Source organism: Rana temporaria, chromosome 3 (assembly GCF_905171775.1).
Source record: "Rana temporaria chromosome 3, aRanTem1.1, whole genome shotgun sequence".
In the NCBI taxonomy this organism is placed as follows: Eukaryota; Metazoa; Chordata; class Amphibia; order Anura; family Ranidae; genus Rana; species Rana temporaria.
In genome coordinates, this window is record NC_053491.1 from 89,693,931 (window position 1) to 89,838,109 (window position 144,179).

General features: G+C 44.5%; 3 protein-coding genes across 5 annotated transcripts in view; 2 read left to right on the forward strand and 1 right to left on the reverse strand.

Moving 5' to 3' along the window:
- Window positions 1–20,517: 20,517 nt before the first annotated feature.
- On the reverse strand, window positions 20,518–25,786 carry PCLAF (PCNA clamp associated factor). Its single transcript, XM_040342934.1, has 4 exons — window positions 25,650–25,786; window positions 22,963–23,046; window positions 22,186–22,399; window positions 20,518–20,628 (listed from the first exon to the last, which is right to left on the reverse strand). Exons 1-4 carry the CDS (start codon window positions 25,702–25,704, stop codon window positions 20,589–20,591), a joined length of 393 nt encoding a protein of 130 aa, XP_040198868.1. The 5' UTR covers window positions 25,705–25,786; the 3' UTR covers window positions 20,518–20,588.
- An 18,196-nt stretch (window positions 25,787–43,982) lies between these two features.
- TRIP4 (thyroid hormone receptor interactor 4) lies at window positions 43,983–100,364 on the forward strand. The gene is made up of 13 exons (XM_040342936.1): window positions 43,983–44,177; window positions 50,099–50,265; window positions 52,035–52,183; window positions 54,314–54,532; window positions 57,853–57,931; window positions 60,573–60,702; window positions 60,800–61,015; window positions 61,138–61,258; window positions 78,714–78,886; window positions 86,945–87,069; window positions 90,047–90,138; window positions 92,764–92,866; window positions 100,134–100,364. The coding sequence occupies exons 1-13, from the start codon at window positions 44,098–44,100 to the stop codon at window positions 100,208–100,210; spliced, it is 1,731 nt and encodes a 576-aa protein (XP_040198870.1). The 5' UTR covers window positions 43,983–44,097; the 3' UTR covers window positions 100,211–100,364.
- A 23,074-nt stretch (window positions 100,365–123,438) lies between these two features.
- The window catches only part of ZNF609 (zinc finger protein 609), a 107,945-nt gene continuing 87,204 nt past the window's right edge, over window positions 123,439–144,179 (forward strand). For 2 of the 3 annotated variants that reach the window (XM_040342937.1, XM_040342938.1), the window contains exon 1: window positions 123,440–123,682. The gene's annotated coding sequence lies outside the window, so the exon portion shown is untranslated. Of the gene's footprint in view, window positions 123,683–144,179 lie in introns of all 3 variants that reach the window. The other variant, XM_040342939.1, reaches the window with a different exon arrangement.

A 144,179-nucleotide genomic window follows, 5' to 3' on the forward strand; every position in this document is an offset into this window, starting at 1 on the left:
ACTCACTTACCTGACCATTGCACTCACCTACCTGACACATGCAATGACACCAATAATGAGGCACAATGTTTTCCAATGACACCAATAATGAGGCACAATGACACCAATAATGAGGCACAATGTTCCCTAATGACACCAATAATGAGGCACAATGACACCAATGATGGGGCACAATGTTTCCTAATGACACCAATAATGAGGCACAATGACACCAATGATGACAAAAAATGGGGGAGCACAATGTTTCCCAATGACACCAATAATGAGGCACAATGACACCAATAATGAGGCACAATGTTCCCTAAGGACACCAATAATGAGGCACAATGATGGGGCACAATGTTTCCTAATGAAACCAATAATGAGGCTGAATAACACCAATGATGACACACAATGTTTCCCAATGACACCAATAATGAGGCTGAATAACACCAATGATGACACACAATGGGGCTGATTTACTATGCTCTGTGCGCTGCGCTGGTTCATGCCTTAATTAGTGCGCCGGGTGAAGCCTTAATTAGGCGCATGAACCAGCGTAGCAGCCGGCGCATTGAAAGTAATATGTAAAGCCGCGCCGAACTCCCTATAGAAGTCTATGGGAGAAATCAAAAGTGTTCATTTTAAAGGCTAATCTGCAAGTTTTGTCCTAAAAAGTGTTTGGGGATCTCAGTCCTGCCCCAGGGAACATGTATCAATGCTTTTTTTATTTTTTAAAACGGCCGTTTTTTCGGGAGCAGTGAAATTAATAATGCTTAAAGTGAAACAATAAAAGTGAAATATTCCTTTAAATTTCGTACCTAGGGGGGGTGTAATGTCAGCATGTGAAATAGCGCATTTTTACCGCACTTAGAACTGTCTCTGCAAAAAATGCCATTCTGAAGGAAAAAAGCCATTTAAAATTCACACGCGGCTATAATGAATTGTCGGCTCCTGGCAATTCTAAAGGGATTCATTCATAAAGGGAAAAAAAATGTATGGGGATCCCCCAAATTAAATTACCAGGCCCTTCAGGTCTGATATGGATATTAAGGGGAACCCCGCCGTAAAAACCCCCCCAAAAAAAGACGTGCGGTTCCCGGCAAATATCCATACCAGGCCCTTCAGGTCTGGTGTGGATTTTAAGGGGAACTCCACCCCAAATTAAAAAAAAAATGGCGTGGAGTCCCCCTAAAAATCCACACCAGACCCTTATCCGAGCACGTTAACCTGGCCGGCCGCAGAAAAGAGGGGGGGACAGAGTGCGGCCCCCCCCCCTCTCCTGAACGGCACCAGGCCACATGCCCTCAACATGGGGAGGATGTCCCCATGTTGATGGGGACAAGGGCCTCATCCCCACAACCCTTGCCCGGTGGTTGTGGGGGTCTGCGGGCGGGGGGCTTATCAGAATCTGGAAGACCCCTTTAACAAAGGGGACCCCCAGATCCTGCCCCCCCCCCCTATGTGAAATGGTAATGGGGTACATTGTACCTCTACCATTTCACCCCCCAAAAAATATCAAAGTGTTAAAAATGACAGTAAAGGAAGGAGGAGACTGAATATTTGGACCGCCCACTGGAATGGGATGAATCTAAATTTGCCCTTAAACAGCTGAAAACTGGCAAATGTCCTGGTCCGGATGGTTTGAGTGTAGGCTACTATAACACCTTCACAGATATTGTACTCCCTTATTTTTTGAAAACTTTCAACTCAATCCCAGATCAACCTCTCAACAACAACAGGGATCTTCTTGAGGCACACATCACGATGATTCCTAAACCTGGTAAAGACACGCTTTTAGTCTCTAACTATAGGCCCATTTCCCTCCTTAATGTAGATTTAAAACTTTATGCTAAAATTTTATCAAATAGATTATTGCCATTAATCCCTAATTTAGTTTCTTTGGACCAGGTTGGTTTTGTCCCTGGACGTGAATCCAGAGACAATACCCAAAAGGCTATCAATATCCATCATTGGCTGACGAGACACTCTACACCTGGATTCTTTCTCTCTCTCGACGCAGAGAAAGCGTTCGACAGGGTTGCTTGGGACTATATGACTGAATGCTTGAAAGCCCTTGGGATTGGTGACCGCATGTTACGTTACATTCTTACTCTTTACTCCACTCCCACTGCTAGAATAAAAATTAATGGATGCCTGTCGGAGGCTTTCTCCGTGTCGAACGGGACCCGCCAGGGTTGTCCTCTGTCTCCAATCATATTTGTTTTAACTCTGGAGCCTATCCTTATGAGAATTCGATCTAATCCCAGCATTAAAGGTGTTGATATCAATGACAAACTATACAAATTAGCAGCCTATGCAGATGACATCCTGCTCTTTTTAACGGATCCTGTTAATACTATACCTAATCTACTAAAGGACTTTTCAATTTTCTCTTCAATTTCCAACTTTCAAATCAATTTTAATAAATCCAGAGCTTTAAATATCACTCTGCAGAATGATGTGGTATCCCTGTGCAAACGTATATTTCCATTCATATGGGAAACGCATTCGCTAACCTATTTAGGCATACGCATACCTATTCTACTAAAGGACTTATATTCCTCTAACTTTCTACCTATGCTTAAATCTATTCAGGATGACCTCCTAAAATGGGACAAAAACCTTTTTTCATGGTTTGGAAGAATAGCCATAATCAGGATGAATATCCTCCCCAGATTACTCTATCTTTTGCAAACCATCCCGGTTAAATTGCCAGCTTCCTTCTTTAAATTATATAAAAAATTGTGTTTGAAATTTATTTGGGATTCCAACCAACCCAGGATTAAGTGGGATACTCTACTCAACCCTAAACTGTTGGGTGGGGTAGGATTACCAAATATACAGAAATATTATTGGTCTTGCCATTTGTCCCGTGTTATTGATTGGCACATTCATAGGAAGACCAAAGATTGGATTGATCTTGAGGGACTATCATCTAAAATTCCTTTACATCACCTTCCTTGGATGAACCCCCGTAATATACCCCGTGGCAATAGCTTGCACCCCCTTACTGGTCCCACGTTACAAGTCTTTAGGTTAATATGTGCTAAATTTGACATATCGTCCTCCCCGGGCCCAATGACGCCTTTCCCTGTAATCCCTAATCTTTTTCCTGAATCCGCTGTACCCATCTCCATAGATCCTATTTTATTTCCTTCATTAAGAGCGGAACTCTTTTTCAAAGATGGTAAATTTTTGACTTACGACACCTTTTGTCTTACTTTCCCGAACCTCACTATTTCTAAAATGGACTATGAGATTATGCTAAATTCTATTTCAAACTCTGGTTCTCTTTTGACTTGGAATAGGCCTAAAACCCCCTTTGAATTGTTATGTGTTAGTAATGGCCCGCAAAGACATCTCATATCGAAAACGTACTCACTATTATTTTCTGATGTTGATCTTGAAATGGATGAAAAAGTTCAATATTGGGAAAGGGTTCTTGATATACACCTATCTGCCAATGAATGGCATCACATTTTCACATTCATTCATAAGGGTTCTCTGAATGTTCTCACTCAAGAAAACGGTTATAAAATTTATTCCAAATGGTATAGAACACCTCATGTCATTCACAAATTTAGCCCTTCCACTTCGCCTACCTGTTGGCGATGCAAGTCTGCTTTGGGTACTCTCATACATATTTGGTGGGAATGCCCAATCATACAACCCTTTTGGAAAGAAGTTTACCGTATTATCCCTCTCATCACTACTTACTCTCCGAACTTCACCGCTGCCCAATTCCTGTTACATCATACCTCACTACCTTACCACGTTTATAAAAATTCCATAGTATTACATTTGATTAATGCAGCAAAGCTCTGTATCCCAACACATTGGAAGGACACTTCTCCTCCTAGCATTTCGGAATGGCTTCAAAGAATTAAACGAATAGCGGAAATAGAAGACCTGATTCTTCAATCATTGGACTCTCCCTCTAAATTTCAAGATAAATGGAATTGTTGGATACGCTTTACTGACTCTACAGAGTTTCGTAACTTATCCCATCACCCTGCCTCTGACTGAGACTACCCTGACCTTTTATATGACAAATTACCATGACTCCCTACCCTTTTTTTTTTTTTTTTTCTTTCTTCCCTTTTTATGTTTGGCTTGGTGATTCTTATTTGGAAAAAAAAAAAAAAAAAAAAGGTGTATTAATATTTTTTTTTTTATCTATTCCTGATAGAATTTTCTACTTGTTGTCATCAGTTATGAAAAACAAAGAGATATGTATTCTCTTGACTTTTGTTGTTCCGTGGATATTTTTAATTCACTTCATTCGTTCTGTTATTTATCTTGATGTATCAACAGATGTTTATTGCTTTATTGTACAACTTATTTTAAAATTCCAATAAAATCTTTAAACCAAAAAAAAAAAAAAATATCACCTCCCAGTATTAAGTTCCTTCCAAGAAAAAGTTAAGAGGCAAAATGAATGCTTCCAGAGACAGAATCTGATTATTATGTAGGTAAATGTGTGTGCCTTAACCACATAAGACCCGGACCATTACGCAGGTAAAGGACCTGTCCAGTTTTTGCGATTCGGCACTGCATCGCTTTAACTGACAATTGCGCAGTCGCGCAATGTGGCTCCCAAACAAAAATTGAGCTTTCTTTTGGTGGTATTTGATCACCTCTGCGGTTTTTATTTTTTGCGCTATAAACAAAAATAGTGTGTCAATTTTTAAAAAAATATATATTTTTTTACTTTTTGCTATAATGAATAACACCAAAAAAGATAAAAAAAAAAAAAAATTCTCAGTTTAGGCCGATACGTATTCTACATATTTTTGGTAAACAAAAAAAACAAAAATCGCAATAAGCGTTTAACGATTGGTTTGCGCAAAATTTATAGCGTTTACAAAATAGGGGATCGTTTTATGGCATTTTTATTAATATATTTTTTTTGTGATTGCGACATTATGGAGGACACATCGGACAATTCTGACACATTTTTGGGACCATTGTCATTTTCACAGCAAAAAGTGCTATAAAAATACACGGATTACTGTGAAAATGACAATTGCGGTTTAGGAGTTAACTAGGGGGCGCTGTAGGGGTTATGTGTGACCTCATATGCGTTTCTAACTGTAGGGGGGGCTGGACATGTGACATTACTGATCGCCTGTCCCTATATCAGGCGATCAGTGACATTGCCACTGTGAAGAACGGGGAAGGTGTGTTTACACACACCTCTCCCCGTTCTTCAGCTCCTGTGACCGATCGCAGGACACCGGCGGCGATCGGGTTCGCAGCTTCGGACCGGGTCACGCGACCCACAGCTGGGCACTTAAAGGGGACGTACAGGTACGTGCCTGGGCACAGCCGTGCCATTCTGCTGCGTAAATGTGCAGGAAGCGGTCCTTAAGTGGTTATTCTTTCCCTTAAGCATGAAAGTCTACAAGCATTTGACAATTGGATTTGGGGCTTAAAAGGACAGGTCAGTCTAGGATTACACCTAGAAACCCTGGTGTGAGGGTAGGGATTGATAGTTGCATTATTGGCCTTGTTGTTAAAAGTCAGAGGGGGCATATTATCAGTTTGGTTTTAGAGAGATTTATTTTAAGGAAGTGGTGCAACAACCATGCTGATATATGCAAGTTAGTAATTTAAGAGGAGACTGAAGGAGTGAGGCAACAGGTAGATTTAGATGTCTGTTGACACCAGCAGCTTTATAGAGGACAATGCATGGTCCGATCAGATCAACCTACAAAACTGACAGGCAGACCTGATCGATTCACCCACATGAAAGGGGCATACTCGTATGAACTGTCCTTGAGGATTATGGGAAAACCCAGTTCATTACCTGATAACTTTTGTACGTTTAATTATTTATTTATTTTACAAATAACATGGTGCTTTATTGTTCGGAGAAATAGAACATACAGGTCATACAATGATACATTTAGTACTGGTGAAACACATATGACACATGGGTATACATAGTGTAAGGGGTTAGCTCGGTAGCGGGGATGTGTGGCCTCCTGAGTGGGTTCACTACACACTGAATTATACAGAGAGGCAGCCGTGGGTGGTTGAAACAAGGGTTATGAGTTTATTCTTCCATATTGCTGGAAACAAGTGCAAGCATTCAAACAGCATAAACAAAACAAAACATAAAATAAATCCTGGCCACTTGGGCCGTCTACCTTCACAACACAGGAACCTACCTATGGAGTCTGGTACAGCCTACTGCTGGGCAGACACTGCTGGTCTTCCAGCAGAAAACAATAGTCTTTTTGATTTTCTTATCACACAGCAAAAATATCAATAACCACTTCACCTTCAGAAGTCTTCCTCAGCTCACTGCTCTCCTTAACTCAACAAGCCTCAGGATGCAGCATTCAGTAGTAATCCTCTGGACAACTTATAGAGGCCTTAATTTTCTCATTCTGAACAGCTGAAACTATCCAACGTCCTTAAACCTTTCTGGCTACCTCTGCAGCCGACACCTGATAGTAATTGGTGAATTTTCTAAATAAGGCAGAAATGTATCTCCCGTCTGTGACAACACCCCCAGATTTACCTGACTTCCTGTCACAATAGATAGAACATATTTTCGGTGTGGAGTGAAAAACACTGGATAGTCAGGGCCAAGCATAGAGGAACTTCACAAAAACAAACAAAATGTCAGAAGACAACTGCGGGGCCTACTAAATGCAGGCACAAAACACACAGCTAGGCATAGGGAAAGGGCAAGTGCATATAAAAACTGGCTCAGGAGGAGAGATCATTATACGTGGCCACAGTCCCTAGCCATGGGTCCCAAATCTTGCCATATTTGGCCGGGCAGCCCCTATGAGCGTAAATTTCCTTTTAATATGGTAGCACGCAATTGATCGCAAAGATCCACTCCTGGAGAGAAGGCGGCACAACCTGAAGCCACCTCCTCACCACGAGCAGCCTGGCAATAAACGACTCCTGAAGAAATATCTTGTGGTATTTATCCGAGTCAGGGTCTGGGAATATTCCCAGTAGACATTGCCTAGAGCATAATGTCAGGGGAGACCCCATCTCATCATTAATAAATTGCACAATGTGCATCCAGTAATCTTGAATAACCAGACAGGACCAAAGGAGATGGAAAAGGGTACTGGAGGGGCTGTCACATCTAGGGCATAAAGGATTATAGTCAGGCTTAAATTTGGCCAGGCGGATAGGGGTTAAATAAGATTTGTGCAAGACGGTCTGACAATTTGACTGAGACCTTCTTGCTGGTCTCCAAAGCATCCTCCAGCTCCCACACATCCGCAGCACAACGGTCCTTAAAGGATCACTAAAGGAATTTTTTTTTTTGCTGAATAGCTTCCTTTACCTTACTGCAGTACTGGTTTCATGTCCTCATTGTTCGTTTTTGCTTTGAAGTTGCTGTAATTCTGCTGTGGTCTCCACACTTCCTGCTTGTCTGGCTCCTTATGAAAAATCTCATGGCAGCTTTTCACTGTGGTCCAAGCTGTGTGTCTAAAACTCCTCAGAACCAGATTCAAAAAACAAAACACTGTCCTGGATTTGTTTGTTTTTGTTCTGTGGGTCTCTTTACTTCACAGAAACATGAAACCAGTTTAAAAACGAAAGTGAAACTAAACTAGGGGCACATTATATGATTGAATGTAATCTATTTTTAAAAGGAATCAGTTAACTTTTATGTCTCTATACCCTGTAAACAGTCATTTCAGCAAAAATATTTTTTTCATTTAGTGACCCTTTAAGCTTGTAAGCCAAAATAGTTGCCATAGGACAAAGAAGTGAAGCATAGAACTCTGAAATAAGTTTCAGGGAGTTCAGCCCCACAATAGTACAGAGAATATCAAGCTTTTCAACATTGGGAGAAACATCACCAAATTGAGCCCGTAGAGAATGGCGGAGCTGGAGGTATCAAAAATGCATAAAGTTGGGATGGTTGAACCCGTCCTTAAGCTGTTGAAATGATTTCAAAACAGTTCCATGGTATACGTCAGACAAATACCTCACCCCCTGATGGAGCCACAAGATCTGATCCGGGACAGTTAGCAACTCGCACTGGCCGGGATGATCCCACAGGGGCGTGTGTGAGTGGGTAGGCGAGACCTTAAGCCTACGCCCCACCATCTCCCAGATTTTACAATGATGGTAGAGCAACCCCCTGTGATATCCAAGCACCCGCACCCCCCCCCCCCAAGTCCCTAAAGAGAACCTGAAAAGGGTGAGTAACCCCGGGAACAGACGAGTGCCAGGTTGCGGTCTTCATCATTCTTGTCCAAGTAAAAGTGGGATAGTTGTGCTACCAGATAATATAGATTAAAGTCAGGTAAGGATGCACCCCCTAGGTCAGTAGGGTTCTTTAATGCCTGCCAGGAGAGCTTGTGTCGGGCCACGCCCCACACAAACGAGTTAAGGATGGCCTCAATGGATTTAAAAAATCTAAGGGGAAGATATCCAGGGGCATGCCAAAGTACATACAAAAATTTAGGGAGGAAAATCATTTTGATTTAATTTACTCGGCCCATCACACCTAGTGGCAATTTAGCCTAGATCTGCATTTTGGATTTTAAAAACTGCATCAGCGGTTCTAGATTAAGAGCGACATAGTCCTCAGGGGATCTAGAAATTCGAATCCCAAGATATTTCAGGGAGCCAATCCTAAGGAGAGGGGGAGGAGGCCTGAAGTTCTGTGGGGACACTCGCATCTATGGGAAGGATCTGGGATTTATCCCAGTTAATGCGCAACCCAGAGTATCAACCAAAGGCCTGGATAACCTCAAGGGCAGTCTGTAAGGAGTGGCCCGCTTCTGCCAAGTAGAGAAGCATGTCGTCAGCTTATAAGCTGCCCGTCTCCACCAGCTCCCCACAGCGGAGACCACAAACACCCAGGTACCTCCTGAGGGAGGACGCCAGGGCCTCCACGGCCAGAGCATACAGTAACGGGGACAACGTGCACCCCTGCATAGAGGAAAAGGGGCCGATACCCGACCATTAACCAAGATCCTGTCGCACGGTTCTTGATTTTGGAGGCAGATCCACTTTATGAACTTAGAAAAGACTGACAGCCACACTTCCACAAAATTCTTAAAAAGTTGCTTTTAATTGTAAAAAATGGAAACGGCACTACAAGTCACAGCAGACAGTGGGTGGATAGCTATCCACCCCACTGTCTGCTGTGACTTGTAGTGCTGTTTCCATTTTTTACAATTAAAAGCAACTTTTTAAGAATTTTGTGGAAGTGTGGCTGTCAGTCTTCGCTTTGTGCATTGCCAGCACCCACGCTTCTGAGAGGACACTGATTGCAGAGTGCACTCACCTAGAGCGGCAGTTCCCCTTTCTCTACTTTATGAACTTAGGCCCAAATCCAAAACGCACCAGTCATTCCCAAAGATAGTTCCATTCGACAGAGTCGAAGGTTTTTGCAGCTTTGAGAGACACCACGAGCCTAAATCCCACTTGATCATGCACAAGTAAGTTCATATGTAGTCTACGCAAATTATATGCCATGTTCTTGGCAGGCATGAACCCGCTCTGGTTGGGATGAATTAACGTAAGGATCACACCATTGAGCCACACCGCCAGGATCTTAATGTCCAATTGAAGTAGGGATATTGGACGATAAGATTCGGGGAGTTCTAAATTCCTCCACGAGGGACCGCTCCGCCTGCGCGACCACCTGACTGGAAGTCCTCCGGTAGCGGGAAATGCATTGGGATAGGAACAGTCTGGCATGGGCCTGAAAGTAATCCCACACTGCCCCAAACGACACAGTTCCCCCTATTGGTATGAAAAAAAAAGTCCCACTCAGCCAAATCGGCGACGACCGACAGCCAAAGGGGGTTAACTTTCCAGGCATGAGTTGAATGGGGGGGTTTATCCAAAGCTCAATCCAGTAGGAGGCATGGTCAGAAAGGACACGCGAATTAAAACCGCCACATTACCCAGACTAGGGAGAAAAGTTTGGGACGTCAGTATTAGATCAATGTGCGACATAGCGTCGTCGAAAAGCACGAAAATGTCCTATCCGTCAGATAACGATACCGCCGCGTGTCTACAAGATCCAGGTCAATAAGGAGTTTACCGAATCGAGTCTGTGCATGGGCAGTGTCCGCAGGGGACGTCATGGATAACCCAAGTGTCTGTGTGCAATATTATTTAAGTCCCCGGCTCAGAACTACATCGGAGGTGGTCGGGTTCTGTAGGGGCCAGAGGGAAGAAAAGATCCCCTTGTATGCAGATGATATACTTATATATTTAGGTGATACGGCAGCATCGCTGCAAACAGCAATGGGAATAATAGGAGAATTCAGAGGCTTTTCTGGGTTTAGTTTAAATTGGTCCAAATCAATATTAATGCCTATAGATCCGGTGGGGGAGCAGTTACCGGTAGGAGCAGAGCAGATTACTATATCAAGTAGTTTCTGCTATTTGGGTGTGGTGGTTTCTCCGGATACGTCTGAATATCTTCAGCTGAACCTGGGTCCACTACTGGTAAAACAAAGAGAGAAAAGTAACAGCTGGTGCAAACTCCCACTATCGGTGGTAGGGAGAGCCAACCTAATTAAAATGGTATGGGCTCTCCAACTCCTATACATCTTCCATAATTCACCGATGTGGATATCGAATAAATGGTTCAAAAGAATTGATACCCAGATGCGGGAGTTAATATGGAAGAAAAAGGTAGCTAGGATTAGTTTAACTACTCTGCAATATGGAAAGGATAGGGGGGGGGGGGGGGGGATTGGTGGTACCTCATCCTAAAACTTATTTTCTGGCCTCTCAGATACAACAGCTGGCGGGATGGGAATGGGAAGAAAGAGGATCCGAATAGAAACTTGGCGACTGATACGGCTCCCTCATTAAAAGCAGCCTCTCATCTTGAGATGGGCTTGCCCAGTATGCCACAGTCAGCACCTACAGGAACCCTCCTCAGAAAGGTATGGGGGGAGCTACGGAAAACTTTGGGGACAGAGGGTGTGCTACCATTCACTCCGATATGGAATAATCCGAGATATGAAGAGCTACAGAATATAGCAGGTTGCACTTCCTGAAAAAAAAAGGGGAATTTGGCTCTTTTCACAGCTGTACGAGGGTGAAGTGCTGAAAACTTACGAGCAGCTATGTAGGGAATACCAATTAGCCCCCCGGGGCTTCTATCAGTATCTTCAGCTCCGGCATGCCCTACAGAAACAACAACAAATACGATCGCTGCTGGTAACATCACCGTCGCCTTTGATGACGGCGGTTCTGCAAGCAGAAGCTCGGAGAGGACTGATAGCAACAATTCAGAATCATGATTCCCTTAGAAGCCGTAGGAAGTCGGTGGAAGACATCGGGGAGATAAACAGAGACCAGTGGGAGAGAGCGCTTGAATCTGTCCTGGTGGTGTCCGTTTCTGCGTCGCATAAACTGTCGCAACTCTTTATCCTACACAGGGCTTATAGAACTGCGCCTCAACTATATAGATAGGAAAGAAGGGATACTCCTATGTGCCCAAAGTGCAGGGTCCAAAAAGGGGACTTTATACATTTGATTTGGAGATGTCCAAAGCTCCATAGGTACTGGGAGGAAGTATCCCAGTGTATTACTAGAGTAGCACAGGTACCAGTCCCATTGGATCCACATATATACTTGTTAGGGGCCCATTGACCCTGGAGAGTATACAAAAGGAAAGTATTATATGGTAACTAGACTGTTGTATTTGGCAAGAAAACTCATTGCTCGTTATTGGATGGCCTCGGGGGTCCCCACATGGAAGCAATGGATTGCGTATGGCAACTCCCTTTTGGGTAGAGAACATCTGGCATATAAAAGAAGGAAAAGAGGGTAAATTTGAGGAAATTTGGCATGCCTGGTTGAGAGATACGAGTGTCGCACCACCAAAACTGTTGTTGGAGAGATTTTCTATGTAGAATGCAGAGGGAGGTTATAATAAATAAAGAGATGTATATGGGTATATTATAGGAAAGCAAAAATGTTGTATAATGCATGTTCGGGGCTATAGTCTCTGCTCCTCCACGTACATGACAGGATGGGCAGGGGAAGAAACCATGGAGAGCATCCAGTGTCACAAAAAACAGGGATAAGAGTGAGATGGGTAGTAAAAAGGGGCAAGTGGGTAGGAATGACAAAACACCGATCCAGGCAGGGCAAAGGAAACCCACCAGGGGATAACAAATATAATGGAGGATATGGGCGAGGGACAACAGAAACAGTACCTGGTGGGATCATTGCAAGTCCATGCTCCAGGAGAATTCAGGAGACAAGTCGTCTCGCCGTGTCCTTCAGGTGCAATTCAGACATCATGGACAAGGATCTTACACAGGTTGTCGAGCCGGTGGCGCTGCGTTCTCAAGCCAGGAAGAGTATGTGTGCACTTGATTGGGAGCGATTTAGCAGGCAATTAGAGCCCCAGGTTAGTTACAGATCTTTGGCGAGCGGAGCTCCCGTACCACACTCCTCACACCATGCCGTCCAGGCCACGCCCCCTTGTATGTTTAATTATAAAGCAAAGCTCCAATAAAAAAATAAATACATTTTTTATGCATACCTGAAGTGCCTGTTGCTAGGCAGATCGTCCCAATCTGCCACTTCCTGATCTGCGGTCCATCCGATTTCTTCTGCTTCTTGGTTGCCTCCTAGGGAATGGGGGAGCGGTGTCTTCTGGGACCTTGTGTGTCCCAGGAAACATTTATTTACGGCTCATGCAGTAGGGAATCAGGCGGTGAAGCTTCACGTCCCGATTCCCTCACTGAGGATGGCGGCGGGGCAGCTGAAACCCAAGCGTTTGCTCGGCTTCCTTAATCACAGGCACCCTGAACAGGCAAGTCTTTTTATTAAACGTCAGCAGCTACAGTGTTAATATCTGCTGACTCATTTTGAAACTGGACCTCCGCTTTAAGGTAGTTTGTGGTCATCGTGCAAATTACCTAGGCTACTGTCCTTTACAAACTTTGTTTCCTGCAGGTGAGCAGTCATCTGCCAAACCCCCTCCACTATGGACAGCCACACTGGGAGACCAGAACAGCTGCAGGCTCTCCCCTTCTCACTTTGAGTTAAGTTTGTATAAGCAAGCGTTCTCCCTTACTGACAGTCTCTTCCCCGCTAGTAGGGAAAACACTGTCCAATATCTCCAAAACCCAGCACAAACTAACATCCATAATGGCCTCAGTAATGAGTCCCCCAGCTTTCCCACCTGATCTGGGACACTGAGGCCCAGTTCACATCTGGCATTTTGGGATCTAAAATCTCATGGCAAACATGCACCACGCATGTTCAGATACCCTTCATTTTCAAATGGCACTAAACATGATGCAGTTTTGCAGCAATTGCCATAGGGCAGTGATGGCGAACCTTGGCACCCCAGATGTTTTGGAACTACATTTCCCATAATGCTCTTGCATTCTACAGTGTAGTTGAGCATCATGGGAAATGTAGTTCCAAAACATCTGGGGTGCCAAGGTTCGCCATCACTGCCATAGGGCAATATAAGCAATGTGTGAAGCTTGTTGTCTAAAAGAGAGCAGGAGCTTCCTTTGGGCAACAAGCTTTATGCAGCACAAGCGCACCGTGCTTAGGTGACATTGAAAACATCTCACTTAAGCGTAGTCCATTTTTCCATGGTTGCAGTGCAATTTGGGATCACAGGCAGAACCACAGGAATTCTGCCCGAGATGCTAAAATGCAATTGGGTTTTTATGTTGTACATGTTGGATTTACTAAAACCGGTGTAGCCAGCCAACATCACCTTGTTCAATTACAATAAAACCCAAAAGCCGATTGATTCAAGGCAGAGTTGGCCCAGATTCTGCAGTTTTAGTAAATCAAACCCTTGGTGAAAAAACCTAATGAAAACATTAAAATATATATTTGGAGGGGGCGTGACCGGAAGCCAGCCTGGAAGGAAGCATCCCCTGAGAGCTCCTCTCCAGCCCGCAGCTTACAGGCAAAAAAACGGGGGTAAACGCCGCCATCCATGGGCGGTTCGCGGACCACCAGATCCAGCAAGACAAGGGGATCATCCCAACCCCCGCCAGGCTCCGCTACGACCCTGAAGGACTATTTTAAACCGCCCGACATGCCGCCGGGCGGAGGGGACAAGATGGCGCCGGACGCGGCCACCAGCAGAACGGAGGTCTCTCCACCTCGCTCCCCCCTGCCTTACCATCCGGAGCCATCCCCGACACGAGCGCTGACCACCGCTCCATCCCTGAGCCCGGATGGCTCACAGCCGTGGGTGAGTGAACCTCAGTACCCCCACCCCCCCGCAGCGGACCACGAGGCACAGGCCGCGGCCCTCCCTGCCTCTCTGGAGCGGGACACCCCATGCACGGGGGCCTTCCCCCGCCTGCTACGCACGGCCCAGGACCCTGAACAGCACAGCGGCTCACAGCTCTCCCCCTCACTCACGTTTGAGGAGGATTTCCCGGCCCTGCAAGCCTCTGCATGCTCCCAGGCCTCCCAGAATGCAGCAGCTCCTCTGCTGATACCAGGCCGGGTTCCACCTCCCCCGCAGCTCAGAGACAGACCCACATAACTACCCACCCGGAGCCTGGGGATCAGCTGGGGATCTCTCCCCCCTCATATGCCTCCATGGCCAGCACCAGTGCTCCCTGGCACGGGAGGGCCCACATTCCACTTGGGGATCAGGCTGAGGCCTGGTCCAACTCATGGGACTTACCCCAGCAACCCCCCCGCGAGGCCAGACAGCACAGGGAACCAGCTCCCGCCCGCCATCCATCCCCCACTGACCCACTACAGCCTACCTATGATGCCAGGGGACCCCCCCCCCCCACCATGGCAGTCCTATTTGCAAGCCATCCCCACAAAAGATGATTTCAAGCAGCTTGTGGAGGACGTTAAGGCGACCTGCCGCGCTGAAATTCAAGTTCTCCAGACGGGCCTCAAACATTTAACTGACAGAATGGAAATGGCAGAGGAGGAGATCCAAGAGACTAAACTAGCGGTACATCGCACCCAGACTCAGGCGTCAGACCACCGTCTCATGTTAAGAGACATGCAGCGGCATGTTGAAGACCTGGACAACAGGGGGCGCCGCAATAACATCCGCATACGCGGTCTCCCTGAAGCAGACGGGGCAGAAGACCTGCAGCTCACCCTTCAGAATTTATTTAACGAAATACTGGGGGAACCAACAGACAAGACCATTGAGATGGACAGAGCCCACCGAGCCCTTAAACCAAAGGGCCCAGCCTCCAAACCACGGGACGTCATATGCCGCATAAACTCCTACCCGCTGAAGGAAAACATAATGCGCAAAGCCCGTCCCATGCGCAACCTCCTCTTTGATAACAACCCTCTACAGCTCTACCCGGATCTCTCTTGGATCACGTTGCAGAAACGACGCCTACTACAACCCCTGCTCCGCACCTTGCAAGACAAGGACATTGTGTATCGATGGGGCTTCCCCTTCAGCCTGTCCGCCAACCACCAGGGGACCTCAGCCACCCTACGCTACCCAGAGGACATGGACGACTTCTGCAGAACTCTGGACATTCCTGTTCCCCGGCTGCCGGATTGGGACCTCGTGGCCACGCCGCCCCCTCCACCAGTAGTCTGGCAGAGAGTCCCACCGCCTAAACGCCCCAGGGGCCGGGACCCTGCCCGCAACTCCCCCAGGCACAAGCACACCTAAGATGGTCGCCCCAGCCACGAAATTCGCCTCGAGCACTGCAGGAGGCCCTCCTGTTTTGTTGTTGTTTTTGTATTTTTTTTTGCTTTTACCCCATCACCTTACCCCCGGTTGCCCCAACCTTACCCCTACGCCACACATCGGGCCTGTCTCGGATGAGACGTCGAAGAGGCTGCCCTTCTGATCACGGACCCCCCCATGGCTGATAGCCTGAGAGTTCCTTTTCCCCGAACCCCCACAGTGGAGTTCCTCCACGCCACCCCCCTGCCCCATGTTTTTGGACTTTTTGGTCGGGAGGTCCTTAAGGAACTGTTGGGACCTGAGGGCCCTCGGGCCCCCATTGTTGATGTGTTATGTTTTGTTTTTGCTCTCACTCTTTTCAGACACCTCTCTCTCCTCTCCCGTGCAGGCAGCACCCGACAGCACGCCTTGGTGGCTGTCGCCTCGGCGGTCTCCCCACTCGCCCTCCCAGAACCAGATGCAGCTCGACCAACTCCAGCTAAGTACAAACCACGATCTCTCCACCCACAGTATGGCTAAGTTGCTATCCTTAAACGTACACGGGCTTAACTCCAACAGGAAACGTCATCTAGCACTTAGGGAATTCAGGCAATCAGGGGCGGAGATTATAATGGTACAGGAATCGCACTTCTCCAAGGGCGATTCCTTCACGTTTGCATCCAGGTACTTCCCCTTAATATACCAGGCCTTTAGTTCACGCAAACGGGCAGGAGTCGCAATCCTGATCAAACGGGGCACTCCCTTCACTTGCACAGACTCCTACATCGACCCCCTGGGCCACTTCATCATTCTGAGGGGGACGTGGCACTCACGAGACGTAACTTTATGCACCCTGTATGCCCCCAACGCACATCAGCACAGATTTCTAAGCCGGGTTCTTACCCGCCTGGCCAGATCCCCCCACGACCTACTGGTAGTGGGGGGGGACTTTAACTTGCCCCATTCGGCGACCTGGGACCGCCTGGTAGTGAACCCCCGAGCCTCTCAAACGAGAGCCCTGCGGGACTCTAAACTCTTCCGTCAGCTGACGAGGAAACATGCTCTATTCGACGCATGGAGGGCGCTTCACCCAGGGGATCGCCAGTTCACCTTTTATTCATCCCCCCACCACACGCACTCACGTATAGATTACTTTTTAGTCAACAATACTACATTACTGACTCCGCACAGATCCTGCCCATCTCCTGGTCCGACCATGCCCCCATTACCCTGACCTCAACACTCCCACCCGCAGGCCCTATAACTGGCGCCTGAATGACTTTCTCCTGAAACACACCCCCTCCAAAATGGAAATAGACTCCGCCCTGCAACTTTACTTCAGCGAAAATGACACACAGGACGTCTCCACCACCACACTGTGGGCCGCCCACAAGGCGGTAATTAGGGGACGGTGTATGGCCATCTCCTCGGCCCTTAAGAGGAATGCCGAGTCGGCTAGAAAACAGGCGGAAGCGCAGCTCCGGGCCCTAGAGATTCGCTTACAGTCTTCCCCCTCCTTGACGCTACTTAAACGTATCGCCCTGTTACGGTCAACACTCCGGGACCTTGCGATGGGTCGAGTCGAGAAAGCTCTAGTACGCCTCCGCCAGGTATATTATGACAAGGGCAACAAGGCACAGGCGCTACTGGCGAGGAAACTAGCAGACCGCTCGCTCGCATCCACCCCACACCAGGTCCAGGACAGTTCGGGCAATATTATATCACACCCTCAGAGTATTGCGGATGCCTTCGCAGCATTTTACGCCGACCTGTATAACAAGCCAGAAATCCCACATGACCCACCCCCCCCCCCCGACCTGCTAGACAGGATGACACAATACCTAACTCGGGCGGGCATTCCCCGGCTACAACCGGACGACCTAGCCTCCCTTAACGCTCCCATTACAGAAGAGGAACTGACCGTGGCCATTAAGTCCCTACCCGCCCATAAATCCCCAGGCCCTGACGGGTTCCCATACGAATACTATAAGACCTTCCTCCCTCACATGACGAAGCTCTTCAATGCCTTCCTACAGCAGATCCCCATCCCGCAAGACATGCAGCGTTCATTCATCACCCTCATCCCCAAACCAGACAAGGACCCCTCACTATGCGCAAGCTACAGGCCGATAGCCCTGCTGAACTCTGATCTCAAGATCTTCACAAAGGTCCTCTCCCTCCGCCTAAATGTAGTTTTACCCTTTCTGGTCCATAAAGACCAAGTGGGCTTTGTCCCCCTCCGCCAAGCGGGGGACAACACGAGAAAGGTGATTGACCTAATTGACGTGGCGAGCAGGGAGGGCCCGGAGTCTTTACGCAGAAAAGGCGTTTGACCGCCTTGGCTGGCCCTTCATGCTCGCCACGTTAAGGCATATGGGATTTAGGGGACCTTTCCTCCAGGCGGTCCGACACCTCTATACCAACCCGATCTCACAGGTGAAAACGCCCTTTGCCACTTCATCCACCTTCCCCGTTACTAATGGAACCTGTCAGGGGTGCCCCCTCTCCTCTTTGCTCTCTGCGTCGAGCCCTTAGCAGCGACGATCCGAGGCAACCCGGACATTCGAGGAATCCCAGTAAGGGGGAGGGAATTTAAGATCTCCCTCTTTGCCGATGACATTATCCTGACACTAACGCGCCCCCGCATTTCCCTGCCTAACCTACACAGGGAATTGGAATGCTACGGGGCCCTCTCGGGATACAAGACTAATACGTCCAAGTCTATGGCCATGCCGATCAATATGCCCGAACCAGAGGCCCTACACCTGCAGTCCGTCTTCCCGTACCACTGGGAGCGAACCTCCCTGAAATACCTGGGGGTCCAATTGACCCCAAGCTTTGCATCCCTGTACCAAGCCAACTTCCCCCCCCCTATACAGTTCAATAAGGGCGCTGATCCACAAATGGAAGTCCCATCAGATATCCCTATTGGGCCGGATAGCGGCAATAATGATGGTTGTCCTCCCAAAACTACTATACCTCTTCCAGACCCTCCCTATCCCGGTCCCCTGTGCACATCTGCGAGCCCTACAAGCCGACCTCCTCCGGTACGTGTGGAACTACAAACGCCACAGGATCCCACGTTCGGTTATGACGGCGTCACAAACCGAGGGAGGCCTGGCCTTCCCAGACCTGGTCAAATACTACCAGGCCTCGCAACTCCGGGCAGTGGCATCATGGTTCCCCCAGAAGTCTTACAATAGATGGACGGAGGTGGAAAAGATCTGGTTGACGCCTATACACCCCAACAACCTCCTGTGGAACGCAAATGCGGCAGTGGAGCCCGGACGTTTACTGGGCTCCATGCGGCAGCTTCAAAGTACCTGGAGGAGGCTAGCCCAAGACGGTCGACTTAGGTCCGATAGTTCCCTGCTGACCTCTTTCCTCTACAACCCTAAAGTACCGACCAGTCTCACCCACCAGATGTCCTGGGCCTCGCGAAGCCTATTTCACTTTGGTCATTTAGTAGACCCCAGATCCCGCACCCTACACTCCTTCACTGATCTCCAAGCCAAACATGACATTCCACGACAAGCTTTTTTCAGCTACCTACAGATCAGGCACTACGCTCATACAATCGCCCCCCGGCTCCTCTTCTCAAAACCGACCCCATTTGAGTGAATCATTCTCGAGGGCACAGCCCGAAGGGGTCTCATATCAGACATTTACCAAATCCTCAATGAATACCCCATACAAACCAAAGGTAAACATACATATATGCTCCGATGGGAGAGGGAGTTGGGGGAGGTGCTCTCGGAGGACGAGTGGAGGGCAGTTTGGAGGCAGGCGGCCAAGAGTTCGATCTGCACCCTTTATAAGGAAAATATGTATAAAGTGCTGTTCTTTTGGTACCTGACCCCGGACGTCCTCCACAAGATTTACCCCTCCACCTCTGACCGATGCTGGCGTTGTAGCCAAGCCAAGGGCACACTGTTCCACATCTACTGGACGTGCCCCCTGATTGTCCCATTCTGGACTCAAACACAAGAGCTCCTATCTCGCCTCCTGGAGGCGCCCATACCCCTCTCCCGAAGCTGTTTTTGCTGGGCCTATCCCAACCTCGCATAGCTAAACCCTACAAGAAACTGCTGAGACACATAACCACAGCTGCGAGGTGCTTGATAGCGCTTCATTGGAAGAAACCAATCCCCCCATCACAAGAAGCCCTCTATGCCAGGGTCAAAGATGTAGAACTCATGGAAAAAATGACGGCTAGGATTCAGGATAGGTTGGAGGACCACAATCTGGTCTGGGAGAGGTGGCACGTGGTGGAGGACCCGCCGTGAGACGACAATAGGCCACCAAGGTACACTGCTCACCCCGACATTCTTGCCTGCCCCCCCCCCCATCTCTCCTGTCCCTTCCCCTCTCGCCCCTCACCCCATGCCCTCCTTATATCCACCCCCCCTCTCTCTTTTTCATCTCCAATTGTGTTACATGTTCCTGATAGCAGAAATAGATATGGAGCCACTGTGTAAGCCCAGCTAGCTGGAATTTTGTACATCCTCTCATCTTTTGCACTTGAACTGCTGCTATATTTTGTACTGACCTTTTATGAAAATAAAAAACTGTTATTAAAAAAAAAAAATACATATATTTGGCCCCTTCCACACGAGGCAGATCTGCCAGCTCAGCAGGAAATTGCTTCATTGATCTCTGAGCTGGTGGATGACAGTCTCTGCTCACTGAGCAGGGACTGGCCTGTCAGAGCCCTGCTGATTTCTATGGGGAGATAAGATTAAAAATTGACAGCATGTCAGTTTTAAATCAGATCTAATCTGATATGGCAGACAGTGTCAAACGGACACATCTTTGCCGACATCCGCCTGCCCAGTGGGATTTGAGCAGGCTTATGTGAAAGGGGCCTTAGTATTGGCCTCTGTGCAAGATACAAGTTATAATGCAACAAAAACTGTACAAAAAAAAAGGGGACTTTATTTACAAATATACAAGCAATTCAATTTTTTTAACACATTAAAAAAATATATATTCACTCTTCATCTGAACCATCATCAACCAATGGACGAGATCTGCAAGAAAAACAAACAAACTTTAGCTTAACAGTCAAAATATCACCATGAGATATTACTTTTGTGCCAGCTTAGATCTTTAAAACAGTGTATCCAAGTTGCAAGCCAGAAGTATAAACCTAAAAAGATTTATAACTGGTCAGAATGCATGAAGCTGTACTGCATAATAGGTTGACTGCTAGATCAGAAGGTTATTCAAATAAAGTAGCAATTCAAGTAAACCTCTTAGGGAGCGTTTACACCGACAATGCAGTTTGCCTGCACTGTGGATGCAGCCCAGTCCTATATGCAGGACTGTACCACAACTGCCTGATGCAAGGGAAGCAAGTCTATGGCAAAAATGGAGGCTACCTGTGGGAAAACTAAAGCAATGTGAAGGGACCCCAAAAAAATTGTCAGCTCCTGTATTGTGCCGATCACAAATTGGCTTCATTGTTATAACCCAAGACTGACAAAGCGATCTGAAGTGCCAAAAAAAAAATCTAGTTGTGCACATGCAAATTCTCTTGGCAAAAAGCCATTACCTTTTGTGTACACTGCACAGGGCCTGTAATGTGTAGTACACCTTTGTTTATTCATGCCTAATATAGAGCTGTGTACAGGGAACACAAGCATGCATCTTCAGCGGTCATTTAATGACCAAAAGAACCCTGGACGTCATGGCTGGAGGGGGTAAAGTATGGAAGAATGAGGAGCTCAGCCCATGCAGAATTTAGCTTTGCTAGCAATCAGTTTAGGTCATCTCCTAGGGTGAAACTAAAACTTGTCTGAAACTGCAGACACAAGCAAGGTCTCCTCTGAAACATTTGACTGCCACGCACATGCGTAGGGTGGCATTTTGCCACTGGCCAATCAAGAGGCTGAAATCCAAGAAAACAGGAAGAAAGTGACTGGCAAGGGATGTCAACTGCTTTATCATTGAAGTGATTTTTGGGACATTTGAAATAATGAGGTTATGCAATACTTATGGATTGAAAATTACTTTTGACACCACATGCATTGATCATATTTCAAACACAAAAAGGCGAGGAAAGCTTAAACCGGGGTTCAACCCAAAAGTGAAACTTGCGCTTTTCGGAACCCTCCTCCCCGCCGGAGTCCCATTTGACACCTTTCAGGGGGAGGGGGTACAGATAACAGGTGTTTGTACCACTCCAGGTATTGACTTCCGTTGGACAGCCCCCCATGCTGTCTTGTGAAAAAGAGTGTTCCCAGGAGAGAGCGGGGACCAGCGACGCTGCGCCATGCAGTAGGGAACCTGGCAGTGAAGCCACAAGGCTTCACTTCCCGTACCTCCACTGTGCAGCTCGTGTTGCCCCGATCCTCATCTTCTTGGCTCCTCCCTGCTTCTGAAAACCCCCTCTGGGAAGCGCTCCCCCAAGGGGGTTACCTTGCGGGCACGCTCCAGAGTCCTGTAATTGGCATCCATAGCTGCCAACTACAGGACTCATGATTTCACCTTATTGCATTAAGGTGAAACATGAACCTTCACAACCCCTTTAACCAAATTCCTCCCAGCATACCAGCGTTTTACCGATTTTCCTAAAGTACACTTACTTCCTTGGTGCTTTACCAACTCCACTGCCCCCTGCTTCTTCCTCGTCATCAGAAGGCACGCGGTTCTCTTTTTCCACGCGGTTCTCTTTTTCAACGTGGTTCTCTTTTTCCTCATTACTAGTAGATGGGGATCCAAAGAAATCTCCTATACCTTTCTGCCATGTTGGAGTAGGTCGGACACATACAGGATTACCTCCAGCATACTTGCCTTCAGCTGTAAAGTTTGGTAGACAAGAAAATGTACTCAGTAAATAATAACTCAACCTTAGCAAGAAGTTTGTTTAAAGAGAACCAGTCACTGAAACTCATGCATGAAAACCCATGCAATAGAGGTCTTCATTGTTAAGAAACAAACTAAACCGGTTAAAAGGCAAGCCCAACTCAAATTTCAAGCACAGGGAAACAAAAAGCACTCAACCCACAAGTTAGTACTTAGACCAATCCCCAAGTCTGTGACAGATTCCATGAAAACAGATGCAGCAGAAGGTAATTTGAGAAGGAGGAACCAATAAGCCTCTGTTTAACTACTTCAATACCAGGCACCTACACCCCCTTTCTGCCCAAGCCAATTATCAGCTCTGTCACTGTATAAATGGCAAGTGTGGTAATGCTACACTACCAAAACAGAATAGTTATCGTTTTGTCCCTACAAATGGAGCTTAATTTGATCACCTTTCCATTTTTTGCTATTAAAAAAAAAAAAAAAAAAAAAAAGGTAGAAGAATTGGAAAAAAGTTGTTATTCCCATTATGTAGAAGTCACTAGTTCACAACTTACATTTTTTCCCAGTTGGAGAGGTTGAATGGTTGGAGGAAGAAGGGGTTGCACCAAAAGACTTCCGTGGTGCTCTAGCAGCAACAGCTTAGAAAAAAAAACAAAAAAAAAAACACACATGTTAGTTATTACACCATCAGATTTTCTTTGAAAGTAATCTTGCAAAGCTATCAAAGCAACACAAGGCAAAATTAAAGATGCAATGCAACCCATTTCTTGATCACTCAATTGTAAAATGCTGAATAAAAAAATAAATGTAAGGCAGACATAATGTGCTAGTATGCATTGCATACTAGCACATCATGAAATACTTAACTTAGAACAAAGTCCTTAGCCCCTGGTGCTTCTTTCAGGTTTGTAGGCTCTGGTGCTGCAAGTGCCAAGTTCACTCCTGCACATTTGCATAGGAGCTGCAGTTTCTAACACCGGCTCGGAAAAGGCTGGCACTGCAAGCCGAACCTGCAGAGCACATGCACTGATGAGGTCATTGGCTGCATCCACTCTGAATATCTAAACTGTGCAAGTTTGAGATATTTACAGTACCTACATGCAAGCTTTATTGTAGGCACAAGTGGTGTAACAGAGGTTACAACATTAAGGCCTCAAACACACTGGCATTCTTGCATTTATACTTCTCAGTTACTTTAGAAAAGAAAAATATTTTATTCATCGCTACTCCATGCTTCCTCCCAACCTTTTTTCAGATTGTATTGGGACCAAACAACGTAGAACCAGCAGTCCTGCATCAGGGGTTTCCCACATTGCAGGAGCAGAGGAGAGCTCCTGACAGCATGCAATAAGGGGCATAGTCTAACTAAACATTAAATCGCAAGTTTAGGTATGCTTCTTTCTGCATAAGTTAGTCCAGCTGGGACCAGTGACACTACGTAAATATACTTGAAGACCATGTTGAAGCTGGAAACACAGTACTAGGCACCGTAACTAGTGATAGTCAATAGCTTCCGGGTCCTATACACTGGAGCTCGATAGCTCAGCGCAAGACCCACTTAGGGAATACTTCGCATTTTCTCATTGGATGAGGTGGAGATCAGGACTTTATGCCCCACATTGTCCAATCAAAACTTTTCAGGGAACGCAAATCTCCTCAATAAATGCAGCATGTTCCCTGAGCCAAACGAGTGACCTCCGTGTTCGCCATTAGCAATGGGGCTGTGGAAGTCACTGTCTACTACAGTAATTGCCAGCTTCCACAAGTATAGAATACACATACTTTAGTCCAAACATAACCAATATAACCAAGCAAAAAAAGTGGATGCAGCATCGGTTCCCTGGTGACTCTACACTGAGAACCGATCGAACACTGCAGATCACTGTTCTCACAGCTCCTCAAACTACTGATCTACTGACTGCCAATCACAACTCTGCCCCCTCCTCGCTCACTGGAGTGCTGTGGAGGGGGCAGGAGAGGCCGAATGACTCTATAGTAGTGACTTTATCCCGCTCTCTGTTGCAAACAGGTCACAGGAATGCAGAATGAACTACACTCCTGTGATCCACAGAAGTACAGCCAAAACTAGCTTTAGCATTATTCGTCCTTTAAAGGGGTTGTGAAAAAAAAAAAAAAAAAAATTATATATATATATATATATATTTTTTTTAAAAACAACAAACATGTTACACCTACCTCCACTGTGCAGCTGGTTCTGCACAGAGTAGCCCAGATCAACGTCTTCTGGGTCCCTCTGCGGCTGTCTCCTCCCCACAAGAACTACACATTCATGCGAGAGGTTGCATTGTGTGCTGTCCTTGCGGGCGCACTCCTGTGATACAGCGAGCGGCCATTGCCGCTCACTGTACGACTCGGCCAGCCCTTGGAATGCGATTGACAGCGGCTTTCTATCCATCCGCTTTAGCCAATCAGCGGTCAGGCTGAGCGGCGAAGAGGATGTTGGTGCCGAGCACGGGACTTTCAAGGGGTCAAGTATAACAGGGGCCGGTATACTCTGAAGTTTCCCCCTCTTATTGCATAGAATACATTAAGGGGGAAAAAAATCCTTTACAACTCCTTTAAAGTGGTAGTAAAGTCAATATAGAAACCATGCCCATCAGCAGATTTTCATATAAACAGAAGAGACCCTAAAGGGGTGGGCAGATCCTCATACAGATCATATAGGGGGGGTCAGTATGTGGATCCTCTTACAATTCACATATGGGGAGAATCTTTTGTACAGAGCACACATGAGAAAGGCAGGGGGAAGGGGCGTATCCATCCACAATCACGGGGGGGGGGGGGGTTCTTGTATAGGAGTTGGTTATTCCCTCGTACAGATGACATATTTATCTCCTCTGCAGGGATGTGTTGCTCACACATGACGGACACACTGCTCCCGGTGATCTGCCCCCTCCTCCCCCATATCATTCTGAGCTCCTTGGTTGGCGGGTGATCGCAGTGTCTTTTCAATCTCGGTGTTATTCTCAGAGACACTCGCAGCACACGGTGAAGGTCACCATAGCAGATTGATCACAGCCCCTCCGTCCAGCACATAAAGACGGAGTTCATACGAGCCCAAGTATGGCGCCACATAGTGCAGGCCGCTCACCACATGACATGGGAGTGCTGGACACACATAGAATGACCGTCCTCAACACACACCCAGCGTACCTACTTCCGGACAGAGAAGCGCATTGTAACTACACACCGCCCGCCTCAAGGATCCTCTCAGCCTCACCTTTCCTGTAGCTGCCGGTGGATGATCCCGCGCTATCTGCTTTAGTCCGCACCATGGTCGCCTCACACACACTCCGTGCCACAAGCCGCTCTGCCCGCCTATACCCCCGCGTCCGGATTTAAAGATAACGCTTTTGGCGCTCGAAATTTCTACCTGCCCACCGTGCTACTATTGGATGGTCGTGTCCTTACTCCGCCCATCCTTTCCGGCGTGGCCAGTAGAAGCCAAGAAGCTAGCTGTCTGTCAAGCAGTCTGCCTTCCTTCCCGCCCAAACACCGGACTCGCCTACCGCTGTCAAGGGAGGGGCGGTAGTCGCGTTGTACTTTCCCGCTCAGTTTCGAAAGTTGCCTGAGGTGGCATGTTATTATTAATGTGAAATTGATAAAAATAAAATTATTGAGATATACAGTAACCATCTAATATATAAGCGAATACAAGGAAATGGGGAGTTCCTTTCAGATAAATACAATAACAGAGAGGATGAGGGCAGTGGCATTACTAGGGTTTGTTGTCACCCGCTGTTAAAAAAATTGGTGTCAATCCCCCCTCAGTACAGACTCCCCTCCAGCAGTACAGACCCCCTCCACTAACTACAGACCCATCTCCCGCAGTACAGACCTCCTCCACTAACTAAAGACCCCCCTCCCACAATACAGACCCCCTCCACTAACTAAAGACCCCCCTCCCGCAATACAGACCTCCCTCCACTAACTACAGACCCCCTCCCTCAGTACACACCCCCCCACCAAGTACAGACCCCCTCCACTAACTACAGACCCATCTCCCGCAGTACAGACCTCCTCCACTAACTAAAGACCCCCCTCCCGCAATACAGACCCCCTCCACTAACTACAGACCCATCTCCCGCAGTACAGACCTCCTCCACTAACTAAAGACCCCCCTCCCGCAATACAGACCTCCCTCCACTAACTACAGACCCATCTCCCGCAGTACACCCCCCCCCCACCAAGTACAGACCCCCTCCCTCAGTACATACCCCCCCCCCACTAAGTACAGACCCCCTCCATCAATATAGACCCCCTCCCTCCTCAGTATAGACCCCTCCATCAGTGCAGACCCCCCATCAGTACAGACACCCCCACCCAAGTGCAGACACCCCCATCAGTACAGACACCCCCACCTCAGTAACTACTTTTGGGAATCAGTGCGTCTATGGACGCCGAGTGTATGATACGGGAACGCGCCTGCAAGTTAACCCCCTTGGGAGAGAGCTTCCCAGAGGGAGTCATGTAATGCGGGGAGGAGCCACGAGAGCTGCCGTGGGACCCCAGAAGAGGACGATCGGGGCCACTCTGTGCAAAACGAACTGCACAGTGGAGGTAAGTATAACCTATTTGTTTTTTGTTTTTTTTAATTGAACATTTAATATCACTTTAACTTTATTTATTTTTGTTTTTCCAATTTTTATCATCTTTTGTTTGGCGCTATATTAGCATACCATTTTACATAGTTTAACTCTCATGCCGCGTACACACGATCGGAAATTCCGACAACAAAACCGTGGATTTTTTTCCAACGGAATTTTGGCTCAAACTTGTCTTGCATACACACGGTCACACAAATGTTGTCGGAAATTCTGAACGTCAAGAACACGGTGACGTATAACACTACGACAAGCCGAGAAAAATTAAGTTCAATGATTCCGAGCATGCGTCAAATTGTTTCCGAGCATGCGTAGGATTTTTGTGCATCGGACGATCGGAATTTCCGGCAAGAACCTTTGCTGTCGGAAAAAATTGAGAACCAGCTCTCCGACAGCAAATGTCCGATGGAGCCTACACACGGACGGAATTTCCAACAAAAAAGCTCACATCGAACATTTCTTGTCGGAATTTCCAATCATGTGTACGCGGAAATTACTCTTGCTGCAGAAGAATAACTGTGAGCTGCGTAAATCACAGACTTTTTGTATGATAACTATTCATATATATTTATTGTGTTCACAGGGAAAAATGAATGCTTCATTTTAGGGTTGTCCCGATACCGATACCAGTCCGCTGGGTGGCGTTCACGTCGTTTTCCGTGTTGGGTATGCAAATTAGCTATTTCCGACGATCCACGAATGTACGAGCGGCTGGCGCATTTTTTTACGGCGTCTCTAGTCGGCTTTTTCCGGCGTATAGTTAAAGCTGGTATTTTGCGGCGTATAGTTAGACTTGCCATGTTAAGTATGGCCGTCGTTCTCGCGTCGAAATTTGAATTTTTTTTTTTCGTAAGTCATCCGTGAATCGGGATGGACGTAATTCACGTGTAAGTAAAAAATAAAGACGTCATTTAGCGCAATGCGCGGCGGTAAATTTAGAAACGGAGCATGCGCTGTTCATTCGGCGCGGGGACGCGCTTCATTTAAATGAAATACAAAACAGATTATAGCGCACACATGCAAAAATGACATTTATCCTGCAAGGCTAGTTAAAAACACCTGAACATATTCAAAAAAAAGGGGGTTTGGTCACACTATATAGTCATATAGTGCTAAGCCCACTTACTGCGACAAAGTACCCCGAATTAGTGGGTCCTACACTAGTAATAGAATGAAAGAACCTGAGTCTCAACCATGTGCGCTATAATCTGTTTTGTACTGTATTTGGTCTTATAGCAGCACCAGCTTAGATGTATAGCATTTTTAGGGTGTGCCCACCAAGTATCTTTTTGTATTTTGTATAGACCCTGACCAGGTCTCTTGGCTGGAGCACCCCTCCCCCTCTTCATTACCTCACATTAGTGGCCACCATTGTATAGGAAGAATCCCTTCAGTTCTCCCACATAGAGGAGTATATCTCCCATGGTTGAGACCCAGGTTCTTTCATTCTATTACTAGGGTAGGACCCACTAATTCGGGGTACTTTGTCGCAGTAAGTGGGCTTAGCACTATATGACTATATAGTGTGACCAAACCCCCGTATTTTTGAATATGTTCAGGTGTTTTTAACTAGCCTTGCAGGATAAATGTCATTTTTGCATGTGTGCGCTATAATCTGTTTTGTACTGTATTTGGTCTTATAGCAGCACCAGCTTAGATGTATAGCATTTTTAGGGTGTGCCCACCAAGTATCTTTTTGTCATTTAAATGAAACACGCCCCCTAATCGCCGATTTGAATTCCGTCGCCAGAGATACACTACGCCGCCGTAACTTACGGCGCAAAATCTTTAAGGATTCGAAATTACGCCAGGTAAGGTACGCTGCGCCGATCTATTTCTATGTGGATTTGGCCCTAAGACTTTTTATAAAGTCTCAGAAATCTTTCATTAAAGTCTTCATGTTATATAGTTTGAAAGCCATGTCATGGATATATTATTTATCATTGTAAAAGAACATATTCCACTTTTCTTTTTTCTTCTCCAATCTTTCTGCAAAAAACAGCTTTGAAAAAACTGATATGGCGAGGAGGGCTTTGTGGCTTAAAGTAGAAGTCCACCCTAACACTAAAATCCCTGCATCTACAGACATCCATGATCTAACACTAACCTATCTAGCCCTGTAAAGAATAAATCAGTAAATCAGGCGGGTGCATAGGACACAGCCGACAACGGAAGCCCCATAGTAAGTCTATTGGTGACGTCACTCCCCATTCATTTCACAGCCGTTGTCGGCTGTGTCCTCTGAAGAGCTTCCGCCGCTGGAGACCGGATCAGATCAGCTTCAGAAAAGGTATGTGTACTGATTTCTTCTTTACAGGCCTAGATAGGTTAGTGTTAGATCATGGATGTCTGTAGATTCAGGGATTTTAGTGTTGGGGTGGCATACCTCCCAACTTTTCACAACATTGAAACATTGCGGGACACTGGGGAAGCATGACCGTTTGAGAAGCGGGGGGTCTGTGCTTCTAGCGCAGGACGCTGCCGAGAAAATCTCACTATAAGAGTTGTTTAACCGGTTGCTACCTTGGGACGCAAGAGAAATTATATGGCCATAGCAATGGGACAGGGGTCTGCCGCCGGACCTGCAGTTACAGTAGATTGTTCACGGTTCTTCCTCCTTCCAGTGTTGATGAGTGGGGGGGGGACTCTTCTTTCCCATTATGTGGAAAAATAACCTCTCTTGCAGGGATGCGGGAAGCTGTTGTCATTTCAGGAAAGTCCCACACAGTGTCCGTGCCAGTTGGGAGGTATGGGGTATGGGGTGGACTTACACTTTCTTGGATGGCAGATGTAGTATTAAAGCAAGCTCTGTGTTCCATACCTTATACCTTAGGATCAACGATATAGTCATCAATCACAAGCACTGTCCTCATTGTCAAGGAATTGGTAAGACCAGACTGTGAGGACTGCACAGAGAGAACCACAAATGCATGTAAGTGAAGAATTACGTTTATTTAAAAAAAAGTGATAACAATATATAAACATCTCCATGACAAACAGTGAACAACCAACCAAACAGTGACCCACAAACAACAAATAACTATATACAAATTAGGGTTGTCCTAACAAATGAAAGCTGTGATGTTCCCCGCACGCTGTTTAACCCATGCGGTGGCGGCATCAAGGTATGGGGGGACATGGCTGGATATAGGGGGGGCATGGCTGCATATAGGGGGGACATGGCTGCATATAGGGGGGACATGGCTGGATTTATGGGGGACATGGCTGGATATAGGGGGGACATGGCTACATATAGGGGGGACATGGCTGGATTTATGGGGGACATGGCTGCATATAGGGGGGACATGGCTGCATATAGGGGGGACATGGCTGCATATAGGGGGGACATGGCTGGATATAGGGGGGACATGGCTGCATATAGGGGGGACATGGCTGCATATGTGGGGGGACATGGCTGCATATGTGGGGGGACATGGCTGCATTTGGGGACACATTTAAAAAAAAGTATCGGTATTCGGTATCGGCGAGTACTTGAAAAAAAGTATCGGTACTTGTACTCGGTCCTAAAAAAGTGGTATCGGGACAACCCTAATACGAAGGGAAGTACCGCAATCTTAAATGTAGCAAGGCCAGGGTCATCAATGGGAGATCAGCAGATGGGACAGGGAACAAACAGGACCAGGAGAGGATGGATGAATAGGCTGCACGGTAGAGGTAAAGGTAACAGGAGGGACAGGTTCAGGATAGGCTCAGGATCAGGATCGGGATCAGATACAGGCTCAGGGTCAGGTACAGGTAGCTGCATGTTCAGATAACAGGATCGCAGGTCAGGGCCACAGGACGACACCAAGGCCACTAGAGAGTGAGAGTTGCCGGGTATTTATACATATCTCCTGCAATCAGGCTCAAGTGACGCCTGATCGCAGAAGATAATGATGACTCAATACTGCCGGAAAACACCCACTGGTGGACACCGGTACTACGGCCCATGGATCTGACAGTGCCACCAGCAGGTGAAATCCTTTATCACAGATCCTGGCTGCAAGAAGACAACCACTGGTGTACACCTGGTACTGTGATCCACGGGACCAACAGCGCCACCAACGGGTGAACCCTTTCCTGACACTCATGCACGCCGCTTGTTGCAAGCAGAGTGCCGATGAGGCGTGTCACTCTGACACAGCCCATCCCTGATTGGGCAGATTGGCTCTTTACCAGGTGACTGGCAGTGTCCAATCACAGCCGGTCACAGAATGTAAACAAACTGCGGTACCTAGCTGTTACCGGGTTCTCCTCCTCACACACCGATCCTGTGTGAGGAGGAGATTGTGGTAACAGTTAGTTACCGATTACAGTACACACAAATAAACACTAATTGCCCCAGAAATAAAACTGACCTGTCACCAGTCCATCAGAGTATCCGAGTACCTGGCACCAGCCCATCAGAGTACCCGAGTACCTGTCACCAGCCCTGAATACCAAATCTGCAGACCATCAGATTACCCAAGTACCTGTCACCAGCTCCAGAGTACCTGAGTACATATCTGCAGACCATCAGAGTACTCAAATACCTGTCTCCAGCCCATTATAATACCCAAGTACCTATCTGCAGACCATCAGAGTACCCGAGTACCTATCTGCAGACCATCTGAGTACCTGTCTCCAACTCATCAGAGTACCCGAGTACCTATCTGCAGACCATCAGAGTACCCGAGTACCTATCTGCAGACCATCAGAGTACCCGAGTACCTGTCTCCAACCCATCAGAGTACCTGAGTACCTATCTGCAGCCCATCAGAGTACCTATCTGCAAATCATGCCTCATGATTGTACTCCCTGCATGTTGGGCCCCTCTATGTGGCCAGGCTGTGTAAAAGTCTGACACATGTGGTATCGCCATACTCAAGATGAGTAGCAGAATGTATTTTGGGGTGTGATTTTTGCTATCTACATGCAATGTGTTACAAAAATCTTATGAATTGACAACTTTGTGTAAAAAAAATAAAAATAAATAATTGTAATTTTCTTTCCACATTTTCCAAAAACTTTTGAAAAAAAATTCAAAAGACTCATTATGCCTCATAGAATATACGTTGGGGTGTGTTACTTTCCAAAAAGGGGCCATTTTGTAAAACACAAATTCCACTGTCCTGGTGCTCCAGGGCCTTCAAAGTGTAATAGGTCGTTAGAAAATTATATGTGTAATCTCTGTATCTGGTCAGACTATGAAGAAGTCCTACACATGTGGTATCGCCATACTCGGGAGGAGTAGCAGAATGTAGTTTGGGGTGTAATTGGAAGTAAGCATATGCTGTGTGTGAGAAATAACTTGTTATTATGTCAATTTTGTGTAAAATAAATAAATAAGTTCAAGAATTGTGTGAAAAAAATTAAAATTTCCAAAAACACGCTATGTCTCTTACTAAATACCTTGAACTGTCTACTTTTCAAAAAGGGGTCATTCGGGGGCTATTTCCACTGTCCTGACATTTCAGGTCCTCAAGAAATTAGATAGGGCCCTTTCACACCAGCGGACGAACGGTCCGCTTTTCATAAGTCCGTTTACGAACTTACAATGGTTCCCTATGGGATCACGGCCGTTAGCGGATGGAGCATCCGCTAACGTCCGTAATCACCAGTCTCCGTCAGGATCCGTTTTTTCAGATGGAAGAAAACCCTATTTTTCTTCCGTCTGACGGATCGGATCAGATGAATACGGACAGACGGTCCGTATTCATCCGATTCCCCATAGGGGAGAGCGGAGGAGAGACAGGGCGGTCCCCGCTGAGCCAAACGGGCTAACGGAGCGGATCAATACGGATCCGCTCCGTGTGAAAGAGCCCATAGGCAGTCAATGCATCAGGTGTGATCAATTTTCAATGATTGCCACCATAGTTTGTATTCTCTATAACTTTCACACAGACTAAATAATATCCACTAATTTGGGTTATTTTTACCAAAGATATGTAGCAGTATACATTTTGGCCCAAATTTATGAACAGAAATTACTTTTTGGCTAAATTTTATAATAGAACTAAAAAAAAGTTGTTTTTTAAAAGAAAAATCTAATTTGTATCACTTATATCGCAAAAAATAAAAAACGCAGTGGCGAATAAATACCACCAAAAGAATGCTCTATTTGTGTGAAAAAAAGAAAAAAAATTTGTTTGGGTACAGTGTAGCATTACTGAGTAATTGGCATTCAAAGTGCGAGAGCACTGAAAATTGGTCTGGGCAAGAAGGGGGTATAAGTGCCCTGTATTGAAGTGGTTAAACATTCACAGTAAAAAAGTGAAAATTACCGTATTTATTGGCGTATAACACGCACAGGCGTATAACACGCACCTTCAATTTAAGAGGGAAGTTTCAGGATTTTTTTTTTTTTTAAATAAAGCACTTAGAAGCACAATAATGGTCAGTGCCCATCGATGCAGCCTCAATACAGTCTGATTAGTGACCATCTGCAGCCCCAATGCAGCCTGATCTGTTCCCATCTGCAGTCTGATCTGTTCCCATCTGCAGTCTGATCTGTTCCCATCTGCAGCCTGATCTGTGCCCATCTGCAGCCTCAATACACCCTGATTAGTGCCCATCTGCAGCCTGATCTGTGCCCATCTGCAGTTTTACCATCTCTCATGCAGTGCAGGAAATCACTGAGCCGTCATCTGTTTACTCGGCTATCAGCTGGCAGTCACATACACAGTTCCGCCTCCGCCATCGGCATTGGACCAGCTCCTGTGATTGACAGAACACTAGTTTAATGCCGGTGGCGGAGGAGGGACTGTGTGTGTGACGAGTGAGAGCCAAGTAAACAGGAGATGACAGCTCCGTGATTCTGGCGGCGCTCTCCTCCCTCCTTCTCTTTCGAGGTACACTATCGGCGTATAACACGCACCCGTGATTTGCCCCCTATTTTCAGGGGGAAAAAGTGAGTGTTATACGCCAATAAATACGGTACCTCTGCGCTACTATATATATATATATATATATATATATATACATATGGACATTTTCTTTGCATATTGCTAGTGTGACAGTAGGAGATGCTGTCAAGGTAAAATTGATAGTTTGGGGGACACAGGGTATGCACATTTGTTTGGTGCAAGACTTCAGAGCATAGATGTGGACTGGAGAAGACTGCTTTTGCAGCTTTCTCCAGGTTTTGGTATTCCGGCATGGGGCTCTGTAGTTTGGAGATTCCATAGTGTCTTGGGTGGGACGAGATCTCCAACCCTGTGTCCAGATTTTGTGGATGACCAGCAGGGTGTGTGCTCAGGTGAGCACAGCCCTTATAATGATTATGGGAAGACCTCATGGCTCCCAGTTGGAGACTGCTCCACACCCATAGAGACAGGAGGTCTCCAGGAGTAAGAGGGGCTGCAGGAGGCATACAACAGCCTGAGGGCTAAGGGCAGAGCGGGGCTGTGGGCGCTAAAGTGAAGCCATCCACATTGATAAATCCTGTGGCCTGTGTGACCAGGATAAAGAGCAGAGGTACTGCTAAAGAGAGCCAGGTGGGCTAGCATTTTCTGTTGTGTTCATTTGCTGGAGAAGAGCCCCTGCATGAGAAACCTTGATGTTATGGACTTTTTCTTGCCTTTTTAATAAAAATTGGCTATCAGTCCCTAAAATATCATTCCTGACTGGCTTGAATCACTGGAAAAACGCATCTACCACGAGAGCTAATGGTCCCCATGTTACACTAGATTATATAGATTGTTTTCACTTTTGATTATTTTTACCTAATTGACTCATTAATACCCCCTGCTGCTCAGCTGGGTGTGGTTGCGCTTTACTATTTTAATTTTGCTAAACATTCACAGTGCTGGGGAAAAAAGTAAGTGAACCCTTGGCGTTAATAGCTGGTCGAACCCTCATTTGGTAGCAATGACTTCAATCAAGCACTCTCGGTAGGCCTGGATCTGACCTGCACAATGATTAGGAGCCATTTTTGACCATTCCCCTTTACAAAACTGCTTCAGTTTAGACACATTTGTAGGATTTCTGCTGTGAATGCCTCTCTTGAGGTCATTCCACAGCATCTCTATGGTGTTAAGGTCTGGACTCTGCTTGGGCCACTCCTTTAACTGACTGTAAAACATGATTTACACACCATGGTCTTTTCCTGCTGACCTGGTGGACTTTCTTGTTTAGTTTTCCAGACAGCCTCACTGTTATTTAACCACTTCCCGACGGCCGTACGACTATATACGGCCGCAGGGTGGTTCTACTTCTCTGGGGCGCAGTGTTATTACGGCCGCCCCTTTCCGCGTTCCCCACACGCAGCGGGGAACTTCTGTGCTGGCCGTGTCCCTTGGACACAGCCAATCACAGATCGCCGTGAACGGCCAATCGAAGTGGCCGTTTGCTAGGCGATCTGTGCGGCCAATGAGAGATGATCTCATATGTTTACATATGAGATCATTTCTCATTGCCGGCTCTCACAGACAGCGGTGCTGTCAGGGAGAGAGGAGACCGATCTGTGTCTCTTGTACATAGAGACACAGATCGGTCACCTCCCCCAGTCACCCCCCTTCCCCCACAGTAAGAACACTATATAGGGAATACATTTAACCCCTTCCTCACCCCCTAGTGTTAACCCCTTCCCTGCCAGTCACATTTATACAGTAATTAGTGCATATTTATAGCACTGATCGCAGTATAAATGTGAATGGTGCCAAAAATGTGTCAAAAGTGTCTGATGTGTCCGCCATAATGTCGCAGTCGCAATAAAAATCGCAGATCCCCGCCATTACTAGTAAAAAAAAAATAATAAAAAATAATAATTCTGTCCCTTATTTTGTAGGCGCTATAACTTTTGCGCAAACCAGTCGCTAATTGCGATTTTTTTTTTTACTAAAAATATGTAGAATACGTATCGGCCTAGACTTAGGATAAAAAAAAAAGATAAAAAAAAATTGAGCTATTTATTATAGCAACAAGTAAAAAAATTTTTAATTTTTTTTCAAAATTGTCGCTCTATTTTTGTTTATAGCGCAAAAAATAAAAAACGCAGAGGTGATCAAATACCACCAAAAGAAAGCTCTATTTGTGGGAAAAAAAGGACGTCAGTTTTGTTTGGGAGCCACGTCGCACGACCGCGCAATTGTCAGTTAAAGCGACGCAGTGCCGAATCGCAAAAAGTCCTCTGGGCAGGAAGGGGGTTTAAGCGCCCAGTAAGGAAGTGGTTAAGATATTCGTGCTAACTATACCTAAAAAGGTTGCTTCAGCAATCTGCTTTTGACAAGAAAAGCAGGGAAAAACACTATTTTTTTTTTTTTCAATAACTGACAGCTATGGGTGGGAACCGTTGTACTAACCATGTAAGGTTAGTCCAGCGATCTCCCCCTCTGAGCTGTTGTGTTCTGACAGGAGGACGGCAGAACACTATGATCAGCGCTCTCTGCTATTGGCTGAGAGACCTGATCGGAAGACGGCGGGCTGCTGGTTTTTCAACATGCACAGCCGGCTTCTGTTGGACAGACCAACATACACATGGGCAGAATGTCGGCTGGTATTTCTTGTACCGTCAAATGTCTCCTGCCATTCTGCCCGTGTGTATGGGGCTTAAGGGTCTACTCTACACCCAAACATTCACATATCTGTTGTATCAGCCAAACAACCTTAGGCTGTGATTAGTTTATCCACATTAACAACCATTACACCATTTGTGGACTAATTAATACAATAAAATGTCTCAGGATCAGCATGTGTAATCTTAAAGTACACCCCAACTGAATGACATCCAGTTTCCTAAAGCAGTTTAGTAAACAACTGCAATTGTTTTTTTTATTAAAAATGTTTTCACCTTTTTTTAACCTTTGTCAAGAACTGACAGATGTCATAGCAGACAGTGGGCATTGTGGTATGTACTGACACATGACAGTCTGATGCCAGGTGAATGATAACAGCTGAAAGAGTAATGACTGGTTCCAGATTGATGACAGGCTGATAACCGATAAAAGACTGTCATTGGTCATCAGCCTGTCATCAGTCTTGTTTATCGCCTGTCATTAGTCTAATATCGGTTATCAGCCTGTCATCAGGTGACACTCTGATGACAGACTGATGACTGGGACCATGCTGATGACAGATGATATGCTGATAACCGGTGACATGCTGATGACAGATGACAGACTGATGACTGGGACTACGCTGATGACAGATATGCTGATAACCGGTGACATGCTGATGACAGATGACAGACTGATGACTAAGACCATGCTAATGACAGATGATATGCTGATAACCGGTGACATGCTGATGACAGATGACAGACTGATGACTGGGACCACGCTGATGACAGATATGCTGATAACCGGTGACATGCTGATGACAGATGACAGACTGATGACTGGGACCATGCTAATGACAGATGATATGCTGAAAACCTGATAACCGGTGACATTCTGATGACAGACGACGGACTGGAGCCATGCTGTTGAAAAACTGACACACTCATAACAGACTGATGATAGATTGATGACAGGTGACATCCTGATGACAAGTAACAAACTGATGTCAGGTGACACACTGATGACTAATGAAAAACGAATAACTAGTGACAGATTGATGACAGATCAAGGTATACAGTGGGTAAAATAAATATTGAACAGGTCAAGATTTTTCTAGGTAAATCTATTTCTAAAGGTGCTATTGACATGAAATTGTCACCACGTTGGTAACAACCCAGGCAATTCATACACATAAAGAAACTAAAAGAAATAAAGTTCAGAAATTAAGTTATGTGTAATAAAATGGAATGACACAGGGAAAAAGTATTGGACACATAAAGAAGGGGAGGTGCTTAAAAGGGTATGGAATGCCAGGACACCAGCTGAAATCTATCAGTAATTTGAAAGCAATCCTGCCCCTTGTCAGTGCAAATTAATATCAGCTGGTTCAGTCTCAACTGATGGCCTATAAAAAGGTGTTTCATTACCAAGGTGTCACACAAGAAACATCTCATAATGGGTAAAAGAAAAGGGCTCTCTCAAGACCTTTGCAACCTTATTGTGGCAAAACATACTGGCATTGGTTACAGAAGGATTTCTAAAACTTCTGAATGTTCCAGTGAGCACTGTTGGGACCATAATCTGGAAGTGAAAAATACATAATTTCACCATAAACAGTCCACGGCCAGGTGCTCCTCTCAAGATTTCTGACAGAGGAGTGAGAAAGGAATTATCATATGAGTTTTCCAAGAGCCAAGGACCACTTGTGGAGTGCTTCAGAAAAACCTGAAATTAGCAAATCCAATTGTTTCAAAGTAAACAATAAGTAATGCATTGCTGAAGAAAAAGCATGCTGAAGCTCTTTAAAGTTTGATGCACAACATTTAGACAAGCCTGTGAAATACTGGGAGAATACAGTCTGGTCAGATGAGACCAAAATTAAACTCTTTGGGCCAGATTCAGGTAGAATCGCCTATCTATAGTCGGGCGTAGCGTATCTCAGATACATTACGCCGCCGTAACTTAGTGAGGCAGGTCCCGTATTCTGAAAGAACTTGCGCCCTAAGTTACGTCGGCGTAGTGTAAATGGGCCGACGTAAGCCCGCCTAATTCAAAGTAGGCTGGTAGTGGGCGTGTTGTATGTTAATGACTCGTGACCCCACGTAATTGACGCTCCTAACGAGTGGCGCATGCGCCGTCCGTGAAAGTATCCCAGTGCGCATGCTCCAAATTACGCTGCAAATAGTCAATGCTTTAGACGTGAACGTAACTTCCGCACAGCCCTATTCACGTACGACTTACGCAAACGATGTAAACAACGCAAAATTCGACGTCCATACTTAACATTGGCTACGCCTCATATAGCAGGAGTAACTTTACGCCGAAAAAAGCCTTACGTAAACTACGTAAATCAATGCGCTGGGCGCACGTACGTTTCTGAATCGGCGTATATAGCTCATTTGCATATTCTATGCGTAAATCTACGGAAGCGCCCCTATCGGCCAGCGTAAATATGCACACCAAGATACGACGGCGTAGGAGACTTATGCCGCTCGTATCTAGGCAACAGTGAGGCGTATCTGATTCTATGAATCAGGCACAGAGATGCGACGCCTCACACTCAGAGTTACGACGGTGTATCTGGAGATACGCCGTTGTAACTCCTTTGTGAATCTGGGCCTTTGGATGCCATAATACACCCCATGTTTGGAGGTCAAATGGCATTGCACATCACCCTAAAAACACCCCCATACCAACAGTGATGTTTGGAGGTGGGAACATCATGGTGTGGAGCCGTTTTTCAGCATACGGTACTTGCAAACTTTATATCATTTTGAAGGATGATGAATGGAAAAATGTACCAAGACATTCTTGATAAAAATTTGCTGCCATCTACTGGGATGATGAAGATTATACGAGGGTGGACATTTCAGCAAGACAATGATTCTAAACACAAAGCCAAGGAAACTCTCAATAGGTTTCAAAGAAAGAAAATAAAGCTGCTAGAATGGCCCAGCCAATCACCTGACTTGAATCCAATAGAAAATCTATGAAAAGAACTAAAGATCAGAGTTCATAGAAGAGGCCCACAGAACCTTAAAGTGGTTGTAAACCCACTTTTTTTACTTTTACCTACAGGTAAGCCTATAACAAGGCTTACCTGTAGGTAAGGAGAATATCTCCTAAACCTGCACGGTTAAGGAGATATTCCCCTCGCAATGCGGGCGGCGCATGCGCAGGGGGGAATCCATGGCAAAAGGACCGGCATCCGCCGGACCCTGCCGATTTTAAACCTCCCGCGCGCACGCGCGGGAGTGGCGTCATCGCCGCTCCAGCCAATCACAGCGCTGGAGCGGCGATACCCGGAAGACACGCCGGAGCAAGATGACATCCTGCTCGGCGTGGACCAGGTAAGTGGTGTTCACCTCGTTCCGAGGTAAGTATTTCATAATCGGCTAGTATGCGGTGCATACTAGCCGATTATGCCTTTTGCCTTGCAGGTTTAAAAAAAAAAAAAAAAAAAAGTTTATGCGGTTTACAACCACTTTAAGATTAGACTGTGTGAAATGATGGGCCAAAATCTCACCTGAGCAATGCATGCGACTAGTTTCTCCATACAGGAGGCATCTTAAAGCTGTCATTACCAACAAAGGATTTTGTACGAAGTATTAAATACATTTTAGTTCGCGTGTTCAATACTTTTTTCCATTTTATTACACATAACTTCAAGGGGTTGTGCAGGTACAATTTGTTTTCCTAAATAGCTTCCTTTACCTTAGTGCAGTCCTCCTTCACTTACCTCATCCTTCGATTTTTGCTTTTAAATGTCCTCATTTCTTCTGAGAAATCCTCACTTCATGTTCTTCTGTCTGTTAAGCCCCATACACACTATCAGGCCTCGTACACACGACAGAGTTTCTCGGCAGAATTCACCGAGAAACTCGGTCAAAACCCGGATTCTGCCGAGAAACTCTGTCGTCTGTACACTTTTGGCTCGATGGAGCCGCCGAGGAGCTCGTCGAGAAAATAGAGAACATGTTCTCTATTTTCTCGTTGTTCTATGGGAGAAGGCGGCCCGCCGAGCTCCTCGGCGGCTTCATCCCAGAACTCGACGAGGAACTCGACGTGCTTGGCACGTCGAGTTCCTCGGCCGTGTGTACGGGGCCTCAGTTTTCCTGATGGTTTTCTCTTCAGGTTTACCAAAACCATCTAAGGCTGGGTTCACACTACGGTTTTCCCGTCCGTCAGCCGCATACGATTTATATGAAAAACCGTATGCGGCTGAAACGGACGGGAACGTATGGAACCGCACACATGTGCGTTTTCCATTGACATTAATGTTAAAGGAAAACGTATGCGTTTGCCATACTGTTTTAAAAACGACCGCAAAACCGTGGTTGAACACGGTTTTGCGTACGTTTAAAAAACGTTTTGCCAGCAAATCGTACGCACCCGGATGCATCTGAGTGCATACGATTTGCAATGCATTCTCTATCTATACGTTTTCCCATCCGGGCCCGTACGTTTTCAATACTGAAATCGTATGCGGCTGACGGACGGGAAAACCGTAGTGTGAACCCAGCCTAATATGAGGTCAAACCTTAAGCGTTTCAATTTGAATGCAATCAGGCAGATCCTTGTACTAAATGGTTTTGGTAAACCTGAAGAGAAAACCAGCAGGAAAACTGATATTTTCTTCCGTCAAAAAAACAGAATGGACGAAAAACGGACGTTAGCGGATGATCCGTTTACCATCCGATCCGCTAACATCCGTTTTTCATCAAAATATGTAAAAAGCCACAAAAAAAAAAAAACGGACGAAAAAACGGATGGAAAAACTGATGGAAAAACTGATGAAAAACTGATGGAAAAACGGATCAACTGATGAAAAAAAAACTGATCTAAAAAACTGAGCTGACTTGTGAAAGAGCCCAAAGTGAGGATTTCTCAGAAGAAATAAGGATATTTAAAAGCAAAAATCGAAGGATGAGGTAAGTGAAGGAGGACTGCACTAAGGTAAAGGAAGCCATTTAGGGAAAAAAAATTGTACCTTTACAACCCCTTTCATTTGTGAACGGATTTGTTTTGGTTTCTTTGTATGTATGGAGTGCATGAGTTGTTACCGACGTGGTGAAAATGTCAATAGCACCGTTAGAAATATATTTACCTAGAAAAAATACTTATTTTACCTGCCGTATATATTCATCAGTACACCATGGATCGATTAAATGTCATCCAAAGCTTTTATTGCATTAAGATCACATCACAGAAGACCAAGTGCAACGTTTCAGAGCTGCACAGGATCCCTTCATCAGGCATGTGATTAAATATCTGACTAAAGGGTCCTGCATGGCCGGGCCCCTAAATGTGATGTGATCTTTCTGAAGTAAAAGCTTTGGATGACATTTAAAGGGTTACTAAAGGAATTTTTGTTTTCTTTAAAATAACAAACATGTCATACTTACCTCCACTGTGCAGTTCGTTTTCCACAGAGTGGCCCCGATCCACGTCTTCTGGGGTCCCTCTGCGGCTGTCTCTGGTCCTCCCTGCAATTACTCACCATAGTCATGCGAGGGCTCACATGGTGGTCAGTAATTGCGCGCACGCTCCCGTGATACAGCGAGCGGCCATGGCCACTCACTGTATCACTCGGCCCCGCCCCTCGGCACGCCGCGTCACTGGATGTGATTGACAGCAGTGCCAGCCAATGGCTGCGCTGCTCTTAATCCATGCGCTCTAGCCAATCAGCGGCCAGGCTGAGCGGCGAAGAGGATCTTGGAACCGCGCGGGACTTTCGAGGGGTCAGGTAAGTATAACGGGGTCTCGGAGGGGGGGGGCCGCATCCAATGTTTTTTCACCTTAATGCATAGATTGCATTAAAGGGGAGGTTCAGCCGAAAAACGACTTTCTCTTATTACACTGGCCCCCCACATTACAATACGATTATGCCTATTAGTTTTTTTTTGCTGCTGTACATACCTTCGTACAGCTAATTCACCCGTGGCTTCCGGGTTGCGAGTCCCGCGGGAGTGGGCATTCCTAACATTCCTAACTCTTTCCTCCTCTCACATATTGGACCTGCCATTTCTCCCGTTCCACCATTGGCTGAGACGTTCCATTGCTGCCTACTGTGTATATCCCCTATGCTCTGACTGATCCTGATGGATCATATGCTCTGGTAAGGGTCAGTGTGTGTACCGGTGGTGGTTGTTTCATGTTCACACTGTCTGTTGCCAGTCACTGGGGGATGCACTTATGTGTTTTATCTTACACGGATTTACACTATATGAGTTTCTTTTTTCTTCTGGTTGCTTTATTGATGGATTGGTGACCCCTGGAGGGACCGTATATACAGACAAGTTCTACTTCAGCATACCCAGTGATTTCAGCTTGACTAGGTCCGTTAGGACCTTCCTTTGTGGTAAGGGTCAGCAAGTTGCATTTTCCATATTGGAGCCAGACTTCACTCTTCTGTTTCACATTGGGGTGTCACGCTCCAAACCTGATTTTCACTTGGACTATTAACCATTTGTTTTTCACTTATGTGTACCACACAATCCTGATTGACATTGTTCTTTCACATAGCCTTCTGTCCTCTGAAGGCCTTCAGTTTAGTTTTTTCAGCGCTACTCCATTTTTTTGTATAAGATTTTATGTTAGTATAACATTTTTGAGTTAGCAGCTTGTTCACTAATTGTTTTTGTTGTTTTTTTTGGTAAGCGCACTTTTTCCTTTTTATATTCCTAACATGCTGGTGATTGACGTTTTGACAAAAAACGAGCTCCCCCCGTCGCGTAAGCTGCGTCACGATTGGCGAAAGGAGCCGAACGGCGAGTCGGCGATATACTGCGCCTGCGCATCGCCGTTCGGCTCCTTTCGCCAATCGTGACGCGGCTTACGCGACGGGGGGGGAGCTTGTTTTTTGTCAAAACGTCAATCACCAGCATGTTAGGAACGTCCACTCCCGCGGGACTCGCAACCCGGAAGCCACGGGTGAATTAGCTGTACGAAGGTATGTACAGCAGCAAAAAAAAAACTAATAGGCATAATCGTATTGTAATGTGGGGGGCCAGTGTAATAAGAGAAAGTCGTTTTTAGGGTGAACCTCCCCTTTAAGGTGAAAACATTTTTTTTTTCTTTACAACTCCTTTAATCGATCCATGGTGTGCTGGTGAATATGTGCATTGATATGTGATGTTGGTAGTCGCTGCAGCACCCAGTACTGCTGAGCTTATTTCCAGGAACATGTGCGATGGGAATAAGAACAATAAGAATGACACACTGATGACAGGTGTATTATGATCATATGCTCTGCGACTTCCAATCATCTCGTTGAATAAGCACAGACTGCAGTGCATATCACTGGCGATTTCCTGCCACTCTGTGCCCGCTCCCCCAATACACACCGAGTGTACAGAGTTCCGGGCACAACATATCACGTTATTCAGTATAAACATCTCCAGAGGGATCCTCTGACAAAACAGCCCCTCCCACAAATCATCATTACCAAGCAGCCATGTAAAAATGTCCTGGCTACTTCCGGTCACATGACAGTGATGTCATCAGCCTGCGCCCGGGTGTGTGCTGTCATCGGTAATCGATAGAACACCGGCTTGTGTAGGAGATCAGTGTAGCAGGGAGGGACAGGATGGCCGGAGGTCTGCTGAGTTGGTGTGTCAGTGAGCTGGAAAGTCGCTTTGGTCTGAGTGTCAGTGAGGACATCGTGCAGTAAGTCTCATAAACTGGCCACGTATATCTCCATTTGTGTGCTGGACGTTTTTTTATGGTTTCTGACGCTTAGATACCCAGGCCAAGTTTAGCGTTGTCAGTATGACTGTTGTTTCTATGGCTGAGTTGTCAGACTGCAGATCTAAGAACACGCACAGGTGCACAGTCCTATATCTTTCTGCTACAAACCTAAAGTATCAAATCCCAACCCAAAAATGTATTATATTGCAGCTTATCAAATCATTAGATGTGGTGACTGCAGAATAATTTTACTTTCAAATGATTTTAGTATGCATTTTCTTTTCATGCTTTGCTTTAAATGTTAATACTATATACGATAGAAATGTATGTTTTGATGTGTATTATTATACTTGCATTGTTTTCTTTTTCCCTTTTTCTGTAATATAAATTATTAATAAAAACATTGAATCGTATAGATGTGGTGACTGCATTCGTGGTTTTAATTTTTTGGCTTATTTCTCTTGGTTTCCACCTGGTGATCTGGGCAGTAACGCACCTCCCTTTATTAGTGAGACACAACTCTGGAGGAATGAGCACAGCAGAAATTTTCGGGGGGGGGGGGGGGGGGGGAAGCAGGTACCTGATTTTGACAGGTAACCGCTCCCACTTCTGGGTGAGTTTGCTGCAGCAAACTCAACCAGAAACTCATCAAGCAATTCACAAAGTGCAGCGCACTTCACGTATTGCAGTAGGGAATTTTCATGGCCGGTTTCCGTTAGCCGAGTTGGCGGCAGCAGCACCTGAGAGCTGATTGAAAAATCGGCTCAGGTGATGACACGGCTGGATTCGTGGACAGGTAAGTGTCCCAATATTAAAAGTCAGCAGCTGGAACTCTGTTTTAAATGGACTAGCAAATGTGGATACACAAACACATTTTTAAGCCAAACTTCAGCTCACACTCTATAAGTAGTTGCAGCAACATTATTTCCTTTTGGGATAAAGGTTTTATATAAATAAAAGCTGATCATTGTAAGCACCCCTCTCAGTGGGTAAATGGTTTGTCTCCACTCTTTAACTGCTACATCTGCAGCTGTTTTGCTGAAAAGCAACAGACTTACTGGCAGGACCCTATGAAACTAAAGGAAAGAAAACGAATGCAGCCACCACAACAAGAATTGATAATCTGCAATAGAATACTTTTTTTTTTTTTTTGGGTGTGTGTTTAATTCTGCTTTTATTAAAGCTGAGCTCTAGGTATGATTTAAATCAACTCGATTTTAAATCATTATTTTTAAAGAGCAACTGTCTCCTCTGAACTGCTGTTGACTTTCAGACAGTCACAGTGACTTTAATGGGACGGCTGGTGCTTCGGAGGTGACACAACAAGGTGAGGGACATGGCGGCAGCAGGTGAGTGGATGCCGGTAAACAGGCGCTGCCATGATGGATCTGAAATGACAGGTGCTCTTTAAATGTAAGGACTTGCTGGTAATTAGAATATTTTATATAATTACAAACAAAATGAAGGTTTCCTATTTAGGTAAAACGCTGCTAGTTTTAGCGGCGATTTATCGTAGTTTTACTGGTGCTTTTCAGGCACTAGCGGAGTGCTTTTACCTCCCCCCAACGGCCCAATAAAGGATTAAAAGCGCTGCTGCTCATTGATTTCAATTGGCAGGGGCGCTTTAGGTGCGGTGTATACAACGCGCCTAAAATGCCTCAAAGATGATGCTTGCAGGACGCTTTTGGATGTCCTGCCAGTGTAAAGGCACTCGGGCTTTCACACTGGGATTGCAGATAAGCCATTTTTCAGGCGCTAAGTGTTGGCTTCCTGACGGACACGGGCACGTGGACTTGCGAACACACCTGAGTTCATCCTTATTTAAAAAGAAAAGCACCTGAAAAAGCGTGCCTCATTTTGCCAGCATTGCAGTGCGTTTTAAAATGTTTGCAATCCTAAATCGTTAGATGTGAATGGAGCCAGTTCACTACAGAACACACACATCGGTTATTTATCACCTGCCTGTATGCCGTCGGTTTTTTAAAGCGGGGGTTCACCCTAAAAACGATTTTCTAACATGACATCCAGCTCACTCTCTACATTGACAGTATGCCGTTTTTTTTTTTTTTTTTTCTGTACATACCTTTTTGTACAGCTATTTTCTTCCCCGGCTTCCGGGTAGGGCCTCCCGCGGGAGTGGGCGTTCCGATCCAGCAGTTGATTGACGTGATGACAAAAACGACCTCCACTCGTCGCATAAGGAGCGTCAGGGGTTGCCGAACGTCGGTGCACAGGCGCCGTATAGCGCCGACTCGCCGTTCGGCTTCTTTTGGCAACCCGTGACGCTCCTTATGCGACGGGTGGAGGTTGTTTTTCATCAATCACCTGCTGATATGAACTCCCGCGGGAGGCCCTACCCAGAAGCCGGGGAAGAAAATGGCTGTACAAAGGTATGTACAGCAAAAAAAAAAACGGCATACTGTCAATGTAGAGAGTGAGCTGGATGTCATGTTAGAAAATCGTTTTTAGGGTGAACCCCCGCTTTAACAAAGTCTAAGGCTGGGTTCACACTTATGCGAATTTAGTGAGGGAAAGTTTGCTTGACAGGAGAGCGTGACTGGCTCTCAATGGAGCCAGTTCATACAGCTCCGGGGTGGTGGTCCGCATTTATTCAGGGTCATGTGCGTCTTTGGTTCCGATTCAGGTGCAAATTCAGGCAAACATTCAGACCTGGTTCGCACCTGAACCGGTGTACAGGGACGCACCGGGCCCTCTGCTGTGAGCTACATTGTGTGTGAACCCGGCCTGAAATACCAATGAGGGAAACTCTGCACTGGCCAGTAAATGAAAAGTATACAATGTATCCGTGTGGAAAATGTTCTGCCGTGAGCTCAGGAATGGAAATAAATTGTAACATTTCACCAGAGGGATATGGTTCTGGGAACGAAAGCTCACTGGAATGTCTTCAGAGCTTCATAATATTTCTGTGTTTATTTACAACACTTTCTTCCTCCGGTGCAATGGTTGGCATGGGAGGAAAAAAAACACCAAAAATAATGCAAAATTGAATTGATAAATATCGCGAAACATAAATTTTTAACACATTTGGTAAATAACACATTTTTTTTTTTTAACTAAAACATGTATGCAGTATTTTATCTCTTAGTGAATTGACTCCCTTGTCTAGGGTTGAGATTTACAGATGGGCAACATCAATGACCAATGGGGAGACAGGAAAGATTTTTTTTTTTTTTTACTTGGGGTGAATTCCAGGATAAGCAAGTATTCACACTGGTGCGACATGGGATCCGACTTGTGAGAGAACAAGTTGCATGACATGTCAAGTTAAATGTTTCCCTATGATAGCAGTCTTAAAGCGGCGTTCCACCCAAAAGTGGAACTTCCACTTTAAAGACTCCTCACCTCCCTGGCATGTGGGGGAGCGTGTACCTAATTTTGACAGGTACCCGCTCTGACTCAAGCAAAAGTTCTCTTCACCCCTTCCCTTCCTGCAATCTTCTGGGACATGTCACAGGTCCCAGAAAATTGCCCAGCCATTGAGGAGGCACAGCTTGGGGCTTCACAGCTGGGTGCCCACACTTGTGATGCCAACGCTGGAGAGAACCGAAAGCTCAGCGGCTGCATCGCTAGACCTTGGGACAGGTGTGTGTGTTTGTTAAGTCAGCTGCTACACTTTTAGTAGCTGCTGACTTTTAATACACAAACACAAGAGGAACTCCATTTTAACTGATCTGACACAAGTCGCTCCAACTTTTGAAAAGATTCCTGCACTACATTAGTCCGACTTTGATATGACTTCAATGCCACAGAGTGTAAAATGTCGCATCACAGTCATATTCCAAAGTTGCACTAAAAGTCAGTTGACTTTGGAGTCGGGCTAGTGTGAACCAAGCCTAACTTGAATCTTGGTGTGCTTTGTGTATTTGTGCCAGACCTGTGCAGTAATTCAATGTGAAACTGTGCAGGCGCTTCTTGTAATAAAGACCAGTTACTGCTGCTCTCGCTTCTTGTGCAGGGTGACTGGTCTTGTATCCGCCTACCTGTAGTTTTGTGCAGGCAGCCTGTAGTGGGTGGAGCCTGCTGTGTCCTTTCCATTGGTCTGCTTTCAGTTAGATGACCCAAAACAGATAACAGTGGTTGTGAACCCTTACATATACCCAGTGAAGTGACTGGCCTCAGGTGGTACAGAGATGAAACCAATCCTCCTACAAAAGTGTTGCCTGTTTATCTACAGCCATCTTTCATCTCCATCCCTTCAAGGTGTAGAATTTACACAGGATTTCTTAGCTCTGAAAAGCAGGGGGTGGAGAGATGAGATGGCATCAGTGAGAGACAATTGGAGGATAGGGACACCCCCCCCCTTCACACAGGAACAGAGCTGACGCTATCAATCAGCTGGAGTTCCCTCCCCTGTCACCGTTTTTTCTTTTGGTGTCAGCAAAACTTGTCAGTAGTGACTTATGCTGATGACAGAGAAACGAGGCAGTGGACAAAAAAAATGTTTAGTGCTCTGAATTGAGGCAAGCACACATAATGGAGGGATATGCTTTGTTCATGCTTCATGTCTGAGGTTTACAACCCCTTTAAATACAGTATATTGCATAGCAAGGACAGTGTAGGTCCAGATTTGAATATGATTCTGCTTTTTACAGTATTCTGAGATTCAGCTTTTTGATAAATTATAACAGATATCTTATTTGAAGTGTCTACCCTAAGCAGTTCCACTTGAAAATAGTCAACAACCGTTTTTTTCCTTCACGGAAGTCCATCACCACATAGTCACCTTCTTAATTAACAAAAATCTTACTAGCATCCTCTTTAATACACATTAGAAATTCCTAAAAACCTGGTCCCCATGGATACATAGAAACTCACCCCTCCATGCCCCAAGCAAGCTATGCCCTAGGTTTCTGATCGGGGTGCCCCAACATCCTTCTTCTGTTCTCATCTTACTAAAAAAATTGTCTTCCAATGATAGTACTATATGAATCGTTACTCTAACCCTGGTATGTCACCTGCCATACTCATTGGGCCAGATTCTCGTAGATCGCCGCATCTCTGCGGCGGCGTAACGTATCTCATTTACGTTACGCCGCCGCAAGTTTTACGGGCAAGTGCTTGATTCACAAAGCACTTGCCTGTAAAGTTGTGGCGGCGTAGCGTAAATCCCCCGGCGCAAGCCCGCCTAATTCAAATGATCCGGGTAGGGGGCGTGGATCATTTAAATTAGGCGCGTTCCCGCGCCAAATGTACTGCGCATGCGCCGTCCCTAAAATTTCCCGATGTGCATTGCGCTAAATGACATCGCAAGGACGTCATTGGTTTCAACGTGAACGTAAATGGCGTCCAGCCCTATTCACGGACGACTTCCGCAAACAAATACGTTTTGAAATTTCGACGCGGGAACGACGGCCGTACTTAACATTGACTGCGCCTCATATACCCAGGGGCAACTTTACGCGTCGCAAATCTAACGTAAACGTCGTAACTTCACTGCGTCGACCGCGCTACGTTCGGGAATTCGCGTAATTTGCATACTCGACGGGGAAAACGACGTCGGCGACACCTAGCGGCAAAAAAAAATTGCATTTAAGACCCGACAGCGTAAGAGCCTTACTCCTGTCGGATCTAATGCTTATCTATGCGTAACTGATTCTATGAATCAGGCGCATAGATACGACGGGCAGACTCAGAGATACGACGGTGTATCAGGAGAAACGCCGGCATATCTCTTTTGAGAATCTGGCCCAGAGATTTTAACTAAGTTTACTGTCCCCATCGACTTGCGCACTCTGGAATTCTTTCATATGTTGGTTACTTTTATATATAGCATAACCCGTACAAATATGTAGTATCTTGAAAAAATGTATTAAAAAAGCAGACAGGAAAGCATTTTTTTTTTCTTTTCATTTGGACAATTTTGTATTTGTTTCCTACAGATACATCCTTTCTATTGATACAGAAGAAGAGATTGACGAGTATGTCAATGACCTGGTCCAGGGCGCTGAGGAGAGGAAGCAGATATTCATACGTGAGCTTAAACATAGGTGGAAAAGGACCAGACAGCCATGCAGCTCCAACTACGCTCAAATCGTTAGGAAAGATGGTCAGTTGTACATAAAGCCTGTGAATTTCTGTTTCTATTGGCTAGTCTTTACTACCCAGATGGCAGATTTGTGGTGAGCTCACTAGTTAGGAAGTGGTTAAAGCGGTAGTAAACCCAGCTTTGTTATTTTTATCTATAGGTAAGCATATAATAAGGCTTGTATAGCAAGAGCAATCTGCGCTAACCCCTAATCAACAAACAAAGTGCAAAAAATGTGTACAAGGACACCAATAATTGGTGAAGACAAACTTAATATATAAAATGAAAAATGATATGTGAATAAAGGTGCAGCACCTGAATAAAAGGCTTAAAACACGTGAAAAAATAAAACAAATAAGTGCGCAACCCAAATAATTAATTATTTGGTGAATGCAAATGTCCTTTACTCCTGAAAAGGAAAGAGACCAACCAAACAAATGATATATTGCATGAATGGTTTAGGGGTACAGTCCTTATAACATTGATAAAGAGGATCCAATTTCCATCCACTAACAGGGATAATGCAGGTATCTTCAATTGCAATCCCACCATCAAAGGTAAGTAAATGGCCGCTTACCAGATCAGTAGGACCCCCGCAGGGATCAAACAAGCTCTGCACAGAAGAGTATCCTCGGCTTGTTCCAAACACTCAGTCCTGGTCCACTCCTCCACAGATCATTCGGGGGACACTGCTGTCTCAAATCTCTCCAGGGATGGTATCCACATCAAAAGGAAATGCAGAAACGTGTGCATAAGGAGGAAAAACAAGGCTTCATGGTGCAGTATTTGGTAAAAAAAAAAGGGGGTCACTTTATTCCATTCAAAGGAAACAAAACACTGACATCTAAAATGCTCTTGGTATACAAGGTTAAGAAACTAGAGCAAAAAAAGTTCAGCCAGCTTCGGCTCAGGCCGATCAGCTGGGAGCGTGGTGACGTCAGCTGCTGATGCTCCACCCAACGCTGCGTTTCTTCCTATTGGGCATCAACGGGGAACGGAGGCATAGAAGGAGACGTCACACACCACACACTTAAGTATTCACAGGCAGGGGAATGATGCCGGAAGCTCCACAATCACTGATTCAATTTCTTGCTTGTGTGATTGGCTCACCAATTTGCCCAGAAGTCTGCCTAAGATACAAGTCAGATTTCAGGCATCCCCTGCAACAAAAATGTTGTTTTTGGTGAAATACTCCCAATAGGAACACATCTAAGGGTGTCCAGGCCCAGCAGATTTCCTCAGTGCCCTGCAGCTGCACAGCTGATCGATACGTGTAATTATGAAACCGCTCATATTAGACCTACTCAGCATAGAGCAGGGATATGCAGTTAGCGGACCTCCAGCTGTTGCAGAACTGCAAGTCCCATGAGCATAGCAAGACTCAAACCTGACATCCAGAGGCAGAGGCACGATGGGACTTGTAGTTTTGCAACTGCTGGAGGTCCACTAATTGCTTATACCTGGCATAGAGGAACAAACAGGGATTTCTTCAACATAACAAAAGGTAGGAATTTGCAAGAAATGTTGTTATATTCCTTGCAATGTACATAGACCCAGAGGGGGGATGTTTTTTTTTCTCAACAAAAGTGGAGTTGCGCTTGAAAGTAAACAGCAGAGCAAAAGCTGCAAAGCATGCTGGGAATGCAGGAAGTTGAGGAAAGAAATGGTTGGGAGACAGGCAGCACTCAAAGCATGAAATGATATTTTTCATGTAGCTTGTATTTGTCAAAAATGACTGTTTTCTGTATAATGCTGTTTTAAAATGAAAGTGACTATAGATTTTCTTTAAGATACGGAAGTTTCTGGCCCATTGTTGCCAATAGACCAGCCAAAAAAAGGAGGTAGGCGTAAAGGAAGGAACAAGATGGAGCCGCTGCTGGTGTGTGCTTTGACTGAAACTGCTGTAGAAGAGGTCAAAACGCCTATGGATCTGGCCAAGGTATATGTACAAATCATTTTATGTTATTGGAGCTGATTTATCCTTTATGGCCTCATGCACACGGAGCATCTAAAAAATGAACCTCTGAATTCTACGACTGCTGGCATATAAAAACATAGAAAATGCAGCATACATAATACTCCAGTGAAAAATCATTCTATTCTGGCCATTGGAATGCATTTACAGGTCTAGTGCTTCTGTGCAATCATGCATGTTTAGACGTGTTTTGGTGCATTTATGCTTTTCTGCTATTTTATTTTTTTCTAACACGTCTGTAAACGCCTATGTATGCTAGGCCACATAGGGTTACATAGAGGTGCTTTTACAGTCTGAAAAAAAAAATGTTGAATGTCTGTATAAGCAGCAGTTTTTTATTTATTTTTTTAACCCTTTTGATGCCTCCTGGACCTCTTAAGGGGTTTTAGATGGTGTGAGGCAGGGGCGGGGTTTCTAGTCATGTGACCACTGTGATTGGCTGTCACGGCAGTCACATGATTAAAAAACTTTCAATTAGCTGCCGCTAACTGTGTCGGGTGTGTGCAGGGCACGCTCATGGCACAGCCGTTTTTGAAATATTGCATGCGAGGCTGCATATTTGCATTCTGTCGGCGTCAAGAGGTTAAGCTTTATGTGCACAAGGCCTAAATGGCTTTTATTGAAAAAACTAAGTTTAGATAATGTGTTCATACTCTGAACATATTATATAAGGGACATTTGTTTTTAGATTTAAAGGGGTTGTAAAGGAAACATTTTTTTCATAATAAGCATCCTTTACCTGCAGACATTCCTCTTTTCACTTCCTCATTGTTCGTTTTTGCTCAGAAGTTGCTCTATTTCTTCTCTGTTCTGTTCACTTCCTGCTTGTCTGATTGTTACTCACCACCGTGAAGGGAGGCTTTACTGCGGTGGTCAATGACGTGCTCGCCCCCTCCTGGGAACTACATCTGTGCGTCAGGACGCTCTCTACATGTTAGAGACTTCAAGGAGGTGTGAATTACTGGGCGTGCCACAATGCATACTGGGAAATGTTGTACTTGCATGAACGAGCACCACAAACCAGGAAGTGAATGAGGGAACAGAAACTAGAACGCCGGAGGTGATATAGATGAAGGAATTTAATAGGTATTGACTCGTTTTTTTTAACAGAATCATTACACTATTCTGTCTGTCTGTCTTGCAGACATTAATTTTAGACAAAAAATGTTTTTCCTTTAATGAAGAATGTATTTAGGGCATTTAGCATGTCTTATTATTGCAACAATCCATATCTACTGTAGCCAACATGGTATGGAGATAATAATCTGCCAGGGAGGATAGACAACAAAGCAACCAAAACAAAAAAAGTCTATCCAAAATGTTTGAACCAGTGAGGTGTGTGCATTTTCTAGTGCTTCAGTTTATCAGTTCTTTTGGGCTACATAATTTTAAAGTGAACATGTCCCAATCCATATGCAGCAGCTTTTACCTTTTTAACAGGGCACTGAAAATAGTCCAGCTACTTTTCTTTGGGATAGGATAGTTTGCTGGGTTTTGGCAATTACCGTACCTTTTCACTACACCACTTTTATTTCTTCTTCTTTTTTTATTTTGAAAAAATGTTTCTATGTATCAAAATTTAGAGACCTGCCCTTTTAAGGCCCCTTTTACATGTACGGATCCCGTGAGGATCTGTACATGTGTATCCGCTTGCTCGCTCTGTTAAACCCCACTGAGCCGGCAGATGACAGGGCGGGCCCAGCACACTGTGCAGGGCCCACCCTGTCTTTTCTCCGCCTTCCCCTATGGAGGGATTGGATGGACACGGACTGTCTGTCTGTGTTCACCCGATCCGCTCTGCAGACGGATGGAAAAATAGGATTTTCCTCCATCTGCAGAATCGGAGGATTGCGGACACTGAAGAGATCAGGTGTCAGCGGATGTTCATCCGCTGACACCCGCGATCTCATAGGGATTCATGTTGTCCCTTTTTCATCTGTAAACGGATAGATGAAAAAGCGGACATACGGTCCACATGTGTGTGAAAGGGGCCTAACTCCTATGATGCCTCTATCATGCTTCGTCTGTGTGTACATCATTGTGGTGCCTTGTCTATTTTATCATGTAATCGATCCCTTTTTTATTTGTCATCAGGCTCAGGAAACAGCCTCTCTCTCGTCCTCAAAGAAAAAACAGAAGTATGTCAAATTGTACACCAAAGAGGGACAGGACCGACTGACTGTGCTGATTCCTGGGCGTCATCCATGTGAGTGCCTGGCCCAGAAGCATAGTCTCATCAACAACTGTATGGCATGTGGACGTATTATATGTGAACAGGAGGGGTCTGGACCTTGTCTGTATTGTGGAAGCTTGGTAAGAGTTTCTTATAGAAATGCATGGTGTTCATTAATTCACAGCATTTAAGATAATTCTGGATCACATTAACAGTTTCTGAATTGATTAATTGAACATGCAAGAGACTGGACCTGTAAAACATACAAACACCGACAGCACTCAGTCACAATAAAGGAGAGAAAAGTCCATCATGTTCATGTAAGGGGACATCAGAAACGGGTGGATGTCAGGCTCTGAAAGCTTCTAGTAGATCTGGGAAGGATCCCTTATAAGCATGCAAAGGAAGAGAACCACAGGGTGCCTGCCAGGTTACAAACCGATAAAATCACCAATTGTAATGTGTAGCACACTTGCATATAAGAACTTGTATAACTGCTCCAATCACCAGGGCGGAAAATGCATAAAGATCAGCAGGGAAGTCAGGGTGGACTGATGATCGGCTGCAAGGGCATAAGTCGCCCTGCTGCATATGAATTCTGTGCACTTCTGTGTATAGCTAACCCTTGCCAGCCCCATACTTGATGGCACACAAATTTTGCATTTATTACTTGTTATTAGATTGTTGTCTTTCGCTTTTGCCATGCTGGGCTTTATGGTCAGCCAGTGGAGTTTTTTTTATTTGGCTGCATGCGAGTCCTGTGGTCACTCCGTGTTGCCGAATCTGCCCACCCCCATCCTATTTAACAAAGCCAGCCTGACAGTTCTTCTATCCCTTCCCCTCTGGGTTGGCTAGTTTTAAAAAGGAGGCAGGGCTTACGAAACTCGTCGCAGCCCACCTGTTCAACTATCACAGCTTCTAGCGCTTGTCCAGAGTGAGGGCTATAGACGCCGTTGTTCATTTCCATATCGGTGGGTTCTGCCTATGCCCCTGCAGCCGATCATCGATCCACCTTGACTGCTGTTTCCTGCTGTTCTTTATGCATCTTCCACCCTGGCAATTTGAGATGTTGTACAAGTTCTTATACGTAAGTGTGCTACACATTAAAAATGGTGATTTTTATCTGTAACCTGGCGCCCAGCTGTTCTCTTTATTTGCAAGAGCTTGGACTGCATTACAAGCAATAAGTAGTCTTTGCTTAAAGCAGTATATTACCAGTTACAAATTTAGACTACAAAGACTACAGTTGCCTGCAGAATTCTTTGGTTCACTAATAAATTAAGAGTATTTACAGTAAGGACTCATTCACACAAGGCATACTAAAGCATATCCACACAGGGATTCATAGGTGATGACGCAGTCCCTTTAATGTGAATTTGGATGTACTAGCTTCACGGACACTGCTCCCAATTAGACGTTCGTGTGGGTGCACAGTGCAAAACGCTGACAGTATGTGTGGTAACCAGCTGTAAAATTGTACAATACTGCAAGCCATGTTAAAGTGAGTGTAAAGCTTGATTTATTTATAAATAAACAATAAACAGGTCATACCTGCTCTGCGCAATGGTTTTGCATAGAGCAGCCCCGATCCTTCTATTCTCGTGGTGCTCCTGGTTTCTCCACTTCGCTGAGTGCCCCCAATGAAAGCCACTGTCTATGTGGGGCACTTGTGCAAGCTCCATCCTGAGCTGCCATGTGTAGACAAAGATAGGGAGGCTTGGCCCTGCCCCCCGCTCCGTCATCACAGAATTTTATTAATAGCAGTGAGAGCTCTTGTGCGCCACGCTGGATCGAGATTTCGCTCAGGTTAAAGTGGAACTTCATCCAAAAGGGAAAGTTACGCTTGTCTTCCTCCCCCCCCCCCCCTTTTGTCAGGGGTTTTTTTTTTTATTTGTTTATTTTTATTGGCATCTGTTTTTGTGTTCAAAACACAGAGGCTGATCACTTGTTAGCGTAATGACCTATAGAAGCTCTAATTGGCCGCAATACAGAGCATTTTAAGCTTGTGATTAAAGTAGAACTGCAGTTTACTTCTGACCTCTGGACTCTACAGTATATACTACTGACCTCTAGACTCTGCATTACTTTACTATTCACTCTTGTACTCTTGCGCTGCATACTACTGACCTCTACAGTACATACCACTGACCTCTCGAGGGCTTTCACACTGGAGCGTTGTGCTGGCAGGACAGTAAAAAAGTCCTGCTAGCCCTATCTTTGAGGCGCTTTAGGAGCGGTGGAGCTGAATAGCTCCGCAAAAAGCGCTGCTAAAAATATCGGCACTTTACCGACGCCTTGGGCCTCGTACACACGACCGAGGAACTCGTTGGGCGAATAGCATCGTTTTCCTTGTCGAGTTCCTTGTTAGGCTTGTCGAGGAACTCGACAAGCTTGCTTTGCGTACACATGGTCAAGACAAAATCTCCTCGTTCTCAAACGCGGTGAAGTACAACACATACAACTGCAGGGGAAGTTCGATTCCACTTGCCCAACTCTTGGAGATGCTTTTGCTAATCTCATGAGTTTGCGTGTTAAATAAACGTTTGGTAAGAGACGATTTGCACTTTTCAGTCTGTTACAGCTTGAAAAATGTGTTCTCTCCATTACAAATGCTACTTTTACTCCCGTCTCATACTTTATTCTGAGCATGCGCGGGTTCCTTAGCATACACACGCTCGAGTTTCTCGTCGAAAACCAGCCCGACGAGGAACTCGATGAGCAAATTGAGACTCCCGTCGAGGAAAAAAGAGAACTTGCTCTCTTTTTTTGCTCGTCGAGTTCCTCGATGAAAAATGTACACACGACCGGTTTCCTCAGCAAAAAGCTCTGCCACCAGGTTTCTTGATGGATTCTGCCGAGGAAACCGGTCGTGTGTACAAGGTCTTAGTCTGCACAAAAAAGACAATGTATACCCAATCACAAAAATCTCATATGTTTAACATGTTAATTTAATTTCAAAGGGAATTCTAAAGAAATAATACCAGGTGATCCTGCTATTAAGGTCCCTTTTTGTTTTGGAGTGACAATGCTCTCTCTCTTTCTCCCGATTTTGCTCTCCTGTGTTTTCACCCAGTCATTTGTGCTTCTACTTGAGACTATAAGTGGCTGTGCCAACACATGCAGGCGTGTATAATTGTTTTCACCCTAGGAAGTGAGTACACGTAGACAGGTGTGGTTGAAAAGTGCTGAAGGAGATCGGCACCACAGAGATGCAAAAAGATGAAAAAATGGTGAAAACCCTGTTTTTCTAAAAAAAAAAAAAAAAAAAAAAAACACGACCGTTGTTTAAAAAGATAGAAACTTGCACATCCTTGATATAGGCTCTCTTATATCCAGGGTGTGAGAAACCTTCCATTTTAGTTCTATTCATGATATACAGAAAGAGAGGGCTGTACAGTGTGTGTGTGTGTATACTTTATACCAATGTTCAAGTTTTTGTTTTTTGTGCCATATGCCTTAGGTTTGCACAAAGGAAGAGCAAGATATTTTAATGAGGGACTCCAACAAGAGCCAGAAATTAAGGAAGAAACTAATGGGAGGTAAGGTAGACTGTTTTGTATGAGCTCTTAGGCTGCATTGACACTTTTTAGCATTTTGCATCGCGGTCAGATTTGCAGCGATTCTGCCCGCAATTTGGAAGCGCTGATGTGTGAATGGCAAATTGCGGGATGCCATTAATTTGAATGACTGATAAATCTTGCTAACCTACATTGCGGGAAGCATGTCGCCCAAAAAAAGTTCAGGATCTACTTTTGGACAGCACGTTTCCCGCAATGCTACAATTGCAGCACGTTTTATTGCGCCAGATCCTCACCGCGATTTTATGTGTCATTCAAATGAATAGCATCTCAAATGCGAGTCCCGAGATTTGTCATTCACACATCGGCGCTTTCCAATCTGCCCGCGATTCAAAACACTAAAGTGTTAATGCAGCCTCATGCTTACCATATAGTACATGTTATAGAATTTGCACAATCGATTTTGGATTTACCATAATTATGAAAAATAAGGACCTTCTTGAACTATCAATCCAACTTTATTCAATCAGGCAGGCCCTTGCATTACACAGTTGGCACTCTGCTACTTCCTGAGCGGGGAAACCTCTTCAAAAGGACAAGTCCAGTTAAATGTTATTTACTACTAGTTCTAGTATGAGCATATTATTTACTGTCAGCCAATGTAGTAAATTACAGTGAGTAACAGAAATATCCATCACGTATGATCTGCTCTCGCATGTAATTCATTATATTTATCTCTGTGGTAATACCTATTCAATTAAAGAAAAAAACGAGTTTAGTTAATTAATGGAAAGTTGGGTCTTGATGAATGGATAGAATAAAAAGTATATCTGTATAACTCAAAAAAGGAACAAAAATAATATGGACATTGGTGAACTCTTAACCACTTAAGGACCGGGCCAATATGCTGCTAAATGACCCAAGGGGTTTTTACAATTCGGCACTGCGTCGCTTTAACAGACAATAGCGCGGTCGTGCGACGTGGCTCCCAAACAAAATTGGCATCCTTTTTTTCCCACAAATAGAGCTTTCTTTTGGTGGTATTTGATCACCTCTGCGGTTTTTATTTTTTGCGCTATAAACAAAAATAGAGCGACAATTTTGAAAAAAAATCAATATTTTTTACTTTTTGCTATAATAAATATCCCCCAAAAATATATAAAAAAACATATTTTTTTCCTCAGTTTAGGCCGATACGTATTCTTCTACCTATTTTTGGTAAAAAAAAATCGCAATAAGCGTTTATCGGTTGGTTTGCGCAAAATTTATAGCGTTTACAAAATAGGGGATAGTTTTATTTCATTTTTTTAATTTTTTTATTTTTTACTACTTGTGGCGGCGATCAGCGATTTTTTTTCGTGACTGCGACATTATGGCGGACACTTCGGACAATTTTGACACATTTTTGGGACCATTGTCATTTTCACAGCAAAAAATGCATTTAAATTGCATTGTTTATTGTGAAAATGAAAGTTGCAGTTTGGGAGTTAACCACAGGGGGCGCTGAAGGAGTTTCGTTTCACCTAGTGTGTGTTTACAACTGTAGGGGGGTGTGGCTGTAGGTGTGACGTCATCGATCGTGTCTCCCTATAAAAGGATCACACGATTGATGCAGCTGCCACAGTGAAGAACGGGGAAGCCGTGTTTACACACGGCTCTCCCCGTTCTTCAGCTCCGGGGACCGATCGGCGCACTACAGCGGCGATCGGGTCCGCGGGAACCGCGGTCCCGGAGCTTCGGACCGGGTCGCTGGAGCGCTCCATGGGCTTGCGCCTGCGACCCACGGCTGGGTACTAGTACAGGACGTACATGTGCCCAGCCGTGCCATTCTGCCGACGTATATGTGCAGGAGGCGGTCCGGAAGTGGTTAAAGAAGCTGTGCCCAAAAAAAGAAAGTCAGAGGGCAGAGAACCAGTCAGAAGTTTTGCCTGTGACCGCGCTGTTTTAGCTCGTTGCTGACTTAAAGGGGTTGTAAAGGTTCGTCTTTTATTTTCTAAATAGGTTCCTTTCAGCTAGTGTATTGTTTGTTCACTTACCTTTTCCTTCGATTTCCCTTCTAAAAGTTTTATTTTCTTTGTTTGAATTTCTCACTTCCTGTTTCTACTCAGTAAGCTTTCCACCATCATCCGAGCGGTGGAAAGTCATTTAGAACAGCTTACTAAACACCTTACTGAGGAGGAACAGGAAGTGAGAAATTCAGACAAAGGAAAAAAAAAAACATTTAGAAGGGAAATCGAAGGAAAAGGTAAGTGAACCAACAATGCACTAGCTTAAAGTAACCTATTTAGAAAATAAAAAACTAACCTTTAATTAACCGTGACTTGTTCTGCACTGTGTCTTTTGTGCAGGCAGCCATCTTGGTAGAGGCAGGGCTTAGATTTTCATGTCAGAGCTAATAGAAAGGAGAACAGTGAGCTGCACAGTAGTGACATCACCAAATATCATTAGAATTAAGGGTCAGTAAAGATCATACACTGCAGATGTACAGCTATGAATCTGTAGATTGAGGGGCACTCTTGCATACCAGAAAGTGCAGTGCTATTTTTGTTGGAGGAATTCCATATAAAAAGAACATTTTTAGGGTACTGCTTGGGTATAATTTAGCTTTCTAAATGTTCCCTATAACATAGCAAATCACTTTTTTTTGGTTGTTCAATTCTAGTTTCTGATGTCTCGGTAAAGATGGATGGCTCTTCAATGGATCTACTCCCACGTCAAGAAATGCGGATGAAGGAGGGTTTAGAAAGGGCTTTGCAGCATCGTGATAAGCTTCTAGAGTATGACAAGACTAGGTATTTGTTGCTTTTACAAGATTCCTCTAAACACCGTAGAGGGAAGAAAGAAAATCCCAGTTGGCCTTACTTTTCAATTTTTCTTGTTGTCTTTCAGTGTACGGCGCACACATGTGATTGATGATGAGTCGGATTACTTCTCCGCTGATTCCAATCAGTGGTTGTCCATGGCAGAAAGGGAAGTCCTTCGTAAGAAGGAACAAGAGCTGCTAGAACTGCGTCATGCTTCCAAAAGCTCTCGTAAAGTCACTATTGACTTTGCGGGCCGTAAGGTTTTTGAGGAAGGAGACCGTCTCACTGAATATCACACACGGTAAAGAAAACTAGAACGTTTTATATCAACAAATAAAAATTGTTAGTCACCTTCAGCGATGCAGTGTTCATGTTTTAGAATACAATTCTCTAGCTTACCTGCTGAATTTGTTTTCTGGACAGATTTGATGAGACCGTACAGGCTGTTAACGCTGGAACAATAGTAAATCTAAAGAAGAGTCCAGGAGATAATCGTTTTGAGTCCAGTCTTCTGAATCCACAACTGATGATGCCACCACCTGTGGTAAGCCACTGTATGGTACATTTAAAAGGTTACTCACTTTGCTGTTGCATGACACAAGTGTTGAATCTTTAACAGATTTGCTAATACACAAGCATGGTCAAATCTAAAAGTGTTGAGCCCTAGTATGGAAGTATTAGAAAACAAAACTGAGCAATAGATGCTAGAATACATTGTGGGTTATTTACAAAAGGCAAATCCACTTTGCACTACAAGTGCAAAGTGCACTTGAAATTTCACTTGGAAGGGCAGTTGCTGTAGATCCGAGGGGGACATGCAAGGGGGAAAAAAAGAAAAAAAAAAAACAGCATTTTAGCTCGCACATATTTGGATGATAAAATCAGCAGAGCTTCCCCTAATTTCAGATCTACCCCTCAGATTTACAGCGACTACACTTCCAGTGCACTTTGGACTTGTAGTTTGCACTTGTAGTGCAAAGTAGATTTGCCTTTTGTAAATAAACCCCCACTGTCCTTTACAACCATATAGTAAGCATCCGGCATGCGACATTATTGCCTGCAAAATATGAGCTCATGTATCAATTGTTTCAATTGGGAATTTAGCCCTGTACACACGGGGCAGAATCTCGTCAGGAAAAAAACGTTTTTTTTCCCTGACGAGATTCTTTTTTTTTTTTAAATTCTTTATTTTTACCATTTTTTTTCCAACACTTCACATTGCCTCATACATCGGTTATTATCACATCCTACACATCAATCAACTTCATAGTTTACATTTTTTACTCTCTTGTCGCAACCCCCTCTTGATCCTAAACATCTTTACCTTTATTTACAGTCCTCAGAGTCATTGCTAATAGATCTAGACTTTCTTCCTTTTTAAATCCCACGAAATGGATGTGTGCTCTTTTCCTTTGAGACATTAATACCCCAGTTATTCCTCAAAAACCTCTCTTTCATTCCCACCCTCCCAACTTCCCATCCTGCTATTAATAGCAGCATCCAGAAACAGAAAAAAAAAAAAAAAAAAAGTGGATTCCCTTCTCTGCCCCACACTCCTTCACCCCCATCCTATTCTTCTCTTTCCCTATATCTAACATATGGTGCCCATATCTCCCTCACCTCTTCTTCTTGTTCCCTCAGAGCCGCTGTAAGATTCTCCATAAGTTGCATCTCTGCAATTTTTGCCAACCATTGTGGTCTACCTGGGGGGCAAGTGCTCTTCCAGAGGGCTGGGATACATGCTCTCGCTGTGACCAGTAAATGCCTTACTAGGGATTTTTTATACTTCTCTATTGATATCGGAATGTCCAACAACAGGTACGTCGCTGGATCCTCACCTAGAGACATCTCAGTTATTTCTTCTATAACTTCCGATATCATTTTCCAAAAATCTTTAACTCTCTCACAGTTCCAAAAAATGTGTAACAGGGTTCCCTCTTCTTTTTGACAACGCCAACAGAGATTGGTCACTTCTGGGAAGATCTGGTTTAAGACTTCCGGTGTCCTATACCACCTACTCAAGATCTTGTATCCTCCCTCCTGAAATTTAGATGCCAATGATGCTTTATGATTAAATTGAAATATTTTTTTCTTCTGGTTTTCCGTAAAAGTTACCCCTAGATCTCTTTCCCACGCTTGGATGAAACTTATCTCTTGTGGGGCTTTTAATTCATTTATTATGGAATAGAACAGTGAGAGCGAATGTCTAACCGGTTCTCCCTTAAGACACAATTTCTCAAATTCCGACAGTGTTACTCTCACCCTTGTTTGTCCTTGGATTGATCGGAGAAACCCCTTTAACTGTCTTCTCCTATATGGGTCTAGAGCCTCGGACAGTTCTCTTTCTATTTCTTCATTTGACATTACTCGATTCTCTCTTGAAAAATGTATCACTCTGGTTTTGCCCTGGTTTTTTAAATTCCTAAACGCCGAGTCCCTCAGGCCCGGGACAAACGCTGGATTCCCCAAAATTGGTGTCATCGGGTTCACTTCTGTTTCCCCTTCTGAATTTCTGAATATTTTTTTGACTATGCTAATTGTCGTTCCTATCGTTGGATCCTGACGAGATTCTTGGCAAGAATCTCTTGCAGGCCAAATGTACAAACACTCCATTCAAAAGAACAGTCATTCTTTTGAATGGCAAGAACGCAGTGACATCATTGCGTACGACGAGCATGCGCTCATCACATTCAATCCCGTCGCCGCCATCTTGCTGCGCCCTACACTGCCCTTGGAGGCTACCGTGCATGCGTCAGTCATTTCGAACATGCGCGGGTTTCCACGGCGACAGGTAAGTATACAGACGCTCAGGTTTCTCGTCAGAGAATCACGACGAGGAAAATGGAGAGCAGGTTCTCTATTTTTCTCGTCGAGATGCTGGGTAGTTTTCTTGACGAGAAACCTGAAAGCCTCGTACACACGCTCGGTATACTCGGTAAGAAAGCTCTGCCAGCGGTCTGCGGTTTTCTTGCTGGTTCTTGCCGAGAAAACCGAGCGTGTGTACGAGGCTTTTCATCTAGACCTGAGATTTCATTTCTGTGTGACTGTTGGAAAGTTAAATCACATGCTGGTCTTGTAATTCTTGGGGGACTAATTTTATGCATCTGTTCGCGATCCACCTGTCACCTGCTCGCAGCTGACAGGTGGATCAAAATCGCTGGGTTGCTGATCTCAGCTCCAGTACTGGGGGGTTAGGAGGGTATGTTATTGGGGGGTCATTGGGACAGTACCGGGGGGAGGGGTTTAGGAGGGTAATCTTATTGGGGGGGCTCAGGAGGGCAGAATACAGGGAGGGTACGGTGCAGTGCTCAGGATGGCAGAGTAAGGGGGGGGGGACAAGAGGGCATGGTGCAAGGAGGTATTGAGGGGTCAGGAAAGCACAAAAGATATTTAACTTATGCAGAGTGGCGCAGGGCAGCTGTCATGGCAGCTCTGCATGTTCTGATCCCTCCCCTCACATATCACTTGCAAGTGCCTTGGATGTATTGAAGGGGGAGAAACGGTGTGGAGGTGCGCACTACAGTTAGTGGAAGAACTTGGGCATGTTTGGTCACATGCCCAAATGTTTGAGGCTTTCCCTGCCCTGCATTTTCACATATGCCAGGGGTGGGGACTGACTCTGCAGGCTGGGACTGGTTGAGCAAACACCTGCACGCTCTGAAGCTGTGGGGCAAAACGCACAGGGTCAACAGCCTGGGGATCTGTTCCTGATCCACCTGTCAGCTGCCCGCAGCTGACAGGTGTATCGCAATCGACGGGTTGCTGATACCAGCCATAGATGATAGGATTTTTTTCCTTTCACTCTTGAAGCATTCCCTATACCAGGGATATGCAATTAGCGGACCTCCAGCTGTTGCAAAACTACAAGTCCCATCATGCCTCTGCCTGTGGGTGTCATGCTTGTGGCTGTCAGAGTCTTGCTATGCCTCATGGCAATTGTAGTTCTGCAACAGCTGGAGGTCTGCTAATTGCATATCCCTGCCCTATACAACACAGTCAGTGTTGATGTGGGAATGCCTCCCACTGCACTATTGTATTCTGCCAGCAGGGGGCGTGGGGAGCTTTTCCAACCAGCAGAATACAACTGTATATAGGAAAATTAGACAGGCTGGTTGTGCCCTAGTTGATCCAATCAACTTGGCCATACATGGATCGAACTTTGGCTTGTCCCTGCTGAACTGGCCAAATTTCAACCCATGTATGGCTGACTTAAGAACCGTTACTATGTTGCCTCACAGCCACCAATGGTATTCAGACTTTCACTGATAAACTGACAAAGGATGATGCTCTATTCTCAATGGATGATGTACAGCAACAATGAACATTTTTTTAGCATGATGACGTCTATGGAGATGAGGCCTAAATAGGGCTAATGTGCTTGATGTTTGGCTTGTGTAAGGGCAAGTATACAAGGAGAATTTAACCATAAGGCCTGGTTCACACCTATGCATTTTTTTAGTGCGTTTTCAGTTTTGCTGAAACACATTACAGTCCATTTACCATGGTTTCCTATGGGGCACGTTCACATCTGTGCATTTTATGGAAAGGGCGAGGGACCAGCAGGTTGTGTTTTTGGTTCCATAGACTGCATTTGTTAAAAACGTGTATTGAAAAAAAACAAATGCACCTGGAATGTGAAAACTGCAACCTGCATAGGTGTGAACTAGGCCTAAAAGTTTTTTTGCATCTGGAAGCTGCACACTGACAGTTGGAATATATAAACGTAAAGCGCTATATATATATATATATATATATATATATATATATATATATATATATATATATATATATATATATATATATATATATATATATATATATATATATAATATTACATACATACAGTTGCGCGCATCAATAGTATTAATCCCCAAGTCTGGTAAGGACCCAAGTCTCTCAGAATCATATCGCCCCATTTCTCTACTCCAGGTGGATGTCAAGATCCTTGAAAAAGTCCTTGCCATCCACCTCAATAAGGTATTTTTATCATTGGTACATAAAGAACACAAAGTCAGGCTTCATGCCAGGCAGAAACACCTTGTTCAATCTTAGGCCCCGTACACACGACCGAACATGTCTGCTGAAACTGGTCCGCGGACCAGTTTCAGCAGACATGTTCGGTCGTCTGTACACCCGAGCGGACAGGATTCCAGCGTACATTTCCCCGCCGGGCCTTTTTTCCAGCGGGCAAATATTTCCAAACTTGTTTAGAAACAGCCCGCTGGAATCCTGTCCGTCGGACATGTTCGGTCGTCTGTACAGACTTACCGTACATGTCCGAGCGGCCGCCATCCCTCGCATGCGTCGAATGACTTCGACGTATGCGTGGAAGCATTGACCCGGCGACGGCGCGGACACGTCACCGCGCTGTCTGTCCGCGCGGATTGTCTCTCATTTCTGTCTGATGGTGTGTGCAACCATCAAACAGAAATCTCCGACCGGACATGTCCAAAGAAAACGGTCCGGCGGACCGTTTTCAGCGGACTGTCCGGTCGTGTGTACAAGGCCTTAGACGATTGTTTTTATACATTTTCAGACATCTCCTGACAACCCAGGGTCCAGGGTGATACTAACCTTGGATACGGCCAAGACGTTCGACTTGGTCGAGTCGCGGTATTTGTGCACCTGCCTGGGACAATTTGGACTAGGCCCTAGATTTATAAAATGGGTTCAATTGCTGTACCAGGCTCCAGTCACTAGGGTTCTGGCCAACGGGTGGTTTTCTGAGCAGTTCCCTCTCTCTAGAGGACATGCCTGTTGTGTGCCCCTATCGCCATTGCTTTACACACTGGCGGCAGAGCCATTGGCAATTGCTATAGGTGCACACCCTGATATAGTTGGACTTGGCAAAGGGCCGGTTACAGAGAAGATCAACACCTATGCAGATGACACCCTGCTCTACCTTGATGATGCAGATAATTCCCTGCCCACGGCCCTGGACTTGATAGACCATTTCGGTACCTTCTCCGGTCTCAGGATTAATTGGGACAAATCCCAGTTACTCCCTCTTGACAGTTTCCCCCTGCCGAAAGACCGAGCCACGCTCCCCTTGCAAAGAGTGGATCGCATCAAATACTTGAGAATACAGAATAGTGAACACAATACACTGATTGTAAATAAACATTAAATAGAAATTAAATGTGAAGCAATTAAAATACTCAATTAATATAATATAAACATAATGATAATTAACATAATCTCATATATATGTGCAAACAAAAGCATGTCACACAACGCATGAAAAAAGCAAAATACAAAAAGTAACGCTCGTGAGGTAGATCCAGACTTTAAGACCCAGTGAGCAGGGAGTGCAAAGCCAAGCTTCATGAAACTGTGAGCAGAAAGTGTTCCTCAATAGTTCCTCCACCACACAAACATTCTGCCTCTTACCAAAGATGTTGATCTCTAGTTATGGAGATCAAAAAGCACTCTATGTGTGTATGCCTTTAGGAGCCTGTCCTGGGAGCCAATGTGGTCCTCTGCTATTACAATCAACCAAACACTCAGGGGTTAATTGATCACAGAATCATCATGCATATATCCAACATATTGTAAAACAACCACACCGGTTTATTTCAGCAAAGCAGAGGCAAACACTTACAGGATGATGAGTACAGAGCAGTACAAGCAAAAATGCTGCCACACTATCCAAGTATAGCTGACATGATAACATCCCCGGCTAGCCACTGCCCGACATGTTTCGCCATCGACAAGCATTCTCAAGGGAAATGGAGTTCCATTTCCCTTGAGAAGGCTCATTGACAGCGAAACATGTCGGGTGGGGCTCACGGTACAGTTCTTTTAAACATCGTCATTCCCAGATAAACCTTCCAACTTCTTCTTCCTTTACACCAGATTGCATCTGCTGTAGAAAAGACATGCCTGACTTATTTTTACAGGAAAGAAATTACCCTTTTAGAAGTTGGGCATTAGTCAAACTCCCTAAAGCTTTTCTCTACATTTAATGTCCCTTTTTTAAATATTTTTGGCCCAAACAAACAATTTAATACACTAAAGCTTTGTACACACGATCGGATATCTGATGAAATCTAATCCAATGGATTTTTTTCGTCGGATATCCGATGAAGCTGACTTTAATCAGTCTTGCCTACACACCATCAGTCAAAAATCCGACCATGACAAAACGCGGTGACGTAAAACACTACGACGTGCTGAGAAAAATTAAGTTCAATGCTTCCGAGCATGCGTCGACTTGATTCTGAGCATGCGTGGGTTTTTGACCGATGGACTTCTACACAGACAATCGTTTTTTTTCTATCAGTTTTTTATCCATAGGAAAAATTTAAAACATGTTCTATTTTTTTTTTTTCACAGATGGAAAACAAACTCGATGGGGCCCACACACGATCGGCTTGTCTGATGAAAACAGTCCATCGGTCTGTTTTCATCAGACAAACCGATCGTGTGTACAGGGCTTTACAGGTGCACTCGCTGAGCATGTTGTATTAAAGAGGAACTCCAGTCTGCTCACATAATTTGTAATAGAAACATCTTTGCCATTCTGAAGCTTCCATCTGCTTTGCATATTTTATATATTCTGTACTTGCCAAATATGCTGCCAAAATCTCCCCCCACTGAGACTGGCTGCAATCATTTTAACTGTGGGCAGCTGAAGCTGCTGCCTGATGACTTCCTGAATTTGCACAGAGGCACACATCCAGCTCTGCAGCTCTCCTTGGCCCTCCTATGACTCACCCTTACCCTTCTCCTTTCCTGGCAAATTCTCATGAGAGAGAGGGCTGTGCATGTTGTCATAAACCTAGGCTGATGACCAGACAAGAAACAGGAAGTGGGAGGTATAACCACTTAAGCCCCAGACCTTTAGCCAGCTAACAGACCCGGACAGTTTTTGCGATTCGGCACGGCGTCGCTTTAACTGACAATTGAGCGGTCGTGCGACGTGGCTCCCAAACAAAATTGACGTCCTTTTTTTTCCCCACAAATAGAGCTTTCTTTTGGTGGTATTTGATCACCTCAGCGGTTTTTATTTTTTGCGCTATAAACAAATAGAGCGGCAATTTTGAAAAAAAAATCAATATTTTTTACTTTTTTCTATAATAAACATCCCGCAAAAATATATAAAACATTATTTTTTATCCTCAGTTTAGGCCGATATGTATTATTCTACCTATTTTTGGTAAAAAAAATCGCAATAAGCATTTATCGATTGGTTTGCGCAAAATTGATAGCGTTTACAAAAAAGGGGATAGTTTTATTGCATTTTTATTATTATTTTTTTTACTACTAATGGCAGCGATCAGCGTTTTATTTTTTATTTTGGCGGACACTTCGGACAATGTTGACATATTTTTGGGACCATTGTCATTTTCACAGCAAAAAATGTATTTAAAATGCATTGTTTACTGTGAAAATGACAGTTGCAGTTTGGGAGTTAACCACAAGGGGGCGCTGATGGGGTTATGTAAGACCTCATTTGTGTTTCTAACTGTTGGGGTGGTGTGGCTGTAGGTGTGACGTCATCGATTGTGGTCTCCTATAAAAGGGATCACACGATCGATGACAGCGCCACAGTGAATAACGGGGAAGCTGTGTTTACACACAGCTCTCCCCGTTCTTCAGCTCCGGGGACCAATCGTGGGACTCCAGCGGCGATCGGGTCCGCGAGTCCCGCGGTCACGGTGCTTCGGACCGGGTCGCGTTGCCGCGGCCCCACGGCTGGGCTTAAAGAGCCACGTACATGTACGTGGATGTGCCCAGCCGTGCTATTCTGCCGACGTATATCGGCGTGATAAGTGGATATGGTATTTACTGGCAGGAAAAAAATGTTTTACTATCCAAAGTTAAAAAAACAAGGGCAGAAAATTTACTAGATGGAAAATTGAAAAAATGACTGCTTTTAAATTTATGTAGTTTCAACCACATACAGTATATATGGCACTGTATACCTTCAGTGGGAAAGGACCTCTCGGAACACAATAGTCGGACTGAGCACTGCTTAGCCATTCACTGGAAGCTTTATATTCTATGAATAAATTCAATACTTCTTCTGGCTGAGACCGAGAGCAAAAGACGGCACAATTTCCACCTCAGCCATTCAGAGGAAGGGTCCAGGGTGATACTAACCTTGGATACGGCCAAGACGTTCGACTTGGTCGAGTCGCGGTATTTGTGCACCTGCCTGGGACAATTTGGACTAGGCCCTAGATTTATAAAATGGGTTCAATTGCTGTACCAGGCTCCAGTCACTAGGGTTCTGGCCAACGGGTGGTTTTCTGAGCAGTTCCCTCTCTCTAGAGGACATGCCTGTTGTGTGCCCCTATCGCCATTGCTTTACACACTGGCGGCAGAGCCATTGGCAATTGCTATAGGTGCACACCCTGATATAGTTGGACTTGGCAAAGGGCCGGTTACAGAGAAGATCAACACCTATGCAGATGACACCCTGCTCTACCTTGATGATGCAGATAATTCCCTGCCCACGGCCCTGGACTTGATAGACCATTTCGGTACCTTCTCCGGTCTCAGGATTAATTGGGACAAATCCCAGTTACTCCCTCTTGACAGTTTCCCCCTGCCGAAAGACCGAGCCACGCTCCCCTTGCAAAGAGTGGATCGCATCAAATACTTGAGAATACAGAATAGTGAACACAATACACTGATTGTAAATAAACATTAAATAGAAATTAAATGTGAAGCAATTAAAATACTCAATTAATATAATATAAACATAATGATAATTAACATAATCTCATATATATGTGCAAACAAAAGCATGTCACACAACGCATGAAAAAAGCAAAATACAAAAAGTAACGCTCGTGAGGTAGATCCAGACTTTAAGACCCAGTGAGCAGGGAGTGCAAAGCCAAGCTTCATGAAACTGTGAGCAGAAAGTGTTCCTCAATAGTTCCTCCACCACACAAACATTCTGCCTCTTACCAAAGATGTTGATCTCTAGTTATGGAGATCAAAAAGCACTCTATGTGTGTATGCCTTTAGGAGCCTGTCCTGGGAGCCAATGTGGTCCTCTGCTATTACAATCAACCAAACACTCAGGGGTTAATTGATCACAGAATCATCATGCATATATCCAACATATTGTAAAACAACCACACCGGTTTATTTCAGCAAAGCAGAGGCAAACACTTACAGGATGATGAGTACAGAGCAGTACAAGCAAAAATGCTGCCACACTATCCAAGTATAGCTGACATGATAACATCCCCGGCTAGCCACTGCCCGACATGTTTCGCCATCGACAAGCATTCTCAAGGGAAATGGAGTTCCATTTCCCTTGAGAAGGCTCATTGACAGCGAAACATGTCGGGTGGGGCTCACGGTACAGTTCTTTTAAACATCGTCATTCCCAGATAAACCTTCCAACTTCTTCTTCCTTTACACCAGATTGCATCTGCTGTAGAAAAGACATGCCTGACTTATTTTTACAGGAAAGAAATTACCCTTTTAGAAGTTGGGCATTAGTCAAACTCCCTAAAGCTTTTCTCTACATTTAATGTCCCTTTTTTAAATATTTTTGGCCCAAACAAACAATTTAATACACTAAAGCTTTGTACACACGATCGGATATCTGATGAAATCTAATCCAATGGATTTTTTTCGTCGGATATCCGATGAAGCTGACTTTAATCAGTCTTGCCTACACACCATCAGTCAAAAATCCGACCATGACAAAACGCGGTGACGTAAAACACTACGACGTGCTGAGAAAAATTAAGTTCAATGCTTCCGAGCATGCGTCGACTTGATTCTGAGCATGCGTGGGTTTTTGACCGATGGACTTCTACACAGACAATCGTTTTTTTTCTATCAGTTTTTTATCCATAGGAAAAATTTAAAACATGTTCTATTTTTTTTTTTTCACAGATGGAAAACAAACTCGATGGGGCCCACACACGATCGGCTTGTCTGATGAAAACAGTCCATCGGTCTGTTTTCATCAGACAAACCGATCGTGTGTACAGGGCTTTACAGGTGCACTCGCTGAGCATGTTGTATTAAAGAGGAACTCCAGTCTGCTCACATAATTTGTAATAGAAACATCTTTGCCATTCTGAAGCTTCCATCTGCTTTGCATATTTTATATATTCTGTACTTGCCAAATATGCTGCCAAAATCTCCCCCCACTGAGACTGGCTGCAATCATTTTAACTGTGGGCAGCTGAAGCTGCTGCCTGATGACTTCCTGAATTTGCACAGAGGCACACATCCAGCTCTGCAGCTCTCCTTGGCCCTCCTATGACTCACCCTTACCCTTCTCCTTTCCTGGCAAATTCTCATGAGAGAGAGGGCTGTGCATGTTGTCATAAACCTAGGCTGATGACCAGACAAGAAACAGGAAGTGGGAGGTATAACCACTTAAGCCCCAGACCTTTAGCCAGCTAACAGACCCGGACAGTTTTTGCGATTCGGCACGGCGTCGCTTTAACTGACAATTGAGCGGTCGTGCGACGTGGCTCCCAAACAAAATTGACGTCCTTTTTTTTTCCCCACAAATAGAGCTTTCTTTTGGTGGTATTTGATCACCTCAGCGGTTTTTATTTTTTGCGCTATAAACAAATAGAGCGGCAATTTTGAAAAAAAAATCAATATTTTTTACTTTTTTCTATAATAAACATCCCGCAAAAATATATAAAACATTATTTTTTATCCTCAGTTTAGGCCGATATGTATTATTCTACCTATTTTTGGTAAAAAAAATCGCAATAAGCATTTATCGATTGGTTTGCGCAAAATTGATAGCGTTTACAAAAAAGGGGATAGTTTTATTGCATTTTTATTATTATTTTTTTTACTACTAATGGCAGCGATCAGCGTTTTATTTTTTATTTTGGCGGACACTTCGGACAATGTTGACATATTTTTGGGACCATTGTCATTTTCACAGCAAAAAATGTATTTAAAATGCATTGTTTACTGTGAAAATGACAGTTGCAGTTTGGGAGTTAACCACAAGGGGGCGCTGATGGGGTTATGTAAGACCTCATTTGTGTTTCTAACTGTTGGGGTGGTGTGGCTGTAGGTGTGACGTCATCGATTGTGGTCTCCTATAAAAGGGATCACACGATCGATGACAGCGCCACAGTGAATAACGGGGAAGCTGTGTTTACACACAGCTCTCCCCGTTCTTCAGCTCCGGGGACCAATCGTGGGACTCCAGCGGCGATCGGGTCCGCGAGTCCCGCGGTCACGGTGCTTCGGACCGGGTCGCGTTGCCGCGGCCCCACGGCTGGGCTTAAAGAGCCACGTACATGTACGTGGATGTGCCCAGCCGTGCTATTCTGCCGACGTATATCGGCGTGATAAGTGGATATGGTATTTACTGGCAGGAAAAAAATGTTTTACTATCCAAAGTTAAAAAAACAAGGGCAGAAAATTTACTAGATGGAAAATTGAAAAAATGACTGCTTTTAAATTTATGTAGTTTCAACCACATACAGTATATATGGCACTGTATACCTTCAGTGGGAAAGGACCTCTCGGAACACAATAGTCGGACTGAGCACTGCTTAGCCATTCACTGGAAGCTTTATATTCTATGAATAAATTCAATACTTCTTCTGGCTGAGACCGAGAGCAAAAGACGGCACAATTTCCACCTCAGCCATTCAGAGGAAGCATTGTATTCATTCATAGAATACAGAGCTTCCCATGAATGGCTGTGAAGTGCTCAGCCCAAATCTGTTTTTCTTCCAGAGTGGAACACAATACTGTATATAGAGTAACACCGTGCTACCAGCAAGTGTACCTGTTCGTGGAGTAAATAGTTTTAGGCCCAAACAAACTAGTCAAAGGGACAATAAATGTGGATTTAGACTTTGATTTGGCACAAAAGGTACGGCCCTTTTCTTAAATGGGCTTATTGGTTTCTTTTGCGCACACCGTTCTATCTTCATATCTGCACATAAATTCTGGCACGTATACGAATGGCAATCCCTCGTTTCACAATTATGGTAACATGCTTGTACATAGGATGCTAATAATATACCATCACTGCTTAGTTGTAGCTAAAATTGATCTCTGTGGTGCGCAGAGTCTGTATTTACAATTTATAAGTAATTGGGGTATTTCTTTAGTGTGCAATGCAACAGGGATTTCCTTACACATTCTGAATCTTGTACCCAGAAGGAGAGGACATCTGTTCTGAGCAGATGGTGTAGTCTGGGCACAGAGACACTTGAATGTAGACAACAACATTCCTGGAGCTTGTTTCTGTTCTGCAAGTGGAGTTTAAACAGAAAATGTAGAAATAATGAACACATTCCTAGGAGTGACAATACTGTTTACAATGTTTCTACTTCACAGCATAAGGAGTATACTCCTAGAACCCGATTGCTTCTGGATGATAACATGTAATACGTTGCAGCTTAGTGGTTTGATGGCTGCATTATTTTCCCTTTTCTAGTTTGTTTTTTTGCCTAGTAATCTTGCAAATAAAACACTTCCTCTCTCTGGGTGGCATGCACTCCCGCACTGTATCTATGGAGGAAGCCATGGCTGTCACCCTAGGCTGCCCTACTGATATGGACTGCAAATATATCTGTTTGTCTCCAGGGCAGGGCAATTGGTAATTTACAAAAGATAGTAAGGAAGATATTCTTCAATGCAGCCCACAGGAAGTCATATGGACACCACATTTCTGTTCTTCGCTTATAAAAGAGAACTAATGCGGCCACCACATCTAAGGACTGTAACCTGCCGTACCTGTGTATTTAGAGCTACTTACCTTTTTTTTTTTTAAATTAGTCAAATTTCTGATTCCTGTAAACTCATAGTTCCTCTCCATGGAAATGTTTAGTGAAAGGCAAAAATGTATTCGATCTATAGAGAAACCAAAGTATTTAAAGTGGAGGTTCACCCGAAAACTTAATTTTTAACATTAGATTGAGGCTCATTTTGTCAAGGGGAATCGGGTAGTTTTTTTTAAATCGAAGCAGTACTTACCGTTTTAGAGAGCGATCTTCTCCGCCGCTTCCGGGTATGGGCTGCGGGACTGGGCGTTCCTATTTGATTGACAGGCTTCCGACGGTCGCATCCATCGCGTCACGATTTTCCGAAAGTAGCCGAACGTCGGTGCGCAGGCGCCGTATAGAGACGCACCGACATTCAGCTTCTTTCGGCTGCTCGTGACGCGATGTATGCGACCGTCGGAAGCCTGTCAATCAAATAGGAACGCCCAGTCCCGAAGACCATACCTGGAAGCGGCGGAGAAGATCGCTCTCTAAAACGGTAAGTACTGCTTCGATTTTAAAAAAACTACCCGATTCCCCTTGACAAAATGAGCATCAATCTAATGTTAAAAAAAAAATTCGGGTGAATTCCCGCTTTAAGTTGGCCATATATTTGGTATTATTAATAATAATAATATTATTATTTTGTCTGATTTGTTTTGCCAGTGAGCTGAATGAATAAAATGGATTCCTTAATTCACACAAACGATATGGATAGCGTAATCCCTAATCCCCCCCCCCGCAGGGGCATTGTATCCTGACAGTAGGACCCAACGCTGTCAGAATACACTGATCAATCAGTGGCTGTAGACGCTGACTGTGTTGATGGGGGACCCTAGCAATTTTCTTACTTGCATCCCGAGGTTGCAGGAAAGAAAATCACACCATCTATGGCCTGCCTAGCTGTCTATAACATCTTGTTGCTGACTTGGGGTTCTTTGAATCCTAAAAGCCCAGAAATGTGAAATAGATAATTATTCATTCCCAGCTCTGACCAGGGTTGCCAACTTTCAGTAAATTTACAAACAGTTTGTTAAATCCATAATTGTTGCATTTGTCCACGAATGTCAGTTACTGACATGCAGCCTATATGTCCGCAATGGACATTCAAGGACAGGTGCAAAAACTACGGATTTTCCATACGGTTTGTAAATTTACTGAAAGTTGGCAACCCTGGCTCCGACCAGTGTAAACTTTTTTTTTTTTTTTTTTTTTGGGATCACGTAGATGGCCTCTGTTTTATGAACACTGCATTTTGCATTTGAAGACAGTGCTACATTACATGTGTCTTGTATGTATTTTCATGTAAAACTGTGGTTTATCTATAGAAACACAAAGTGGATCAAGTGCATTCTCAGAACTATCATCCACAGTATACACATAAAGCAAATGCTAAACTGCAGACTTGCAATTAAATTTGCTTTTCAGGTGTATGCAAGATGCAGAAAAAAAATCTACATTGAGCCTGAGAAAGAAAGTTGAAATCATAAAAATATAACGCAAGCAAACAGAACCACTCTGAAGGTTGCTTCCTGCATTCTTTCTGAAATCCGCCTAACACTACAAGGTGTTGTTTTTTTTTTTTTTTTTGGGTTGGATGAAACAAAATTGTCAGAGCTGCTGTACTAATGATCCGACATTGGTGCAGCAATCTCTCTCGCTAAGCTGTTGTGTTCTGACAGGGGGACGGCCCCCTTGCCAGAACACTCTGATCAGCACTCTTTGCCATTGGCTGAGAAAGCTGATCGGGAGTTGGTCGGCTGCTGGTTTTCCAGCATGCACGTCCAACAGACCGACATGCACACGGGCCGAATGTGGGCCGTTATTTTTAATTTTTTTTTAATCGCCCAATGTTTTCCAACATTTTGCCCATGTGTACCGTTGCTTAACTGTATTGTTTTCTGGGGGTCATTGGCCTGTCCTACATTTTATTTTACCTGTCATTGCTCTTTAATTCAGACATTTGTCTGATGTAGGTTACATGAGGGATAAGGATGATTACCAGAATTTTTTTGGCTGGTGACTTTGTAAGAGGATAACGGCATTTGTAGTCGGTAAGCAATGTGAGCTGAGCATGGCATCCACTGGTGGATGTGTGGAAGGAATTTTATATAGTGACACGCATAACCATGGAAACTGCTTCCTCCTGAATGTACCTATAGTCTAGTGTACTAAAAGGGTCATGTACATTGGATGTGTAGCTCAAAGGGTTAACAATACCGTAAATTTACAAGAAAGTAGCAAGTCATTTGTGTATCGGCTTGATTCCTATTCAAGAAAAGTGTGAATTTAACCACTTAAAGGGGTGGTTCACCCTAAAAACGACTTTTTCTTATTCCACTGCCCCCCCACATTACAATCCGATTAAGGCTCTTATTATTTTTTTCATGCTGTACATACCTTAGCACAGCAAATTCACCCGTGCATCAGGGTTGCGAGTCCCGCGGGAGTGGGCGTTCCTAACATGTGTGTGATTGACGTTTTGCCCAAAAACGAGCTCCCCCCCCGTCGCGTAAGCCGCGTCACGATTGGCGAAAGGAGCCGAACGGCGATGCGCATGAGCAGTATAGCGCCAACTCACCGTTCGGCTCCTTTCGCCAACCGTGACGCGGCTTACGCGACGGGGGGAGCTCGTTTTTGGGCAAAACGTCAATCACCAGCATGTGAGGAACGCCCACTCCCGCGGGACTCGCAACCCGGATGCATGGGTGAATATGCTGTACTAAGGTATGTACAGCATGAAAAAAATAATAAGAGCCTTAATCGGATTGTAATGTGGGGGGGCAGTGGAATAAGAAAAAGTAGTTTTTAGGGTGAACCACCCCTTTAAGGACCTTGCCTGTTTTTCAGACTAGATGTTTACAAGATTTTTTTTGCTAGAAAATTACTTGTCTGGGGGTTCCATTATATCTTTTTTTTCTAACACCCTAGAGAATAAAATTGCGGCCATTGCAACACTTTTTGTCACACCGTATTTGCGCAGCGGTCTTACAAGCGCACTTTTTTTTGGAAAAAATTCACTTTTTTAAATTAAAAAATAAGACAACTTTAAAGTTAGCCCAATTTTGTTTTTATATTGTGAAAGATAATGATACCCAACATGTCGCGCTTCAAAATTGCTCCCGCTCGTGGAATGGCGTCAAACTTTTACCCTTAAAAATCTCCATAGGTGACGTTTAAAAAAATTCTTGAGTTACAGAGGAGGTCTAGGGCTAGAATTATTGCTCTCGCTCTAACGATCGTGGCAATACCTCACTTGTGCGGTTTGAACACCGTTTTCATATGCGGGCGCTACTCACGTATGCGTTTGCGCGCGAGCTAGTTGGGACAGTGCGCTTTAAATGTTTTGATTTTGTTTTCTTATTTATTTTATTTTATTATTACACTTTAAAAAACAAAATGGGTCACTTTTATTCCTATTACAAGAAATGTAAATATCTCTTGTAATGGAAAAAAAGCATGACAGGTCCTCCTAAATATGAGATTTGGGGTCAAAAAGACCTCAGATCTCATATTTAGACTAAAATGCAATAAAAAAAATAAAATTAAAATAAAATTGTCATTTGAAAAAATTACAACAGGAAAATGTGCCTTTTAAGAAGCGGAAGTGATGTTTTGACGTTGCTTCTGCCCTGCTATGCTATGGAGATGGGTGGGGGCCATCTTGCCTTCACTCGTATCCCAGCCAGGCAGGAGGAGGGACCAGATCGCCTCCGCTGCTCTACACTAAAGGACAAACTTTTTTTTTGGGGGGGGGGGGGGGGGTTCCAATTGGAAGATTCCCCCTCTATTACTATTCTGGGGAGGCAACCCAAAATTTAAGATTTTCTTTTATTTTCAACACTGTAAGCTGCAATATATTACTTATTTGTTTTTAGGTGCGGATTTCCTTTAAAGCCAAACTTCACACAGATATGAATTACATTTTTTTTTTTTTTTTATGCGTTTAAGAATTCATTAATAAATCATAATGGTGTTTTTATCTTATTTTTTTTTTAAATGGAGTCTATAAAAGTACCTACACGGCAGCCCTCAGACCCCTGCTTCCCAATCTGCAGTCCGTGGGGCCATATGCAGCCCTTGGGGCCCCTGCAGACACTAATCTGTGTTTCCCTATTGCCTGGTATAGCAATGGTTTCTAGGTCTTATACAATATCTCTCCTGCCTGCATGTCGGATTTTTACATGCAATCATTGCCAGCAGCTACAGCCGCTAGCCATTTGCCTGAAGTTCAGCTTTTAAAGCAATTTACTGTTTCCTTTTTTCCAGTGGGTAGATCAGGCGACAAACCGAAGACAAACCTTTGTAGAAGCTACAGCAGAGAACACGGACCGGAACAGGCTTCGAATACAGGACCGGGAATTGCAGGCGATCAGTGACCAGGGAATGTGTTTAAGCATGCATCAGCCCTGGGCATCTCTCCTTGTTGCAGGCATTAAAAGGTTAGTTGGACTTTGTTTTGTGAGTAAGGCCTCGTTCACCCAGGGTGTATAACAACTCCCTGTGCAGGCAGGCCCATTGATGTCTATTGGGAGACAGCTGCTGCATGGACACACCCACTGTGTCCCAATATGACATCCTTGTGGGGTGCAGGTAACTGTACTCACGCAGTGTTCGGGGACTCGCACCCAGATCTCATATTGGGACACATCAGCTGTGTCCATGCAGTCGCTGTAGACATCAATGGGACTGCCTGCATCGGCATGTATTAAACACCTGTGCATTTCCATGCAGGGCCAATGTTTACCTGATGTGTGAGCGAGGCCTTAGGGCCAGTTCACACCAAAGAAACGCAGTCCGGATGCATTCCAGATGTTTTCCTGCATGCACGTTTTTGACGTGTTCTAGTGCATTTTTATGCAGTCCGGTGCATCCCCCCCCCTTTTCTTTCTTAACCTTAACCACTTCAGCCCCGGAAGAATTTACCCCCCCCTCCTTACCAGAGCACTTTTTGCGATTTGGCACTACGTCGCTTTAACTGACAATTGCGCGGTCGTGCGACGTTGCTCCCAAACAAAATTTTACTTTTTTTTCACACAAATAGAGCTTTCTTTTGGTGGTATTTGATCACCTCTGCTGTTTTTATTTTTTGCCTTATAAACAAAAATAGAGTGACAATTTTGAAAAAAAAAAAGCAATATTTTTTGCTTTAATAAATATCCCCAAAAAATCTATAAAAAAAACTTAATTTTTCCACAGTGTAGGCCGACACCTTATTCTTCTACATATTTTTGGTATAAAAAATCGCAGTAAGCTTATTGATTGATTTGCGCAAAAGTTTGAGCGTCTACAAAATCGGGGATAGATTTATTGAATTTTTTTTACTAGTAATGGCGGCGATCTGAGATTTTTATTGCGACTGACATTGCGACGGACATATCGGACACTTTTGACACATTTCGGGACCATTCACATTTATACAGCGATTAGTGCTATAAAACTGCACTGATTAATGTGTAAATGTGACGGGCAGGGAAGGGGGTTAACACTAGGGGGCATCATCAAGCTTTTTCAGCACAGGTGTAGACATTATGACAAATGTGTGGCTTTTCAGTAAGGCTCTATTTACACTTGTACGACTCCAAAGTTGTGCCGACTCTGGAGTGCAACTTTGACGCAACTTTGGATGGGTGCAACTTGGATATGACTGGCTTTAACCAGGGATAATGGACAACTGTTGCACACAAGTTGCATTGTATAACATTCAGGTACGACTTTCGTACAACTAACATTGTAGTCTTTGGCCCCCAAGTTGCATGAAAGTCGGACCAAAGTAGTGCATAAACTACTTTTGAAGTTGCTGCAACTTTAAGTCGCACATATATGAATGGTTATTATTGGCGAATATGGGGAATGACTTGTCATGCAACTTTGGACAAGTGTAAATGGAGCCTAAAGTGTATATGACATGACAATCACTCAAATTCTCTACTGTAAGTGATACAGCACATGACCTTTTTACTTTGCACTGTTTCACTTGAATTTAGCCATTTTTTTTGTACATAAGCAGAGCTCTTTAAAAAAACGATTTTGTTCAGTTTGAGATGCTTTGTGATCCCGTAAATTCATTTAAAAGCATTACTGAACATTTAGTTTAATTCGGCTTAATACATTTCAGGTGCACCAGAACAAAAGATGTGCAAAGACCAAAGCCTAGTACACACGGGCCAAATGTCAGTCAGCATCCGGCTGATAGAAACCGGCTAACATTCAGCCTGTGTGCCGACTGACTCCTGATCAGCACTCTCAGCCAATAGCTGACCGGAGTGTTCTGGCAGGGGGGCATTCCCCAGTAAGAAAACAATAGCACAGTGGGGGGAGATCGCTGTACTAACATCAGATTATGTGTACGGGGCTTAAAGCTTAGAACACACAGACCCAAATGTGTCTGGTTCAGCAGGAATTGGCCAAATTTCGGTCTGTGTACAGCCCTCTCGGTTCAACAGGGGCTGACCATTAGGTTGGATTCTGTCGAACGGTCCTGCTGAAAACCAGCATTCAGTCAGCTGCTGCAGCGCTGATCAGTGTTTTCTGACAAGAGTCCCCACAGTCAGAATACAATAGCCCAGCAGGGGAGTTTCCTGCATTCACAATGTGGTGGAACCTTCTTCCTTTTTTTTTCTTTTCATTCTGCCTGCTGATTAAACAATCAAACAAAAAAAAAATGATTGATTTATTCATTTTTGGCATTTTAGTGAGTCAAGAAATTAGATAGGCAGTTAGTACATCAGTATTAATCAATTTTTAAATGTATACCATGATTTGTAGACTCTATAACTTTCCTACAGACTAAATAATATACACTGATTTGGGTTCTCTTTACCAAAGAAATGTAGAATCCATTTGGCCTAAATTTATGAAGAATTATTTATTTGCAAAATCATATAACAGAAAGTCAGAAAAACATGTTGTCTTTCATAAATTTGTGGTATTTATTTTTTGTTTATATAGCGAAAAATAAAAAAAAACAGTTGATTAAATACAGTACTATCAAAACATAGCTCTGTCTCAGAAAATTTTAAAAACGTAATTTGGGTACATGAGTAATTGTCGTTTAAAGAAACTGAAAACTGGCTAACTCAGGGCTTTGCAGACTTCAAATGTTTTTTGTTTTGTTTGTTTTTTTTCTTAACCACTTAAGGACCCCTTCACGCCAATATACGTTGGCAGAAGGGCACGGCTGGGCACAATCACGTACATGTACGTCGCCTTTAAGAGTCCAGACGTAGGTCGCAAGCGAGCTGCCTGCAGGACGCTCGTGACCTGGTCCTGTGCTCCGTGACCGTGCCCGATCGCCGCTGGTGTCCCGCGATGGGGTCACAGAGCTGAAGAACAGGGAGAGGTAAGTGTAAACAAACCTTTCCCCATTCTTCCTAGTGTGACTGCCACTGATCGTCTGTTCCCTGTGTGATGATCAGTGATGTCACACTCCAAGCCACGCCCCCATACAGTAGTAATCACTCCCTAGGAAACACTTAACCCCTTCAGCGCCCCCTACAGGTTAACCCCTTCACTGCCAGTGTCATTTTCACAGTAGTAATTGCATTTTTATAGTACTTTTCACTGTAAAAATGACAATGGCCCCAAAATAGTGTCAAAAGTGTCCGATGTGTCCGCCATAATGTCGCAGTCACAATAAAAATCACTGATCACCGCCATTACTAGTAAAAAATATAAAAATATTAATAAAAATGCCATAAAACTATCCCCTATTTTGTAGACGCTATAAGTTTTGCGCAAACCAATCAAACGCTTATTGCAATTTTTTTTATTTTTTTTTTGCAAAAATATGTGGAAGCCTAAACTATATATAGATTTTTGGGGGATATTATAGCAAAAAGTAAAAACCACAGAGGTGATCATATACCACCAAAAAAGCTCTATTTGTGGGAAAAAAAGGACGTCCATTTTGTTTGGGAGCCACGTCGAACGACCACGCAATTGTCAGTTAAAGCTACGCAGTGTCGAATCGCAAAAAGGGGCCTGGTCCTTTAGCTACAAAATGGTCCGGGGCTTAAGTGGTTAATTAGGCAGAAACAACACCTTGATCATAAGTTAAAGTTGTAACCCTAAAAAGAGAAGCTATTCTGTTCGCTTATAGCAGATTAAACGGCACAGTGCTTGTGCTGTCTAATTTGTCCTTCTCCCTTCTCTAACCTGTAAAAAACTTGGTTGATCATGCCTGTTCCTATGTGCCACCTTAGTGTGCTGACCATGGTAATCATGGCTGCTGATCCATAATACCGTGGTCAGGTTACGTGCCTCCGTCATCCCACTGCTCTCCTCTCTCTCCCCCTCCCTGCCTGTCAGCTTGTGTGTGTGTGTGTCTGTGTCTGTGTCTCGATATGCTTCCCACCCCATATCCTGTCGCGATTAGTTGCTGGCAGTAAAAGAAAATACAATTTTCTTTGCGAAAGTATTTGGCCCCCTTGAACTTTGCCACCTTTTGCCACATTTCAGGCTTCAAACATAAAGATATAAAACTGTAATTTTTTTTTTTTTTTTTGAAGAATCAACAAGTGGGACACAATCATGAAGTGGAACGAAATTTATTGGATATTTCAAACTTTTTTTAACAAATAAAAAACTGAAAAATTTGGCGTGCAAAATTATTCAGCCCCTTTACTTTCAGTGCAGCAAACTCTCTCCAGAAGTTCAGTGGGGATCTCTGAATGATCCAATGTTGACCTAAATGACTAATGATGATAAATAGAATCCACCTGTGTGTAATCAAGTCTCCGTATAAATGTACCTGCACTGTGATAGTCTCAGAGGTCCGTTTAAAGCGCAGAGAGCATCATGAAGAACAAGGAACACACCAGGCAGGTCCGAGATACTGCTGTGGAGAAGTTTAAAGCCGGATTTGGATACAAAAAGATTTCCCAAGCTTTAAACATCCCAAGGAGCACTGTGCAAGCGATAATATTGAAATGGAAGGAGTATCAGACCACTGCAAATCTACGAAGACCTGGCCGTCCCTCTAAACCAGTGTTTCTCAACTCCAGTCCTCAAGGCGCCCCAACAGGTCATGTTTTCAGGATTTCCCTCAAATGAAATGGCTGTGTTAATTACTAAGGCAGTGAAACTGATCAAATCACCTGTGCAAAATGATGGAAAGCCTGAAAACATGACCTGTTGGGGCGCCTCGAGGACTGGAGTTGAGAAACACTGCTCTAAACTTTCAGCTCATACAAGGAGAAGACTGATCAGAGATGCAGCCAAAAGGCCCAGGATCACTCGGGATGAACTGCAGAGATCTACAGCTGAGGTGGGAGACTCTGTCCATAGGACAACAATCAGTCCCTGTATACTGCACAAATCTGGCCTTTATGGAAGAGTGGCAAGAAGAAAGCCATTTCTTAAAGATATCCATAAAAAGTGTTGTTTAAAGTTTGTCACAAGCCACCTGGGAGACACACCAAACATGTGGAAGAAGGTGCTCTGGTCAGATGAAACCAAAATCGAACTTTTTGGCAACAATGCACAACGTTATGTTATGTAAAAGCAACACAGCTCATCGCCCTGAACACACCATCCCCACTGTCAAACATGGTGGTGGCAGCATCATGGTTTGGGCCTGCTTTTCTTCAGCAGGGACAGGGAAGATGGTTAAAATTGATGGGAAGATGGATGGAGCCAAATACAGGACCATTCTGGAAGAAAACCTGATGGAGTCTGCAAAAGACCTGAGACTGGGACGGAGATTTGTCTTCCAACAAGACAATGATCCAAAACATAAAGCAAAATCTACAATGGAATGGTTCACAAATAAACATATCCAGGTGTTAGAATGGCCAAGTCAAAGTCAAGACCTGAATCCAATCGAGAATCTGTGGAAAGAACTGAAAACTGCTGTTCACAAACGCTCTCCAACCAACCTCACTGAGCTTGAGCGGTTCTGCAAGGAGGAATGGGCAAAAATTTCAGTCTCTCGATGTGCAATACTGATAGAGACATACCCCAAGCGACTTACAGCTGTAATCGCAGCAAAAGGTGGCGCTACAAAGTATAGGGCTGAATAATTTTGCACGCCCAATTTTTCAGTTTTTTATTTGTTAAAGTTTGAAATATCCAATAAATTTCGTTCCACTTCATGATTGTGTCCCACTTGTTGATTCTTCAAAAGAAATTACAGTTTTATATCTTTATGTTTGAAGCATGAAATGTGGCAAAAGGTCGCAAAGTTCAAGGGGGCCAAATACTTTCCAAAGGCACTGTAAATATTACTGCCAGCCCCTCTGTTGTATCAATTTATTCTATACTCTGTACATGTTTGTATAAAACTATGCCTGTAAATACCTCATCTCCGATCTTTTATGGCCAGTCAGGTGCCCTCCGGCTGCTCCCCTCCCCCAAGGGTTACTGAGGGAGGGGCTGATCAGCCAGCACGGTGGTCACTGTGACCTCCTCAGCTGCCGTCGGAGGGGACTCTTGGTCCCGCCCGCTGTAGCCCTTAGATCGTGGAGGACCATAAAAGACCATAAAAGATCTGAGATGAGGTAATTATAGGCATAGTTTTATACAAACATTTACACAGTGTAGGGTGGATTGATAGAACACAGGGGCTGGCAGTAATATTTCTTTGCATTTACAACCTGACGTGGAAATTCCACTATACGTTGTGCCTAAGCCATGTCTCCTGCCCTAATAAAGCACCCTTTCAGCCTTTTGGTATAATGCATCTTAGTACAACCCTATTTCCTGTATCTTCCCAAGTAAACAGACATGACCACAATCCTCACATCCTTGGCTCCATAGCTCGAAGACCCATGACCATGGGCGCAATGTTTATTTATATAACAATAGAGCTTGATTGCTTCACAATCGGCCAATCAAGCACAGGCAAACGGGATGAGTTATACAAATCTCAACCAATGAACAATGACTAGGGGCGTTTATGGGCATGTCTGGGCAGGGGCTGTGTGAATGATTTCCTGACCACTGTCTCTGTAAGCCATGCTCTTCTGTAAGATAAAGAAAGCCACATGGCTGGCCTAAGAACTCATGAACACTGCCCCTGGGCCCTGACCACAACGCACACAAACTTAAGTTTTTACAGTTGGCATGAATTTTTATTCTCCATTGCTTAGAGAAAAATGCATACCCGGATTATACTACTATTCCTGTGGATGGGAGATTATCTGCAGGGGCACGCCATGGTCCCCCCCCCATGTACTGATCGGGCACACAAAGACAAGAGCGCGCATCCCCCCATAACCGATAATGGCTTTGCAGAGTGAACACATTCCCCCCCTCCCTTCGCTGGCTGTCATATCCCCACAATGCAAATGCTTCTCTACAACTTGGGAAGCTTTCCACTATCAAACTGGCATCAGTCTGCCCCAGTCTACTTATTAGGCTGGGTTCACACTACTACACTACTTTCATCCTACTTTGCTCTGTGTTCAATGTTTCCCTATGAGAGCGTCTTGTAGCGTCCTACACAAGTCGGTCCGACTTTGAAAATTCTCCCTGTACTACTTTTGGTCCTACATTGATCCTACTTCAGGCCCATTGAATATCATTGAAGTCGGACCAAAGTAGTATCCTGTTCATGAAAGTAGGATGGATGTAGGACCAATGTAGCAGAGCAAAGTAGGATGAAAGTAGTATAGTAGTGTGAACCCAGCCTTAGAGTGGGCTGCAGGAGAACTAACACTGGGAGACAATGTGACAACAAATTTCCACAACACAGCCACTTTCATTTCAATTGCAAGATGCAAATGGAAAAAAATTTGGATACATTTCATCAATGAAAAATATGACCAAGTACCTGCGCATTTGGTCTGCTTGGCTGCTTTATGCTGACACAAAGCAATAGATGTGTCTCTCCCCTCCTATGTAGTACTTTTTGTTTGTGCCTTGGGTGTGCCCCTAGTTTAGGGACAGGCGTTCTGTTTCCTTTTACTTTTCCTCTTTCATCTGTTTCATGCAGAATGGCTTTTCCTGCTGTTCCTGCCACAAAATGCCACCATGTTTTACATTTAATTTCCGTATAATAGATAATAATATGTTCCATCAACAACACGTAATTGTTGGAAAACTGCAAGAACTGTCTTTTTTTTATTTTAGCAGTTATATACTTTATGAAATAAACTACACAAAGCAATAATATTTATGCTTATGTGGAACTGCTGACATTTCAATAGCTACGTAGAAATCTTTACATATTTTTTTTTATTCCCTTGAAACTAAGGAAGAAAAAATATATTTGTTTTCAATGTATATTCATTATTTGAAGCTCTTTGATAATATCCATATTATCTATAACATAGTTTTTGATTGGCAGAAAGAAATAATCTTCTGCATACAGTCATTGTGTACACAAGCAATTTGCCAGCGGGACTAAGAATGATCTTTGGCTAAGCCGAACTATCTCTACATCCTTCCCTGCTGGCAAACAATGTGATTCGAGTTACTTCATGTTGATTTGTGACTATACAGTTCAGTACTTGTCTGATCAGATTGCTCATTGTGGCTCTCACTTCTCTCTCCTGCAGGGTGGAGGGTAGGACGTGGTACAGTGCTCATCGAGGCCGTCTGTGGATAGCAGCAGCTGCCAAAAGACCTTCCCCACAGGAGGTCTCGGAGATTGAGGCTTCATACCGAGTGCTACTTAACAAAGGTTGAGCTGTCAGACCTCCTTATAGACTTTGAAACAAGGGCATTAACATTGCAACACGAGGAGCTAATATTCAGAATAGCAGCCGTGTATGGGGATAGTTATGTGACTAAGTGCTGTTGAAAACATGTTTCTTTAAGTACTTTCTTTAGGGTTTTAGGAGATTATTCCCTGAAACTGCAAAATCTATTATGTGAGCATGTAGAGGAAGAGACTGTCATCAACCATCAACAGTCCTAGGACTGTTGGACCATGCATATTGCAAAAATGTCAATTTCATGAGGCGGTCACAAATGTCTGCTTCGGAAGACTGGCTTCCAAGTTTTAGGTGTTTTAGTCTGCAATAAGGATGAGCTCAGGCATGTTTACAAACCCCATGTGCAGAGCCTGCCAGGAAGTCTGCACTGCGCTAATCACAGGCAGTGAGACATTGTCCCAATGGGCGGCTGCAGAGATCGGGAAATGTCTCCCTGCCTGTGATTAGCGCAGCGCCGTGCCGACTTCCTGGCGGGCTCTGCATGTGGGGTTTGCGAACAAGCCTGAGCTCATCCTTAAACAGAAAATTCGAACAAATTCCAGGCTATTACTGTTAAACTGTGTTCAGTGACTGTATTTTGGGTTGACACTGATGGCTAAAAAAAATTGTCCAGCCTAATCCAGTTGAACAGAACTGCACAGAACCATTAGTGTTGAGCTCAATTTGATCTACAATACATTTAGATTTTTGGCTAAACCACACATCAGGGTATTTCTTATTTTAAACTTTCAATGATATGAATATCAATGGGATCGTCAGTCTAACTTCAGATACCTTTTTGACTTGAACCTACAGATAAGGCTTACCTGTGCAGTGAGGGAAAATCTCATAATTACTTCAAGTTTAGGAGGCATTCACAGTACCTACAGCTAGGAAAAAAGTATTTGATCCCTTGTATTGTTCATTTGCCCACTGACAAAAAAATGATCAGTCTATAATTTTAATGGTAGGTTTATTTTAACAGTAAGAGACAGAATGACAACAAAAATATCCAGAAAAACGCATTTCCTAAAAGTAATAAATTGATTTGCATTTTAATGAGTGAAATATGTATTTGACCCTTCGCAAAACAGGAATTTGTACTAGGTGGCAAAACCCTTGTTTGCAATCGCAGAGGTCAGACATTTCTTGTAGTTGACCACCAGGTTTGCACACATCTCGGAAGGGATTTTGTCCCACTCTTTTAAGATCCTCTCCAAGTCATTATGGTTTTAACTCCAACCTTCTGCTTCCTCCACATTTTTTCAATGGGGTTAATGTCTGGAGACTTGCTAGTCCACTCCAGGACCTCATGGTGCTTCTTCTTGAGCCACTTCTTTTGTTACCGTGGCCATGTGTTTTGGCTCATTGTCCTGCTGGTATACTCATCCACGACCCATTTTCCATGCCCTGGCTGAGGGAAGGAGGTTTTACGGTACATGGCCCCATTCATCGTCCCTTTGATTCTGTGAAGTTGTCCTGTCCCCTTGGCAGAACCCCCCCCCCCCCCCCCCCCCCCCCCCCCCCCCAAGCATAATGTTTCTACCTCCATGTTTGACAGTGGGGATGGTGTTCTTGTGGTCATAGGCAGCATTGAGTTGATGCTAAAGAGCTTGATTTTGGTCTCATCTGACCACAACACTTTCACCCAGCTCTCCTCTGTATCATTCATGATGTTCATTAGCAAACTTGTGCTTTTTTGACCTTTTCGGCGCTGCAGGATTTCAGTCCTTCCCAAAGTAGTGTGTTACCAATTTGTTTTTATGGTGATTATGGTCCCAAATGTCTTGAGATCATTGACCATTATCTCTTGTTTAGTTTTGAGCAGATTCCTCACCGTTCTCATGATCATTGAAACTCCATTAGGTGAGATTTTGCATGGAGCCCCAGACTGAGGGAGATTGACAGTTATTTTGTGTTTCTTCCATTTGCGAATAATCGCATCAACTGTTGTCATCCTCTCACCAAGCTGCTTGGAGATAGTCTTGTAGCCCATTCCAGCCTTGTGTATGTTTAAAATCTTGTCCCTGACATCCTTGGACAGCTCTCTGGTCTTGGCAATGGTGGAGAGATGGGAATCTGATTGATTTGCTTCTGTGAAACGGGTGTCTTCTTTTTTTTTTTTTTTAATACAAGTATCACACTTAGATTAGGAGCACTACTTTTAAGAGAGTACTCTTAATCTCAGCTCGTTACCTGGGAGACAAAAACGTGGCTGATTGATAGGGCATCAAATACTTATTTCACTTATTTTAAAAATGAAAATCAATTAATGACTTTATTGAAATGTGTTTTTCTGGATTTTTTTGTTTTTGTTGTTTTTCTGTCTCTTACTGTTAATAAACCTTCCATTACAATTATAGACTAATCATTTCTTTGTCAGTGGGCAGACGTACAAAATCAGCAGGGGATCAAATATTTTTTTCCTCACTGTAGGTACTGTGAATGCCTCTTAAACTTGCAGTGTTTAGGAGATATTAATGCTTGAAGCACTGAACTCTGAATTGACAGCATGCTGAGAGTGCCGTTCATTCGGAGTGCTTTACCGTGACTCCCATGCGCATGCTTTTAAATGGCTGGAGAGTGCGAACCTAGAAGGAAAACAGAGTGAAGATGAAAGTGTTGACAGCACAGCGCTTGAGGGCTTCCTTTTAAGGTCAGTCTGTCAGAATGTGCTGGTATGCAGTGAATACAAATTTATTTAAAGGAGGGGTGGTCCATGTTTAACTAATACATTGTTGTGCTAATTAAGTGCCAACTGATTTAAAGAGTTAGTATTGTCTTTTAGACTTCCTACTTGTATGTGTAAAAAAAAAAAAATGAAAAAAATGATTTATCTGAGATCAGGGTAAACAGATGTTATTAATACATAATGTAGTGATCATGGGTTATAGTACTTTTTTTTATTTTTTTTATTATTTATTTTGTGTTTACTGTTTAACTAAACTGCTTGTACATTTGCAGGTATTTATTTCCCCAAGGATTATCCAACTGGCTGTCTGCTTGGCTGTGTGGAAGTGGCTGACTGCTTATCACATGAACAGTTTGAAGAACAGGTAATTTGGCCCCATCCTTCTTTTTGCATGCAATAACAAATCTGGACACTTATGCTTCTGGAGGAAGAGCAAAATGTTTCAAGCTGTTTTATTCAATGAGACAAGCGCTTTTTTTTTATATAAGGTATGCTAAACCTATGCCATTGCCAGAAAATCCCCTGCAGATTTTGTAAATTTGCCTTCTTACAAAGAAATGAAGAGTCTATCATTTTTATTATAGGTGTATTTTAAATGATGGAGACAGAATATCAACCAAAAATCCAGAAAAATCGCACTATACAAATGTTATAAATTGAGTTGCAGTTCAATGAGTAAAATATTTGTTCCCCAAGCAAATCATGACTTAGTACTTAGTAGAGAAACCCTTGTTGGCAAGAACAGAGGTAAGACATTTCCTGTAGTTGGTGACCAGGTTTGCACACATCTCAGGAGGAATTTTGGTCCAATCTTCTCTAAATCCTTAAGGTTTCTTGTCTGTCGCTTGGCAACTGGAAGTTTCTGGTTCCCTCCATACATTTTCTATAGGATTATAGTCTGGAGACTGGCTATGCCACTCCATGACCTTAATGTGCTTCTTTGTTGCCTTTTGGGTCATTGTCATGCTGGAAGACCCATCTTCAGTGTTTTGGCTGAGGGAAGAAGAGTCTCATTCAAGATTTTACAATACATGGTCGTGTCCATTGGCCCCTCAGTGCAGCAAAGTCAGCTTTGTATCTTTAGCAGAGAACCCGCCCCAAAGCATAATGTTTCCATCTCTGTGCTTGACTGTAGGGATGGCGTTCTTTGGGTCATAGTCAGCATTTTTCTTGCTTCAAACACAAGTTAATGCCAAAGAGCTAAATTTTGGTCTCATCGGATCACAAAGATTTCTCCAAATTCTTCTCTGAATCATTTATATGATCATTGGCAAACTTTAGATGGGTTTGTACGTCTGCCTACTTGAGGAACGGGACTTTGCTGGCGCTGCAGAATTTCAATCCATGGTGGCATATTGTGTTACAAATGGTTTGTTTGATGACTGTGGTCCCAACTGCCTTGAGATCATCCACAAGCTCCTGGGCTCATCCCTTATGTTCTCATGATCATCCTTACCCCATGAGATGAAATCTTGCATGGAGCTCAAAATTGAGGGTGATTGTTATTTTTTTTGTATTCCTTTAATTTGCGAATAATCGCTCCAACAGTTGTCTCCGTCTCACTAAGCTTCTTGCTGAGGGTCTTCTAGCCTATTCCAGCCTTGTGCAGGTCTACAATTTTGTCCCTGACATCCATCCAATTGACTGGACTAATCTGTGTACCACATGAGCACATACTGTCTGTGGGAGTCAGCATTATTGTTGGTTGGTAGGGGGTCAAATACTTATTTTACTCAATTTGTAACATTTGTATCGTGTGTTTGTTTTGTTTTTTGGTTGATATTCTGTCTCTCTCATTTAAAATACACCTATGATAAAAAATTGACAAAATCTGCAGGGGATCAAATAATACTTTTCCCAACACTATAAATGTTGCCCCTCCTGAATAAGCTCTATCTTAGCCCAAATCAGCCAAATATTTTGATGGGTAATTTATTCATATTACTGCATATAACTTTCTATACCGGCAGTGAACAGCATATTGGAATAGACAACTGTCTGAGGAGTTCTCTTTCTTTGAAGAGATCTCTTCTCATGTCCTGATACTTCTCGAGACAGGAAGTGAAAGACAATCTCCCCAATGGGCCACAGAAAGCAAACAAAAAAAAACTAATTTCCCAGGTCCACTCTGCTCCTCCAGCACTCACTGGAGCGACGCACTGAGAGGCTGGGCCGGAATCTGGGCAGATCCCAACATTGTAGGGATCCCTGCAGAGCCTGGATAAACTCTGTGACATTAGTCGACAGTTGGCTTTAGCACTCACAAGAGTGCAGAACTAGATGCACTCCCGTGACCCACAGGAGAAGTATGGCCAAAAGAGCCATACTTCTCCTTTAATGCACTACTTAATGTAGTTCTAAAGACTAAACTTCTTTACCTTAATGCATATACTGCTTTAAGTTTACAGAAAAGTCCCAGTACTTACACCCACTGCCCACAAACACTTACCTACTGTCCTTAACACAACCACTGAGTCCGGGCTTCATCAGTGCAGCTCCCTGAACTTCCTGGTTTCTCTGCAGTCACTGAGGGCTGTAGGGTAATATTGACCACATAATCGCACTGCATAGCACCAAATTGGCACAGGACCCTACCCCAAAGTTGCATCGCAGCTGCACTGCATTGATGTGAACGACCACTATTGAAAACAATGTGGTTTCCATTGTCATGCGATTCTGTGTGACTCAAGCCGCATCAGAGATCGCACTAGTGTAAACCAGGCCTTACACAGCATAGAACTTGCATAAGGCTCTACTTGCTGGCTGCAAGAGCTAAAATGAAGACTTCTTATAATATATTTGTTTACCTGATTATCTTATTCTTATTTTTTTTTAGAATATTAGCAAAGAGTAAATTGGTTTAGTTATTTTTTTCTAGACTGACTCTGTATTTACACATAAGCTTTTAGTTTGGAAAGTTTGAAGACACTGCTGTGCTTTTAATATATGAATATTCTGCTCTTTATTTTTATTTTTTTTATACATACAGCATCCTTCTCTACGCCAAGAATCGGCATCGCCCTTTGTATTTGTTTGTATCAACCCTCAAGAACTGCCAATTAAATTTCCCATTAAGGGACAACACAAGATTTGTAAGTACTCAAATTCACTCGCCTGACGCATGTCATAGGCCATTTATACATTTGCACTTTATGCCCCTCAAACTAATAGATTAAAATAGAAGAACTTTACATGTACAGAAAAAAGTCACTGTTAAAACCTCATGCCTAAAGCAATACTGTCACTTTAGGAATACTCAAGGCTGCTGACAGATATGGAGTGCAGTTACCCAAAGGTGCTTGTACATGCATGCAGCATCATTCAGTATCCTTTGCCAGGCCATTCTGATTGGGCTAAACTGTGACACTTGGGGGTAATGTCAGAGCTTTTCACTACGCCTTGCCCTTCCACATTTAAAATTGCCTGTCACTGTGATGAGCTGCTTTAATGGACAGTAGGAAAATGTGGAACGAGTGATGGGGTTGGCAAGCTTTAGCTTTATAATGAAGCACTGAAGCTCAAAACCCCCGGCATTTGAGAAAAGCAGGGGATACCAATATCTGCTGCTAGTTTTCTGCATGTACCTCCAAGTGCCTGCACTTTATACCTGTCGGCAGCTGTCAGTGTTCTTAAAGTGATAGAGGCTCCTTAAAGTGGTAGTAAACTCTGTACTACCACTTTTACCTACAGGCAAGCCTATAAAAAGAATCTCCTAAACCGTATATATCCCCTCGCAATGAGCCGCTCATTGCAGTGGCGCATGCACAGCGGTGATCCTCGGCTAAAGGCCCGGCAGCCGCCAGACCTTGCCGGAAAGAAGTCTCCCGCGTGCATGCGCGGGATAGACGACATCTCTGCTCCAGCCAATCGCAGCGCTGGAGCGGCGATACCCGGAAGACACGCCGAGGCAAGATGACATCTCCCTTGGCGTGGACCAGGTAAGTTCCCCACGCCTCGTTCCAAGGTAAGTATTTAATAATGAGCTAGTATGTGGTGCATACTATGCCTTTTGCCTTTTTTAGGTATGTAAAAAAGAAAAAAACTGCTGCGGGTTTACTACGCTTTAAGCCACTGTTTTATTATTAACCAAGAAAATATTGCTTTCATGCCCAAAAATCTATTTATTTAATTTGCGAGTCCACCCATATCTAGTAATTCTTAGATGCTGATGGTCTGAATCACACAATAGTATCTCTTAATAACCCTGAGTGTTTCTTGTTGGAGTTCTCAGTGCTGCCCACCCTTACTTACGTACACTTTTCCTTTTGTACAAGAAATCTCAATTTATTTATTTTTTTGCTTCATAAAGCAATATAAATAAATAATCCCAAACCCTTGTAATGGATATAGCATATAAATAGAATTGGAAACTCGACTGCACATACATTGCCTGCAAAGTTTAAGACCTTTGGGCCAGATTTACATAGAATTGTCCTGGCGCAGCGTATCAGAGATACGCTACGCCGCCGTATCTTACCTGGCTCGAAGTCGAATCCAGGAAGATTTTGCGCCATAAGTTACGGTGGCGTAGTGTATTTCTTGGCGCGTATTTCAAATTGGGCAGGTAGGGGGCGTGATTCATTTAAATGAAGCGCGTCCCGCGCCGATTGAAATGCGCATGCTCCGTTTCGAAATTTCCCGCCGTGCTTTGCGTGAAATGACGTCGCACCGACGTCATTTTTTGAACTTAGACGTGAGTTACGTCCTTTCCTATTCACTGACGACTTACGCAAAAAAAAAAATTCAAAATTCAAAATTCAACGCTGGAACGACGGCCATACTTTAACATGGCAAGTCTATCTATACGCCACAAAATAGCAGCTTTAACTATACGCCGGGAAAAGCCGACTAGCGACGACGTAAGAGAATGCGACGGCCACGCGTACCTTCGTGGATCGACGGAAAAAGCTAATTAGCATACCCAACGCGGAAAACGACGCAAACTCCACCCAGCGGGCGCCAAAGTATTGCACCTACGATCCGAAGGCGTACAAAGCCGTACGCCTGTCGGATCGAAGCCAGATGCCGTCGTATCTTGGTTTGAGGATTCAAACTAAAGATACCACGCGGCAAATTTGAAAGTACGCTGGTGTATCAGTAGATACGCCGGCGTACTTGCTCTGAGAATCTGGCCCTTTGTGTTTTAGGGTAACTCCACTTGGTTGAAAAAATCTATTCAATATATAATTGCATCTCCATCCATTTTGTGAATTGCAAAGCACAGGGGTTGATTCACTAAAGCTAAAGGGTGCAAATTATTTTGCAGCTCTGCATTAAAACCAATCGGCTTCTATATATTTTTTTTTTTTGATCAAAGCTTAATTGAACATGCTGACTTTAGAAGTTGATTGGTTACCATGCATAGCTTCACCAGAGTTTTGCACTCTCCAGTTTTAGTAAATCTACCTGACTCAACGAGTGACGGCTCACTTGGACAGTCTTCCACCCATCACGTCCGGCGTCTCGCGGCTCTTCCCGCATCCGCGCCAGACCAGGCCTCATTCGCGGCCGCCGCAATTAGGAAAGACTGACGACAATGTGACTGGCGACAATGGCTAATCTGCGATACTCTGCGGACTCTATTCGGGGTCTGAGACAATTCGCAACAGCATTACCAGCCGTCACCAAAAAGGCCTTAAAAATAGAGCAACGTTTGAGATTCGATCGACCATCAAAAATGTAAACTATTTAACCCAGCTCAAGCACATATCATGTGCTTTGATCAACACAAGATCGGCAGTAAAACACTGATTAGAAATCCACGATTTCTTACTACAAAACGATCTAGACTGCCTCTTTATTACAGAAAGCTGGCTCTCAGACGACTGCAACACCATTCTCGGAGAATTGGTGCCAGAAAACTATCGCATTATAACGGAAAACAGAATAGGGCAAAGAGGAGGAGGCCTGGCGGTGATCCACAAGAATCACATTACAATCACTAAGCCAGCCCTTCAAAATCCTCTTCCATTCACTTACTCTTCAACTTCAAACTTCCCCCCAGGAGACTGTTCACATTCTCCTCTGCTATAGGCCACCTGGGCCAAAATCGCAGTTTTTGCCATCTTTAACGGAGTTCATATCCACTTATACCCTTAACAGCAAACATCTTTTGCTGCTCGGGGACTTTAATCTGTGGGCCAACTCCGCACAGGATCCCATTGCGGACGCCTGCATCGATCACCTGGAGGGATTAGGGCTACAGCAACTTATATGCGGGCCAACACATGCTTCAGGTCACACACTCGACCTAATTTTCAGACAAAATCTGAAAATAAGCATTTTAGAAAATGAACCATTGCCATGGACAGACCACCATGCAATCAATTTCATAATCTCCAAAATTCCCCCAGTGATAAAAGCACCCAAGCCGGTGACAATACACTGGGCTAGATCTCAGAAGAAGCTCCATTCGGAACTCTTTAAATCTACCTTGGGAAACAGAATCAAAACAATCCATCCACATCAAACAGCCGCAGATACACTGGATGCCATAAACGCAGCCCTGCTACAGTCAGCCGATTTAGTAGCACCGAAACGCAAAGCCTGCATCCGAAAAAGAAAGTCTGGCTGGTTCAACAACCAGCTGTCGCTTCTGAAGCAAGAGCGCAGAAGGGCGGAAGCCGCCTGGAAAACAAGCCCTGCAGAGGATAACCTCATCTACAAGGCAATAACAACACGATATCATAAAGAAATCTTCAAAGCCAAGAAACATAATTTTTCTATGGCAATTAACAGCGCCCTAAACCGCCCCCGCGAACTCTTCAAGATGGTCACCCAGACCATGAATCCAGGATGTCTTGAAGTCCCCAACTCAGACACCCAAGAGTTCTGTAATGAACTATCGGATTTCTTCATCAACAAAATTGAAAGAATCCGGGAAAGCATCTTGCAAAACAATACCCCCCTCAACCCCACCGTCAATCAACCACAAAACACCCACAGAAACGCTCTACAATCAACAAAGTTCACTCTGGAACTGATCTCCATCGATACCACAAAAAATATCATTGGTGCTTTGCGGAACAGCACATCGCCCAATGATATCATCCCCACCAAACTGCTGAAGGAATGTGCCGACATCCTGGCACCACCCATCACACAGCTTATAAACCAGTCATTTAAGGAAGGCACAGTGCCATCCCTGTTGAAAGAGGGCACAATCCAGCCCATCTTGAAAAAACCTAACCTGGATCCCAAGGACCCAACTCACCGCCGTCCCATAACAGGCCTAAATGTTCTCTCCAAGATAATGGAGAAAGTAGTGGTACAACAGCTGCAACAGCATCTAGATACCCACAATCTACTGGATCCATTACAATCAGGCTTCCGTCCCGGACACGGGACAGAAACGGCCTTACTCAAAATATGGGACGAGGCCGCAGACGAAGGAGAATCTTGTCTCCTGGTTCTGCTGGACCTAAGCGCAGCCTTTGACACGGTAGACCACAAACTGTTACTGATGCGACTAGCCAAGGTAGCAGAAGTCGCAGAAGGTGATTTACCATGGTTTTCTTCCTTTCTTGAAAACCGATCACAAACAGTTAAATTGGGTTCTTTCACGTCGGAAAAGCGCACAGTGTCATGTGGAGTCCCCCAAGGATCCCCCCCGTCACCGGTGCTTTTCAACATCTATCTTCGCCCTCTCTTTGATATTATCAGTAGCCAAGAACTACTCTATCACTCTTATGCAGACGATACGCAACTGTATTTTCGCATCTGCAACAAAAACGATCATCATCTTAGTTTAGAGAAATGTCTCTCTTTGATAGAAAACTGGATGACAAAGAGTTATCTTAAACTCAACAGTTCAAAAACAGAACTCCTTATGTTTCACGCCAGCCGAAAGAGTCAACTGGCAACGACCTGGACACCCCCGCCCATTCTGGGCCAAATCATCACCCCTAGCTCCAAAGTCAAAAGTCTCAGGGTCATCTTCGACACCTTCATGACAATGGACGCACAAATAGGGTCAGTAGTCAGCGGAGCGCACCATCTGTTGCGCCTACTACGCAGACTTATTCCATTTATCCCCAAAGAAGACGTAGCAGTCGTGGTGGGAACAATCGTGAATTCCAGACTGGACTATGCTAACGCCCTGTACCTCGGACTCCCAAAGTACCAAATCTCCCGTCTGCAAGTCGTTCAGAATACGGCCGCCAGACTGGTGACTGGGAAAAAAATGGGAATCAATCTCACCTTCGTTGAGAACCCTTCACTGGCTGCCAGTAAAAGACAGAATTGCATTTAAAGCACTCTGCCTGACACATAAGTGCATCCATGGGAAGGCTCCGCAATATCTTTGCGACAAGATAGAACCTCACAATTCGAATCGCGTTCTGCGATCCACCGACCAAAATCTGGTCAGGGTACCAAAAACCAAATACAAGTCCAAAGGAGAAAGAAGGTTTGCTTTTCAGGGTCCTAGACTATGGAACGCTTTACCAACCAGCATTCGGTTGGAGGAAAACCACCTGACTTTCAGAAGACAGATCAAAACTCTGCTCTTTTGATGTCATGAGACACGAACAACTAGCGCCCAGAAGCGATTCAGTTCGCATGCGCCGCGCTTTATAAGTTTTTCATTCATTCATTCATTGTGTCAAGTCTACATGCCAAGATAAGGGACATTCTTCTCACTGACCCACTGAAGCAAAGAACGCATTGCAAGGAAGGAACAGACACTTCATTACATTGTAGTAAGGGGGTGGAGGTTTATTGACTGAAGTGGACTACTGGAAGCCATCTATAAACCCCAGCTCTGTGCATGCTTTTCCATGTCCTGCACAGCAAATTAAATATACATAAGTGAAATGGGTCAGGGAGTTTAAATTGTCCTAGTTATGGGCTTAATGGATACCTCCATGCTGAGATAACCTAAATGACAGCTCCAAGGTATAAATTGAAATATGTAATTTGCCGAACAGGACATTTCCATCACAAAAATGTTTTAGTTCATAAAGGCTCATGTATCATTTAAAGCGGAGTTCCAGCCTGGGGGAGAAAAATATTAAGTCAGTAGCTACAAATAGTTACTGACCTTTTAATATAAGGACACTTGCCTGTCCAGGGAGCTTGCGATGTCAGCACCTGAAACTGTCCTGTCCATCAGCTCCGGGTGCAGGCGCCGGCATCCTTACTAAGGGAAACGGGAACTAAACCCTCCTATCCTATCCTTACAAGGAAGCTGTCATCTTGGCCTCTGTTTGATCCTCAGTTGTCAGGGTGCTGCACATGTGGTCAGCTATGACACCAGTCAATTGATGTCTTGACAGTTTGGTTCAAAGCTAACATTAGCAACCTAGTAATTAACAGTTATCTCACTTTGAATGTAACTGTTTTGGCAAACCGTTAAATTGATAGGTTTAGTTCTGATTGGATATTTAAATTTTATCTTTTTTTTTTTTTTTTTATCCGTCTGCAGACAGCTTTTCTAAAAATAACTGATTTTCTAAAACGAACAAATTTAAAAGGTGGCTTCATTATAATCAGGGCACTTGGGGATTTTCTGTCCACTGCATAAATGCAGAATGCAATTCAAATTGACAAGCTAAAATTTTAAGCCCTGGTTCACAGGGGTGCGATTTTTTTTATTTATTTATTTATTTTTTTTTTTTATTTGACAGTTCAAAATTGCATGACAAGTTGTCGGCAATGGAATAGTTCAAATTGTTGCGACTCAAGTCGCAGTGACTTTGAAAAAGGTTCCTGCGCTACTTTTTTGGGATTGCATTGCGACTTGCATAGACTTCTGTTAAATGAAGTTGAAAGCCCAATGAAATTGAAGGTGCAAATCGTACTAATCTGCATATTTGAAATCTTGCTGAAATAGCACGATTACTGCAGTTGCTCTCTTATTAGAACACCGAGACTGTTCATGCATCTGTAGCAGGCAAACCCTTCCACTAGGCACACTGCAAGCTGAAATTGAGCAATATGCTGAAACTAGGAAACATTCACAGATTTCTTTCCAGCCGTAAAAACTAGACAAGTGCAAGTTTGCTTGCAATGCATGTAATGGAGTTTGGATTTATTTATTTTTCTCAACGAAAGTGGAATTTCATGTTAAAATAAGACAAGTCATGGATTTACTAGTGGCCTATTTATTTGCAGGAGTATTTTCTAATATATAGTTTTATAAATACATACAGAATCAGTTTTTCTCTCTTGATTTATTTTTTGTACAGATGACTTTTCGTGCCTGGCAGTGAGATTTATTAACAAAAAATGAAGCCAAGGTGTTTTCATAGGGGGAAAAAAAAGCAAATGCATTTTGTTTACTTGCTAATATTTCCTGTTTTGTGTGTCCATTTTATGATAAATTAATGCTAAATTAATAAATGCTCCTTTTTTTTCTAGGGAAGTTGGATTCTAAAATTCACCAAGGGGCCAAAAAAGGGTTAATGCTCAGAAAAGAGAAGATGGCACAACCATGAAACCAGCAAGTAGAGCCAGATGGAAATCTGCAAACAAAGCAGCCAGATTTTGGTTTAATAAATATTGTACACAGTGCTGTATTTACATATGCTGGACCAAAGTGCTTTTCTGTAAACCAACATAAAAAATTATAAACATATTTTATTATATGCATCTCATTGCTGTCCTTATTACTTGTATTTCTGAAACTACCCAACTTCCTGTCCTCTTGGTTAAGATCTCTAGGAAGTGATCTGTGATTTAAGGCAGTGGTCATCAACCCTGTCCTCAGGGCCCACTTAACAGGCCAGATTTTATGTATTACCTTGGGGCAGGGCCGGACTGGGAGTAAAAACCAGCCCTGGAAAAAATGTCATACCAGCCCCATAGCATTATTATACCAGCCCCACAGCATAACGTCATTATTTTCTTGTTCATAAAAAGGGAAAATCATGCATTGTAAAGCACAGTTGAAGAGTGTATTATATATATAGAGAAGACAGATATGAAAGCACATAGGGCTAGGGATATATAACAGCAAATTACAGTTAAAAGTGGTAAAAGTGGAGCAATCATCAAGGGGGACACCTTACATCAACTCTCCCTTACATCAATGACCCCCTCCCCCCCCCCCCCCCCTCAGACTGGCCTGGCGGTGCTGTCACTGACCACCTCTTAGGTGCACTGTGCAGGGATCAGTCAGTCGGCTCCCGGTTGGTGGCTCTGGTTTTCTTATTGTCTCCTCTCCACAGTCCACACACGTCTGACTTCTCCCGTGACCCACATCCCAGCAGTGCTCCCACCATTGACACCTCTCCAGACTGCAGACATGATATAAAACAAGAGATGGTCAGAGGTTGCAGACATGATGGAGATGTCAGAGGCTGTGGGCATGGTACAGGAGATGTCAGAGGCTGTGGGCATGGTACAGAAACTGGGTGTCACTGGGAGGGACAACTGCAATCGAAGGTTTATTTTGCTGAAGATTTCTGTCCGCATTATAATCGAGTATTTCCAGAACAGATGCGTGTATATTTAGTTCAGGAGATACTATATACACAACACTGTACATTCTTTTTATTATATATATATATAATAATATATATATTTTTTTTAGATATGCAAGTAAAAGAGACCATAGTTTCCACTCACACATCATGCTTTACTTTCTTGCTAGTGGGAATGAACTCCTGGGCAGGGGCGGACTGACCATTGAGTCACTTGGGCACTGCCCGATGGCCCCATGCCACTAGGGGGCCCCCATCAGGGTTGCCAGGCTCAGTAAAACCAGGGGTGTATGTAAAAATCTTTTTTTTTTTTTTTAACATCTGTCCCTGATATGTCCGAAACTGACATGCTTTTGATGTGAAAATCCAGAGATTTTAGCTGCCCCGTCTCCTGGCGTGGTGGCCATCTGTAAGCCTGGGGGCCCCATAATCTTCTATTGCCCGGGGGCCCCATGAGTTGTCTTTCCGCCCCTGCTCCTGGGAGATAGAAGAAAACCTATTTCTCTTGATATTCTACACTTTAATGATAATTTTTTCTTCTAAAAGATTCTCCCAGATGCTGCAGAGCTAAGAGAGTTCAGTTTGCAGCTTTGTGTATCGGCTAATCCTCAGCTTAAGCATGTTACCCTGTCCTTGCTGTGAAAAATGTCTGGGGCCATCTTGGGATTGTGGCCCTCTTCAGACACTATGTTTTCACTGCAGCACTCCAAGCCTGTCATGCACACCTTCAGGAAGTGTAGAATGAGATATGGGATGTGATATAGAATTGAATTGTATTGCCTCGCTTTTTATTGTAAAGCGATACGCAAACTGTTGGCGCTATATATCCTGAATAATAATAAAACTGTCTGGATCTGGGGCCTTCCTGATTTGAATTGTTGGATCAAATACTAAATTATCACTGACTGTTAGGGACAGCATCATAATCCAAGTTTGAATGGAGGCTGTATTATTTTTATTTTTTTATAGAAATCTTAAAATTCAGAGGCTATAGATTTGGGGTTGAAATTTTGGTTCTTTTTGTATGATGTAAACAGTATGTTGCCTATAGACTGTAGTGACCAGATGGGGGTCTTAAATGAAGCAATTCATTTGAGATTATGTTTTTCCTGTGAGGAGAAAGATGAAGTCCTATCATATGGGGGTACAAAGATGCAAGGAGTAGTGGTAAAAATGTTAAAAACCACAGGAGACAGCTTGGGACAAGTCTTTTTATTTAAAAAGAAAAAAAAAAATTCAGTGATGTAAGCCATTCACGATTTCCAGCGATGTAATTGATTCTCGGCGGGTAACCCTGGCATTTCCCCTTGTGTCGGAGGGGGGCGCATCATTCGTCGGGTGCCTCCCGTGGAGGCAGGATCGCGTGTGTCGTATCCTCGCTGGAGAGCGTGAATGGATTACATCGCTGGAATCCTTTTTTTTTTTTTTTTATAAAAAGGACTTGTTCCAAGCGGTCTCCTGTGGTTTTTAACATTTTGACACTTTTCTTTTTTAAATGGTAGGGGCACCCCTTACAAATTCACATGGGGGGCTTCCAGATTCCGATAAGCCCCGGCTAAGGGGACATCCTCCCCATGTTGAGGGCATGTGGCCTGGTATGGTTCAGGAGGGGGTACAATGACGCTCTCGCCCCCCCCCCTCTTTTCCTGCGGCCTGCCAGTATGCATGCTCGAATAAGGGTCTGGTATGGATTTTTGGGGAACTCCATGTTATTTTTTCTTAATTTTGGTGTGGAGTTCCCCTTAAAATCCATACCAGACCTGAAGGGTCTTATATGGAATTTGGGGGAGACCCCCACACATTTTTTTTATTTTATTTTGTTTCGGAGTTTCCCTTAATATTCATACCAGACCCAAAGGGCCTGGTAATGGACTAAGGGGGGGGGGGAATCATGCCGTTTTTTACCCAATGACTTTTGATCTGTATTGCCGGGACCCGACAATTCATTATAGCCGTGAGTAGTTTTAAATTACTTTTTTTTTTCTTTAGAAATGATATTTTGTGCAGAGACTGTTAAAAAAACGGGAAACATGCACTACTTTACAGGCATACTATAGACACCCCCAGGTATGAAATTTAGAGGAATTTTTCACTTTTAACCGCTTCCCGACCGCCGCATGTAGATATACGTCGATCGGCACCCCCCGCTACATGCGGCGGTCGGATTCCCTCGGGGAGCGATCCGGGACGACGGCGCGGCTATTCGTTTATAGCCACTCCATCGCGATCGCTCCCCGGAGCTGAAGAACCGTATGTAAACACGGCTTCCCCGTGCTTCACTATGGCGCTGCATCGATCGAGTCATCCCTTTTATAGGGAGACTCGATCGATGACGTCAGTCCTACAGCCACACCCCCCTACAGTTGTAAACGCACACTAGGTGAACACTAAATCCTACAGCGCCCCCTGTGTTTAACTCCCAAATTGCAACTGTCATTTTCACAATAAACAATGCAATTTAAATGCATTTTTTGCTGTGAAAATGACAATGGTCCCAAAAATGTGTCAAAATTGTCCGAAGTGTCCGCCATAATGTCGCAGTCACGAAAAAAATTGCTGATCGCCGCCATTAGTAGTAAAAAAAATTTTTTTTTATAAACATGCAATAAAACTATCCCCTATTTTGTAAACGCTATACATTTTGCGCAAACCGATCGATAAACGCTTATTGCAATTTTTTTACCAAAAATGGGTAGAAGAATACGTATCGGCCTAAACTGAGGAAATTTTTTTTTTTTATATATGTTTTTGGGGGATATTTATTATAGCAAAAAGTAAAAAATATTGCATTTTTTTCAAAATTGTCGCTCTATTTTTGTTTATAGCGCAAAAAATAAAAACCGCAGAGGTGATCAAATACCAACAAAAGAAAGCTCTATTTGTCGGGGAAAAAGGACGCCAATTTTGTTTGGGAGCCACGTTGCACGACCGCGCAATTGTCTGTTAAAGCGATGCAGTGCCGAATTGTAAAAACCCCTTGGGTCATGTAGCAGCATATTGGTCCGGTCCTTAAGTGGTTATTGTTTCACTTTAAGCATTATTAAAACCACTGCTCCTGAAACAGCAGTTTTTAAAACTTTTTTTTTTTTGCATTGATACATGTCCCCTGGGGCATGACCCAGGTCCCCAAACACTTTTTGAAACAATAACTTGCATATTAACCTTTTAAAATTAGCACTTTTGATTTCTCCCATAGACTTTTAAAGGGTGTTCCGCAGCTTTCAAATTTGCCGCGAACACCCCAAATTGTTTGCTATTCGGCGAAAGGCCAATGTTCGAACCGAACCTAAAGCTCACCCCTAGTGACAACACTGAAAAAAATAACACTTTGCTACAATGTAAAGTAGTGAGTGTACAGCTTGTATAACAGGGTAAATTTGCGGTCCCTTCAAAATAACTCAATACACAGCTAATAATGTCTAAACTGCTAGCAACAAAAGTGGTCTCAAAAAAATTTCCAAATTGGGCCCAAATTAGCCATTTTCGCTCCCTGGGAACATCTCTAGTACTAGAAATAATGAATGTTATTAGATGTAAAATCATACATTATAACATGTCAGAGGAAAGTGACTTAATTTTTATCACATCACCTTTATAAAGGTGCAGGAGCTGTAATTATTAACTAAGGAGTAAGGACAGACAATTGAGGTTTAACGGTAACTGATAAAAGCATAATTTAAAAATCAAACCACTATTACTATACCATGAGAGTGGCTTCTGCTTCTTGGCTCTCACTGACACCATATGTTAGAAACATCTGCTTACAGGCCTATCCACATAGTATTGTATGCATATGAGAAGATTAATTTGATTCATGTTTTACACTTTTTAAAGGCGTAGGCAGAATACAGAGATAACCAAAGTATGGAGACGTTATAAACAGGCGCGAGCTGTGCAGTGAGATGCAAATAAAACCTGTCATAATATGCCACATTTATAAACAAAGAGTTAAAGTGAGTATGCACTGTCTGTAGCCACCAAATGTCAGGCCTGTTCAGGTTTCCGCTTGTATAAGAGTACTGTGAACTGCAAGCTTTTATAAAGCATTTGCAGGAGCTTTTGGTAAGCTTTTAACCACATTCCCCCCGACCATCATTCTGCTATAGGGGGTTCCATTATCCTGACTGTACATCATATGACATCGAGCACGATAAGCCTTGTGCGCGTCCATTGGTAGTGTGGTGTGTCGCTCTGACACAACGGATCTACGATCTCGGTAAAGAGCCTATAATGTGGGCTCTTTACCATGTGACCGGCTGTGTCAAATCACAGCTTAACCAGGACATGCTGGTTAATGGCTTTCCTCTATTTGCACTGAAAGGGCATGAGTCGAGGATAGCCAATAAGCGGCACTCCTGACGGGGGGGGGGGGGGGGGGTCTACGCCCGTGTGTTTCTCAACTCCAGTCCTCAAGGCACCCCTACAGTTCATGTGTTCAGGCTCTCCATTATTTTGCACAGGTGATTTGATCAGTTTCCATGCCTTAGTAATTACTACAGCTGTTTTGTCTGAGCATTGGTTATTAGTGCAGCCCCATCAGCAGTGCCTGTCAGTGCCGCCTCCTTATCAGTTCCCATCAGTGCTGCATATTAGTGCCTGTCAGCGAAGGACAAACAAAAACGAATTATTTGCAACATTTTATAACAGAAACTAAGAATTATTTTTTTTCTTTTCCAAATTTTCGGTCCATTTTGTTCAGCAAAAAAATGAAAAACCCAATGGTGATCAAAAACATGTTAAAAATGTAATTTGGGTACAGTGTTTCATGACCGTGCAATTGTCATTCAAAGGGTGACAGCACAGAAAGCTGAAAATTGGCATGGGCAGGAAGGGGGTTAAAGTGCAACACCGGAAGGGGGAGGACACAAATAAGCGGAGCCTGCTTTAATGAGCAATATTGGGCATTAACTGGAACATTTTATCACGTGTTTCTGTGCTGTGGGATTGAAAGTGAACAGGCCTCTTGAGATTGTGTAGGAAAAGTTCTGTGCTCTGAAGTAGCATTAAAGAGGATCCTTCACCATAGGAACGAAAAAATAAATAAAAGGCAGCAGCTAAATACTGTAACTGCTGACTTTTAATAAAAGAACACTTATCTGTCATGGGATCCAGTGCCGTCCTCACCTGAGATGGATATTCAGGTCCCCAGGGTTGGCATCTTTAGCGTGGGAAGCCAGCTGACTCCCTATGGTGTAGCAGCAGAATCCCAGCTGTGCTTTGTGAATGGTCCCACGTGTTGTGTCACAGAATGCTGTAGGCCAGGGGTGCACAACCTTTTGAAGAGCAAGGGCCACTTAAGCAACATGGTAACAAGTCGAGGGCCACAATGAGCAGAGCGGGCGGATGACAGGTCACGGCTACGCTATGGCCCTCCGATCCGCCCAGACGAAAGTGTACCCACGCTGTAGAGGAAGCATCGGCTTATGGGACTCTGCTCCGCAGCCGCTTTCTTCCTCTACCACCAGCTTCAGGCCCAGCAATAAACAAACTTGAGCGGTTCAGGTCGGCGTCCTTCAGGGTCAGATATCACCCTGGACTAGCGCCGCCCCTGCAGGGGCCCCCCCCCGACACTAGGGGCCCCCTCCCCCCCCACCCAGAAGAGTAGGGGGGAGGAGCAAATCCCCCAGGCCGAGCAGGACCGGAGCCCGTCAGTCTAAATTAACAGAAAACCATTATAACATTACCCACTAGTTTAGTAGGTTAGAAAAAGAGTAGATGGACAGGCCAGAAACAAAGTTAGCCCAATTTTTATGTATAATGTGAAAGATGATGTTACACTGAATAGATACTTAACATGTCACACTTTGAAATTGGTCACACTCGTGGAATAGCGCCAATCTTCAGTGCTTAAAAATCCTCACAGGCAACGCTTAATTTTTTTTTGTTAACCGTTTAGGGTTACAGAGGAGACCTAGCACAAGAATTATTACTCTCGCCTGTCAGCTTTAGCAGTATAGGCTTATTTGGAAAATGTCCTTTCATGTTGTAAGTGCTGTCTGTCTGCTGGCCATCTCTCTCCATAACTTTCTGGATTCCCTATATGTATGGCAGGACTACATATCCAATAGTACCTTGGTACCTGCAATCAGTGATTTCTGTACTGGCTCCACCTCCTGAAACTCCTCCTTTCAGCGCTGCTGTAGTATAGAAGGCAGGGTCTGTGAAAATGTGCGACACGGCAGTACCTGCTTACAGGGTTTATTGAATGTGTTGCAGAATTCAAGGAAGTAAATGTGTGTGGATCTTCTCAAAGTAAGTTTACCATCTTCAAAATCATTCAGGTTAAGAAGAGTTAGTTAGAAATAATTGAAATAAAATGTGGAAATTAATATGATCTTTACATTTTGACCATAGATATGCTTCCCCTTTGGGTTTAAGATTGCCTTTATTGTAGATAGCCATGGTCACAGCTAGCTCTGGTACAAACCATGAATCACACTGCTTATCTGTGCAATTCACATGTGATTCATTTTGAATGAGCTCAAATCGCACTGCATCGCACCAAAGTAGTGCATGCACCAATTTTACAAATGCACAGCAACCAGATCGCATGGTCATTTTGTACTATGCGATTTGGTGCAGGCAAAACTGCATTTGCAACCTGTGTTTGGAGTGTTAACTTTTTAATGACACCCACTGCAGATTGCAAGGGTTTCCAGCACTGCGTTCTAGTGTGAACAGTGGTTTATGCACCATATTAATCAGCTCATGGCAACCATGGATTTGTTTTTAATTTCATAACTAGGCTCTCTGCCTTTTATATACTTTAAGTGCTCAGCTTTATAGTAATAATATAGAAAAAAACAAGTTGGTGCCATTTCCAAGGTAAAGGTAATCCAGGGTCAAAATTCCTGCAGCAATTTTACAGAGATCATTATCTCCTTCAAAACCTGTTCCTGAAGGTGTTTACAGTCTTGTATCCCGATCACAATCAGACATAATAAGGCCATTAGTGCTTGGCAGTGCCAAGGAGCTTTACGGTAGTTTTAGCTGTGCTTTTCAGCCCCAGCTGGGCAGGGTGTTTTGAGAGTTGTGTATACTGCGCTCCCAAACCACCCCAAATATGGTGCTCGCAGGACTTTTTTTTTTCCTTGTCCCGCAAGCGCACTGATCCAGTGTGAAAGCACTCAGACTTTCACACTGGGGAGACATGAGTGTACAAAGGGGTCTTAGGCTACTTTCACACTGGGATGCCCAGGCGTTAGCGCCGAAGGCACTTTGGAAATGCTGTCCATTCATAGCAATGGGAAGGGCGTTTTGGGCACTCTCCCAACCTGCCCCAAAGATGCTGCTTGCAGAATTTTTCGTAACGTCCCGCTAGCGCACCACCCCAGTGTGTAAAGACACAATGCAACGAATGGGAGGCGCTTTTCAGAGGCTATTTCTAGCACCTGAAAACCGCCTCAGTTTGAAAGTAACCTTAAGCATAAGTCAGCTGCTCACCATAGCTGGTCCTGGTATGGATGTATACATGTGAAAGTCCATAAGACCCCTGTGATTGAGCCCCTACTGGGCGGGGCAAAACATGTTAGGGAGCATGGCCCAAAGAGAGGCAATGACTGAGGCTCACATGTATACATCCATATCAGGATTGGGTATGGTGAGCACAAAGGGCAGCATACAGGAAAGACAAGTATTTTACAAGTACTTTTGCAGGCATTGAACACAAAGAAAGGGAGGTGCAAAAAGGCATGAAAAGCCAAGACATCAGCTGAAATCTAACAGAAAGCAATCCTGCCCCTTGTCAGTGCAAAGTAATATCGGGTGGCTCAATCTCAACTGATGGCCTATAAAAAATTGGTCTCATTACCAAGGTGTCACAAGAAACATCTCATGATAGGTAAAAGCGAAAAGCGCTCTCAAGACCTTCACAATCTTATTGTTGCAAAACATACTGATGGCATTGGTTACAGAAGGATTTCTAAACTTCTGAAAGTTTCAGTGAGCACTGTTGGGGCCATAATCCGGAAGTGGAAACAACATTATTTCACCATAAACCAGCCACGACCAGGTGCTCATTGCAAGATTTCTGACAGAGGAGCGAAAAGATATATCAGAAGAGTTGTCCAAGAGCCACTTGTGGAGAGCTTCAGAAAGACCTGGAATTAGCCAGTGAAATTGTTTAAAAGAAAACAAGTAATGCTCTCAGCCAAGGCTTATATGCACGCTCACCACGCAAGACTCCATTGCTGAAGAAAATGTTGAAGCTCGTTTAAATTTTGATGCACAACATTTAGACAAGCCTGTGAAATACTGGGAAAATATAGTCTGGTCAGATGAGACCAAAATTTAACTCTTTGGATGCCATAATACACACCATGTTTGGCGGTCAAATGGACTACACATCACCCCAAAAACAAACACCCCCTTACCAACAGTGAAGTTTGGAGGTGGGAACATCATGGTGTGTTTTTCAGAATACGGCACTGGCACATTTCATATCACTGAAGGAAGGATGAATGGAAAAATGTACCAAGGCATTCTTGATAAAAATCTGCTGCCATCTATCAGGATGCTGAAGATGAAACGAGGGTGGACACAGGGCCGATCCTACACGGGGTGCAGTGGGTGCCCCGCACCCCAGCGCTGTCACCCGCAAGGCGCCGAGCGAGCCGCCGGGACTTTTTTTTTTTTTTTTTTTAAAGCCGAGCAGCTGAGCCGCCGATTCGCCGAAGCAATCTGCGAGCCGAGCGGGATGTCAGTGACGACGTGACGTCAGAGCCCGCGGCCGCCCTAGCATCCACAGCGCGCCGCCTCTGCGGCTGGAGATTTAGCTCCGCTCGGCTGCCTGATTCAGCTGAGCTGATTAAGCCTGCCCAGTGCCTTGAATGCCTTCTGCCTGGTCTGGCTAGCCGCTAGACTGACTGAGTGCCATCGATCTTGCAGACTACAACTCCCAGAAGCCACGGCGGCGGCTGACTTCAGTGATGTGACGGCCGCCGTGGGTTCTGGGAGTTGTAGTCCACAGCTGTGTGCTGAGGCTCCTGGTGTATGAAATGAGTCTTGAGAAATGCGCGGCAAGCATCACTGAAGTAGAGAAGAGTTGTGCTACAACTCCGGGTTTGGATCCCTCTTATGCTGCCGGCTGAAATCAGTGCATGTGATATAAAATTGACCACAGCACAGAAGCATCGCCCCCCCCCCAAAGAAATGGAGGAGGCCATGCAACTTGCAAGTCCTGCTGAGCTAGCAGCTGCCATCGGACCATGGCTGAGGTGAGAGACCCTGACCCCCACATGCTAATCCTATTTATTCCCCCCCCCCCCCTGTGGGTCCTGCTGGGAGCTGCCCATTACCTGTGGGTCCTGCCCATTACCTGTGGGTTCTGCTGGGAGCTGCCCATTACCTGTGGGTCCTGCTGGGAGCTGCCCATTAACTGTGGGTCCTGCCCATTACCTGTGGGTCCTGCTGGGAGCTGCCCATTACCTGTGGGTCCTGCTGGGAGCTGCCCATTACCTGTGAGTCCTGCCCACTGTGGGTCCTGCTGGGAGCTGCCCATTACCTGTGGGTCCTGCCCATTACCTGTGGGTCCTGCTGGGAGCTAGCCATGGTGGCCTACAGGCCAGCAGGACCCACAGGTAATGGGCAGCTCCCAACAGGACCCACAGGTCCGCAACCAGCTCCCAACAGGACCCACAGGTCCGCAACCAGCTCCCAGCAGGACCCACCAGTCCGCAGCCAGCCCCCTGCAGGACCCACAGGTCCGCAGCCAGCCCCCTGCAGGACCCACAGGTCCGCAGCCAGCCCCCTGCAGGACCCACAGGTCCGCAGCCAGCCCCCTGCAGGATCCGCAGCCAGCCCCCTGCAGGACCCACAGGTCCGCAGCCAGCCCCCTGCAGGACCCACAGGTCTGCAGCCAGCCCCCTGCAGGATCCGCAGCCAGCCCCCTGCAGGACCCACAGATCCGCAGCTAGCCCCCTGCAGGACCCACAGATCAGCGGCCACCTCCCAGCAGGACCCCACAGGCTGTAGGTCCTGCAGGGAACTGTCTGTGGACCTGTGGGTCCTGCTGGCTGCTGACCTGTGGTTCCCGCTGACCGCACCAGGTGACACCAACCCTAGCGATGCTGCTGCTTGTGTGTGTCTCGCACATCGTACAAGCTTTGGTCTGAAATTCCGGGCGGCACTGTAACAAAGTCCTGTGAGCTAGACGGAACACTGATCTAATGCAGTAAAATTGAATCAGTGTGACGTGTATCATAGAAGCCGCAAGCTGGTCTAGGAGGCAGGACTTTGTTACAGTGGTTGCCCGGGAGATTCAAATCCAAGCTCTGTGACAGCAGGAGATCGTCGCTGCTCTGTGATCCAGGAGCACTGACAGGCTGCAATTGGTGTGCACTGATGAGCTGGATTTGGTGGGAACTGGTAGCTTGCATCTGATGAATTGATTTCTTGTATAATTTCGGCTGTCTCTGACCATCTCTTGTATCATGCCTGCAGTCTCTGACCATCTCTTGTATCATGCCTGCAGTCTCTGACCATCTCTTGTATCATGCCTGCAGTCTCTGACCATCTCTTGTATCATGCCTGCAGTCTCTGACCATCTCTTGTATCATGCCTGCAGTCTCTGACCATCTCTTGTATCATGCCTGCAGTCTCTGACCATCTCTTGTATCATGTCTGCAGTCTCTGACCATCTCTTGTATCATGTCTGCAGTCTCTGACCATCTCTTGTTTCTTGCCTGCAGTCTCTGACCATCTCTTGTACCATGTCTGCAGTCTTTGACCATCTCTTGTACCATGTCTGCAGTCTTTGACTATCCATTGTACCATGCCTGCAGTCTCTGACCATCTCTTGTATCATGCCTGCAGTCTCTGACCATCTCTTGTATCATGCCTGCAGTCTCTGACCATCTCTTGTTTCATGCCTGCAGTCTCTGACCATCTCTTGTTTCATGTCTGCAGTTTCTGACCATCTCTTGTACCATGTCTGCAGTCTCTGACCATCTCTTGTACCATGTCTGCAGTCTCTTACCATCTCTTGTTTCATGTCTGCAGTCTCTGACCATCTCCTGTATCATGTTTGCAGTCTCTGATCATCTCCTGTATCATGTATGTAGTATATCTGGGGGCTCTTTCTACCAGACCTCCTAACAGAAGCCCTCTCTGTGTCCATCAGAGAGACCCCCCCCCCCTCCTGGTCCCATTAGTGTACTCTCTTCCTGTAATTTGTTTATTGTTAAGAGATCACTGGAGGATCCCAGGATAATGAAGACTCCTTAAGGCAACATCTCTGTTTCTGAGTCGTTGCCATAGAAACATTTGTAACAGGGAGGAGTTAGTAAGATGACCACGCCCATGTGGGGGCGCCAGAAATTTTTCTGCACCCAGGCGCCTGTGACCCTAGGATCGGCCCTGGGTGGACATTTCAGCAAGACAATGATCCCAAACACAAAGCCAATGAAACTCTATCAAAAGAACTAAAGATCAGAGTTCATAGATGAGGCCCACAGAACCTTTAAGTTTTGAAGACTGTGGAAGAATGGGCCAAAATCACACCTGAGCAATGCATGTGACTAGTTTCTTCATACAGGAGGCATCTTGAAGCTGTCATTGCCAGCAAAGGATTTTGTACAAAGTATTAAATAAATTTCAGTTGGCGGGTTCAATCCTTTTTCTCATAGAAAACACGTGTAATAACATCAGTAACATTTTTATAGCTGTGTGAACGAAGCCTAAGATTGTGGGAGGCAACAGGAGAATTTGAAAGAATCCCACCCAAACTGTATGCAAAAAAATAAATCACAGAACTCACTGTTTATGCATTTTTTTCCCCATCTACAGTGTTTGCCCGAAAATAAGACCTAGCGTTATTTTCCAGGAGCGCTGCAATATAAGCCCAACCCCGAGCATAAATTCTAGTTGAAAAAGCTTGTAAAATCCTATAATCCACTCTATTACAGTAGTATATAATGTACAATGTGTGTGTTTCTGTAATATAATTGCGGGGACAACCCAACTTACAGCGCGACTTGGCAAGGCGACTTCAGCGCGACTTGGAGCAACTTACAACGCGACTTAAAGTTGCCTCTAGGACAGGCAACTTTGATTGTGGCCAATCACAGAATAATAAGCTCTGTGGGAGGGGTTTGCCTGAGTAAACTATTTTCTTTTCCTGTAAAGTTGCTTCAGTTAAAGCGGAGGTTCACCGGTACAATAGACCTTTTCCCCTTAGATTCCTGCTCGTTTTGTCTAGGGGAATCGGCTAGTTGTTTTAAAATATGAGCTGTACTTACGGTTTACGAGATGCTTCTTCTTCGTCGCTTCCGGGTATGGGCTGCGGGACTGGGCGTTCCTATTTTGATTGACAGTCTTCCGAGAGGCTTCCGACGGTCGCATCCATCGCGTCACGATTTTCCGAAAGAAGCCGAACGTCGGTGCGCAGTATAGAGCCGCACCGACGTTCGGCTTCTTTCGGCTACTAGTGACGCGATGGATGCGACCGTCGGAAGCCTCTCGGAAGACTGTCAATCAAGAAGGAACGCCCGCTCCCGAAGACCCATACCCGGAAGCCGACGGAGAAGATGCATCTCGAAAACGGTAAGTACAGCTCATATTTTAAAACAAATAGCCGATTCCCCTAGACAAAACGAGCATGAAGCTAAGGGGATTGTTTAAAAAAATATATTAATGGGTGAACTCCCGCTTTAAGACAGTGATCCGACTTTGGAGGTAACTTCCATTGAAATCTATGGGTACAAGTCGCCTACAAGTCGCCTTGAAGTAGTACAGGAACCTTTTCTGAAGTCGGAGCGACTTCAGTAGTGTACATAAAGACGGCTCTCATTCACTTCAATGGAATTTCTCATGTTGCGCGACTTGGGGCAACACAAGTCAGATCCCAAGTCGCGGTATTGTGAACCGGCACTGAGGTTTTTTTTTCGTATTTACAAAAAAATTTTTTTTTTTTTTACTTAGTGCTGCCGATTAGCCTCAGGACAGCCACATCCTGTTTATATGCACTTGCTCCAGCAGTGGTTGCATTTCATTACTCACGAGAGGGCTTCCAGATAGTGGAAGCAGCAGACCATATCTGTGCAATGAGTATCTGGATAGTCACTTATGGATTCTACTATGACGGACAATGCCAGAGAGCACCTAGGAGACAGAGATAAAACCTTGTCACTCTGTAACATGAAGTTCAACAAGAATATTCATCGTAATATCACTAGATATTATTTTAACCACTTGAAGACCAGGCTTTTTCTGGCACTTTTGTTTAAATCAGTATTTTGTTGCTAGAAAATTACTTATAACCCCCAAACATTATATTTTTTTTTAGCAGAGCGGTCGTTGCAATTTTTTGTCACACGAGATTCGTGCTGCAGTTTTGCAAATGCATTTAAAAAAAAAATAATACACTTTAATTCTGTGTCTTATAAATATAATGCCGTTTTCAGAGCGCAGATAGACGCTCACGTGACCTGCTGGCTCTCTCCTCCTGACGTCAACGGGGCATCATCGACCTCGCCCGCTGCAGCTCTCAGGCAGTGAGAGGAGAGAGCCGGCGGGTCACGTGAGCGCCTTTTTTTTTTAGAAGGCACAGACACAGGGGCAGATTACATTAACAAACAGTGAGGATGGTGTAAGTTTTACTTAGTGGGTTAACAACCACTTTAACCCTATCGCTGAGGAGCCATTTTGTACACCTTTAAAAAAACATTTTAGGTCTGAAGATAACACAAAACCCACAAATATTACATATTTTCTGAAAGCAGACACCATATGGAATAAAATAGTGTGGTTGCAATTTTTTTATGTCACACGATATTATCGCAAAGGTCTAGGAAATGCAAAAAAAATCCTGTAAATGCAGATCGCATTGCAAAATATTATTTCCTGGCTGATCTAGCCAGGGACACTGAGCGCTTGACCCGGAAGTGAGGTCAGAGACGTCACAAGAAGGGGAGGAGAGCGGACGTGTGTCTGCGCTTCTCCTTCCCCTTTACCTGCTGGCACCCGCCATGGCGCTCCCAGGCCCGGCGATGGACAAGCCCGGTAAGCATGACGGGGCGGCGGCGCCGGTACCGGCAGTGTGTGGGAGCAATCGGGCGGCAGTGGACCCGCAGACACAAATGCTCTCACCTGACAGGCAGGAGTCTGCCTGTCAGTTTCACACACAATCCCGGTGGCTACAGCCTAAACCGAAAGGGTTAATGCATTCTGTGCATCAAGATAAAAAAACCTTCAGTGCACAGCAGCCCCTCTCATACTTACCTGAGCCCCATTTTACTCCAGCGATGTTGCACAAGAGACTTCACTTTCTGGAACTCTCCCTCCTGAGTGGCTGGGACACATTGGCTACGCTGCTATAAAAGTAAGGAGAGGGCAGTGGGGCTGAGCCGAGCTGCTCCATTTCTGAATGAACAAACTGAACAGCTCAGGTGCCCCTATAGCAAGTTGCTTGCTATAGGGGCACTTGCAGAATGGAGGGGCCAGGGGTTTTAGAGTTGTTAAAGTGGAACTTAAGTAATTTTTTCAACTTTCAATCAATTAAATCTTCTGCCCTTGTTGTTTAAACTTTGGATAGTAATAGGTTTTTCTTCCCTGCCAGTAAATACCTTATACAGCCCACTTCCTGTTACTTGTCTGGTAAAAAGCCTAGGCTTATGACATCATGTACAGCTTTCTCTCTCATTCTCGTGAGAGTTTGCCAGGAAGGGGGGGGGGTCATAAGAGGGCCAATGAGAGCTGGAGGTGTGCCTCTGTGTAAATCCAGGAATTGAACAGTGGAGGAAGATTTCGGCAGCATATTTGGCAAGTACAGAATCACAGTATATATAAAATAATATGCAAAGTGGTTGGAGCGAAGCTTAGGAATGGCAAAGATGTTTTTATTACAAATTATGTGAGCAGACTGCAGTTCCTCTTTAAGAGATGAAGCAGACCACATAAATGTATGAAGAAATTAGATTTTATTGGATAGCATTGCAGAAAAATTGTCAAAATTTCAAAATTGTCATTTTTTTTTTTTCACACTGGCATTAAGATCAGGCGTTAAAAAGGCCCCTCAAACGCCTATCGACAAGATACAATAGACATCACATAGTGCTGTTCAAACTAATGCCGCGTATACACGCTCAGAATTTCCGACAACAAATGTTCAATGGGAGCTTTTGGTCGGAAATTCTGACCGTGTGTAGGCCCCATCAGACATTTTCTGTTGGAATTTCCGACAACAAAAATTTGAGAGCTGGTTCTCAAATCTTCCGACAACAAAATCCAATATTGTAAATTTCGATCGTATGTAGACTATTCCGACGCACAAAATTCCACGCATGCTCTGAATCAAATAAACTATCTGGTAAAACTAGCATTTGTAATGGAGATGGCACATTCGTCACGCTGTAACGAACTGAAAAGCGTGAGGCTGAAAAGCGTGAATCGTCTCTCACCAAACTTCTAACACGATTGGTATTGAACTTCTCTTTAATAGTGCCGTCGTGCATGACCGCGTTCTTGGCGATCGGAATTTCCTAAAAAATTTGTGCGACTGTGTGTATGCAAGACAAGTTTGAGCCAACCTTCGTCAGAAAAAAATCCAAGGTTTTGTTGTCCGAATGTCTAATCGCCTGTACGCGGGATAAGTGTTAGCGTTGCTTCAAAATTGAAGCCTCATGTTGAGTCGGGAGGCAGTTGCAGCCTTTTAACGGATCCCATTCAAGTCTATGGTAACGCCTTGCAAATGCTCTGGCAGGCGTTAAGATTATTTCATTTACTGTAATGGAATAGGTGTTTGGGGAGCATTTTTAACTCCTCATTAACACTTCTAAAACGCCCATACTAAAGCTCATTGACGCCTGTCTGAAGCCCATACTAAAGCCATACAAATGCTATAGAAAGCGTTTGTTGAGCGTTAGAAATTTAGTCAAGTGTGAACAAGCCCCAACACAAAAAATAAAAACCCAGAGGTGATCAAATACCACCAAAAGAAAGCTCTATTTGTGGGGAAATTTTTTTTTTCTTTCCTTACCTGTCAGGCAAAGGCATAATGTGCTAGCATGTGCATCGCATACTAGGATATTATGTGACACTTATACCTGAAAACAAAGCCGAAGCTTCCAGCAATGCAGTCATCGCTGGAGATAGCGTCCATCAATACCAGGTCTTCCTTCTAGGTCCGCGGCTCCGGCCGGAGTTGCGATGACGTCACTCCCGTGCATGCACGTGGGAGCCACCGGTCATGGCACACCATTCTAAAGAAACGGCATGGGAGCGTGTGAACCAGTGACGCAACTGGCTGCTAGGACAGTAAATATCTCCTAAACCAGTGGTTTTCAACCCTGTCCTTAAAGCGGGAGTTCACCCATAAAACATTTTTTACCCTTAGATTGATGCTCATTTTGTCTAGGGGAATCGGCTAGTTGTTTTAAAATGGAAGCTGTACTTACCGTTGTAGAGAGCGATCTTCTCCGCCGCTTCCGGGTACGGTCTTCGGGACTGGGCGTTCCTATTTTGATTGACAGTCTTCCGACAGGCTTCCGACGGTCGCATCCATCGCGTCACAAGTAGCCGAAAGAAGCCGAACGTCGGTGCGGCTCTATACTGCGCACCGACGTTCGGCTACTTTCGGAAAATCGTGACGCGATGTATGCGACCGTCGGAAGCCTGTCAATCAAAATAGGAACGCCCAGTCCCGCAGCCGATACCCGGAAGCGGCGGAGAAGATCGCTCTCTACAACGGTAAGTACAGCTTCGATTTTAAAATAACTAGCCGATTCCCCTTGACAAAATGAGCAGGAATCTAAGGATAAAAAGAGGTATTTCTGGGTGAACCTCCACTTTAAGTACCCCCAACAGGCCATGTTTGCAGGTTTTCCTTTACCTTGCACAGGTGCTTTAAATCAGAGTCGATGGCTTGGTATTTTTGACAGCAATTTTATCTAAGAGAAATTCTGAAAACATGGCCTGTTAGGGGGTACTTAAAAACAGGGTTGAGAACCACTGTCCTAAATGGTGCATATTTAACCTATAGGTAAGCCTTTTTGTTCCCTGCAAAGTAAAAGCATAATGTGCTAGTATGCATCATTATGTGACACTTCCCTACAAACAAAGCCCGCGCTGTCCCCGCATCCATGTTTGCCTCTCTTCCTTCCGGGGCCGCGGACTCCGGCTCTGTGACTGGCCGGAGTTGCGTGACATCACTCCTGCGTGCGGGAGCTGCCAGTCACGGCACTCGCTAGTGAATAAACAGCGCAGAGGACCGTTTCTTCACAGCGCATGTGTCGATGACATCATCGGCGCATTACAACATAAATACCTCCTAAACTGTGAACCTTTAGAAAAATTTGACTGTACCTATAGGTAAGCCTCATGAAATGCTTACCTATAGGCACAACATTAAAATTGTAGGTTTACAACCTCTTTAATATAGGCTTACCTATAGGTAAAACTTAAAGATGGAAGTTTATTTCCTCTTGAAAGTAACGCAGTGGTGTATCACCAAAAATTGCCTGGTCATGAAGGGGGGTTAAATCTTCCAGAGGTGGTTAACAGAAGGTGGGTGAGAACATTCAGAAGAGGAATCCTCCCTGCTGTGACTTGGGAGGCCCTAAGGGATTCCCTAAATCTCCCCAATGGGATAGTAATGGCAAAAATAAATGGACAGGGGCTGTGACAATCACTTACTCTATTCAAAATGGAAAATTTTTAAAAATGTTACCTTTAGCCCTCGTTCACATTGGAGTAACTGGTCTTGTAATTTGTCATGTCAAATCACATCCTTTAGTCAGTTTCCATTTTTAAATCCTTGAAACTCCGACTTTGCTTGAAAAAGTAGTTTCTGCGCTACTTTTGAAAAATTCAGGCGCGACTTGAATAGACATCTGTGCATGAAGCCGCACAGATATCTTCAAAGCCGCACTGACATGCGGCTTTGAAAATGCACGATTTGAGCGTGGGCGAGGGCTTAAGCCCCATACGTACTAAAAATACGATCGTACGATAATCTGATCGTTGGTACACAGCTTTCGAAAGCCGATCAGGACAGTTCATCTGACATTATTAGATCGGACATGTATGAAAAAAAAAATTCCTACGATTTTGGTTTAATCTGTACAGCTGTCGTTCATAAATGCTACACAAAGGCATTACAACACATGACATCACTTCCTAATTTTTATTGTGTAGTACGAGAATTTTCCTGACTTCAGTAAACTCCCCAGATTCGATCTGAGATTAGCATACAAAAAAAAAATAAACAACAGCAGATCATTCGTCCAATAATCTCATTGTGTGTACCGAGCATTCAGTGACTTTGTGTTAAAAAAAAAAAAAAAAACACAACAAACATGTCATACTTAACTCCACTGTGCAGTTCGTTTTGCATAGAGAGGCCCCCGATCCTCCTCTTCTGGGGCCCCCCAGTGGCTTTCGCTGCTCCTCCCCCCTTGTATAACCCCTAGGAAAAGCACTCTCCCGGGGGGGTTATCTTGCGGGCACGCTCCCGAGTCCAACATTCAGCGTCCATAGATGCTGAATGTAGCACTCGGCTCCCCCCCGGGTAACTGGATTTGATTTACAGCAGCAGGAGCCAATGGCTGCACTGCCAACGATCTATCCAATCAAGAGCCGAAAACCCTGGGCAGAGAGGAAGAGTGTGTCTCCGGCAGGGGAATACACAGGTGAGTATAACGGGGAGGCTGGTCACTGACAGAAGTTTTTTCACCTTAACCACTAGCCGACCAGCCGCCGCAGGTGGGCTCGGCTGCGCGAAACGCGTGCGCGCCCCCTGCTCGCCCCTGATGCCGACGTGCATGCCCGGCGGGCGCGATCGCCGCCGGGCACCAGTGATTGCTCGTTACAGAGCGAGAACCGGGAGCTGTGTGTGTAAACACACAGCTCCCGGTCCGGTCAGGGGGAGAAATGACTGATCGTCTGTTCACACAATGTATGAACAGCGATCTGTCATTTCCCCTAGTCAGTCCCACCCCCCCTTCAGTTAGAACACACACAGGGAACATAATTAACCCCTTTCTCGCCCCTAGTGTTAACCCCTTCCCTGACAGTGACATTTTTACAGTTATCAGTGCAATTTTATAGCACTGATCGCTATAAAAATGCCAATGGTTCCAAAAATGTGTCAAAAGTGTCCGACATAAGGTCGCAGTACCGATAAAATTCGCTGATCGTCGCAATAACTAGTAAAAAAAAATTAATAATAATAAAAATGCCATAAAACTATCCCCTATTTTGTAGACACTATAATTTTTGCGCAAAACAATCAAACGCTTATTGTGATTTTTTCCCCCGAAAAATATGTAGACGAATATGTATCGGCCTAAACTGAGGAAAAAAATTGTTTTTTTATATATTTTTGGGGGATATTTATTACAGAAAAAAGTAAAAAATATTGATTTTTTTTTCAAAATTGTCGCTCTATTTTTGTTTGTGATCAAATACCACCAAAAGAAAGCTCTATTTGTGGGGGAAAAAAGGACGGCAATTTTGTTTGGGAGCCATGTCGCACGACCGCGCAATTGTCAGTTAAAGCGACGCAGTGCGGAATCACAAAAAATGGCCTGGTCATTGACAAGCAAAATGGTCCAGGGCTGAAGTGGTTAATGCACAGAATGCATTAAAGCGGAGGTCCGCCCACCGCTGAAAGAAGGGGTTGTAAACCTTTGTGTTTTTTCACCTTAATGCATTGAGGTGAAAAAAACACCTTGCACTCTCCGCCCCCCCACCCAAGCCCCCGTTTTTCTTACCCGAGCCCAGAATCTCCGTGGGTGCGATCCCGCGATGCTTTCCCCCAGGTTGAGGCGGCTCTTCATTGGATGATTGATAGCAGCAAAGCCCTTTGTTCCCGCTGCTGTCAATCAAATCCAATGACGTGGCGGGCCAGGGCCGAGTGATGCACTCGGCGGCTATGGCTGCTGAGTGTATCACACTGAATCGCACCCGCAAGCTAACCCCTTTGGGAGAGTGCTTCCCAGAGGGGGGGTTAGCTATTGCGAGGAGGAGCCGAGACAGCCGCTGAAGGAACCCAGAAGAGGAGGATCGGGGCCAGTCTGTGCAACGAGCTGCACAGTGGAGGCAAGTATGGTATGTTTGTTATTTAAAAAAAATAAACCTTTGAAAGCCAGCAGTTGCACATACTGCAGCTGCTGACTTAAAGCGGAGGTCCACACAAAAAGTGAACCTCCGCTTTTCGGGAACCCCCCTTCGGTGTCACATTTGGCATCTTTCAGGGGGAGGGGGGTGCAGATACCTGTATAATACAGGTATTGGTACCCACTTCCGGGCATAGATAGCCACAGAATCTGCAGCTACCGCGTTTCCCCCGAAAATAAGACCTACCCCAAAAATAAGACCTAGTGTGATTTTCAGGAAGGGCTGCAATATAAGCCCTACCCCGAAAATAAGCCCTTGTTTTAAGTGCTGTTGAAATACTAGAGTCCACTCTATTACAGTGTTATTAAGTGTAGACCGTGTGTGTTTATGCAATCTAGTTGTGCCAAATACCTTCGGCATAGCGCTGACCTCCCCTTCTCTTAGCTGTCAGTGGGGGATCTCAAACCCCCCTCCCTCTGCAGTTCTCGGAGCTGGGAGGAGGCTTCCGACGGGACACAGAAGTGCCGAGCGGCACTCAGCTGATGTCACTCTGCTCTGCTGCAAGCTGTCAGTGGGGGATGTCAGGCCCCCCTCCCTCTGCGGTGCTCGAAGAGGGGAAGAGAGCTCCGGTGGGTTACAGATGTGCCCAGCACTATAAGAAGGTATGTGGCACTAATGGATTGCAGAGACATTACACATTATGCAATATGTGGTGCTGTATGAGTGGATTCTAGTATTTTACAAGCACTTTACACTTTTCTGACAGGCATGGGAGAGAGAAGACAACACATGGCATTATAAGACCTACCCCAAAAATAAGCCCTAGCGTGTTTTTGGCTGCCAAAATTAATATAAGACCCGGGCTTATTCTCAGGGAAACACACAGTTCCCAGAAGACAGCGGGGACCAGTGAAGATGCGCAGCGCGACTCGTGCATGCGCAGTAGGGAACCAGGCAGTGAAGCCGCAATGCTTTACTTCCTGATTTCCTCACCGAGGATGGCGGCGGGGGCAGCCAAGAGACGAGCGATTGATCGTCTTTGGCTGCCGACATCGCAGGCACCCTGGACAGGTAAGTGTCCATTTATTAAGTCAGCAGCTCCCGTATTTGTAGCTGAGGCTTTCAATATTTTTTTGTTTCGGTGGACCTCCACTTTAATAAGCAGACACTTACCTGTCCTGGAGTCCAAGAAATGTCGGCACCGCAGCTGATGTTTCCGTTGGGTGCATGTCGCCTCCACTGAGAGTAAGGGAACCTGGCAGTGAAGCCTTACGGCTTTATGCCGGGAACCCCACTGCGCATGCGCGAGGCTCTGCTCCGTTCCTGGCCTGGAGACAGTGTGGAGGAGGGAGCCGAACCGTGACATCAATACCCGCGGCTGAGGCCCCCGGAAGTGGGGAAAGCATACCTGTGAAAGACATGTATACTGTCCTCCCCCCAAGGTGCCAAATTTGGCACCAGAGGGGAATAGTACGGGAAGTTGCACTTTTGGATGAAAAAAACACAAGGGTTTATAACCCCTTTAGTTCTACTCTAAAAACCTGAAAGCTTATTGGCTTCGGCAGATTTTGCACTCTCCAGTTTTAGTAAATAAACCTTCAACCCCCAAAATCGGGTTGATACATTGTATTTGTGTGCCAATAAATGAACACTGCGGTATTTTTCATTGAAAATTCGTGCTCGATAAACCGTTGGGCAAGGAACACATAATATAAAAATTGGAACAAGCACCATTTTATTCTCCAGGGACATTGCTTTTCAGAAAATAGGTCACGTGTTAATGAAGCTTCAGACCGAATGTGAATTTGGAAGAAAAAGGCGAAACCACCACTGGCAGCGAAAGGGTTAATTATCTTGGTCCCATGAACGTTCTCTAGACTTGCAATGGAGGATGGGACTATCGGGTCAGCTCCGGTTGTAATGGCGTGCCTCCCGCCTGCAGACTACAAGAGCAGTACGGTGCTCCGGGTATGACGTCCATAATCCGTTTCTGTCCAGGCCTCCCCGGGGTCCGCGCCTCCTCCACCCCGATATAAAGCTCCCGGCTCACACAAAGCTTCTGCTCCTCTCACAACCAAGCCTCCTCCTGCTGCCGTGGGCGTGGCCTGCTGTCTGAGCAACAACGTCTGGTCGCGGCGCCCTCCCTATGGGTGTACTCGTCGACCTCTCGCGCGAAAGGGGGCGGAGATCCCGGTCGGCTCAGTGGGCGTGTCTCCGGCCGCGCCGGAAGCGCTGTCCTCCTCTCGGTCCGTGTCTTGCTGCGGCCTTGTATGTACGGTGAAGCCTGGAGCTGGAGTAGTCGTCTGCGCGAAATCCGCTGTTTTGGGGGGAGGGCGAAGGGATGGGGGGGAGCCAGGGCCCCGTGTGACCCCCACCTCCGGGGAGCTGTTGTGGGATAGGACAAGATGGAGGACACTTAAGGCCAGAGTGCGGGTGAGTGAGAGACACACGGAATGTTTATGTGCGGGGTCCGGGGATGTGTGTGCGGGTGAAGGCTGCGCTGTATGCGGGGATTCCCTCACACCTCCCCCCACACACACAACACACACAGCTCGCTTCATTGTTGCTGGCCGTCCTCCTGTACACACTGTGTGTTGTGTGTGTGAGGAGATCATGTGTGGGTGAGGGAGGCTCACTACCCCTTGTTGTCTTCTGGGAAGGAGCTTTGTTATCACTGAGGGCCCATGCACATCATTGTATTTGATAACACTTTATTATTATTATAATGCAGAATTTATATCATCCCAACAGTTTGCGCAGCGCTTTACACCAATAGACATTAGTTACAATACAATTCAATACAGAAGGAATCTGAGGGCCCTGCGCTTTATGAAAACACATGTTGTGGATTTTAACGTTTTGCGTTAATTTTCCGCAATGCATAAGGTTATTTGCTCGCGTTTTCATCCCTAGTCACCAGGAAAAAATTGACGTTGTTCAAGAATCGCACTTTGGCCGGTTTGCCCCGGTGCCGCTGTGTTTTGGCTGCAGCACAGGCGCATGTGCAATTTACATGTGTGTTTTACATGCATTTTTTAGTTGCAATTGCATCGCCTTCTATTGGGTCATGAAAGCGCACAAAAAAAGTATCATGTAGGGCTTTTTATGCGCTTTCAGAATACGCACGTTTTAATAGAAGTTGATGAAAATGCTTGTGAAAAAAGCACACAAACGGCATGTAAACCCACGCTGTGGCTAACCCTGCTTCACAGTGGAGTGATTTGACATGTCAAATCGAATGACAAATCGGCGGCAATGGCACCATCCGAAATGGTGCGACTCTGCATTTGCGGCATCACACCGATTCCTAAAAAGTAGTTTCTGTACTACATTTGGCGAATTCAATTGACATCTGTGCAGCAACCCACGCAGATGTCTCTGAAATTGCCTCCGAAGTCGGGACTGAACTCGCACAATCTCATTCCCGCTGTCAGTGTGAACCTGGGCTAAAATGCAGTGTGCTGGTGTGAACCCGGCCTTAAAGTGGAGTTCCACCCAAAAATTGAACTGCCACTTTAAAGAAAGGTGACCCCCTGACATGCCACATATGGCATGTGCTATTTTGGGGGGGGAACCCTCTCTTTTTTAGAGGGTTCCAGCTCCCACTTCCTCCCTAGGTTTCCTCTCCACAATCTGGGACACGTCACACGTCCCAGATGAGTGCTCCGCCAATCATGGTGCACAGCACGGCTCGGGGGAGATGAGCGAGGCTTTGTTCCCCCACATCTCTGGACCCTGGGACAGGTTAGTGTCCGATTATTAAAAGTCAGCAGCTGCAGTATTTGTAGCTGCTGACTTTTAGGCTAGGTTCACACTGCTGCGAATTCAAAATCGTGGTAAAAATCGTGATTTTGCCGCGATTTCGGCCGCGATTTAAGAGACATCTGTGCAGGGTTCAATGTAAATCGCGGCACAAAATCGCAAAAAGTAGTACAGGAACTACTTTTTGAAATCGGTGCAGCGCCGCTGATGCGGCGTCGCACCGATTAGGACCGTGCCATTGCCGACAATTGCAGCCGATTTGAGATGCGATTTGACATGTGAAATCGTACCCAGTGTGAACCTGGGCTCAATATATTTTTTTTTAGGCGGAACACCCCTTTAATCGTCCCATGTGGTTCCATTGACTATGGTAGAAGGTGCATTTTTTTTAAAACGGGGCACTAAAGCTGGCTACATACTACAATTTTCCTTTAGATTTACCAAAACCCTTAAAGCGGTGGTTCCCCTAAAAATAAAATGTTAACATTGCCTTTCCCAAATAAATTACGATTAGAATCGGCCGGTTTTATTAAAAAAAAAAGCTCCGTACATACCGTTTGTTAGATTCGTTCCCACTGCCACTTCCAGGTACGATGCTGGCGGTGGGCATTCCTAATTGATTGACAGGCATCCGACCGACGCATCCATCGCGTCACGAGATGCCGAAAAAAGCCGAACGTCTGTGCGGCTCTATACGGCGCATGCGCACCGACGTTCGGCTTTTTTCGGCATCTCGTGACGCGATGGATGCGTCGTTCGGATGCCTGTCAATCAATTAGGAACGCCCACCGCCTGCATCGTACCCGGAAGTGGCGGTGGGACCGAATATAGGAAACTATACGTACGGAGGTATTTTTTAAATAAAACAAGCCGATTCTAATTGTAATTTATTTGCTAAATGCGATGTCAAAATTTTATTTTTAGGGGAACCACCGCTTTAAATATTTGGTCAAAGCTAAACTCTTTCAATTTGTATGCAGTCAGGCAGGCACTTGCACTACATAGTAAATCTATAGGAAATTAAACAACAAGAATTGTATAATGTGTATTCAGCTTAAAGTGGTTGTAAACCCACACAAAAGAAAACAAAAAAGATGCAAGACAAAGGTTTAATGAGCTAATATGCATAGCATGAATTACTTACATTAGATCAAAGCCCCCGCAGCGGTCCTCGTACACCGATCTGGCCGGGGACATCATTCCTGGAATTTTTTACAGGTATCGCAGGCTGTGATTGGCTGGAGAGGCAATGACGCCGCTCCTGCGGGTGGGAGCCACTGATAACGGCACGCTAATTGAAGCAAGTAGGTGCCATTGGTTAAGTGCGCATATGCCGATGACGTCAGCACATACAAAGACAGGGGATGGCTCCTAAACCGTGTAGGTTTAGGAGATATCCGGTGTAGCTACTGGTAAGCCTTATTATAAGCTTAGCTGTAGCAAAAAGGTTTACAACCACTTTATGGCCAGTTCACAGATATGCAGTTTGCTTTTGATCTGTTTCTGCAGGGCATTTTTGTGTTTTTGACATGGTTTTATGTTTTTTTTTATTGGGAGATAAAAAATGCAAAAGCATCAAAAACACCACATGTGTTTTTAGCTTGCACATGATTGGATAATAAAATCAGCAGAGCTTCACCTCATTTCAGGTCTACCCCTCAGATTTACAGCGACTACACTTCCAAGTGCAATGTCGGGTGCACTTGTAGTGCAAAGTGGATTTGCCTTTTGTAAATAACCCCCACTGTGTTGCATTTAAAAAAGTTCCTGACCCTTTCCAAAAATGCTGCAGCTGAAAAACGCATGTAAATGTGTCATAGGAAACCATGTTAAATAGACTGTAGTGGGTTTCTGCAAAACACAAAATGCACAGGTGTGAGCCAGGCCTAAAGATGCACGACTTTTGAAAAATGCAGTGCAGAGATGTGAACAGTTAAGCTGGGTTCACACATATGCAGCCGCGGTTTTCTGTGTTTCTGTTCACTGTTTCAGGTGCTACATTTTTTTTCTTTCTGAAATCGTTCCTGAACCGGACCCAAAAACACACAGGACACTTTTTAAAACCGCACTGCGGTCTCCAATTACATGTGTGAGCCATCTTCTTTGAATGCCGGTCCGATTCACATGTTATTCAAATTTGATGCGGTTAAAAACGCATTCAATTCTCATATATGGTAACCGAGCCTAAGGTTCACACTAATTCCGCTGTGATGTTATGTTTAACGTTATTTTGTAGTACGTTTTTCATGCTTCATGTATTTTACTTTGTTGTAGGAGACTGGATTTTATACACAAAACTCACGTACATGCATTTTCATCACTGTCATCTGGGAAGAAATTGACATGTGACTCAAAACGCATTTAAATAATACCCAATGCATTTTTGTGACATTTCTATAGACCAGGGGTGCCCAACCTTTTAAACCGTGAGGGCCACTTAAGCGACTTGGTAACTGGTCACGGACCACAATCAATAAACGGGTGGGTGGCAGGCCCATGTCCGCTCTGCATATGCAGAGTGGATATGGACACAGCCCACTATACTCCCTTCTTCTTTTTTTTGTGATTGGAGGTAGGACACAAGTCGGTTTATATCTGCCACTCCTTAGAGGTGAATGGAGGGTTCAATTGGGTCGAACTGACCGTGTGAAAGGGGCCCAAGGCTGCTTTCACACTGATGCGCTGCGGTATACCGCACCATGCGTCAACGCAGTGTACCTTTGGCTGTCCTGCACTTTACAATAGACTTCTATTATATTCTGCAGGTTTGGTGCACTTTCAGAAAGCTCACCAAACTCGCAGGTATATTAACATAAGTCTATGGCTCTGTGCAGGTAACCCGCAGGTGCGCTGCTCTGCATCTGCAGGTCAGTTTGAAAGCAGCCCAGTAACCACTGCAGAACAGATATGCCCATATATACACTGTGATTTTAATGGTAAACTGACCTTTAATAGCCGTATTCTATTCCATCCCAGAGCAGGACGTCGTGGGCCACATCAGAGGGCACCACGGGCCACTGGTTGGGCACCCCTGCCATAGAGTATATGGGAAGGTGTGTTTTTGTTGTGTTTTTCAAACGGATGCAGCAAGCAGGATTTTTCAAAAAACACAGTGTACAGCGGTGAACGGTTGGGTTTAAGCTAGATTTTTTTTATTGTGTTTTTGATTTGTATTTTCGCGTTTATTTGAAAAAAAATTGTAGGAGAAGGAGACCTGATTATTATACACAAAACTGTACCAAAAATGCATGTACATGCATTTTACATGTGATTAAGATTTGGCTGACACCAGTACGTTGCAGTTTGGGTGTTGTGCGATTGCAACCATACTTTACTTGCGGCTGTAGGTGTGCTCCTATTGACATCTATTGGACTGTCAGGATTTTGCTGCACTTTCATGAAAATGCAGAAGTCAATAGGAGCTAGAGCTGCACCAGTTTGGATAAAATGAGAATCACAATTTTTTTGCTTAGAATAAAGATCCCGATTCTCATTATACAAAAAAATTGGACTCATTTTACTGGTTGTTAGTTTTTTTTTATTAATTGAAGTCTATTCCCCCCCCCCCCCAAAAAATTGCTTTTGAAAGACCGCTGCGCAAATACAGTGTGATATTAACCACTTAACCACCAGCCGCCGTCTACAAACGGCGGCAAGGTGGTTGCTTAACTGGGGGTCGCCGTTCTGAAACGGCGCCCACCAGAAGCAGTAATGCGCGCCGCCTCGGGCGCGCACACAGAAAATTCTGTGCGCGCCGGGTCTATGAGACCCGGCGCTACACAGATCACGGTAACTGACCGGCAACGCCGGTCTTTTACCATGTGATCGCGCCGTCCAATGACGGCGCGACCACAGGTAAACAAACCGGCGTCATCTGATGACGCCGGTTCCTCCCTCCTCTCGCTGTACCGATCGGTACAGTGTGAGAGGAGAGCGCGGATGGCAGCAGCAGTGTGGGATGGATCTGTCACTATTGCAGTCACAGATCCATCCATCCCTGCTCAGCCATCCCTGCATTAACCCCTGCAATACTCTGCCTTCCCTGCGCAATACTCTGCAATGCTCTGCCTTCCCTGCAATACCCCCGCGCAATACTCTGCAAAACACCCGCGCAATACTCTGCAAAACACCCGCGCAATACTCTGCAAAACACCCGCGCAATACTCTGCAAAACACCCGCGCACTACTCTGCAGTACCCCCGCGCAATACTCTGCAGTACCCCTTGCGCAATACTCTGCAGTACCCCTTGCGCAATACTCTGCAATACCCCCGCGCAATACTCTGCAATACCCCCGCGCAATACTCTGCAATACCCCCGCGCAATACTCTGCAATACCTCCGCGCAATACTCTGCAATACCCCCGCGCAATACTCTGCAATACCCCCGCGCAATACTCTGCAGTACCCCCCGCGCAATACTCTGCAATACTCTGCAATACCCCCGCGCAATACTCTGCAATACCCCCCGCGCAATACTCTGCAATACCCCCCGCGCAATACTCTGCAATACCCCCCGCGCAATACTCTGCAATACCCCCCGCGCAATACTCTGCAATACCCCCCGCGCAATACTCTGCAATACCCCACGCACAATACTCTGCAATACCCCACGCACAATACTCTGCAATACCCCACGCACAATACTCTGCAATACCCCACGCACAATACTCTGCAATACCCCACGCACAATACTCTGCAATACCCCACGCACAATACTCTGCAATACCCCACGCACAATACTCTGCAATACCCCACGCACAATACTCTGCAATACCCCACGCACAATACTCTGCAATACCCCCGCACCAATACTCTGCAATACCCCCGCACCAATACTCTGCAATACCCCCGCACCATACTCTGCAATACCCCCCACACAATACTCTGCAATACCCCACGCACAATACTCTGCAATACCCCCGCACCATACTCTGCAATACCCCCCACACAATACTCTGCAATACCCCCGCACCAATACTCTGCAATACCCCCGCACCAATACTCTGCAATACCCCCGCACCATACTCTGCAATACCCCCGCACCATACTCTGCAATACCCCCGCACCAATACTCTGCAATACCCCCGCACCATACTCTGCAATACCCCCGCACCATACTCTGCAATACCCCCGCACCATACTCTGCAATACCCCCACACCAATACTTTGCAATACCCCGGCCAATACTTTGCAATACCCAGAAAATACTCTGGGGAAAAAAATGTGTTTTAACCACTTCCCGCCCACGTCATATGAGGTCCTTGACTTTGTGCAGGGATATCTAAATGATGCCTGCAGCTACAGGCATCATTCAGATATCATTTTTTTCAGCCGGCGATTCTCTACACCATAAGAACGATCATGGCGGCTGTTCCGCCTCTTGATCGTTCTTACGGGAGGCAAAAAGGGACGTCCCCACTCCCTTCGCCCTCCGGTGCTTCTTCTGACTCACCGCTGCGATCGAAGCCAGGATCGTTTTTTTTCTTGTTTTTTTTCTTGTTTTTTTCCAAGCTTCCCAGCCTAGAGGTGAGATGTGAGGTCTTATTGACCCCATATCTCACTGTAAAGAGGACCTGTCATGCTATATTCCTATTACAAGGGATGTTTACATTCCTTGTAATTGGAATAAAAGTGATCAAAACATTTATTTTTGGGGAAAAACGTGTCAAACTAAAATAAATTAAGTAAAATGAACAATAAAAATAAAAAATAAATATTTAAAGCGCCCCTGTTCCCGCGTGCTCGTATACAGAAGCGAATGTGTACGTAAGTCCCGCCCACATATGAAAACTGAGTTCAAACCACACATGTGGGGTATCGCTGCGAACGTTAGAGCGAGAGCAATCATTTTGGCCCCAGACCTCCTCTGTAACTAAAAACATGTAACCAGTAAAAACATTTAAAACGTCACCTATGGGGATTTTTAAGTAGCGAAGTTTGGCGCCATTCCAGAAGCGTGTGCAATATTGAAGGGTGACATGTTGGGTATCTATTTACTCGGCGTAACTTCGTCTTTCATATTATGCAAAAACATTGGGCTAACTTTAATGTTTTTTTTTTTAAAAAGCACAAAACTGTTTTATTTCCCAAAAAAATGCGTTCGAAAAATTGCTGTGCAAATACCATGCGCGATAAAAAGTTGCAACGACCGCCATTGTATTCTCTAGGGTCTTTGCTAAAAAAGCATATATAATGTTTTGGGGTTCTATGTAATTTTCTAGCAAATAAATGATGATTTTTACATGTAGGAGAGGAATGTCAGAATTGGTCTGGGTGTTCCAGAACGCCTGATGGTGCTCCCTGCATGTCGGGCCTCTGTATGTGGCCACGCTGTGTAAAAGTCTCACACATGTGGTATCGCCATACTCGGGAGGAATAGCAGAATGTGTTTTGGGGTGTAATTTGTGGTATGCATATGCTGTGTGTGAGAAATAACCTGCTAATATGAAACTTTTGTGGAAAAAAAAACAAAAAAAAAAAAAAAACCTTGATTTTGCAAAGAATTGTGGGAAAAAATGACAACTTCAAAAAACTCACCATGCCTCTTTCTAAATACCTTGGAATGTCTTCTTTCCAAAAAGGGGTCATTTAGGGGGTATTTGTACTTTTCTGGCATGTTAGGGTCTCAAGAAATGAGATAGGCCGTCAGTACTTCAGATGTGATCAAATTGATCAATTTTCAGTAATTGGTACCATAGCTTGTAGACCCTATAACTTTCACCCAGACTAAATAATATCCAAATTTTTTTTTTTTTTTTTACCAAAGATATGTAGCAGTATACATTTTAGGCCAAATTTATGAAGAAAAATTCATTTTTTGCAAAATCTTATAATAGAAATGAAGAAAAATTCATTTTTTTACAAAATTTTCGTTCTTTTTTCATTTATAGCGAAAAAAATAAAAACCGCAGAGGTGATCAAATACCACCAAAAGAAAGCTCTATTTGTGGGAAAAAAAGGACAAAAATTTCATTTGGTTACAGTGTTGTATGACTGAGTTATTGTCATTCAAAATGTGAGAGCACCGAAAGCTGAAAATTGGTCTGGTTATTAAGGGTGTTTAAGTGCCCAGTTGTCAAGTGGTTAAATATTGCAACAATACCGTTTTATTCTCTAGGGTCCCTGCTAATATATATATGAAATGTTTGGGGTTTCTAGGCCATTTTCTAGCAAAAAAATAGATTTTAACCTTTAAGCAAGTGTCAGAAAAAGGCTTAGTCTTTAAAGCGGTTGTAAACCCCCCCCCCCCCCCCAAAAAAAACCTGCAAGACAAAGGCATAATGAGCTAGTATGGCTAGCATGATAGCTCATTATGCATTACTTACCTTAGATCGAAGCCATCCTCGTCTCCCCCTCCGGCCGCAGACATCTCTCCGGAAGGTTACTTCCGGGTATCGCCGCTCTGTCGCTGTGATTGGCCAGAGCGGCGATGACGTCATTCCGCGGGAGCCGGCAAAGGTGGCAGATCCCATTGAGAAAACCAGCATTCTCCGGTAGGTGCAACTTGGCAGAGAGGGTTTACAAGCACTTTAAGTGGTTATCTTGACTTAATTTACAGACTGAAGTTCATCCTGTTGATCTAACAAAATGATACAATGTTTCTTTTTATATCTCAGCACTAATATTTTCATAAACTTTACCAGCTTTTATTTTGACGGCTCCGAGCATTAGAATGGCTCTGCACTTGTTATGAATCTTGGAAATGGCAGATTAAGATCATGAAGGTGTTGGATCGAGATCACAATATGTTTTTTAAACAATTAGGGGTGCAGCTCTAATAGGAGCGCAACCTAAAACTGCGGCATAAATTGCCCTGCACCCAAACTGCAATATACCAGCGTGAACCCTGTCTTGCAAGTGTTTCCATTGAAGTCTGTGGGGCAAAAATAGCACATGTGCTTCTTCCAAAAGCTCTCTGCGTTGATGTGGATGGGCACCATGGAAAATAATGTGATTTCTATTGTCCTGTGATTCTGTGCATCTGAAATCTCACTGGTGCCAACCAGGCCTAAAGTAGTAGTATTATACAGGATTTATATAGCGCCAACAGTTTGTGCTGCGCTTTACAACATGAGGGCAGACAGTACAGATACAATACAGGAGGAATTGGAGGTCCCTGCTCATTAGAGCTTACAATCTAGGAGAGGATTTAAAGGGGAGAAATTTTCATGCGCTTTTCCCTGCTGGGAAGATGTGTTTTAGCACAGAAAAAGCACACCGGTGTGAAGGTGGCTTGCTATGTTATCTGCCCCTCTGGATCCTCTAGTTATGTGTACTTTGTTTATAGATCACATGAATGTTTACAAGCCCAAGGATAACCATCTTTATTAAGCCAACATTTACATCAGTGCTGTCTTTCAGTGCATTTTTGTATGACACATTTTGTTTTGGCCAATCGCCAGCACTATCTGCCTTTGACATCATTGTTGCTAGAAAAAACTGTAAAGCACAAAACTACACCAAAAACGCATGTACAGTAAAACCTTGGTTTGAGAGCGTTTTGCAAGACAAGCTAAATTTTAAAATTAATTTTGACTTGATATGCAAGTAGAGTCATGTCACAACTGAGTATAAGAGTAGAGAGGCGCCTCTAAGTGTAGCAATATGGTTACATTTAATGAAGGAACAACATTTTGCAACATATTGCTACACTTAGAGCCCATTCACACAGGGGCGGCACGACTTTGGGGGCGACCTGAAGACGACTTCAGAAGTCTGTATAGACGTCGCCCCCAAAGTCGTACAAGAACCTTTTTCTAAGTTGAGCGACTTGAGTCGCTCCTATTAGAACGGTTCTAATGAACAAAGAGCGACTTGTCAGGCGGCTGTCGCCCCTGTGTGAATGGGCTCTTAGAGGCGCCTCTCTTCACTTTTATACTCTGTAGCTCCTGCTGGATTTTGCTTCTAATCCCCCTGTGGAGGCTTCCATTTGTGGATGGACATTTTATGGTTAAACGACCTGGTCACATGGCTATAATCTTTTTATATGGACTATAAACTGAAGGAATAAATGGTTGTGGAACAAATCCATTTGAGTTTCCATTATTATGGGACAATTTGCTTTGATATAAGAGTGCTTTGGATTACAAGCATGTTTCTGGAACGAATTATGCTCGCAATCCAAGGTTTTACTGTACACGCTATTCTGTGCGCCCTCATTGAAGTGTATGGGGCCAAAAGAAGTTTCAAAAATCGTAGGAGATGCGAATAGGCACCATAGAAAACGACATGATTTCTATTGTCACGCATGACCAATCGCACCAGCGTAAGCGGGTCATATAACTATGGGAGGGTATACACTAGAATCTGTCTGACTTTTTTTTTTGTAAGAATTTTTGTTCGTTTTTCGAATCATTACTGGAGTCAAATCAACGTTCATTTTTGGCTGCAGTGACAAGAACATTTGAAGCAGAACGATGGGAAAACATTTCTCGAATGTACAAATTTCAGATAGTATGTGGTGTTTTTGTAAAATCTATTCATTCCAAAAACAAATGTTAAAAGCAGACAAAATCTTGAACTACTTTTGAACTGTGTTCTATTTTTTTTGTACAAAATTCTACTATTGTATACCCAGCTTAATTCTCAAATCTGATAGAATGCCTATGGAAAGCATTGTTACCCTGGTGTGTGAGCTTGGTGAATTGAGCCCTCTATACTTTAGATTGAACTTTAGGTGTTTTTGTCTTCAGTTGTTCTGAATTGTTGTGCCGAGCTATTAGATGTGTTTTCTTTGCATATTGATTTTTAGTACAGTACGCCTGATTGTATACAAATGTATTAATATCAGGAAAACAAAATCATGGTATTTGTGATAGAGATCAATTGTATTCAATGTATTACACACAGGAACACTATGGGGTTGATCTACTAAAACTGGAAAGTGCAGCTCTGCAGGGAAACCAATCAGCTTCCAGGTTTTATTGTCACAGGTTCAATGTGTGCTTTAAATTTGCACGTGCTGAACCTGACATGTTTTATTGTCTTAAGTAGTCCAACTGGTGTAATAGTTGTTAATGTGGATAAGCTAATCCCAGCCTAAGGTTGTTTGGCTGACACACAACAGATATGCGCATGTTTGTGTAACAATAGAGATTTTTCTGAATGTTAAAATGCATTGCATCCTGGGACGACCCTTACCACCATACGAGATGATTGGCTGTTTTTGTTATGAGGTTTTGAATGATTTTCTTGGCAGTAACATATTGCTGAAGCAATTATTTTTTTTTAGCTGCAGTTAGCACTAATATCATTGATAACTCAGAGGCTGTCTGGAAAACGAAATGAGAAGGCTCAGCAGGAAAAGGCCATGGTGTGTAAATCATGTTTTACAGTCAGCTGAATGCGCGAGTATTAACAGTTCGTTGTATGGATAGGTACCCATATGCATAAAGGGACCCTGTAAATCTAACCATAGAGGAATTTCCTCTCCTGCAAGAAAATCCCTCAATTCCCCCATTAACAGTCCTTTCTCTAGTCATTGTGTTCTCCCAGCGGGGGTGGGGAGCTGTCCCTGCCGGGAGAAGACGGTGATTACTGCCAGCAGCTATAATAGCCACTAGCAATACTCACATCTAAAATCCAACAGGCTGGTTATACCCAAGTTTATTGATCAACTTGGGTACATTCAGCCTTGCCCATACATGGTAATTTTTCTGCTGAACAAGCAGAGATTCAAATGGTCTATGGCCAGCTCAAGGCACTTTATGGTAGAATTCCTCTGAGAGCTAATTACATTTGAACCTTGACCTAAGACCAGTGACCAAAACCTGATAAAACAGAAGATGTGATTGGTTGCAAAGAGAAAACAGCTGCTGGATATCTTCTAATGGTTTTTGTTTGTCTATGCCTGGGTAACTAGTCTGTCTGTTATGGACATTTTCAAATACGCCTATTTGCTATATTGCAGGAACCTAATCCAAATGCATTTCTCTACTCTGTAAAGTAAGGTACAGCAGGAGCTAAACCATCTGATCTGTTAGCCCTGTGATAAGGGTAGGATTACATGTCACCAGGAGCACCACTGCCTTTGATATGGGGGTGTTTGAGTTTTTCATGTAATAGTTGGCTGCCTCTTACAGCGGAATTCCACCCAAAAGTGGAACTTCCGCTTTAAGGCCGCCTCCTTCACCTTCTGTTTTTTAAACTTCAAGGAGAAGTCCAGCCTGAGCTTTTTAGGCTGGACTTTTCTCTCTCCTGTGACCCGTTTTCAGCGCATAGTAGGGGTGTTGAATTTAATCGTCACATCGGGATTCGACCGACCACGATGCGGCATCGATGCTGTACCTTAAGTCATCGATTATGGAGGATGACGTCATCCTCGCGCCGTGCCGCCTCACCATGCCCTGCCTCCGAGTGGAGCCAAAAGTTTTCGTGCCATTTTTTTTCCCGTCTCCGGCTGACATCAACCCGCTGTGTCGCGAGGAGAGAAGAGGAGGCCTTCCATTAATCCCCTTCCCTCTCCCCTCATCAGCCAATAGAAAGTGATCCCAGGTGGTGTAATGCGGAAGTGAGGAGCCCATGCTGTGTGCAGGTTGGCAAGAACATGGAGTGCTGTGGCCGGAGTTTGTGGTGGCTGGAACTGTCCCTGCTGCTGATAAGCCGTGGCCGGCTTATGGAGCACGGAGCTCCGAGGAGGAGAGTGGAGCCATCAGTGCTTTTGGTCCCGAAATGGTTCAGGGTGGACGCGGCGTATCCAGCCAGAGGTATAATGGAGGCGAGCCAGAACAGCGGTAGAGCCAGGTGAAGGGGCCACGGGGAGGACACTGAGAGGACTTAAGGGAGGTGCCAGACTGTATACAGATTGTAGATAGGGCAATATAACAAAAAATGGTGTGCAGTGCTTTGCTGTGATAAATGTACAAACGAGTCTTATTAACTAGTGAACAAATATAGTCCTGAAATATGTTTATATATAAATCTGATGGAAAGAAATCTTCTGTGTACTCAAAGTAATTCCAGTGCCGTGTGTGCTCTGCTGTGTTCAAACCATTCCTGATTTCTGGTGAATGATTTGAACACAGCAGAGCACACTCGGCACTGGAATTACTTTGAGTACACAGAAGATTTCTTTCAATCAGATTTACATATAAATATATTTCAGGACTACATTTGTTCACTAGTTAATAAGACTCTTATGTACATTTATCACAGCAAAGCACTGCACACCATTTTTTGTTTTATGGTCCATTAAAAGTTGTATATTCACTATCACTAGCTGTGTAAAATACAGTACAGTGCTCAAAAAACAAATGAAGATCTAAAATAAATTGATCTTAAATAGACAATAGTGAATGAGAAAAACTTCTCACACTGGCAAATTCATATATAAAATAATGTGGCAACAAACATATGTGAATATATAGAACAGTCCCACTGTGTTGAATATATGAAAAATAAGTCATTGCAGGATAAGTGACTCCTTGAGGGGTAAATCCGAAGTTGAAGGATAGAGAAAAAATGTCATCCACCAGGAAGACACCCAAATGTGGTATTGTAGTCTCCTTACCCTGTCAGTGTGACCACCATTACAGTGATCTCAGCGCACTTGAGGATTTTAGGTCTCCCTCTGGACCCTCTGTGGGATGTGTGAGGTGGTGCCTATGGTCTCGGATGATCGGTAAATAAAATGGAAGAGGACCATAGCATAATACCGTAAAGATGAGTTTAATAGGCAAATATACTATGCACTTACGAATTTGATGACATCTGATTGCGATTAGAAACACATTTAATGGAGGCACGGCGGCTTCTCCTGTCTCTCCTGTGGTATAGGCTCTGAGCTCCTTCGTCAAGAGCGTGATGACGTCAAGTCTGCAAGCCATGCCTACGCGTTTCGTCACCACAGACGTCGTCTGTGCTAGCTGCCAACTAATCGTACAGCGCCCACTTTATTTTGTTTTTAATGCAGATATGACAGCATGTTCCCCAGCTGGCTGTCAAACTGCCTAATGTCCTTCACAGCCCCTTCCTCCCCCCGCAGGTCCCACTATCTTTCGCCCAACCCCCCCCCCCACCTTTTATATATGTCTTAAACTACTCCTGATCACTCAAACTACACAGCAGACGGATATGGCTCCCAGCCCATTCCTCTTCCACCTCCCCATTCAAACCAATGGCCACTGCATAGCCCTCACCCAACTCGCCTCCATTCACAGGCTCCAACCCCCACCCCATGCAGCCCTAAACAATAATTATATAATGACAAAATGTATCTCTGGACCTACCCCTCCATCCTTCAGTTCCTATCAACCCCCCCCCCAGACTCCATCGAATAATATTCCTAGACTCTTCCAGCCTTCAATTCCTATCCTCCGATTCTTCCATCCCTTTTTTCCTTATTCATGGATTCCTATTTCCCTATCCCCGGACTCTTCCATTCTCTCTCCATGGATTTCACCATCTTTCATTTTTTATCCCTTGACCCCTACATCCTTCAGTTCTATCCCCGGACTCTTCCATCATTTAGTTCCCATCTCCAGACTACTCCATCCTTCCTTTTCCTATTCATGGATTCCTCCTTCTCTATCTCCAGACTCCTCCAACTTTCTAATCGTGATGCATCGCGGAATCGAATCGTTGACATGATAATCGAATCGTGAGACCACCGAAGATGCGCACCCATAGCGGATAGCGGCCTGAAGTCTGCTCTCCGCTGACATCCCTGCCATCAGTCAGAGCAGCACGTCATCATGACTTCCAAGTTGCGATCCGCCAGCTGCCGCTGAGGCAGCCTCTCCCCGCCCCTCCACTGCTCGACGCATTAATGAGCGCTGAGAAGTCAATATGGCTGACAGTCAGTATGGCTCTGGTCGGGGAGGAGTGAGAACCAAGCCATCGGCTGTGTTCGGTGGCTCGGTTCACAGTGCAGAGACGCTGGGGGACAGCCTGATGCTCCATCCACCGAGGTAAGTATGAATAGCAAAGAAAAAAACCCATACTAACTTTTGGGGAAGGGGGCGGGGGGGCAGGTACCCAGATTTGACAGGCATCTGCTCCCACTTCCGTTCGCCTAGTCTCTGTGACTTTTGACAGGTCCTAGAAGTCTTCGGGGCCAGTCACAGACCGCAGCGCCGCTCGTTCATGCACAGTGGGCACTCGGATGTGAAGCCGCAAGCTGTCATGGTAGAGATGCCTAGGGGAGTACACAGGAAGAACATGGCTGTGGCGAGTACACCGCTGGACGGGTGACTGGCTGTTTATTAAAAGCCAGCAGCTACACTTGTTCTGCTTTAAAGGAACACTAAAGGTTCGTTTTTTTATTAGATCAATTGATTGCTGTAAGCTAGAGCATTTAAATATCACTTACTTCGTTTTTAATTTTGACCTCCAAAATACAGTAATCCAGGTTTGAAAATGCCATTTCCTGTCTCTCCTCTTCTTGCTTTCAACCAGCATCTGAGCTGTTTTGCATGGTGGAAAGCAGAATGTGCTCACCCCCTCCCTATGACTACAGCCCTGTGTGAAGATGCTCTCTTATCCCTCACAGGCATGGAGGCCAAGCCTCAAGGGAACTGTAGTTCCCATTAGGCCATGATGTAGCAAGAATGAATGCGCACCGCAAACCAGGAAGTCAGTGAGAATAATGATTCAGGAGTGACGGAGGTGAATAAAACAGCTCGATTTCAACAGGTATCAAACTAGTTATAATGCAAAACATTACTTTTTACTTTATCAGCTACTGTCAGACTTTAATTTAAGAGGAAAATATTTTTGTCTTTACAACCCCTTTAAGATGAACCCTGTAACATGTCACATAGGGGTTTATTTACTAAAGGCAAATCCACTTTTCACTACAAGTGCACTTGGAATTACACTGAAATTACTCTGAAAGTGCGCTTGGAAGTGCAGTCGCTGTAAACCTGAGGGGTAGATCTGAAATTAGGGGAAGCTCTGCTGATTTTATCATCCAATTGTGTGCAGTCTAAAATGCTGTTTTTTATTTTCCTTGCATGTCCCCCTCAGATCTACAGCGACTGCACTTCCAAGTGCACTTTAAGTGCAATTTCAAGTGCAATCTTGGGTGTTGCAAACCTCCTATCTTACATGACGGCAGGGTAAGCAGGAAAGCGCCATTGGCAGAAGATATTTATGCCTTCGTTACAGTTTTGTCATCAGCCTGAGTGTATATCAAAGATGCAGGTATTGAAAATGATGCGAGTAGCTGATGGTGTGCCAACACCCCTATATTCTACAAATGGAGAGAACCCTCATAGTGAGACTTTTAGGCACTAAAAAAAGAGTACATTAGTAGAAAGAAAAGATTGGAAGGTTTATTGAAAGTTTACAGATTCTTTATTGTTTCACAAAAATTACAAAGAACTGACAATACATAAAAATAGTTGGGTGCTAGGACTAGATGCACTGTATTGGCAAAAAGTCACCGAGCAAAGAATGATGGAATTCACCCAGCGTGTTTTGAAAATAGATTGTTTTCTTCTTTAGGGGGTTCATCAATATGAGCAAAAGGGAACAATTTGCTTTCTTTGAGATAGTAAATGCGTCGAGAGGAAATACCCATAGTTTTTTAAAATAAGCTGCAAGGTATCCTCCGAGTGTCACCAGGGGGCGCCAGGGGTCAGTACCAGAGCAATGATCCAAAGGGTTCAGATGGTTTCAGCATTAAAGTAAATATTGTGTGCAAAATCTGAATGTCCAAGCACAGCCAGCAATACTTGGGGATGCTTCAATTATAGGATCATCGAATGACAATGAGGCGATATTATATCTCATGGATTTTTGCGTTCTCTGGCTGCAGTTTCCATATAGTCAGACATTATGCATTAATCATGATGTATTTGTCCATAAGGGTATAGATCTACATTTATAGATGGACAAGTCAGTGGAGCGGGGTCTGTCTCTGGGTCATATCTCCAAAGACTGGAGTCTTAGATTGCATCCATGTGTTTGCAGAGAGCAGCATATTTTTTATATGTATTGTCAGTTTCTTGTAATTTTTGTGTAGCAATAAAGAATCTGCAAACTTTTAATAACCTTTCCATTGTTTTTTTTCTAGTAATGTACTCATTGACTTGGTGCCTAATGTGGGCTCTCTCCATTTGTAAATAGGCAGGTATTGTAAGAATTGCAGCCATAACCCTATGTGGCAAGATAATTATGCAGACCTTGCAGTAAAAATACAAGGTTCACTTAATACCTTGGGGTATCCCCCCCCCCCCCCCGCAACATAAATGGTAGCTTTCAGTAAAAAAAAAAAGAATAAACCAGTAGAAAAAAAGTTATAAAAAAAAAAAAACGCACCCCCCCCCCCCACCTCTCGCTCCTGGTACCCAGGTGAAGGTAGAATTGCCTTTCTAATGACAAGACTCCGGGGAATGCGAACTATCCCACTTTTTTTTTTCTAAAGCTGCTATTTATGAGGGAGGAACCCTGATATATTAAACAGAGTGCAAAGTCGTCTTTATGTGCTAATTTGATATCCTTAATTTTTTTTATTTTTTCCAGTTCCTAAGAGGTAGCCGTGTAATGTGAAGCCATAGCAGTCTAAGAAAGGGTTTCAGATTTAAGCTGGCCTTACATTGCTTGAATTTCGGCCAAATCTTGCTTAATCGTCCAAAAGCTGTGGGTGGTCCTGTCTACACTTGCCGGCTCAACAAACTTTGAAAGTGCAAAATTGTCTAATCATTTAGTCAGATGCAGTGACTGTTTGGGTATTCAGACAGCCATGGTTGCTGCGTCTGTCTGAATGTGAAAGTTGACAGGGAGACGACTCTTGTTTAGCATGGATGGGGGAATCCTGGGTTTTCCTGCACACTAGACAAGAGAAATCTAAATGTTTATGGCTAGCCCTAGGCCTCGTTCACACGGGGTGTACCCATGTGTATGCCTATGTGAGGCTGTTTGCACCCGCATGGGAATGCATAATGTTTGTGCTTCCCCGTGCAGGCACTTCCATTGATGTTGGTTGGGATGCATCTGCTGCACAGACACCGCATCTCTCCCCATTTGACATCCATGTGGGCGATCATGCGTTTCCCAAATTCTGCACATCATTGTGTGGGTAAATACTAGCCCTCCACAGACGTACAGTTTTGGTACACCTCGTGTAAACAAGGCCTTAGACTCTGTAATTCTGTAATGAGATGCTTAGCTGTTGTAATATGATGAAGTTTCATTGTGTGACAACGAGCAACTGAAATACTGTATAGGTTTTTCTTAAATTGTGACGCTGACGATTTTAATTTGCCTAACTGAATATACGGTATCCTTGGTAGGAAAAGGCTGAAAATGCAAATTTACATGACTGTTTGTTTTAATAATCCCATTCTGTTTGACTTTATATCTGTTTTTTCATTATACAATGCCTTAACATTTCCTTTTTTATTTAAATATTTAGCATATTGATCACATTACTATTATGCAAGATGCTTCTCTTCACAAGCATGTGTAACATGCAGTCCTGTGTGTGTGTGTGTGTGTGTGTGTGTGTGTTTTTTTCCCCCCTAGTTTCAGAAGCACTAGATCAGTGGTTCTCAACCTTTCTAGTGCCGTGACCCCTTGATGATAAAATTTCACAAGTTGTGGGGACCCCTAACATTATTAGCGTGGGTTGTCGGCACCCAAGGCAAGACAAGTAGTTTGCGCCCCTAACCTGCGGACATTTAGCGCTCCCTGAGTCCCTTCAACTCGTACAATATTAAAACCCCTTATGGTACATTTTAGGATGTACCACTCTTTGTTCTCCTTTCTTTACCTTTTATCTCTCTCTATCCTAATTTCCTGTTTTTTTCCCTATCCCTCTCTAGTTGTCTTTCTTGTTCTTTCTCCTATCCTTTCTCTTTTTCTTTGTTCCTCCCCCTCTTTTCCTCTCCCTTTCATGTATTCTCTATTTTTATTTCTTCTCTTACTCCTTGTTGGGGTGGGGGATGGATGGGATAAGTTGCAGTGCTGGGGGAAGTTCTGATTAGCCAACTTAGAAGCTCTTGATCAAGGCCATCTGCTGATCTGAGAACTGTAGTGGGGACTTTTAATGGCAACTATATCCACAGGTAGTGTTACTCACTGTGTCTCCGGCTTCACTGTGTCTCCGGCTTCACTGTGTCTCCGGCTTCACTGTGTCTCCGGCTTCACTGTGTCTCCGGCTTCACTGTGTCTCCGGCTTCACTGTGTCTCCGGCTTCACTGTGTCTCCGGCTTCACTGTGTCTCCGGCTTCACTGTGTCTCCGGCTTCACTGTGTCTCCGGCTTCACTGTGTCTCATAGCAGTGACACCTAAGCCCCTCCCACTTCACATTCCTCACCAGTCAGCTGACCTCTAGTCTCTGCCCCCCAGCCATGCCGTGAACTGAATTGGCGGTTGCGAAAACGGTGAGTGGGCGGCTGCGGCCTCCAGGAACAGCCGCAAAAAGACTGGGAGAGTGGGCTTCAGTAACGGCTGTGACAGGAAGTCAGGTAAATCTTTGGGTGTTGTCACAGACGGGACATACTTTTCTGCCTTGTTTAGACAATACACCAATTGTTATTGGGCGTTGGCTGCAAAAGTGGCCAGAGAAGGTCTAAGGGCGTTGGAATACTTTAGCTGTTCAGAATGAGGCAATTGAGGCCTCTATAAGTAATCCAGAGGATTACCACTGAATTGCTGCATCCCAAGGCTTTGTGAATAAGGAGAGCAGTGTACTGAAAGTCATCTGAGGAGGTGAGGAGAGGATTGATTTTTCTGTGTGATAAAAAAAATCAAAAGACTATTGTTTTTCTGCTGTATGACTAGCAGTGTCTGCCCAACACTAGGCTGTGCTAGACTCCATAGATAGGTTCCTGTGTGGTGAAGGTAGACGCCCCAAGTGGCCAGGGTTAATTTTATGTTTGATTTTGTTTATGCTGTTTGAATGCTTGCACTTGTTTCCAGCGAGATGGAAGAATAAACCAAAATCTTTGTTTTCAACCGTCTTCGACTGCCTGTCTGTATAAATTCAGTGTGTAGTGAACCCATCCAAGGGGTCACACACCCCGCTACCGAGCTAACCCCTTACACAGCCCATGATTTAGTGACCCCTGGCAAATCATCATTTGACCCCTGAGGGGGTCCCGACCCCCCCCCCAGGTTGAGAACCCACTGCACTAGATGGATGTATAATTACATTTGGATTTCATTTCTCCTCCTAGGGTGCATTCATACAGATGCTCAGCCCTATACAGAGCGGTTTATTTT

Coding starts and splice junctions, on each gene's coding strand:
- TRIP4 (XM_040342936.1), top strand. CDS start 44,098: ATGGCCGGAGGTCTGCTGAGTTGGTGTGTCAGTGAGCTGGAAAGTCGC. Junction 61,259..78,713: donor TGATGATGCCACCACCTGTG/GTAAGCCACTGT, acceptor CCTTTTTTCCAG/TGGGTAGATCAGGCGACAAA. Junction 92,867..100,133: donor TAAGGGACAACACAAGATTT/GTAAGTACTCAA, acceptor TTTTTTTTCTAG/GGAAGTTGGATTCTAAAATT.
- PCLAF (XM_040342934.1), bottom strand. CDS start 25,704: ATGGTGCGGACTAAAGCAGATAGCGCGGGATCATCCACCGGCAGCTAC. Junction 22,400..22,962: donor CTCTCCAACTGGGAAAAAAT/GTAAGTTGTGAA, acceptor CAAACTTTACAG/CTGAAGGCAAGTATGCTGGA. Junction 20,629..22,185: donor GTTGGTAAAGCACCAAGGAA/GTAAGTGTACTT, acceptor TTTTTCTTGCAG/ATCTCGTCCATTGGTTGATG.